This window comes from Mustela nivalis (assembly GCF_964662115.1).
Source record: "Mustela nivalis genome assembly, chromosome: 8".
NCBI lineage: Eukaryota > Metazoa > Chordata > Mammalia > Carnivora > Mustelidae > Mustela > Mustela nivalis.
Genome location: NC_139027.1, coordinates 24,427,243 through 24,568,315, shown reverse-complemented (window position 1 = coordinate 24,568,315; position 141,073 = coordinate 24,427,243). Strand labels below are relative to the sequence as shown.

Here is a 141,073-nt window from a genome sequence, read left to right as displayed (position 1 = left end):
TTTCTTATTTGGTTGACCCAAGTGAGGCACAACTCAGTTATGGTGAACACTATGTGGCCTGTTCCAAGGATGACTTGTTCCAATTTTGCAAAAATGTCTGATACCATGTCTGAGCTGACACAAACATGGTAGAGAAAGTTCTATGAGAATCTTCTTTTTTCTCCAGGGAGAATTGTTGGAAGAAGAGAGGATTATGCATCATTCCTACCAAGTTTGGAATAAGCTTCACTCTTCCTTTTCTGAACCAGGTAATTGCTTTATATAATTTTGTCCCTCTGCCCTGGGCTGGGGCCCCATTTCCCCCTTTGTCTGCTGTATTGCAAAGGAAGGGTCATCGTCACTGGTAACAGAGATGAGTGGAGGGGCTCTCTGCTATTTAAATGAAGTTGAACTTGCATATTTCTGTTTGTCCAGAATGTCCCAGGTCAGTGAGGGTAGCATGGGACTCAGAGATCTGGGATCAAGTTCTAGTTCTTCCTCTTCCTGGTTGTAGGACTACAGAGAGCCACTCTGCCTTTCTGATCCTTGGCTTCCTCTGTAGAGTGCACACAAAAACATTTATCTGACCTCCTTCTTTCTGTGGACGGGAGACATGTAGAGGAATCAGAAAATGTTGGCAAACTGTTGAGGGGCTACATGATTAAATCATGAGATTGACAACCGCTGCAGGTTTTATCTACGGTTTCTAACCAAAATGCTGCCTCTGGTTTTCTTCCTCCTGGAATCTGGACCCATCAGTCCCAAGCCTCAAGTCGGGGTTGAATTTACTGAATTTTATGTTTGGTATCCTTCCCTTAGGCAGGAGCCCTGATTCATGTGTACACAGATGGCTCCGTGCTGCTGACCCATGGGGGCATGGAGATGGGCCAAGGCCTGCACACCAAGATGGTCCAGGTGAGCAGCCTAGACACTGGGAGCCCTCTCTGGCCCCACAGTGCCTGGGTGGTGGGAGAGGGTGTGGTGAGACACTAAGTGGCATTGCACTGCACAAGCAGAAGAGGCCCCAGCTCTGGCCAGGCTCTGCCGTCTGTTTACATGTGGTCTCAGGCAAGTCTCCTCTCCTGGCCTTTGTTTCCTCATCTGTGCAAAGGGCTTGGCCAGGTAACCCCCAAGGTCACTTCTGTTGCCAGCATTCTAGGGCTTTATGATTATGTTGGTTGCAAGCTCCTAGGGGAGCTTCCCAGGAGTGATCAGACACTGGTCCTTCTACTCAGAGACAGAAAAAACAGGCATAGGTTGGCAGGTCACAGTTTTCATAAGCAAAGGGAACTTATGTAAGAGGGTTGCCTTGGGAGGTGGCAAGATGAATGATCTCCACTGAATCTTAAAAGTTTATAGAGAGAGGGGCCTTAACTGGGTTTGGCCAAGGTCATGTGCAGGTGTTCTCAATGCCACATCATCATCCTTGGAGGTCGTGACCTTGGAGCCAACTTTGGGAGTAGGAAAGGCAAGTGGAACCCACATTCCAAGGACAAGGGAGGGGTGAGGAGCCTCTGGTCCACCAGGTCAGGCTCAAGGGTCAGCTGGGGGTCACATCTTTTGGATGCCCTTGCCCAACTGTGTATAAGTGGGTGTGTTGTGGGTATGAAGGTAACCAGTCCTCCCCCCCCCCCCCCCGCAGTGGAGCTCAGATATTGGAACTGGATTAGAGCTGGCACACCTGTTTGGCTCACCGACTGGCCAAATTGAATTTAAAAAAAAAAAAAAGAAAGAAAGAAAGCTAAGTTTAGCTTTAAAAAGCACTGTGAGTCACCATTGGGTTTACAAATTTTTATGTATTTTATTTTCAAGTTCCAAAAATTGTTGTTTATGCACCACATCCAGTACTCCATGCAATACGTGTCCTCCATAATACCCACCACCGGGCTCACCCACCTCCCACCCCCTTCCCTTCCAAAACCCTCAGTTTCTTTCTCAGAGTCCACAGTCTCTCATGGTTTATCTCCCTCTCTGATTTCCCCCAACTCACTTCTCCTCTCCTTCTCCCCATGTCCTCTGTGTTATTCCTTATGCTCCATAAGTAAGTGAAACCATATAATTGACTCCCTCTGCTTGACTTATTTCATAAAACAAAGTCACTCCATAAAGTTCTGCTTCAAACTGAGACAGGTATGAGACCATCCCAGTCTCAATAGGATTATAGTTTATAAAATTATTTTGTTGCCTACAAGAGTGAACCTGAGTCTATCTTGGGGCGAAGGCAGCCAAGCCCCATGCTAACCCCTCCCTGAGAAAGTGATGTTGTCTCTTTTCCCAGGTGGCCAGCAGAGCTCTGAAAATACCCACCTCTAAGATTTACATCAGCGAGACGAGCACTAACACCGTGCCAAACACCTCTCCCACGGCTGCCTCTGTCAGCGCTGACATCAACGGACAGGCTGTCTATGTGAGGAGCCTGGGCAGCCCCCAGAGCTGAGGGCCAGCCCAGGGTTCTGGTCCCAGAGAGCCCCCTGGGGTGGGAGCTGGAATGGTTCTTGTTGGCTCTTTGGCATTGGCTGTCTTATCCAGGAGAATGTTGTTCCTCCTGACACCAAGCTGAAAGAGAGGCCTAACAGCCGAAATCACTTCCATCAGAGCCAAGGAGGTTGAGTGTAGGATGGGGAGGAGATTTGGAGGGTCACAAGGAGCATTCTGGAAAGATATACTCCCCAGTGTTAGAACTGATCAAAAGACTATGGACAAGGTTGGAATTGGATTTGGGGGTTGGCCATGTCAGACCCACAGGCTTCTCTTTCCACGTGGAAGATGTAATTAAAAAAAGCGTTTGATGGGAGAAGTCATCTCCTTTGGGATCCTTCAAATAATTCATCTGTAGCCTAAGAACTGGGTGTTCTCCCATAGAGGCCAATGCTGGTCTCTTCAATGGGGTCCTATGGCTTCTATCCTGGGCCTCAGTCATTCCTGAGAGGGTGGCAAGGCTGTCAGAATGGCACCATGGGCACAGCATTGCTTGGAGTTGGCCCTGCTGAGGCCCCTGGGCTTTTGCCTGGGCCAGGAAATGCAGAAGGCTAATGTGTCTGGTATGCGGTGGATGTGTTCTTAGGAAGCTTGTCAGACCATCCTGAAAAGGCTGGAACCCTTCAAGAAAAAGAATCCTACTGGCACCTGGGAAGACTGGGTAAGTCTGAGCTGGTCGAAGGCAGGCTATCTGTCCTTCCTGCAGCAGGAATAGGATCACGATCTAGACACAGGCAGAGAAGCTGAAGTGGTGGGTATGGTTTCACAGGACAAGTAAAGGCTCCACCTTGCTGGGCCCCTTTCTCTGTGGTTGTCATAGTTGAGGGAAGTCACCTGAGGAAAAATTTTGATCCAGGATCTTGACAGACCTGTGAGGACTGGGAGATGGGCTGCCCTGAGCCTTGGAAGGTGGGGTGACTGCTGAATGGGCCTGACTCTGGGCCTGGTTCCACACCCCACTCGTCCTCAGTCTTGATGAGCCTGGTTTTCTTCAAACCTCCTGCTGTGGGAGGGCTGCCCCTAGTAGCACGTCCCCTTCCAACTCTGGAGTCCACCAAGGCTCCATCTGTGAAGGAGTGGGGGAAAAAGACATTTCCCAAGAGTTTATACCATTCCTGTGGTTTTTAGAAGTCACAGGCAAGCACTCATAATAAGAAGGAGCCCAGTTCTCTGGGTTCTGGTTTGGAGGCCTGTGTGTCGGGGACCCTCAGAGGGAAGCCGCAGGGAGGTCTCTCTCTGGAGGGAGACTTCATCTCTTCCAACAAGCGGACACCTTAGTGGCAGCCCCGCTTTATCATCTTTCAGCATTGGGGTGGGAAAAGTGGGCACAATGGTAACATACAGAGTGAGCCCACACGTGACCCAGTCAGATAGCATACGCTTCCTTCTAGAGACCCAAAGAAAACAAGCTATTTCTCTCAGACCCCGTCCACTTCCCTTCCCACACTCACAGATACCACACACGTTAATACCACACGAAACTAGCTTGGTTTGGGTAGTTTGGATTTCAGCATGGAGACACAGAGAGGCAAGCTTGAGCTGGGCCTTGAGGGAGGGAAAGGATTTGGGCAGATACAATGGAGGAACCGTGCGAACAAAGGTGTAGAGCTGTGGGGACAAGGAGGGGCTAGGAGAGAGCTGCCCCTCGAGTTTGGCTGGCGTGGATGTGTGTGAGACCTGAAGGCAGAGAGAACCCTGGGGTCCTGAATGTCAAGCATGTTCTTTAGAGATGATGGGGGGACTAAGCTCTAGGGCTGGGGAGTGACATGGGCAATATGTTGGGATGCTCACTATGTTGGTCTGAGCTCCCTTGTGGCCTGGGGAGGCTCCTCAAAGGGCAAAGACCACCTGAGAGGCTGCTAGCCTGCAGGCATCCTGTGCCTTCTCCTCACACAGGAGCATGTGAGGCAAAGCTTTGTGGGGGCAGGGGGAGAGCCACTGGTACACAGACCTGGTCTGAGGAGGGTGAACCCGTGAAACCTCAGTGCTGGGGCAGGGATCCTGGAAACCATGCTAAGCACTTCCTGTTGTCTCTCTCCTCTCCTCAGGTCTTAGCTGCCTACGTTGACGCAGTGAGCTTGTCTGCAACCGGCTTTTATAAGTAAGTACGGAGCTGGTCTCACCCGCCTCACCTTGTGTTCTCATCCTAACCTCTGAAGTGCCCCCCAGCACCGGACGCTCCCAGCCTTTGGTGGGGAGAGAACAGTTCCCCTGAAACTTTAATCTCTTCAATGGGCTGCGGCTCGTTTCACTTTGAAGATGCTCTAAAGTGCCCAGCATCGCCAATCTGTGTGCCAAGGAGGCAGAAGCATGAGCCGTCATATCTGCAGACCTGTGCTCTGGTTCTGGTCTGGAAGCGTCTTCTTGAGCTTGGAGAGATTGGGGATCTTGCTGGGCCTGTTTCCTCGTTAACAACCTAGTGGGACCATCCCCAGCCACCCCTCCCTTGGGGTTCTCCTAGAACCTGGGGCCAAGTTACCTACGACCCTTCCTCTGTACCACGCATCGGATTTCTGCCTGGAGGCTTTCCCTGGAAAGAACCACGGGAGGAGTTAGAGCACGTGGTCTGGTTTCAAAATCCAGACGTCAGTGGCGCTGAAAGTGAGATTCGGAAAAGAGCATATACCTTCTGCTACTTTGAAATTCAGTAGCAACACGAAGAGCTAGAGACCTCGCCGATCTGATTCCAAGGCTGTAAAAAGATGCAATTCCAAGGCTGTAAAAAGATGTCATGCTATTTCTTACCGGCCGTCATGTTCCAGCTTTTTCTGGGAAGTTTAACTAGGACCTTTTCTTTCGCACATCAATGGGTTTGGAGAAGAAGTTCAATATGTATTTTAGGCAAACAAACATTTTGCCAGTGCCTCTGGGTTTCGTGATACTTGACTTGTGCAAACACGCGCATGTGCGGATTTTCTCAGAAGTTCTTGCTTCGTTTTCAGGGTTGATAAAACTGGGTAATATAAAGGAACACCCAAGTGAAGATGGCGAAATCCGAGGTCAGAGAAGGTGGCAGGTTCTCCTGGGAGAATTCTTTCCCCTCAGCTCGGCGCTGGTTTTACGTGCATGCAGACTCCGATCCCATCAGCTCACGATTTTCTGTGTCATGAATAAAAAAAAACACGGGTGCGGGAGACTATAAACTCCAGGTGTGAGAAGACACACACACACACACACACACACGTATGACTCATGTGAAATTGGAATTGTGTAAGATATTCAGGATTAAAGAAGAAAAAAAATATAAGAGAGCATCTGCTTTTATCAATAACACTTTCCCTCACATCCTTTGTTGGAACCAAGAAGGGGCCCATAGCCAAGGAATCATGCAGGCAAGTGGTTCCAGGTGCACCTGGGCTGCAGGAGCTGCTGACCTCAGCTCTCACCTGGAGAAAGGTGAGCGGCCCAGGAGGCAGCAAAGGCCGGCTCTCTGGTTCCTAGATCTCGAACACCAGCTCAGCAGATCCTTTAGGAGTGCAGCCTTCATGTCTTTCGTGAGCTTGGACAAGCGTGTCCCGTTTCTACCACGTAGAAGCCAGCATCCTGATTCTGTATGCTGCTCAGCTGTGCGGAATGATTCTCATAAGACCCTTGGGCAAAACTGAGCAGACAGGAGGCAGAAAGCTCTGGAACACCTGGATTTCATTAACAGGTTCAAAATATTAAAAGCACATGGGCTTTTACGAAGAACAGCTGAATGAAAAAAAAAAAAAAAACCTTTGGAGTCTTAGGATTTTGTGGGTCAAGGTGTGTGTGTGTGTGTGTGTGTGTGTGTGTGTGTGTGTGTGTGTGTGTGTGTGGTGAGGGGCAATGCTCATCTTAGCACATGTTACGATTTCTCCTCTCTCTCCCAGGACACCCAACCTTGGCTACAGCTTTGAGACGAACTCAGGGAACCCCTTCCACTACTTCTCCTACGGGGTGGCTTGCTCCGAAGTGGAAATTGACTGCTTAACAGGGGATCACAAAGTAAGGGGTTTGCAAAACCTTTGTACTAAGTTAGGAGGAAGGGAGGAGAAACGAGCGACTTGCAAACACTAAGAACGCACTTTCTGGCTTGGAAAATAATGTCTGACATCACAGCCTGGCAGACTTCCTAGAAAGGACCAGCGAGCAAATATTTGAGGCTTTTTTGGGCCCCCAAAGACTCTGCTTCACCTCCTCTGCCCCCCATCACGGAAGCAGGAGAACAGCCACAGACGAACGCAAACGAACGGGCATGGCCGTGTTCCCCTACGAGGCTGTTTGTGCACACTTGACTATGAATTTCACATAATTGTCACGTGTCACGTCATATTCCTTTTATTTTTGTCAGTCCCTTAATAAGGCAGACACCATTATCGGCTCACAGGTCCCCCCAAAACGGGGCTCAGGCTGGAATCAGCCCAGGGAACGTAGTTTGTTGTCTCCTTCCTGACACGATCGACCCAGACTCAGGTTCAGAGCCCAGGGACCTGGGAACCGGCCTTCCCACTCACGGCGAGGTGTGTGCATGTGACTCCTGATCACAGCCGAGCGTAGCCGCCACCATCCCCTGCCCAGCCTGTCCCAACTCAAACCTGAGCATCGACGATGCCAGTGCAGACTGGCAGGGCCACAAACACCCTGCCTGAGCGCGCCCAGGGTCCTCTGCTTCTGAAAGTGCCATTCGGTTGATGCAGTGATTCAAGGGTCCCCAAGCCCCATCTGTCATCCCACACCTTCCTTTCTTCTCACACTGCGTGTTCTCCCCCCCTCCCCCCACTACAGAACCTCCGCACGGACATTGTCATGGATGTCGGTTCCAGTCTGAACCCTGCCATTGATATTGGACAGGTAAGGCACCCGGGTGACCCGGGGGGTGATGGGCTCGGCCGTGGGTGTGTCCCCTGAGTTCCGCGGTGAGCAGGGAGGCTGGGAGAACAAACGTGTGGGCCCACAGAGTGTGGCAGGTGCCCTCCAAGAGATCCAGAGTAAGCCCCAGCGGGGTCACTGCTTTTCCTAGAGCCAGGCAGGGCTGGGAGTCCACAAAGCCTAAATCCACCATCCCAGAAATTCCTCCTGTCTTGCGGGACTGCCTGCAGGCACATGGTCCCCCTTGGCACATGGGAGTCATGTTGACCCCCGAGGGACGCACAGCAACCGTCAGCCTGGGAGACTGCTTCTCAGCTCTGAGTTCCCATTTCCCCAGTGGCGGCACAGGGGGGAACAGCTCCACCCCCTCGGTGGCAGATTTTAATGAAAAATTATGCCTACCATGGTATGAGTCTCCTGGAATCGCTGACAAGTTCTAAAACTAATCTCTAGTGTTGATGCCTTCTCCCTGCCTACCTCAGTGCCTGGCAAAGGCCCAGAGAGGTGATCCCAGGCTGGGCGGGGGCCAGGTAGGCTGTGGAGGGCTGATTTTTACTCCTTTCCGGGCCCACTCCAGGTGAGGCTGGTGCCTGATGGGGCAAGCAGTATCTGTCCTTGGCCGGGGCGGGGAAGCAGAGTGACCGTGCTTTCTGTCTGCCTTGCAGGTGGAAGGGGCCTTTGTGCAGGGCCTCGGCCTTTTCACCCTGGAGGAGCTGCACTACTCCCCAGAGGGGAGCCTGCACACCCGTGGCCCCAGCACCTACAAGATCCCTGCATTTGGCAGCATCCCCATTGAGTTCAGGGTGTCCCTGCTCCGTGACTGTCCCAACAAGAAGGCCATCTATGCATCCAAGGTACCGTTGCCCTGGGTCTGTGCTGCCTTCTGGTCTGCACGGTGGGGGGCTGTGGGGGAAGGAGGGGCTCCACCACAGGTCTGCTGGTGGTTGGTCTGGAAGGACCAGAGGGCTTGACGCTAGCTTTGGTGAGGATGGCAGAAGGGTGGGCTGTCCCTGCCTGAGAAAACAGAGCTGGGATGATACTACTTGTGTGTGGTCAAAGCTAGCTCCTTTGGCTGCACTCAGAGGGATTCCTTAATCCAGTCGAAGTCTACAAGGTCGAAGCCTGATCTTCACCCATGTCTCACGTGTGCATTTTGATGCTTGGTCCTAAAGATGATCCCACATATGCCCCCTCCATCCGTTATCCCACAAGAATAGCATATTCATTGCAGATTGGGCAACACCTCTGTGCCAACCCTTTGTCCCCTTCAGTGGCTGGCACTTGACCTTAAACTTGATCTGCATGCCTGAAGGATTCTAACCAACCTCTATTTCCTTGCCGTTCCCAGTAAGGATGGAAAAACGGTCAAAAACCAAGTCAGCTGACTGATACAGTCCTAGACCAAAGAAGGAAGACAGATGATCACTTGTAACTGTGAAACTCACTCATTTGCTCATCTCGTGGTTTACTTTACTGTGGCTGGGTCTGGACGCTCTGTGATCCTTGCCATCGACTTTCACGGTTTGACATGCATTGGGCTCACTGCAGATGCATGACAAAAATGCATTTCTGTGGGACCCATCCCTAGATTCAGTAGGTCTGGAGTAAGGCCCTGGAATGTGCATTTTTAACAAGTGTCCCAGGGATTTTGATGCAGGAAGTTTCTGATCTATGCTTTGGGGGGACAAAATAAAACAACCTAGTTAATCAATTAATTTATCCGAGAGAGAGAGCACAAACAGGCAGAGTGGCGGCAGGCAGAGGCAGAGGGAGAAGCAGACTCCCCGCTGAGCAAGGAGTCCAATGTGGGACTCGATCCCAGGACCCTGGGATCATGACCGGAGCCGAAGGCAGACATTTAACTGACTGAGCCACCCAGATGCCCCTTAACTATAATTATTTAATACAACTTTTCATGGTACATTTTATTTGCATGATGGCATCAGAGAAAATCACATAGTGCGAGTTAAAAGAAATATGCCAATGAGGTTGAGTCATTTCCTAGGGTTACTTGTTCTCGGCTCCTGAAGGATTCTGACCAACCTCCCTGCCTTACTGGGAGCAGCCTGCTGGGGCCAGCTGGAGTTCCAGGCGTCACCGGCCCTCCGGCTGTGGAGGCTGGGGTCACGTTGCCTGATTCCCTCTGATTCTCGTGCTCTGTCCATCCAGGCCGTCGGGGAGCCGCCCCTCTTTCTGGCAGCCTCTATCTTCTTTGCCATCAAAGACGCCATTGGTGCAGCTCGAGCTAGGAACCCAGATTGTAAGATGGAGAAGCTCTTCCGGCTCGACAGCCCCGCCACCCCGGAGAAGATCCGCAATGCCTGTGTGGACAAGTTCACCACCCTGGTATGAGGCCCTTCGAGTGTCCACACACTCTGGGGGAGGCCGGGGCAGAGGCGTGAGCACTACAGAGAGGATAGTGGGATGGCAGGCTCTCTCTCTCCACTGGGCAGCCTGGGGTCCAGGTTGCCTTCCTTCTGCCATTGAGGCGGCCCCTTGCTGGAAAACAGCAAGAAATTCCCTTCAAGCTGCAGCTTGCAGCTGGGCCTTCTTTGAGGGAAGAGGGTTCCTCAGTGCCCAGTATCATGCACAGATTTCATTGTTTGCCAAGAAGATGAGTGTGACAGATATAAGTCCCCAAGAGCCTAAATCTCTCGTGTCCATCCCTGGCACATTTGAGACCTTTCTTTGTGAAGGCCGCTGTGTGATGACTGCAGAGTCAGGGACAGAAATGGGTGTTAATGCATTAATTAGAGGCAGCGCGTTTGTTCTGTGATTGCTGTGTGCCTCATGGATACAAGCGTGGATGGGTCCCCGTGAAGTCTGGGCGATCTTTCAGGAAACCAGATGAGCGCATTACAGCGTCATGGGTTACTACCTCGTGTGCGTAGAGAGTGTAGCTGGGGTTCTGTAGTCATTGGAATCATTTGGGGGAACCCCTAGAAGATACTTAGAGTGGTCAATGCCTGGAAAAAGGAGACCACACAAGGACAGTTTCTTCCTGCTGGCCCAAGCTGGTTTTGCCCCTGGGTACGTGAGAGGAGATTTGAGACCCAAAGCCTTTCAGGGTTTGGGTTTAGAGGTGAAATGGCTACTGATGGATCCAAAGCGTTCCAGGGATGGGGAGGGCCCAGCAGTCTCCAGAGCAGGCGAATCTGCCATCCCAGGTCTCAGCACTGAGGGGGCAGGAGGCTGAGGGGGCAGGAGGAGGCAGGCAGGCCACTCTCCTCTGCCAATAACTTTAGCTATGGGGTAAAGACCACCAGTCTGTGTGGAGCTTCCAGACGGCGAGGCATGCCCATGGCTCCACAGTGACTTTCCCACAGCCCAGAACCTTCCCACCATGGCCACGACACTGACAAGTTCCCCAAACTCCATTCCCTGGGAGGCGAGGTGTCGCATGGCTTCCCGTAAGGTTGCATGGGTTGCAGGTTAGCTCCTTGCAAACAGTCTGACGCAGAACTCACTGATTTAATGAGCCCCTCCAGGTCCTCATACCCAAAGCAAAGATTCCGATCCAGGCCCCTTTACTCTGTTATAACATTCTAGTGATTTAACACCCCTGCCGTGGTTTTGCACACATAGCTGATTCTAGGGACCAGTCATGCTTTCCAGGATTGTGAGTAGCATCTGTAAAGGGACCACTTCTGTATTTGGACATCCACGCGCCTTCAGAGCCTCCGAGAGTGCCCACCACACAGAGAGCGCTTCGCATAAATACATGAATGACTGAGAGATTAAGGGGTCCTGTCCTGGGGGTGTTCCCAACAGCTGGGACTGCAGAAGGGTGTTTGGTCTCAGAAGGGCGGTTGGCAGCGGTGGGAGGTGGCGCGTGCGTCAGAGCGGGCCGTGCTTCCTGTGCCGTGGGGAGACCCCTGTAATGAGTGCTCTGCCATTCCTTCCTAGTGTGTCACTGGTGTACCAGAAAACTGCAAGCCCTGGTCTGTAAGGGTCTGAAGAAAAAGCCCCCAGCAGAGCCACGCTTCGTAACCCCAGAGCTTCCGTGGAGTGTGGGAAAAGCCCCGCGGAACATGAGTCTGTCCATGTCGTGGATGACCCTGCCTGACTTGTCGGGACGGTGTTTGGAAGAACACTGAATCCATTGGAAGATGTGGATAAAGACCCACTTCACAAACTTAACGATAAGCCCATTCAGAACTGTTAGGCCCATGTAACTGATAAGCTATTGGAATCTTTTTACGTCTGTTTTAATCATGTATTTACAATAGGGTTAAGAAGTATTTGTGCCACATCCTAACTCACAGGCTGTATAATCTCAGGGGCTGACGGTCTCTGTCCCTCAAGGAGGGTGTCCACAAGCCTCCGGAAGCTTCAATTCTAAATCCACGTGCCTTCCTCAGAAAGCCTCCCTGTCATCAAACCAATGAACATCACATTATAACTTCAGATGCATATTCCAATCTGCAGTGGGACAGTGGGGTGAGATTCAAACCTCCAACCGCCTTTGGGTCACTGTACAGAATGAACAATGAAACAAATTCAAGGTTAATTGAATCTGATCTTGTTAAGTGGCAGAAAATAAATTATTCTATACCATCCAAAGCCAACCAGCCTGATTATTGAGCACCCACAATGTGCTAGGTTTCTTTCTCTTCCCCTTTGTATGTTAAAAAAAATCAGGTTGGGGCGCCTGGGTGGTACAGGTCATGCTCCCAGGGTCCTGGGATCAAGCCCCGCCTCAGGCTCCCTGCTCAGTGGGGCAGCCTGTTTCTTCCTCTGTCTGCCTCTCTCTATCCTGCTCACCCTAACAAATAAATAAAACCTTTAAAAAAAAAATCAGGTTGAAAAATCTCCATTGGATAGCAGAGTAATTTCCATCTAGAAATCATGCTGCCAAAATCAAGATCAGCCAGAGGGATAGCAGTCAAGGAGCCTGGGTTCTCCTGCCAGCTGTGTGCCTATCTGTGCAACCGTGGTCCGTCATTTCTCTTTTCTCTGCTTTACTGAAGAATGGAGGGATTGGACTGGAATAATCTCTAAGGCCTTCTCCAGCTCTAGAAGTCTATAAATATATGACCTGAAATCTCCAGTTATATAAGGGATCTGCAGCTATTAGAGGCTTGGCTTCCTTACTGGGATGTACTTTCTGGGCTTCATGAATCCTGCTTAGTTCCTCCCAAGTTCTTGAGATTGGTAAAGAGAACAGGAGAGGAGCAAACATCCCTCTAGTCACTCCAACATCTGATTTCATCACTGTGTGGTGGAGGTGCATGATGTGGCATTGTCTTGTGCCTTCACTGTTTCAAACACCCAACCTTCTGCCAGATAGGGCCGTGGTTCTGGCTACGGAAAGAGAGTAGTGGAGGCCACGCACCTGAGCCTGGTGTTTGATGGCACTGAGCAATGAAATAGCTGCTTGGCATGTGAGAAATACTTACTAATCATCATAATCTCACCGAGTGCTAGTATCTGCCATGTCGTAGCCAGACTTCATTGCAAGAGAACTCACACACTAAACACTCATCTATGCACACATGCACACACACACACGCACTTTCTTTGAAGGGGGAGAGGCAGAGGGAAAGGGAGAAGATCTTCAGCAGGCTTCACGCCCCAGTGCAGAGTCTAGCTTGGGGCTCTGTCTCACGACCCTGAGCCAAAATCAAGAGTCGGACGCTAAGGGCGCCCGGGTGGCTCAGTTGTTAGGTATGTGCCTTCAGCTCCGGTCATGATCCCAGGATCCTGGGATCATCCCACATGGGGCTCCCTGCTTAGCGGAGAGCCTGCTTCTCCCTCTCCTACTCCCCCTGTTTGTGTTCCCTCTCTCGCTGTGTCTCTCTCTGTCAAATAAATACATAAAATCTTAAGAAAAAAAAAAAGAGTCAGACACTTACCCAACTGAGCCACCCAGGTGCCCCACACACTTTCTTACACAGTTCCCTTCCTCAGAGTATTCTGGATATGCCCACTGCCTTATAGCATGGGAAGGGTAGAGAACATTAGAAATTGAACTGATGTTTACATGGAGATCCATGCACATCCATTTCATTGACTTTCTAGAATGTTCCAGGATATTAGGGCACCAGCCTAGGACTGAGATGTGTCCACTGTCATTAGTGAGCCTGCAAGGACTGAATGATGACTGTGAATTTTCTTCTGAGCTTAGGAAGAGAGGCAAGGCAGAATGGTTATGGAAATCCATCACTGTGTTATGCTGACGGGCTGTTCTCTCAGACAGCTGGCCTCCCCCTGCCATCTTAGTCTGGGAACTGTCTGGGGTCTGTATGGCTCAGTCAGTTGAACATCCACCTTAGGCTCAGGTCATGATCCCAGAGTCCTGGGATTGAGCCCCACATCAGGTTCCCTGCTCAGTGGGGAGTCTGCCTCTCCCTTTGACGCTGCTTGTGATTTCTTTCTGTCTCTGTCAAACTAAAATAAATAAAAGCTTTAAAAAAACAAACAATCTGTAGTCCACAAGGGGAGGGTGCTTGGTCTTCCTGGTATATTGCCCAAGAAATGGGGCCAACACTGCCTGCAGTACCCCACTGCGACCTGCAGATGGCGGTGGAAGACTGGATTTGAGACCAAAGCCTCAAGGGCCCAGTACATCTGGGGTTAGTTTCCAGGAAACTGACTGAGGATCTCAGTGCAGACAGTGTGTCTTCAAAACCCTCTCCAGGAGCTGGACTTAAAGCTGACATAGGGTTTCAGAATGACAAAAATCTCAGAAGAGCCCTCAGAGGATGTGGGTCAGCCATGACAGCCTGAACTCTTGAGGAACGGCTCGTGTCGGGAGGGAGGAGGGCTCGTCTTCTTTTCTGAGTGTCTGTAACTGGCCAGGTGCCACATTTAGTGCTTTACCTACAGGGTGTCATTTGACCCATCCTGTGGCCCTAAGAGGTATTCATTTAATCTCTGCAGCCACATGAAGGAGAAGCCTGACCCACAGCAACACAGAGGACTTCCTCGGCCGGTAGTGTTTACTCTTGGAGAACAGTCAGGAAGCTGGTGTAGACCAGGAGCTGATCAGCCTGCCAGAGTGCACTGGGGCTGAGCAGACTCCCAGAGGCTGAGGGAGGCCCCTGAATGCTGTCTATCCACCTGCAGGCAAGGCTGGGTTCTAACATTGGCGTGGCCAGCCTGCTCAACTGTTGTGTGAAGGCAGCGGAGATCTTCCATCCTCCTCCAGAGCTGGGGTGACTGGAAGGCCAGGATGGGAAGGACAGGATGGATGGAGGGTGCAGGAGGCAAAGGATGGGGACAGAAATAGTCCTAGCTTATTGATTTATGACTGGGAATGTCCCTGAGTCCAAGATATTTTTATCTTTAGTGGAAGGGAGCCTGGAAACCATAGACTGCCTATTTTAGATCCTGGGATAAGGCTATTTGGAAACTGTGGCTTCCTTGGCTGAGACTGGACATCGCTGTGGGGCTCCCAGGCCCGGGGGCCTGCCCCTTTGTTCTGTCTCTATCCTGAACTGCAGGAGTACATTCCCCTAAGGCAGGAAACAGATCGTATGACAAGCTTGTCACCTGGAACAAAGAAGCCCACACCGATGGGAGAGCAAATCCCCCCCCCCCCCCCCCGGAACTGGCCTAGCCCTGGCCCTTTACATTCCCCAAGACAGACTCAGCATTCTGGAGCATGGAGATCATCTAGCTCAAGTGCTTTGTTTCAGAGCTGAGAAACCAAAGCCCAGAGAGGGTTACTGACTTGTTTAGGGTCCCACAGACCTTCAGTGAGAGGGGCAGGCTTAAGACAAGGATGCCTGACTCCAAGTCCAGACTCTGTAAATCATAATGGACCTTCTCTTAGGCAATTGGGTCAGATTGCTGGGGGATCTGATGGAAATCTAGTTATGCTGGTTGGGAAGAAGATACAGAGATCTCAGGGCCCGATACGAACACTGCGGCCAAGGAGGCATACGCCTCACTGTGGCCCAAAGTCCTAGGGCAGGATCTTGCAATGGGCTTCTTTCTTAAGCCTCACCCACGGGAACAAAACAGTAAGTGGAAAACATCCCCTCATCCCAGACAGAGATGCTAAGTCGTCTAAGCAAGGCTCGTAGAGGGTGTGGCTAGGAACCGGACCACCTGCAGTTCGTGCCCTACCCCAAGGAAATAAAGGGTTGACATGGCATTTGAGAAATTGGAGAGAGAGGATTTCTCTGAAGATAGCAAGCTGTACGTCCTCTCAGCTAAGGAGGAGAGAGAGAAAGAGAGATTGTATTCTGGGGGGAAGGCCTTCCTGGCCAGGCCATTAGAGAGGGAGCATTGAAGGGACCGCTCAAAGACCAAGCCATGAAAGTTGCCTGAGAAGCTGTAGCTGAATGAGCCGGAGGCCACAGGAGAGCAATGGGAAGGGAGCATGAGTGAGTCCCACATTCTCCAGTGACAAGGCCCCACTGGATGTCACCCAAAAGGACTGCCTGGAGAGGGTGGGGCAGTCTTATGCCTAGGGCTCAAAATGGCTTTGGCTGAGCTTTCTTGAGTGTGGCCGGCGGGAAATACTCATACCACACGGCCCGGCCTCCCCCATCCAGCCGGACATCCCTCCAGCCGCCCTCTAAAACCCCTGCCCCCACCCAGCCCCACCACACACAGGCCTTTTTGCAGGAAGGAAGGTAGCAGAGCTCTGTCCTGTGCCTCGGTGACAGCCTGAGAGTGAGACCAAGGTCCCCTTTCCTCACCTTGAGCCCTGAATATTGGGAGTAGGGAGCATAAGGAGGCTGGGCCCAGGCCGTGCCCATTGTTCTGATGGGCTCCTGCCTCAGCCCGGGGACGGCAGAGCACGTTGCTGAGAGTCTGAGCAGCAGATACCTCCCTCCCTCCCCTACCTCCCCAACTCCCATACATCCTACCTTTGGGGGAGACCTGGTCCCTTCCCCTGTGCAGCCAATTGTCCTAACCTTCGAACTTTTGACAAATACCAAACTGGCCCCCGTATTTCCCTGTGTTCTTCCTCCCATGAGGTGCTCTGGGGTTCCTCCTTGCTGCATGAAGGCCTTGTGGGGCACCGCCATTCCTTGCTTCCCACCTAGGCTGGACTGAATTCCTGCCCTGGGGCGGTGACAGGTTGCGTGCCTGGGCACACTCTGGGTTACCTAGGAGCTGCATATAACACACGGGGGCTAAGACCTTCCACTTCTCTTCCCTCTTCTCTCTTAGGCAACTTGCTTAGCTGCTGAGAACCTCAGTCTTCCCATCCATGCAATGGGCATGGATTATCATACCTCCTCTGCTGTGCTGTTGTGCCGTGAAAAAGGGAATGGATTAGAAAGCACTTCGAAGAGTGCACAGTTGTATTTTCTAGGCCTCGAGCACACCTTAAAGGGGACAGACTGCTGGAGGATCCTGAGTGAGCTTTCTGAAACACGGGTGTGAGGGAGGTTGCCGCAATGAGTCAGGTCGAACTCCTGACCATAAGGAGGTATGGGCTGAGGGGGAATCGCCAGCACCCAGACGGCTGCGGTCTTTAAGCATTTCGTGTCATTATATGTCTTAGAGCGTTTTGTGTCATTATATCATGGTGCAAATGACAAAAATGATTGATTAGCCTGTCTCAGCTTTTCACACAGAAGCGGCTTTCCCAGCCCACCGGCCTAGAGAGGAGGGCTAAGAGGGAGTCGGGGCAGAGCACATCAGGCCTCTTCCCAGGCCTTAATCAAAAGGCTGGAAGGAGACAGTCCTTCACTTCTGTCACCTCTGCCCATTTAATCTTGTCTGGTGATGACAACTTACATTCTTAAAGCGATTTGCAAGGCACTTGACCTTTTCTTATGTAGTGGAGCTCTTGCAGCAAACCTAGGAGGTGTGTGTTACAATTGTACCCATTTTACGGATGCGGAAGGGGAGGCTCAAGACAAGAAGGTGGCGGTGCCGTCAAGAGCACTAGCTGTGACCTCCACGAATACGGTCCCATCTTGGGTCTCCCACTTCGTTGTTGGGTGATCTTGAGCAAATTGCTCAAATCTTTGTACCTGTACTTTCCTATCAAATCTGGCAGCAGGCTTCCTCCCTGGCGCTCACCCGGCCCTGGGGTCCGAAAGTGCCACCTCTGGGAGCTGCGGTCCCGACCCTCCCTCGGCTGATGAGGTCACTGGCTTCCGAGGAGCTCCGCCCCCATCTGCAGAGATACCACGTGGTCTCCTTGCTCAGGGCATGCGCACTGTGTTTCCTAAGGGCCAGGTTGGGGGCGGGCTCAGGGCTGGAATGGAAGGAGCGTGGCCCACTCAGGAACACTTTGCTCCGCCCGGACAGCATCTGAGCTCTCCTCCCCTGGGTCAGTGACCCCGCCCTCTGAGCCTCAGTCTCCCTCACTGAGAAAAGGAGGGTAGCAGGACCTGCTGTCAGTATTTTGACGCTCAGTGAGGTCAGCTGTGAAAGCGTCCAGCACTGCTCTGCTCCGTACTGTCGCAAGACGTGCCCAGCCTCTGGACGAAATGTAAGTTCAGTGGCTAAAGTATTTCTACTGTGTCCTTGTAGTAGATGCTGTTGGAAATCCTCTTGCTAGGCTGTGAGTTCCCAGGTTCTCTAAGTGCTGGCTGCGGGTGGCTGGGATCTGCTGCCTGTTACCTGGAGAGCTGCCCTCCGCGAGAACAGAAGCGGCCTCACCTGGGGGGTGAGAAGCCCTCTACACCCCCGCCCCTGAGGGCCGCTCACAGGCAAGCACTGACTGTCAGCAGCTGCACAAGAATGGGCCCTTGCCTCAAGATTTGTCCACCTGTCCTGGTGGTGCGATTCCTGCTGCTGTCTAGGGGACAAGGATGAATTTAGATTCCTGCTAGTCCCCTGCCTTGCTTTGCACCTTCTCCTGCCCCCTGAAGGCACTCATTCTCTTTGTCCTGAGAGCAGGTCCCCCACCCCCCCCAAATCACTGCAATCAATCTCTTCTAAATCTTGCTTCCCGGGAACCCACTGTGGGACAGGTCATATGTTGTTTTCTACTTGCATCATTTAAAAGCACATTACATTCTTGCATCCCGGCCCTCTGGGTATTGTATGGTTGGGAATCCTCACCCATCTTGCGAGATAATGTGTGCCTGGGAATTCCCAGCTTACGGGAGCTTAGAGTCAGTCAGTCAAATGAGATCAGGTGTGTGTGTGCTTGGTTGATCTTAACGCTTCCTTGAGTCTCTCCTGAGTCTCTGTCACGAACCAGGGCCACTTGCCCCATTCTCACAAAAATGTCCTCTGGTCAAAGCATCATCAATTTCCTCTACTGTTCCACTGAATCGTTCTCTTTTCCTAAGACAGCAGATGAGTTCCACACAAAAGTGACCAGGGCTATCTGCCTTGCCATGGTTGGTTCCTTATATGTTCACATGGTCCTCATGTGGGAGGGATTAGTCCCTCAGGGGACATTTGGCAATACGCGGAGACCTCTTTGTTTTCGCCACCAGGGAGGGGGTGGTGAACCCTGGCATCTGGTGGGTAGATTTCAGGGGTGCCACTAACATCCTGCAATGCCCAGGGCAGCTCCCTGAAGCCCCCTGAAGCCAAAATTACTTAGACCCAAATGTCAACATTGCTGAAGTTGAGAAACCTTGATCTATCTGATCACCTTGATAAAGGGTTAGGGTTAGGGAGGTGACTGAGGGCTCTGGAGGGGGCAGTGGCAGACTTAAAACCTGGTTTCTTCTTTCTACCAACCTGTTGTCTCTATATGTTATGGCTTCAGTTCTGTGTAGCAAGCGTGTGACCATAATCTCCTTGTAGAATGGAAACCTCCTAGTACAAGAGCATAACAAGAAGTTCTTATTTCTAAACGGACACTCAAGAGGCATCCACTCAGCATGAGAAATTACCCTCCCTGCAAAATATAGGTAAATAGATCTATATATACATCTGGATCTCATATCTAGATCTAGATCTAGATCTATCCATAACAGGAACGGGGGAATATCTGGTCTATTAGTCAAGTTTCAAGTGTTATATTTTATAACCAGATACACTGTGAATTTGTCCATTTTTTTCTTTAAGAACTTTTGTCTTAAATGTATTATAGTATATATCAAACATAAGTAATGTCAAGAAAAATTACAGACAAATATATAATTCCCACTCAGTTGTAAAAATGTTTGTTTGCTCATATTTGTTTCCCATGCTTAAAAAATTAACATTATAAGTACAGTTGAAACCTTTCAATGCATCTCCTAGCCATCAGGCTTTCCTCTCTGCCTTGAGGTAATCAGTGTCCTAAGGTTGGTATCTATCCTCCCTGTTCCTGTTTTTATATTTTTAGTCTATATATGCATATATTCATGGGCAAGGTACAGTACTTGGATATGAGTGTGTTTTAAAATTCCCACCCATTAGCCATCAGAATAGCCCGTGTTTGAACGACTAAAATCGCAAGTGTAAATAAGACACAGATTTCCTCAATCTCTCATATAATGGTAAGGAAGTAAATTGGTAAAACCACTTTGGAGAACTAGGAGTCTCTGCAAAAGCAGAAAGCACACATGCCCGCTGACCCAGCAAGGGGTTATTTCCCATTTCCAAGGGAAACGCATGCACATATGCACCAAAAGAGAAGTCCAAGATTGATCACAGCAGTGTGGCTTGTCAGGTCCCAAACTGAAACCCCCCAAGGGTAGATCACTAATGGAGTTCATAAATTAATTGTGGTGTATCCATGCAGGAGACCTGAAACCAGGCAAGAGTGACTAAGGTGTAGCTTCATGCTTCAGTAATGACACAACTCACACCCATAATATGGAAGGAAAGAGGCGAGACACAAAGTGAGTGCAGACTTCTTGTGTGCATGAGCCCATGTGTATGAATTCAAAACTAGGCAAAACTAATCTAGGGGGTTACAGTAGTAGTTATCTTTGGAGGGGGCTAGTACCTGGAGGAGAGTGAGGGTGCCTTTCTAGGATGCTTGGGAATGTGCTAGGTCTTAATCTGGGTGCTGGGTACAAGGGCCAGTCACTTTGTGAAAACTCACCAAACTAACCATTACAGTTTGTACGCTTTCATAAGCTATCATGAACTACGTTCATGATATCGTATGGAGATAACATTCTCCAACTGGAGTTTCTTTCAACATTACCTCACACTCCCCCTTTCAAGAGAGAGAGACTGCATGTGTGCATGTGCATTTGTGGGGAGAAGGGCAAGGGAAGAAGGAAAGAGAGAACCCCAGGCAGAGTCCATGCCCAGCAAGGAACCCCACGTGGGGCTCAATCTCACAACCCTGAGATCATGACCTGAGTTGAAATCAAGAGTCGACTGGCTTAACTCACTGAACCACCCAGGCGTCCCTCAACATTATTACTCTTTTGATATGTCGCCATCTTGGCCCCTTCGATCTGGTTCAGTCATTTGTTGGTTACATTGTGTTTTTGTAAACGTAGTTGTCAAAATATATTTTTTCATCCCTCTCCTAAGGGTTGTTCATGCTATTTCCAGTCTTTCCTGATTACAAACAACACCATTTGGTGTTTCTCTACTGACCACACTCTCTTTTATTCACGGTCTTCCATTGGCGTCGAGTTTTCTCTGCCCGTCCCTCCCTGTGTTCTCCGCTAGTTTGGAAGATCTGCATTTCTCTTCTACTCCGTAACAGTCATTGGTACATTTTCCAGCTGCCCACTGTATTTAGCAAAGCCTGCGTTTATTTAACGTTTACATGCTCTCACCACACAGGGGAAGAGCCCTGGACAGCATGCGCTCCGAGCTCTGCCTTCAACCCTGGGCGCCGGGGTGTCACCTGTTGTAAGGCTCTCGGGAGTCGTCGGTGTGATGCCTGCACAGCTGCATACTTAGCTATACTCAAATGTTTACCTTTGTTTTTCTCATCTGTGCTTTTATAACCCCCTCCTTCCTTCTGGGTTCAATTTCCTTGAATCAGAAACACATCTGTTAGCAGTTTTCCAGTCAGAATTTGTGAATGGTCAGCTCTGGCTTTTGTCAAAACGTTTTTACTTTCCCTCCTCCTCAGAGGATGGCTTCTCTGGGTGTGGAACAGTAGGTGGCAGCTGGTTTCTCCCCGTCCTGGGACCTTAGCTTTCTGATGTCAGTCCAACAGCCATTCCTTTGCGAGTAACATACCTTCTGTCTCAGCAGCTGCTTTTCTTCTGTGCAAGTATTTTGTTTTAAGGTATGGAGAAACTTTTAATTGATTAAGCTTGGGATCCACTTGCTTCCTCATTCCAGTGCCGGCATGAAGGATGCTGGTATGTGTGTGGGGGGGTCCTCGAAACAGTCACTCAGAGACCAAGGCGAGCCGAGGCTCCCTCTTCTGGTAGCGGTTGCACCGATGGGGACAGGAGCTCTTTCGGGAGCTCGCGCTCTAGACATTCCGGACTCTGAGTTCCCTCTTCTTTTCTGGAACTTGGGGATTTCCCCTTCCTTCTCTTGAGCTCAGCTGGGTGTTCCATCATTTTACCCATTTGACAACATTTATAACCATTTCAAGCAGAAGAAGAACATTCATTTAATTAAAACTTCATGGTGCCAGAAGTTGAATGTTTTAAGAGGTGATATTCCAAAACATTTTCAATCCCAGCTTTCAATCCTGTTTATTTTGTGTATGAATTTACATCTCAGAGCCAACTGCCAGAGCGCTCAGATTCCAAGCATCCAAAAATTACCATATCCTACTTCTGCACGTTCTGGCTTTTCTTACGCTGTCAGTTTCCGCCATCAGTCAGCTATATCTTCGTATACTTGCAAACACTTCTAGGGTCCATCACCACAGCAGTTCATTTTATTAAATAATAACCGCCCATATAGATTAGGAGACATCCTTCCAACAAAGATTTAACACTGACTACATATGTTGTATGTGCTCTTCCCTGGAAGGAAAATAAAGATGAAGAATCCTCAGCTACAGCCCCGAGTAGCACGCAGTCTGGTGGGAGAAATATTCCCCTGATACAGACAGACCATGGTATTGACTGAAGAAACTCAGAAGCAGAATGCTTTGAGAATTCAGAGGGGACCTCACCTGTCCATGGAGAAATCAGAGAAGGCTTCATGGAAGTGGCATTTTGTACTGGTGCTGAAGGATGGTGTATTCGTTTTCCCTTATTGCCCACAAGTTTAGTGCCTTGAGACAACACCTTGTAAGGTACAGCCTGGGACTGGAGGTAGTCATACCACCTCACCTCTTTGAAAGCTGCTGAGAGTGAGTGCCCCATGGTTCTGTAAGCCCGAACAAAGTGTGAGTACAGTGAACAAAGTGAGTACAGCGCGCCTCTGCTCGGTCCTTTGCTTTGCTTCACAAAGTCAAAATCAGGGTGTTGGCAGGGCTGCATTCCTTCTCAGGGGCTCTGGGGAGGAATCTGCCCCCAAGCTCATTCAAGTTGTTTAGTTTCTTGTGGTGGCAGGACTGAGGTCCTGTCTCTCTGCTGGCTGTCAGCTGGGGGCCTGTCTTTGCTCCCAGAGGCCACCCCACTCCCTTTTATGCTTTACATGTGGTCCGCTCCAGCAGTGGGAGGCGAGTGCCGCTCATACCGTGGATTTTTCAGGCTTCTTTGCCACATCTCTGCTGACCCCAGCTGGAGCACACCCCCCCCCCCCACCAGCAGCCTTCGAGCACTCTGCTTTTAAAGGCTCCTGTGATTCTCCTGGGCCCGCCTAGAGAAGTCAGGCTAGTCTCCCTGTTTCGGGGTCTATAGCAGACTTCCTTTTGCCTTGCAAGGGAACGTATTTACAGGATCCGGCATTAGGGCATGGGTGTCTTGAGTGAGCCATTACCCGCCTAGCTCAGGAGGGTAGAATCTACCTATGTTGGGCCATGCCAGAGCTCCCCAGCCCAGGAGGCAGGAGACCATGTGCATGGAGCAGTGAGCACAGCTGGCTTTTTCTCAGGCACAAACGGTCCAGTTTTTTCCAAACGATGAGATACATGTGCAGGCTCTTGGGCAGAGTGAGACCTTCTGAACGAGTGGCTGGCGGCCCTGCCCCGAGGGCATGGGGAGTGCAGGGGGGCCGTCTCCTCAGCCCTGGGGTGACATTGCTGTTGTAGCATCTCTACACTTCCTGCGTATGCTTTGTGCCTCGTGATTGAAGAGCGTAAAGCTGGGCACCTTTTATGTATTATAACATGTCTGTTGCACAGAGTCCTGGCAGTCAGAAGGATGTGACAAGCACCCATCACCCAAGCTCTCAGACAGAACTGTAAATGCTATGTTGTTTTGAGAGATGCCCTTAAAAGTTACCGATACATGCACCCAGCTTTCCAGGTCTGTTAATAGTCTCCCTCGATAGTATTTTTATGGGCTAGGTCGTCTTTTATTGTATGGGTGGCACTGTGGTTTATTTAAGGAGTCCCCGATGTTGACATTTGGCTCGGGGCCTAGCTGTTTTACTATCATCAACAACTCTGAGATGAATACAACAAGGGTAGTTTGTATGGACACGTGGCCCAGGATGTCATGAGACCCTTTGTGGGTCTGCAGGGGGTGCCTGGGTGCAGTCCCAGCTGCTAGGGTGCATGGCCCCTTGCTCAATTTCTTCATCCGGGCCTCTTGGCTGTCTCCAGGTGTGTTGTTTGTCAATCCCTCTATCCAGTTGTCCTGGAGGGCTCTTCTGGGGACCCTGGAGCTGTAGCATGGAGGGGCGGGGGGGGGGGGGCGGATGCTGGCTCAGCGCAGCAGCTGAGCGCTGTGGAGGACTGTGGGAGCTCAGCTGGGTGTGAGCCCCTGGGAGGTGGGGGGTTGGGCAGGCCCTGAGTCCTGGTGAGCGGAACCCCCAGGGAGACACGCCTGAGCTTCCCAGGACATCTCTTGCAAGTTGTTTCCTTTGGAAGGAAAGGGAAGAACACAGCAAAGGCATGTTGCTTTGATAGGCTGAAGGAGGACGGACAAACAGTTGCTGTGGGCGGTAACGAGGACAGTGACAATATTTGTGCTTCCTGGCCGGCTTCCAGCTCCTGCTACTCTCTTTTCTCCTCCCTTGCTTCCAGCTGCCTGCACAAAACGGAGGATCTGAGAGTTAAATGTGTTCCTCCGGGTGGGGGGTGGGGATGGACTGGGAAAGAGCTCGGGGATCCCTGGAGGGTGAGGAAGCATTCCGCACCTGTGTGTTGGAAGTGGGGTGTGGGTTACGCATCTATCAGAACCCAGGAACTGTCACAATTAAGAGCTATGCATTTCCCTGTATAAAAATGATCCTCAATATTTAGCAAAAAATTTAAGTGTTCTGCATTTGCGAACCAGCAGGATCTGGCTATTTTTGTGCAAGTTAACACAAATGGGATAAGGTGGAGGAAAGGCAGGAAAGAAGGCCCAAAAGGGGCCGTCCAGGGGCTGACCTCTGGCTCCCCATGGGGAAGCTCAGCTCCGTGGGCTCGGACCTTCAGGCCTCATCTGCGTGAAGGAGATGTAGCGCCACCTCGCAGGCCAGGACTGTGGGAAGGGTTTCAGATCCCGTGTAACAGCCCGGTGTGGTGTCTGACGAAGGACAGAGAGCCCACATGTGGGAGCCATTCCTGAAACATTTCCAGGGATCTGAGGCTGCTGCTTTGCTCTGTAATTTCCTAGGCAGGGTGGGGAAGAGTCAAGGGCTTGCCCCCAGGAAGAAGAGAAAGAAGTTGGGGCCTGGGGATGCTTCTAACTGCTATTTCTGAGAAAACCCCCATCCAGGACTGCTGCACTGTGCCCTTCTGGGATAGGTACCAGGGAAAGGGGTCAATGGAGGCAGATTCTGCAGGGAGGTGAGGCAGGAGCCTGGGACCTGGCGGTTCTGACCCTGAAGAGGCAGACTGGGGTGCAAAGCAGCTAAAAAGGAGGAGTTCCAGAGCCACATGCAGAGCAGTGCTGGTCACATGACCCTGCCTGCAGCCAGCTAGCCCCACCTTTCTGCTGCCACATGGAAAATGAACCTGGTTACAACAATGAAATATTAATCTAAAGTAAATTTTGGAGAGATTATATAAATACACATCGGCTTTAGCTCTAAGATTATTCCTATTTGAACAGCAAGCTGCACATTGTGAAGTCTAGCTTCTGAGTCTGTCTAGGCCACGCTTGTGTTGATATCAACCTGCACCCCTGCAAACTACAGGGCTCACCATGCAGCCCTGTGTAGCAGCAAAGGTGAACCAACTGGAAGGTACCCTCAAAGAACAAGAACAAATTTGAAGCCATGACCAGCTCAAGACCGCAGGGGTAGTCCTCTGATTGCAGCAAGTCTTTCTCAACTCACTGGGGACTTGCAGTGACCTTTTTGGACCCAGGCCTCTGGTAGTCCAGAGGATGGCCTTGTCCATGTGGCTGCCTCCTTCCCTGGGAGAGCAGGGAATTGGGGCCCACTTTAAAACCTTAGTAGATTTTTATCGGGGAAGGTCGTCCTCTTCGACTGAGCACGCAGCTTTGGGAGGGACGCACATGGAGCGGTGAGGGAGGAAGGGGACACCCGCCTAGCCAGCCAGATCAGCCGAATCAACCCTGGCGATCAATGGGGTGACAGATGTCGCAAGCCAGATCGCCCTCACATCCATAAAACCTTCGTAGATTTTTAACATGCGTTTACAAGTCCCAAGTACTAGTAATTCACTTAATAACTTCCTAGGTAGGTATTTGCCAAGTCATCTTTTGAGATAAAATGAAATTTTATCCAAGTTAAAAGAGGGATCGGTAAGTGACCTATCAGAAGAATCCTCCCAGCGCTCCATGGGACTAAATATTATACACCGTCAAGGCTTGGCCTTGAGCAGGAGAGATGCCCGAGATGGCTATTGAAAATGCAGCTTCTAGGGTCCCCCTTGCGGAGATTAGAAGAGTCAGGATCGGGACCCAGGAATCTGCATTTTAAATGAGTCCTGGAAGGGAAGCTGATGGAGGTAGTCCACAAATAGGATTGACTGGTATCACTCTAGGCCAGATGCTGCATCCTCCTGCTCTTCTGGGAGCATCTCCAGGATGGGTGTGTGAGTTCTGGGTGGTTGGGAGGGTCCAGCTGGTGCATATAGCCGAAGGTGGGAAGGCGGTGAGGAAGGGCTCAGACAAGGTAGACTCTCTCTGTGAGAGGAATGTTGTGGTTGGTCAATGAGTAGTAGCAGCTTAGAGAGAAATAAAGGCCTCCTAGTGAGGGTGGGACTGAGGGATGAGAGACTTAGAGGTCAAGGCCAGAGAGGCTACGTGAGAGGAAGAGGACCATGGAAAAGGCTGGAAGGAGACAGGGGAAGTAGTAAAGGAAAAGAAATACACACAACCCTGATTACTGACCTCATTCACAGCTCACCATCATACCCTCTTACCTGTGGGGAGATGGTGCATGGAAAGGTTTACCAGTTGGCCAAAATAAATATGGAAGTCAGGATTTCAATCCCAGGTTCATAGAGTTCATAGACCTCATCCCAGTTCATGAGCTCTTGCTCTTTACCTGGTGCTTTGTCCAGTGAGTAAATGATTGGGAACTACTCCATTCAACATTTGTTCACGATTTCATTCATTCACCCAGCATGGATCAGCTCCTGCTGAGTGTGAGGAGCTGAGTGGGAGGAGATAAGTGTAGGTGACTGGTAAACAGAAAAGGTACTTTCTGAGACTTTGATAGAAAACGTATACATCAGACAACCGTGTGTGTAACTATAACTTTGCAAACAGTTGTAAGAACAAAAAGGGAAAATTACAGGTTTATAAGAAAGACAGCAGGAGCTCTTAGTTTAGACGGAGAGACCAGAAAAGGCCTCTGTAAGAATGTGATACCTGAGGTAGGACTTGACATCTTGGTAGGAATTCGCCTCGCTAATTCTGTGGGGATGGAAATATTCCATGTCTGTGCAATCCAACATGGTAGCTACAAACCACAAGTGACAATGGAGCCCTTGAAATGTGTCTAGTATGACCAAGGAGTTGAATTTCTAATCTTATTTAATTTTATTTAATTTAAATGAAGATATTTAAAAATCTCTGTGTGTGTCTAGAAGCCATTGCTTTGGACAGAAGAGCTCTAGAACCAAGGGAAAGTTTATGTAAAGCCCCTGAGGTCAAGAAGGGTTTGGCAGCTTCTAGAAGCCTGAGGTGTTGGGTACAAGGGGGAGGCGAGAGCTGTGAGGCCTGAAGGGAGTGGTGTTCAGAGTACAGTCCCTGAGGGCCTTAGGTGGGTGTTCAGGTTTACTGTGAGGGGGACGTTGAAGGGTTTTGAGAAGAGGAATATGTTGGTCAATTTTATGTCTTAAGAAAATTACTCTGGTCTGGGGCAAAGTCATTATAGGAGGTGAAAGAGGGAGAAGAGAAACCAAGGAAGAAGAGTTGCTGGTGGTTCAGCCTAAGGTGGGAAACGGAAATGAGCAGAAGTGGGTGGATTTGTGATATAATTTTCAGAAACAATTGACAGAACCCACAGATTCTGGCTTCCTAGATCTGTGTTGTCCAATACCGTGGCCGCTGCAGCTGCTTCAATTTAAATGAAGATAATTATTTTTTTACCAGTAATAATTTTTACAGTTTTTAATAATAAATTTTAATTAATTAAATGAAATAATTAAATCATGTTGCTTGCCTACTGCACATGTCACGTGCTCAGTGGCCACGTGGGGCCACCGGTGGCCATTATCGGACAGCGAAGATTTAGAGAACTTTTCCAGCATTACAGAAGCTTCTACTGAATAGTGCTGGGGTCACGTGGAAAAGTATTTAAAATAGGTTCTAGACGAGATCAGTGAGGTCATGATGTCAAACACTCCCTTGTTGGATGCCCCGCCGATGTGGCTAGGGCAGTACCTAAGCCAGGCAGTACCTAAGCAACTTCCTCCGTGTGCCTGCTTTGTAAGCATCACGGGCAGAAACACCAAGTTTCCAAAGGGCTTTGCTGCAAGAACAAAGGCAGAGCGGCTCTCACTTCTCCCTGAGGTCTGTCCATGAGGACACGGAGGAGGGCTGAAGAAGAGAAGGGTGTGTGGACGGCCTAATGACCCCGTTGGACAACAGGTGAAGTCAGGAGCTAGGGGCAGGGGCTGAATAAACAAAGCTTCCCAGAAGGCTTAGGCCTGAGTCTGACTCAGTCCATTTAATAATTCCATGGTAGCCTGGAGAAGGAAGAGGGACAAACAAACAGCAAAGCACAACCATCATTTCTAGCTAGCATGGTCCAGTGCTGGGGCTCCAGTCCCTTCTGCAGAAAAGAACACACGGCCTTCTGAAACCACACACCACACGGGGGGCTCATTTTGTCATTCAGTCCCATGTCCTCCCTCAGTGTCTCCAAAGACATCCCAAAGGAGTGGGTTCCAAAGAACTACCACGGGTTCACGGTTCATGTAGAGTCTAGACCCTAAGGAGGCCTGTCTCCAGAGAAGCAAAAGAAAAACAACAAGAAAAAAAAATCTGAGCTAGCAAAGCTTCCTGGTGACTTGGTCATTCTGGGAACAATGAAGTGAGTACACAGGAAGTAGGTGAAAAGAGAAAAAAAAAAACAACCCTTGTTTTTGTCACCTCTGAGCTTCTGGTTATGGGCAGGGCTCAGCTTCAGATGAGTCAAGTGGAGGAAGGGGAGGGGGGAGGCTGCCTGAGAGCAGGCTTGGGAAGTCGAGGAGGACTCAGGGGAGCACAGCAGATGTCTGAGGGTCCACAATGCCCTGGGGTTCTGGCTTGTGGAATCTGAGAGAGACCACGGCACTGGGGCCAGTGACGTGGGTTTATCTCCACGTCCCCTCCCAGCTCCGGCTGCTTAGGCCTGCAGCACTTGGGGTCACGGCCCATGGGAGACCCCCATACTCGCCCTCAATGGAGGCGGGGGTGCTCTGCTGGCCTGGCAGCAGTCCTTGTAGCGCTGTGTCTTCTTGGACTGCGGACAGATGACCCATGACTAAGACACCCCAGTGTCCTCTCCTCCAGTCCGCGCTTGAATTTGCCTCTCTCCCGTCAGTATTGCTGGCCTCGCCTGAGCAGGACAACCATAAGCAGAGCGCAGCCTACGTGCTGGGCGCTGTGCTAAATACTTCTCCCGTATCAGCTCAAAAACCTTCACCATACCCGGAAGGACTGTGTTCTCTCCACTTTACCAATGAGGAAGATGAGGCTCCGGAGAGTGAGGGCAACCATATGACCCAGCAGTGGTGTTCTTCAGTATTTACTCAAATGAGTGGAACATTTCTGTCCACACAAAAACTTGCACATGGATGTTTTTCGCAGCTTTATTCATAATTGCCCAAACTTGGAAGCAACCAAGATGTCCTTTTGTAGGTGGAAGGATAAATAAACTGTGGTCTATCTAAACAGTGGAATATTATTCAGTGCTAACAAGAAATGAGTTATCAAGTCATGAAAAGACGCGTTGGGACCTGAAATACACATCACTAAGTGAAAAAAGGCAATCTGGTCAGGCTATGTAGTGGGCGATTCCAACCATACAACATGGCGGAAAAAAACAACGGAGAGAATAGAAGTCCAGTGGCTGCCAGGGCTGCGGGGGAGGGAGGGATGAGTAGGTGGAACACAGAAGATTTTTAGGGCAGTGCAACCGTTCGGTACTATAATGGCGGATACGTGTCTGTATCTATTCGTCAAAACCTGGAGAATGTACCACACCAGGAGAGACCCATGAGGTAAACTCTGGGCTCTGGGTGACGATGTGTAAGTGTAGGGTCACTGATGGTAACAAATGTGCTGCTCTGATGGGGGAGGCTGTTTGGAGGTGATGGGGTTGTGGGATATGGAACTCTGTCATTTCCACTCAACTTTACTGTGACCTGAAGACTGCTCTAAGAGATAGAGTCCATATTTATTTATTTATAAAAAGATTTTATTTATTTATTTGACAGACAGAGATCACAAGTAAGCAGAGAGGCAGGCAGAGAGAGAGGAGGAAGCAGGCTCTCTGCCGAGCAGAGAGCCTGATGCGGGGCTCAATCCCAGGATCCTGGGACCATGACCCGAGCCAGAGGCAGAGGGCCTTAATCCACTGAACTACCCAGGTGCCCCTAGAGTCCATATTTTTTAAAAAAAATGTGTTAGCACCTGTCTAAGGTCCCAGCATTAGTGAACAATGGAACTGGGACCCAAATGCAGGACACCCTGTTCTTGACTTGCGTGCTGTCCTCCCATTGTAGTCTTTCCTACCTTAATTGACAGTGAGTCCATGGTTGGCCATTAATTATGTTTTCCAGATAAAGAAGTAGGCTCAGAGAGGTTAGCTAACTCGCTCACCAACTGAGTGGGTGAGTAGCTGAGTGGGAACCTGAAACTAGGTCAACTGACTCAAAACTCTGTGTTCTTATCAGGTTACCTACTGACCCTCTGATCTAGAAACTCATTTGGCTTGGAAACACACAGAGCCTTGCTGGTTGCCTCCACCTACCGGGTACTACATGACTTCTGCTCTGTGTTCAGTTACTCCAGCAGCTGCTGAGAGTGGAGGGAGTCCTGTGAACCCCAGGACCTGGGTCATGTCTTCACCATGGCAAGATGCATAAAAAACAGCTTTGACATTGGTCCACACCCTCAAGAAAGGGGTGTGTGTAAATGCAGAGAAGGGGCAAAGGTGGTCCCTGGGCTTCCCTCACTTCTCACCAGAGCAGGCTTAGCTCTTCTCGCCTTCAGGGAAGTGCGACTCTGGGCTGGCCAGATCTCCTGGTTGTGGGGGGAAGCTTGCAACAGCGATGGAGAGGCCCTTTGGAAACACTGGGAACATTTAAGACTCCTTTCTGTCTCCTGTTTCGAGGGAAGTTTGACAATGCCTCCTCCTCTGTGGGCTGAGAGCGTGCCTGATTTAAAATCCTGACCACATTGGTCTTCCTCTCCTTCTAATCTTTCTTCTCTTTGTTCTCTTCCCTGTTCTCTCAGGAAAGGTGGAGTGTGCTGCACATGTCTGTCTGTCTGTCTGGCAGGCTGTCACCTCTCTTTCCTGGCCAAAATGTACCCTCTACCCACCGATTTTGCTACTCTGTGTAGGGGGACAACCTGGATGACAGTAAGATGTTGAGTGCATAGCCATCCCTCTGGAGAAAAGGAGCTCAAAACTTAAGATCATAACCATCAAGACTGCCAATGAGAAGTTGCATGAGTTGTGCACTGTCCAAGGCTGCTTGGTGGAGGGGATGAGTGGTGAGTGGGGTCTGAGACGGAGACCTTGCTGTCCTGGCCACGCCGTGACCCGTCAGCACAGAGGGGCATCTCTAATGAGCACAGAAGTGCCAGGTGGCCTGAGGTATTTTCCAGAGCAATGGTGATCACTGTTCATAACCTGTATCACTGTTATCTTTCTTCCTTAATTCTGCTTGGCATGGCATGGAAAGAGGTTGAGCTTGGAAATCATGGCCCTAGGTTCAATCTAACTTAACTTCTCTATCTACAAGAAAGAGGTAAGAACTTTGGAAGCCTCTTGGCCTCAATGGACCCACCTCAGAATGCTTCCAAATATATATTTTCATTGACCCTCTCTCTCTCACACACACACATACATACAGAAGGAAAAAAAACTCTGTAAGGAGACCAAAGCATGGGTCACCATTCCTGGTTTTCTTTTCTTTTTTTTTTTTTTAAAGATTATGTTTATTTGTCAGAGAGAGTAAGGGCAAGAGTGAGCACAAGCACGGGAACTGGCAGGCAGAGAAGCAGGCTCCCCGCTGAGGAAGGAGCCTAAAGCCTGAGTTGATCCCTGGACCCTGGAATCATGACCTGAGCCGAAGGCAGCTGCTTAAGGGACTGAGCCCCCCAGGTGCCCCACCATTCCCTTTTAACAGAGGAACAGTTAAGTGTTTACCCAAGGGCACTGAGTGGTAGAGAAAGGGTGGAAGCTGGTGGTCTCTCTTGGCTCCATCAAGGCCCGCCCCACCCCCACGCACACACAGTGCTTCAGACCTGCAGCGGCCAGTCCAGTGTTCAAAGCACTCACGTGTTCATTATCATCTGTGAGTCTCAAGGTGACCAGATGAGGAAGATGGTGGGTGCATTTAGGGTGACCATACAGATGGCTCTTGATTTTTTGCAGGGGGGAGGTTATTGCATTTAAAGATTTTACTTACTGTTGTTGGGGGGGGGGCATGAGTTGGTACGTGGGCAAGCAGGGAGAGAGAAAAAGGGAGAGGGAGACAGAGAGAATCTCAAGCAGACTCCCCACTGAGCACAGAGCCTGAGACAGGGCTTAAACTCACGATGCTGAGATCCTGACCTGAGCTGGAATCAAGAGTGAGCCACCCAGGAGCCCCGGGCTGTCCGTCTGATTGGACACAGGGGCCTGTGTGTCCAGTAGGCACCCCGAGGACAGTGAGGGAGCCCAGCACCTCAGCCGTTTGCTGAGCGATGCTCTCACATGTCTGTATAGCCCTTTGTAGTTTCAAAGGCACTTCCAGCTATAATACTGAGGAGCTCATTTGATCCCCAGGACTCAGGGAGGAGGCAGCTGTTCCCACAGCAGCCGTTTTCTGGGCAGAGGTGGGCTGGGGCCATGCAGAGGAGTGGGCCGGCCTGATCCACGCTCCCTCTGCCCAAGGGCCAGGAGTGTGGCATCCTGGAGGCAGTCCCACGCTGCACCCCCCCCCAACCCCGCACCTTCCCCAGGACTCCCTTCTGCAGGGCTGAGGCTGCCTTCCTGCTTGTCTGTGTATCCCCCATCCCCCAGTGAGTCCCATTCATACTCTCTCGCTCTCTCTCACTCCCCTTTCATACACACACACACACACACCACATGCAGATTTTCTCACACATGCTTATGAATTTACATACACACATCGGCATTAGGGTGTAGACTCTGACTCTGCTCCCCCCACACCCTAGCAGTGGGGTGTAGACTTTGACCCCCTGCCATGCACACACACACACACACACCAGCTGTGGGGTGTAGCCTTGGACCACAGCCTGCTCCCCAGGGTAGAAACTTTCCTTGGCCCCAGGCTCTCTCCAGGGCTGACTCTATCCTACCCACACAGACCTAGGCCTGGCCTCACACTGAGAAGGCAAGGAAGCTCCTGGCAGGTAGAGTCATGGAGGAGGCATTGGGGAAGGAAATGTACTAACTCCCCCACTTGGTGGTAATACAGACTTTTCTGCTGCTTACTTCAGTGGCTTTTTCAGCTCCGAGGGAAATACATACACAGACTTTAGTTGGGTTTCTTTCTGAGGAGGAATCAACAGACCTCCCGTATCATTTCTTCTAGGGCCTTCCAGCCCGCAGATCTACTTCTGTCTGTGGTCCTCAGAGCAGAGGCATGCAGCCCCCACTGGAGATGGCCAGAGGAAGCCTCATTTCCTCTTCTAGGGGCTGCTCTTGGCCTTGGGACCCTGGCCCCACTGCCGGGCTCTGGTGAGGAAGGGGCCCCTTTAAGGGCTCTGGGTATGCTCTGTCATCAAGCGCTTATGTGACCTGGAATGGAGCAGGGCTCAGTGGGGCTCAGAGGGTAGTTTTCCTCTTATTCTTGGACCGTTAGTGAAGCAAGAATTCCAGGCTTTATTTAGAGAAGGCCCCAGGGGTCCTCCGAGAGGAAAGTGACACGCTGACCTCCATTGCGACAAGCCCCTGGGAGTCTAGGGGGTTCTCCTTCCTGTTCCTAGTGCTTTGAACCCAGGACACAGTCCAGGGAGGGAGGACAACCCGGTAGCAGAGTCTCATCTGGGCTGTCACCCACCTCTGGCCCTACCCAGTCTGCAGGGTAGTTCCAGAATGTGTCCTGTGGGCTTGCTGTGCTTTCCTCTGCCTGGGGAAATTGCTGGACTCTCGGCCACGTGGGGAGGGATCTGAGGGACGGAGAGGCCTCTGGTGCCTAGGAATCCTTAGGAAGTGGGCAGCTTTTCCTGAGTGACAGCAGTCGTCTGTTGCTGGGTCGGTGTGTGAGCCTCTTTCATCCCAGCCCCCGTCCCGGCTCCCCCAGACCATGTGGCAGCCCCCAGGGCACTGTCAGCCCATTGCCGTTGGTCTTAGAGGCTGGCCTGTGCAGACTGACCACCACCACCTCCCTCCCCACCGGCCTCGGGCCTCTGGAGATTTTCCCAGGACATTTACCAGTCTGGGCCCAGCCAAGGTCTTCTTTTACCCAGTAACCCAGCTGTTGGCAGACAGGTGTGAAAAGAACAGACAGCAGACCTCGTGGTCTGCTGATTTAATTACTGCTCTACAGAGCAGCGGAGGTTTGGTCTGGAAAGCTCCTAATAGCAGGTCTGTCTGGGCAACAAGAACAGACATTGTAAGCTTTAAATAAGCAGTTGATGGGCCACTGCTGAGCGTCCTGTCAGACCAGCCAGTGCGGGCAGACCCCTCGGGCTCCGGCTCCCTTTCTCCCTCACCTCAGGCATCTGATGTGATGCTTCATGGAACTGCTGGTCCTACTGGAGGCAGGGGGCTGCCACCAGGAGGGGCAGAGCAAGGGGGGCCAGTCCCTCCCAGGAAGCGGAGCCTCCATTGCCACATCCAGTCTGGGCAGGTCCTTTTCCTCTAGAGGCTCAGCAAACGTTGATCAATTACCCGTTGTTTGCCGATCGCTGTCCTCTCCTGAGGGCCTGGTGGTGAATGGTAAATCTTAGCCGTAAAGGGTCACACAGTGTGTCTTTGTGAAACTTTTTGCTCCCTGAGCCCTTCAGCTGCTGCTTGCGCTTGGCTGGGAGTTTATGGAGGAAAAGGTCTCTATGGCCTTGAGAATGGTGTAGAATTTAGCCTAGATCTCAGGTGGCTCCAGTGGTAGCCCTGGCAAACTCCAGGGAAGGCGTAGGGTCCTGTTGGCAGCCCCTCAGGTGTATCGTGCCTGCCCCTAATGGCCTCAGGGACCAGTCGCGGGGTGACCACTCAGGCTGCCCCAGATATGTGTGTGTGTGTGCACGTGTGCATGTGGTTGGATACTTTTTTTCTGAATTTTTGTAAATTATGTTGTTAGTCACCGTATGGTACTTCAGTAGTTTTCGGTGTTGTGATCAAGCTAGAGGTCAGTGCCTCATTTATTCCACTTGTGGTTGTTATTGTTTTCTTCCCCTACATTGGGATTATTTTCTTTTTCTTGATCAAATTCAAGGCCTTGCTTGCTTTCTTATTATGATGCTAGTATAACCTCATTTTTTCAAAAGATTTTTTAAAATTTATTTATTTTAAAGAGAGAGAGACAGGCAGAGGAGGAAGGTGGGGGCAGATAGAGGGGTAGAGGGAGAGAGAGAATCTTAAGCAGACTCCCCGCTGATCGTGGCGCCTGAGGCGGGTCTCCCTATCAGGACCCAGAGATCATCACCTGAGCTGAAACCAAGAATCAGGTGCTTAGCTGACTGAACCCCCCAGATGCCCCTAGTGGAACTTTATTTTTAGATATTTTAAGATGTAGTTGGCATATAAAATTACATTAGTTTCAGGTGTGCAACATGATTATACACACACACACACACACACACAGAACAGTGCTCACCATTATAGGTCTATAACATCCACCACCACACACAGTTACAATTTTTTTCTCTTTGGCCCGGATGGCCAAACACACATATGCGTGCTGTGGGGGAAGGGCACACTTTGATCTGCAAGGACGGGCTGTTATTTCTCAGGGGTATGGGAGGAACATCATGGGTAGCCAAGGCACTCCCAGGATGTTTGTGTAGAATGACCTGGAGGCGTCGTGACCCATCCTTAGGCTTCAGAGCTGTTCAGAGGCCGGGATCACACACAGGGCCTTAGGGCTGGCTTCAGGGGCTGCCCTGCTCCCGCCCACGGCATCCCTCCAGCCAGGGAGATGCAGCTGCACCCTCTTTCCACACACTGTCCTGGACATGCTTGCCTCCCTTCAGCCCTGATAGTAGTGCTCTTGCCCCTCAAACCATCCATCTGTTGTGACCGAGCAGTAAAGAACCATGCCACAGGGTGGTTTTAGCATCAAGAGAATTCAAGCTGGACATCTGAACAGGATCAGACCTGTGGTTCCCTCCCTCTGTGGTTTTCTCAGTGTACTCTCCCATTTTCTTCTCTCAGGTGCTTTTATTTGGAGCTAATATTGAGGGCCCACTCTGTGTCGGGCACTGCACTTGTATGCATTGTTTCATGGAATCTTCACAACAGTCTTGTGAAGAAGCATCCTGAAACCTTAGTTTATGGAAGAGGGAATTGAAGTTGTTCAAGGAAGCAAGGTGTGCCCAGAATCCCCCAACAACTTAAAGGGTTCGGCCCCCACGGTCTGACCCAATCCCACGGCACCACGCAGACCCTCCAGGAGAGGAGATGCTCATGTCTCGTGTGTCTCATTCATGGTCAATGCTAAGGTTTGTCCCTGAACCTGACATTGAATTGATTCAAGAAGGTAGCTGATAGTCTCTTGTCTCTTGCTTACAAGACCTGATGACCCACCTCTTTGTGCCCTCAGGTGACACATGTTCAGGTCTATAGCCTACAGACCCCATGAGAGTCACTTGCCTTTTCCAGGTCCCCACCATCATAGATGCCCCCAGAGGGGACCACCCATAGGAAAGGGATGATGCCAAAAGTACCCATGAAGTCCTTCTCCAATGCCCATTCTCTGCGTGATTTTTTAGGCAAGCTCTTAAAGCCTCAGTGTCTTTATCTGTGAAATGGAAGTAAAGTGAGGGCCTGCCTCCTGGTGCTCTTGGTGGGTTATATGAGGTACCTTGCAGTAGGCACTTAGCAGAGCTGGCAGAGAATAAGCACACAATCATTCCTATCTATTACAGATCCATGGTCTGTTATCTACAGTTCTGAAGTCAGAAAGCTCTGAAAATTGCATGGTTGGTGTCAAAACTCATTTGGAAGCAAAGCCTATGGTGAAGTGGCGCAGAGCTATATTTAGAAACGCTAATGAGGCAGGGCTCTGGAGCTCACTGGGGCTGTTATGTGACACGCTGTACATACGCCGCATTACCCATCTAACGTCTGAAGCATTCTGAATTCTGAAATGCACCTGGTTTCCAGGGTTTAGGATAAGGGATTGTGAACCTGGGTTACCTCCAAGTGCACTGTGTCCTCTGACCAACTTTCGATAGCCACGACTGTCCGCTCCGGAGCTCTAAAGAGCCAAAACCCTGGAAGGAATGGAACTAACTCTCTCCTCCTCAGAGAAATCGCAGATTGATATTTAAGGACAGAAAGCATGAGAAGTAATAAGTCAGCTGAAACAATCTATTTCTTTCTTGTTTGCTCTTGTGATCATTGGAGAGTTTCTGTAGGAATCTGGTCCTAGATGAGAACAGTCTTTTAAGACCATGTCAGTTCCCAGATCCCAGGGTGCAGCACTCACTTCCTGCTTGTTCAGCATCTTGCTAGGCAGGGCTGGGGAAAGGAGAGCAGACCAGTCATCTCCTCTCAAGGAATCTATGCTTGTATTTATTTATTTATTGAAGATTTTATTTATTTTCAGAGCGAGCACAAGCATGCAGGAGAGGTGGGAAGAGAGAGAAGCAGACTCCCCACTGAGCAGAGAGCCTGATGCTGGATTTGTCCCCAGGACCCTGGGACCATGACCTGAGCTGGAGGCAGAGGCTTAACCAAGACTGAGCCATCCAGGCATCCCGGAATCTATGCTTTTATTGAGGACAAAAGATATGCACTCTTGAAACAGAGATTAGTATGTTAGAAGATTAGGGTCGATCAGAATATAATAGAAGATTAATTAAGAAATCAATGTTCGGGGCGCCTGGGTGGCTCAGTGGGTTAAGCCGCTGCCTTCGGCTCAGGTCATGATCTCAGGGTCCTGGGATCGAGTCCCGCATCGGGCTCTCTGCTCAGCAGGGAGCCTGCTTCCCCCTCTCTCTCTGCCTGCCTCTCCATCTACTTGTGATTTCTCTCTGTCAAATAAAAAAAAAAAAAAGAAAGAAAGAAATCAATGTTCAAGTGAATAACAGAGCTAATATGTACTCTAGGAATCCAGAAAACGGACCCCCAAGGTGGGAGAACTAATTGAAGGCAAGTTAATTCTCAGAGAGAAAGCCCAGGGAAGGGGTAGGAAAGAAGAGGAGAGGTAGCACTGACGTTGGAAGGGAAAGCAGGGACTTTGGAACTCAGTCTACACTCCATGAGTACAGACTCAGGCAATTGGTTTGGGCAATTTGGTTAAGCTTTCTGAATCTTCGTTTCTTCACCTCTAATGTGGAAATAGTTCTATCTCTCTCCAGCTGTAATTATTATAAATATTAGTTAAAATGCTATATGTAAAGTGTTACCAGAATACCCCTTCTTCTTTTTTGTGGCCCTTGCCCCTGCAGTTTGGCTCTTGGAATCTTAGCTCTCTTTGGCTCCATGATGTCTGTGTTTGATGAAGGCACATAAGTCAGAAAGAACCAAGCAACCAACCAACCACTCACTCAAAACCTCAAACAAATATCCCCGTTCCCCCGTGGCAGCATTTGACAACTCTCCCACCGGCCCTTCCCATCCGAGTAGTTAAACCACACCCTCCGTCTGGCAGTGGACAGGGAAAGCCAGCCAGCCTGCCCGTGGAACTTTGCCCTCTGGTCAGATGTGTGTGTTCTCAGGAGATCTCATTCTGTCTTCTTCTTAAGACCTCTGGGCCCGTGAACACTCAGCACCACCCCATGAGAAAGACCCCAAAAGATGGCAGTTGTCCTGAGATCTTGACTCCAATGTCTGGTTTCAACAGGTCATAAAAATACCATATAATTCATACATATCAACGAGGGGAAAGGTCAAGGGGGAAATGTTCAACAAAGGGGAGTAGAGATTCATGGTCAAAATGCAGCGGGAGAGAAGGCTGCAGTGGATCTAATGCAGAAGGGAAAGGGGAAGAAAGGGTTGCCGGGGACGAGTTAACCCCAGAGCCCACCACACATGCAGGGAGCTCAGGAAGACTGTCTCAGTTTAAGGGGCGTGTCTGCACCCCAATATGAACGCCTAAGAGAGCTGGGACGGAGAAGGCCGTGGACGAACGGAGGCGGCTGTGGTACAGCAGCAGTGTTTGGTAGTGCTGTCGTCATCCCACCTTCACGGAAGACGGAAGGTCCCTGAGGATCTGCTCCCTTGCCAGGGCTGGGCAGGAAGAACACAGGGGCCTCGGGGACCAGGGACGGTGGGGAGAGCGGCCTGGCTAAAGCAGACGGGATGCTTGGCTGCTTAGAAGCAGAGATTGGAGGATTTTTGCACACCAGACTGAGCCTTCATCTCCACTCACTGGGTGCCATGGGCATTGTTGAGAGAGCCAACGCGGTCATTAAAAACAGGGTGGAGGGCACCTGGGTGGCTCAGTGGGTTAAGCCGCTGCCTTTCGGCTCAGGTCATGATCTCAAGATCCTGGGATCGAGTCCCGCATCGGGCTCTCTGCTCAGCAGGGAGCCTGCTTCCCTCTCTCTCTCTCTCTGCCTGCCTCTCTGCCTACTGTGATCTCGCTCTGTCAAATAAATAAATAAAATCTTTAAAAAAAAAAAAAAAGGAGGGAGCCCCGTGATGACAGTGAGGGTGAACATGTCAACAAGGAAGGGAAAGAAAGGAAAGGGAGATGAATAGGAACAAAAAGGAAGGGATGGGTCCTGATGATGTATTTTTTTATTTTGTTCAAACGAGTTTTATTATTATTTCATTGACTTAAAGGGTTTTTTTTTTAATAACAGGATTTATCATGGTGAAATTCACATAGGATGAATTTCTGAGTTCCATCAGACAGTGAACAAGTCAGCGGCACTTCAAATATTCATAATATTGTGGAACTACCACCTTGATTAAGTTCCAGACTTTTCTATTACTCCCAAGTGAGACCCTGTATCTGTTGAGCCATTTCTTCCCATTTCCTCTTCCTTCCAGTCCCTGGTAACTGGCTGTCTTCTGTCTTTATGGATTCATCTCTCTGGGATATTGCAGATAAGTGGAATCAGACAATATGTGACCTTTCATATCTGGCATCTCTGACTCAGCGTGTTTCTGCGTTTCCTCTACACCGTAGCATGCATCAGTCCTTCATTCCTTTTAATGGCTGTGTAATAATCCATTGTGTGGCTAGACTGAATTTGTTTAGACATTCAGCATTACTGGACATTTGGGCCATTTCACAATTTGGCCATTGTGAATAGTCAGTAGGAACACACATGTACCATCCTGGTGACATTTGGAAGATGACTCTGATGCCATGTCTTTATGTGTACTTTGCTTCGATGCGGGGACAAGTCAGACTGTGAAATGTATTTCAGAGGTTAGGTGCCCAGTTTCAGACACTGATGAGCCAGGACACAGGCATCAGTAGGCAGAAACAGCTACATGTTGGCTAGGCCCCGATTCAGCTCAAGAGGCCTGGGAGAGACAGTGTGGTCTGGTGGAGAGCACTCTAGGCTGAGGTCAGGAAGCAGGGTGGTGTTTTAAGGAATGGTCCTGTGGTTCCCAGGCTGGGTAGTGAGTACCCGGGGAGGTGTTTGAAGTTCAGCTTCCTCCCTTCTCAGAATGTGCTGTGACCCCTGCAGGCCTGTCCCCAGGGCCATGAAAGGCTGCAAGACCTGCAAGCAGCGAAGGATCACACGTTCGTCCTGTGACTGTTATTTCCGTTAGAAGACACACAAGCTGACACTCCCAGGTCACCCCCTGCCCCGTACACTTGCATGTTAGTCACAGGACATTATTTGCAAGTGTTAGAAAATGAAAATCTTCAGAAGGCTGCTGGGGAGCCCACAGAATTGGAGAAATGAACACTCTGCCTCAAAAGGACAGGGACCGGGACGCCTGGGTGGCTCAGTGGGTTAAGCTGCTGCCTTTGGCTCAGGTCATGATCCCAGGGTCCTGGGATTGAGGCCCGAATTGGGCTCTCTGCTCAGTGGGGAGCCTGCTTCCTCCTCTCTCTCTGCCTGCCTCTCTGCCTACTTGTGATCTCTCTGTCAAATAAATAAATAAAATCTTAAAAAAAAAAAAAAAGGACAGGGACCACCCAAGGGCTGAGGGTCGGGACTGACTTCTGGAGCAAAGAAGCTGGGGTCATTTTTCTTCCTTGCCTGGCTCGACTCAAGGTTTCTGATCCCTGGAGAGGGTCTGGATGATGGGAGGGCTAGATGCTCCATCAGGCCTGCATGGGGGAAGGGGGCTGGGACAGGGGAGAAGAGGTAGTTCTCCAAATGCCAATAAGGGAGCTGTTGACAGAAGGGAAGTGGGTGCTGGGAGGGCCCAGAACCCCAAATGTCCACCAGAGGCAAACTCTTTGCCCTGTTTGCACAGAAGCAAGCACAGCCAGGGCTCTGACATCAAAGGTTCTGGGGCTATCCTAGAAGCAGAGCAGAAGTTGGGGCAACCAGGGATTTGGGGTGAAGGTTGGGGCCGGGCCCCTGCAGGCCCTGGGGAGGTGCTGCCTGCTCTTTTGGACCGTGTTCCCTGTGTGAGGTCTGACAGCTCCGTCTGAGAGGTCTGGACCGAAGGGCATCTGGCAACTAAAAATATCCAGGCTTCAGGGAAGCACCAGAAAGAGGTCTTTCAAAGCCAGCCAAGGGCCTCAATGTAGGTAGGAAACGATTAATCACACCCTGTGATTCTTCTTGCGATGAGTTGTCTTTACCTCTTAAAAATAAATGAATGTGAACTGAGGCCCTTTAATCATCCATGTCAGAAGCGGCTGGTAGGCCCCCGTGGCCCATGTACCCCAGGCTGGGGTGCCCTGCTTCCTGGGAAAACAGGAATTTCTCATCAGATCAACAGGAAATTCTATTCTTATTGATGTTAGAATTAAAAATACCACAGGGAGAGAGAGAGAGGGGGACACTCTTCTATCCCTGCGGGGCACGAGATGTACCCCACCCCCTCGCACTGAGGTGTTCCCCTTCCAAACTGTTGCTCACAGCCCTCGGTCCCAGGTTTGCACCCTCCGAGGCTAGCCCCGACAGCATGGTGAGACAAGGGCCTGTGACCTCCCCATGGGGTTTATTTCTGACCCCAGGCAGTGGGTTTGGGGCCGTGAGAGAGACACATGGCTGTAGGAGGGCTGTGCTCTATGCTGGTCACGGTCAGGCCCGGGGAGCTCCTGCAGAGACACTCATGGACAAGCCGAGCCAGCTCCAGTGGGCCTCACTCCAAAGCCAGCTCAGGGGGCCTGACCAAGAGGGACCCCTCAGTCAGAGGACCTGTTTCCCCGCAACAGTTAGGAGAATGGCACTGATTGGCTGTGAGAAACCAGCCTCGAGGAGATCGGGGAAGGAAAGCCAGCCTCTCTTGACGCCTGTTATGCTGAGGACATACTGGGGGGTGCCGGCCGGGCAGAGCCCTTGGATCTTTCCAGCAGCCATCAAGGGAAGGTAGCATCAGTACCTTCCCCATTTTACAGAGGAAGGTGCAGACACTCAGAGAGGTTCTTGGGGATTGGAACCCGGATCAGCATGATTCTGGAACCCACACCCATTTCTCTTTACCCTCGCTTTGTCCAACGTATTGCCACAGGTCCAAAGCAAAACTCACAGATGCCGTGGCTGCTGCTGTGGGCTCCTTTCTTCTGGAAGGAGCGCCGGTCTCTTTGGCAGGGTGGCTGCCTTTGCATGGCCTTCACTGTAGAACGAAAACTCAGAGAACGCAGAGAATGCAGAGGGTGGCGAGAAACTCATCGAGGGGCTGACTTGAACTTGAAAGTCACATGACTCCTCATGGCCGGGCTAATACACCCTTAGCCTTTTGTCTGGCATTGTATAAACCAACATCTTGTTTGCTTGCCGCGTGGCATTTTTGCTTTGTTCTGGTTTGGCTTATGTTTTAGCTACTGCAGGGAGAATGCTGCACAACACCTAGGCTTTACGGCTGCTTCCAGAGCAGGATCTTGATGGAGTTTGCTTCTCATCTTGGGGCCTGAGTCTCCTCATCTGTGGTGATAAGATGCTGGACTAGGACCTGTGTTCTTGGTCCAGAGGCCAGGGTCACACGCGAGCACCCTGGATGTCACTCGTCTAAACTGTAATGTGCTGCGAACGTGAGACACACCCTGGATTTCGAAGACAGCTCCCAGAAAGGATGTGAGCTTTCTCGTGAATCCTAAATGAACCAATTACTTGTTGCAATGATAATAGCTCGGGCGCAAGGGGTTAAATAAAATAGCTTCTTCAAATTAATTTCACTGGCCTAGTTCTTCATACTAATGTGGCAATTAGAACCTTAGAAATATATATGTGATCGGGACTAGGTTTCTCATGGACAGGTTGAACTAGACCTTCTAGGCTCCTTTCCAATTGCAGTCTGGTCAGGTAAGCTGTCTGGTGTTAGGTAGCCGGGAAGCTTCACAGAGGCTGTGGTGGCTGCAGGGACCCCTTCCTCTGGCAGCTCCCCTGTTGTCATTCTGATGTTCTCTACAGAGCTGACCCCCAGCGGTGTCCTTGCAAACTGGTGTTCATGGGAAAATGGTGGCCTTGACAGGCACTGCGCCAGCTCCTGGCTTGTCCTCACTGCCCTCAGTAAGAAGAAGACACCCGTATTCTGAGATCCTTCCTGCTCTGGGGTTGACTATGCCCTTAAAAAGGCCAGGCAGGTGGTCAGTGGCTGGGGGGCAGCCCCAACATTAGCCATGATGTCCAGGATGAAGGGATAGTCTGTTACATTTTATAACCTTGATACATGTCTTTACTTCTAAAGAATTTGTTCTTGGGGTACCTGGGTCAGTTGGTTATGCGTGTGCCTTTAGCTCAGGTCATGATCCCAAGATCCCGGGATCAAGCCCAGCTCAGCAGGGAGCCTGCTTCTCCCTCCACCTCAGATCCCCACTTCCCCACTCTCTCTCTCTCTCAAATAAGTAAATACAATCTTAAAAAAATAAAAATAAAAGATTGGTTATTTTCATGCAGAGGCAGCCTAAAGAAAGAGCAAAACCCAAAGGAAAAGGAGTTAAGAGCTAATCCTAGACAGAAACCCAATGGCCAGGTGGAAAGGCTGAAGGCTCTTAGAATACTCAAGAATTGGGGGTGTGATAGGATAAAACAGTAGCAGCACACCCAGGGTAAAGCAAGCCCACGCCTCTCACTGTGGGCTGCACCTGTCACCAAGAGCCTGTACTTCTATGGCATCAGCTGAGGTCTGCAAGTGTTAATTCAATGAGGGACAGCTAAAGGCAGGGTCTGGGAGGTGAGAGTCGAACATACCTTCCTCCCCGTGGGCAACCGTATGAGGACCCAGGAGATGGGAAGATGCGAGAGTGGGTCAGCGCACCTGCCTGGCCTTTGCCCCACTCGATGAGCACGGTCCTTCCGATGGGAAAGCCAGGATATGCCTGAGACCACCAGGGATCACCAGCACATCAGGAAGCACCATAACGACCATTGTGGGGCAGGTCAGCTCACAGAGAGGCACAGAGCAAGACAGCCTCAGAGCGATTTCTGTCCCATATTATCATTCTGGAAGAAGAAAAACAGAGACCTGTGGGCAGGCATGACTTACCCGGGATCACATAAGCTAAGTCAGGGGGGTGGGGCCAGGAGCCCAGACCACTGTTTTAGGTTCTTGTCTCAAGGATCCTACGGGATGGTGTCCTGAGAGACGTATTGGGCCAGATGTGAGGGGGACTTGGTGCCAGATCTGAGCCACTACTAATGATGTGACCTTGGGCAGGTCATTTTACTTCCTTCAACCCTTTGTTTCCTTACCTGTAAAGCAGCGGATGGAGCTAAATGGCCTCTCAGGTCTCATGTTCTAACCATCGGGACAAACTAGGTTTCACTGGGATAATGAACAACCTCTGGATGTCAGGGACTTGAGAGGAAGGCTTATTTCTTGCTCACACCATGTGCTCCTGGCAGGTTACCGAGGCCTCAGACTGATGGAGGGTCCTGACACTTGTTCCGTGGGGAAGAAAACGTGGTGATTATACACTGGCTTTTAAAGCTTCTCGCCAAAATTGACACACGTCACTTTCACTTACGTTTTGTCTGCCAGAGTAAGTCACAAGGTCATCCGCCACCTACCAGGAGGAGAGGAGAGTGGAAGTACTGGAAAGTAATCCTGCCACCCTGAAGGGTGCTTACTTTATGACAAAACAGCAGAGCTGTGGGGGACAGCTGGGGCGGGAGCACTACCCCACAGTGGGCTTAATAGGAAGGCTTCCTGGAGGAGGCTGCACTCTGGGAGGCAGAGTGTGGAGAGCTTTGTATCTAGAAGAGGTGGCAGGAGCAGAAGCAGAGGTGTGGCAAAGGACAAGAAGCATGCTAACTTAATGGGAATCGGCCTGATTTGGCTGAAGGGTGGGTATACCAGGCGGGAATAACCAGAGAGAAATTCGAGACCAGGTCACTCAGAGCTTGGGGTGCTAGGAGGAAGGGTGTGTGCCTTAGCTGCTTGGCTCTGAAAGTTCTGAGAGGTCTGTGAGCTTAGGAAGAAGGGTAGGGATGGTACTAGAAGCCCCAGGAGAGGGGGTGAGGATGGCATCAGGGTCGGGAGGACCAGGTGGGAGGCCACTGGGGTGGGTATAAGTGGGATAAGGGGGGGGGACAGCTGATGATGTAAAGGGAGAAATAAAGGTCTGAAGGAGATTTTGAATTTATATGACTGGAAGGAAGATGGTGTCTACAGAAAGAAGGAAGTCAGGTTGGGCAGCTGGTCTGGTGTGAGGGAGGTAGGGAGCTGCACTCAGTGCTAGAGATAAACCAGGGGGTCTCTCTTCTTTTCTCCAGGGAAGGCAGAAGGCAATGGAGCATGTGGGGAGCCCTAGATGGTTGTCAGGTGTGTCAGTGGGCAGGAGCCATCCTGCTGGGTGTCAGGCCAGGATTCCCAGAACCTCCCAGAGAGGATCCTCCAGCCATCCATCCTGTGTCACTGGAGCACATGCCAATGCCCTGAAGGTCACCTGGGGCTTTCCTGAGAGGGGACAGGGGTAACCCAAGGGCTTTTGGGGGTCCCTCCTGAACTCTCAGTGAGAATCAGGCCATGTGACGTGGACGGTACTCCTTCCTGGTCTGGAGTCCTTGTCAAAGGCATGGGCAAAGTCCAGTGCCAAGCCCAGGGCAGGCCCGTGTTTCAGGGGTCTGTTCCTTCTCATTCCTGACTCGTCACTTTGTGTGTTTTGTCCAGGTTTCCACTTGCTGCTTCTAAAGCAATCATCCCGAGTTAATCTAGAAAAGATGTTGACGCGCCCCTCCACCCCTTCTGCTCGTGATCATCCCAGACTCTGAGTATGATTATTTAAAGTAATAATGAAAAGCAAAACAGGAAATTCTTATCCGTTTTGGCAGGAAATTCTTTAGCTGCGTGGAAGGTGCTGTGCTGGGGGTTTGTGCCCTCCAGGAACTGTTTGGAAATGATTTATGGTTCAAGATGGCGCCAGTCTTTCCTCAACACACCGCGGTAGACAAGGAAGGGATAAGCCGGTCCCTGGGAAGCGGGGCCTGCATTATCTTGGAATGTGTATTTCTGTTGATAACGTGTTCATTGTCTCCACTAATAAGTTATGGTCTTGTTTTCATCTCGCCCCTGGAATGGGATGTACCAAATTTAGGCAAAATAAAGATGTCCCATTTCAAATTTGAAAAGTTTAATTCCTCAGTATGTATCATTTTATGAGGAATCTGATATCATATGACTTAGGGCAGAAGGTTTGCATTTACTGAGGACACATGAGTTCCACAAAACCTAACAGACCCTTTATACGTGTCATGTTATCTTCGCTAATTATGGGGGTTATTTTCCCCAATCTCGCAGATGTGAAAACTGAGGTTCACTGAGGCTAAGTAATATGGTCTAAGTCACATAAGTAGGAAAGCTTGGAACGAGAAGAATAATGTCTTCCGTAGACTCTGAATTACCAGAAGGCCCAGGCCGGGTCAGCTTTGCTCCCCACTGCGTCCACGACACCTGCCACAGTGTCTGGAATATTGTCGCTTCCACTCCCCGAAATAGTTCCTGAATGAAAGGATTAAGGTGTGAGGCGAAAGCAGGTTGAATATCTTAGTTTTGTTGTGAACTCCTATGCCTAGGCTCCTTCATTCTGTTCCTATAAGCTCTTTTGACGGTTTCTATAGCACCAAAGAAAACACATCTCAATAAAATTTGGAAGGATCATTGGTATTTACCAAGGGCGAGTGTTCTGGCCTGAACTAGGTCCCTTCCAAAATGCATATGTTGAAGTGTAACCCCCAGTACCTCAGAATCTAACTGTATTTGGAGATATGGTTTCAAGGAGGTTATTAAGGTTAGATGAGATCCTTAGTGTGAGCCCTATGATGGGTCCTATGATGAGATCACTCAGTGTGACTGGTGTCCTTATAAAAAAGGAGCAATCAGGATGCAGAGACACACAGAGGAAAGACCACATGGAGAGACATGGAGAAGATAAGCCAAGGAGAAAGGTCTCAGAAGAAACTGTGCCCCCTTGACCTTGGGCTTGTAGCCTCCAGGACTCTGAGGATAGAAATTTCTGTTGTTTAGGCCACCCAGCCTGTGGGCAGTCCATTGTGGCAGCCCCAGCAAACTCATCTAGCTGGTCTGTCTCAGTGTCTCATTACCTCTTGGGCCTAATGTCCATCTGCCTTGCTCACAGACCCTCCCGTCTCCCCCGTCATCAGGAAGTACGTTCCTTATGGTCGGAAGATGTGCTTTCCAGTAGCTGGGCTGTCTCAAACTGGCAGGCTCTACTCTCCCAGCCGATTTCTTCATCCATATTTATTTGGTTCGCAAAGGTTTTGTTTTTAGCTGTTTTTTAAACGTCTCCCTTTTAAAGAACACACGTTCTCCAGCTCTCCACTAGCCAGTGGACTGTGGCCTTAGTCCTGTCTGCTTTACCCGTCTCCACTCAAGTCTGAAGCACTTCTGGCTCCAACGGCCTCTGTTATGGGATTCTAGGATGCTTCAGGCTGAGGCTTACCCTTTGCTTGGCCTCATGCCCGGGAGGTTTCTCATGGCCAGGATGGGGCCCAGCCACCTCCCCTCATGCCCCTCCCTACCTCCTCTGTGGCCAGGGCTTAGCACCTGGGGTCCTGCCACCTTCTCTGCTTTCTCACCTCTGACTTTAAATTTCCGCCTTCGTGAACTTGGGACTACTCACCCTTGTTTGGTGCCCAGGTTGACACTGGCTGGGTTTGAGGTTCTCCGCAGGTCTGACTGGCCTTAGAATTTCCATGCTGATCCATTCGTTTCTTCCTCCACGCAAGAAATGATTACTGCTGGCTTTCCAGTATGTCTGCTTAACTTGAGTATTACCTTCTGTGCTGTTAGCTTATTTATGGAACATCTAAGAATTTACAATTCTTTAGAGTGTGTCTAAGAATTTTGTTTACCCCCCTAATTCAATTAGACTGACCCTGGGAGGTAGGCAGTATATACCCATTTTACAGATGTGGGAACAGAGGCTTAGAGATCTTGAATTACCTACCCAGAGTCTGATGTGGCTAATACCCAGAGCCGCAGCTACTCCCTCATCTCCTGGCTCCATCTTTTCAAGACTCCTCTTTGCTTGTACCTTCTGCCAGATATAAGGGGGAGAGCTTTGTCCGTTTTGGAGAAGTTCTTAAATTCTAAGAGAAGATGGCCTAGAAAGGAATTGGGTGCCTAAACCCTGCTCCTGTGAAGCCACTACTGAAACAAGTAGGCCCAGGATGGGGGAGGCTGGGTATGACGCAGTGTCAAAGGGGGATTTGAGGACGTGGGTTCTGTAGGGATATGGCCAGGTGGGAGGGAAAGAAAGGGGACTTTCTAGGAAGCTCTCACACCTGTTGCAGGCCTCAGTGCTTCCCACCCATGCAGCATTTGGGAGAGGCCTGGCCTGGGGCCTCAGCTCCAGAGAGCTGTATTTGTCAGCTTAACTGTGAGAGCTTGACTTTGAGTTGGAGAGCAGAGAGCTGGAAGGTCAGTGACCAGAGGCTCTAGATAGCAGAGGGAGTTAAGCAAGAGTCTGTAAGGAGACCAAGACTTCAGGTCTGCACCACACTCACTGAGCAACTGAGGATGTATTCCTATCATCTGCAAAACTAGGTGTTCTTTTGGCACCAAGATACTTCTTGGTGGCATAGAAGTTGGTATATAGAGAGTTAGCCTTTCTCCCTCTTCCAGGATCCTGCCGTCATCTCTCTCTGTCCCCACACTGTCTACTTGCACATTGTATGATGGCAGACTTGTTCGGGTTTGCCTGGGATCTTACTGGTTTTAGCACTGAAATTCCCACATCCCAGTTAACTCCTCGGTTCTGGGCAAACCAGGATGGTCGGTCACCCTGAAGATTGTAGGTCATCTTTCCCTCCACGGACTCCTTCCTAACCTACGGACAGGCCCGTGACTCCTCTTTGTTAAGCAATTCTGCTTCCCCTTGAGCTCCTAGTCCACTCTCATCTGTGGATTGCTGGACTTCTACTTGGAATCCATATCATTATGTTCCCTCACCTTCTAGACAACTCCTGAACCTTCCCTTTCAAACTTCACCAGCCCTCATTTTTGATAACCACTGGGTTCTGGGCTTCCATGTTCTCCTTCTAGCTCTGGAGCAGCTGCTTCTCTGTCTCCCATTGAGGGCGTGAGTGCTGCCTCTGCTCTCTCTCTCTGCCCATGTGCAACAGTCCTCAAGGCTCATGTCTTGGGCTGGGCCCTCCCTGATCTGCACAGACGCCTCCAAGAGTCAGGCAGGGAAGGCAATCCATTAGACAGACTGAGTAAGGTGGAGAAGAGCCAGAGACTATGGGCTCCATTTAGAGAGGTTTTCATTTTTTAGGTTTTCATGAGAGGTGGCTAACCTTGGTTCAAGTACACAGCTTTTGAATTTCAGCTGCTATGTGAAATAAGGAGGAAGAAGCCTTATCATCCAACCTTGGACTGGAATACTTCCACCCAAAGGCATAGAAGGAGATCTGGATATATCTTTGGCAAGAATTCTGAGAGTGTTTGTAAATATCCTGTCCTTGACTTGGGAGAAGAGCTCTCCTCCTTACAGCGGCATGAAAAGGCTCTCTCTTCACCTGCTTTGTACCTCCCTCCAACCCCCCTGCCTGCTAATCAAGTCCTTAATCACAAGGCTCTCACAGGGCCATCAGGACCCTGATGGGGACAGGGGAAAACCAGCTACTCAAATCCTGGGAGCTCTGTTCACGTGGACAGCAATTCTCCTAGCTGATAAAGGCCTCTTCACTCATCATGGGCTCATTCATTTTTCCACTGGAATTCAGGGGCAGAGCGTGGCCCTCTAGTGAGTGATGATGGTCAGAAGCTAATGAGCTGGTTGATCACAAGAAATTGCAGACGTGAACAAGGTCAACAGCTTGAACAGTTAAGCTATTTTTAGTACCAGCGTTGTTAAGTCTAGAAAGGACTTTGAAGAAGAATTTGTCTATTTTTCTTGTCTCTAGTGGAGCTGTATATAAGTAATCTCTAATTTTTTATATCCTAATTCTTATTTCCATGAAGAGTTTGTGTCCTTTGCTCCTTTAAAAAACAAACAGCCCTTCATTCCTCTATTAGGAATTTTTTTTGTGTTTTAAAAAACCATGCAGTTGGATATAAAACAGGTAGAAGGTATATATATATATATATATATATATATATATATATATATTTAATCTTTGAGACATCTCCAATTACAGATGGGAGGACAAGGTATACTCAAGAATAATAACTCTTGAAAAGACTTCTTGCTGCTTCTTCTGGCCCTGCCACGTAATGGATGCCAAGCTTGGGCAAGTAACTCGGAAACTTACCCTTTAATGGTCTCATCGGTCATAACAGTGATTACCTTAAGGGGCTGTTCTGGGGTCCGGATGAAATGCTTGTAAGCAGCCCAGCCTGTACGCAGTATGGGTTAACAAATGTTTGCGATCATTAATAACTTTAAGTCTTACAGTGGTTCTGGTGGTAGAAGCATTATTACCTTTATTTTATAGGTGAGGCATACTGCTATTTATTTAGTGGCTCAGAACTAGTTGCTCGTGGTGGATTTGGGCTTCCAGCTTGGGCTTCTGACTTCCTGGAATCAGCATTTACAGACTATTACTGTGCAGGATAGTAGTACTCCCCCCCTTTCCCTGTAACACCAAGAACTTCTGGAAAGTAAAATAGAAGGCTTTAGTGCTCAAGGAGGTGAATTTCACAACTGGTTTAAAAGTGAGTGATCATTACAGAAGTTGAGGTTATGTAGGTCTTGGGGTATCTGGTGGGCATAGGGGAGACTCCAGTGAGGAAGGGCAACTGCTGACATCAGGCACATGCCTGCCTTCCAAGATTTGTCCAGGGGACAGAAGAGGCAAGAGCCTCGGATCGGGGAGGGCCGGCTATCTCTCCTCTAGGGGACCAAACCTTAGGCTCCCAGTGCTGTCTGTGAACCGCACAGCCACATCAGGGTGGATTCTTCTCCAACAGCAGCCCTCCGGGACCTGCATTCACAGAGTCTAGGCAAATCTGTCCAGCACCAAACACCAGTGGATCGCCCCAGTTCGTCCAGGTCATCCGGGAGGGAACAGTAGGAATAGGAACCCCAAGCCTGTCTTCTGATACCTTATATTCTGCTTGGCAGACAAAACAAAGACACTTGAGACCCCTAATAAGCTGCTCAGTCTTTTGTGATGAGATGCTGAGTTCATGCATGCTTTCAAGTGTGAGGAAGGGAGAGTCACTGTGGACTTGTGACTGGGGCTAAAAAGAGGGGCAAGTGGAGACAACCGGCCTGGGCTCATCCCCTGGCCGCTTGCTGGGGCAGCATGTTGGCAGCCAGCGCTGGAGGACATGATCCAGAGCCATGGGGAGGGGAATAGGGGGAGGGCGATCGGGCTCACTGCAGACACGGTCTGGTTTTATTCTCATGCCAACCCTGGGTCTGGTTTTATTCTCATGCCAACCCTGGGACGGTGGGTTTAATTATCTGTGGTTTACAGATGTGGTTCAAAGAGGAGGTCAATCACCCGTCCAAATGATATGCTGCAGAGGCAGGGCTTGCTGGGCCTGGTGGCCTTGAGAGGGGACTGTTTGACCCCATGTAAACGTGGTCCTCAGTCTTCAGATTGCTCAGCCGGAGGCCCTTGTCAGTGCTGTCTTTCCAAAGCACTAGATAAGAAGGTTCTGGTACAGCATTTTGCAGAGTTGTTCCCAAGGACTCTCCAAAGGTTTTGTACCACTAGAGGAGCAGGATGAGAGGAGTTAACAGCACACACACACACACACACACACAAAACCACACATGGGTGCCGAAACCCTGTGGACAGTACAGAGCTCCCAATGCGTACTTGGCCAAAAATGTTGGCTTAGGGCCAGAAACTACAATAACTGAAATAACTTTGGAAGAAGCCCTTGGGGGCAGTGGGAAGAGCCAGGGGAAGGGCATGAGAAGGATTATCTTACTCTTCATGCTTGTTTAATGCTCACAGAGAAAGCGAGCAGCCTGAAATTAATCACCCCCCTCCCATCCCAGATCTGCACTTCTTATTTAAAAAAAAAAAAAAAAAAAACAGCAGGGACGCCTGGGTGGCTCAGTGGATTAAGCCTCTGCCTTTGGCTCGGGTCATGATCTCAGGGTCTTAGGATCAAGTCCCCCATGGGGCTCTCTGCTTAACAGGGAGCCTACTTCCTCCTCTTTGCCTCTCTGCCTGCTTGTGATCTCTGTCTGTCAAATAAATAAATAAAATCTGAAAAAAAATTTAAAAATATTAAAAATTAAAAGAAAACAACACATTAAAAAAAAACGACTGTAGTTGGAGACACATGAATGATACATTTGGTTTTCAAAAGAAATGGTATTTTTGCATTGGAAGAAATTTAGAGTCTTTTCTTTTTTTTTAAACTTATCTAGAGAGTTGTATTTCCTGAGCTGTAAAGAAAAAAAAATTCTTTCCCTTCTTGAAACTTATCTCGTTTTCTTTCAACAATAAGTCATCTTGGGTTATTTTTTTTCCATGCCTACATCAAATGAGACCAACGACAAAGGGAAGTGATGGGACTAGTTGATCTCAAAGTTCAACCACGGCAGAAGGCAGGCCCTCTAGGAACTGAAGTAGGGTGACAAGAAGGGCGTCTGGGCACAATGGGAACCCTGTGTGCCCCAGATTAGCAGCCCTTATAAAGATGAGGACATTGCACATAATTAATTAAATGAGTATTTATTGACATCTTCTTTCTTTTCTAGACCCAAATTCCTCCAGCTCAGAACTTAGTCTCTCACAATACTTACTAGCCATGGATTTTATTCTGCTTAAGTGAGAAGGTCGAGGGGCGCCTGGGTGGCTCAGTGGGTTAAGCCTCTGCCTTCACCTCAGGTCATGATCTCAGGGTTCTGGGATTGAATCCCACATCGGGCTCTCTGCTCAGCGGGAACCCACTACTCCTTCTCCCTGCCACTCCCCCTGCATGTGGGCTCTCCCTCTCTGTCTGTCAAATAAATAAATAAATATATATATATATTTTTTTTTTTTAAAAAAAAGGAAAGCGGAGACAGTCCCATAGACCCCATCCCCACGCAGGCATACCACACAGCGGGGGGGGGGTCTAATTTTGCACTGGGGGAGACAAAGGGACCCATTATCACCATGCGAAGCCCACAGCTTGCATCAGTGTCCCCTTTCAGTGTGATAGACTCTGTGGGTTTGACAAATGTGTTGGCCCCACTTTCTTTTCTGATGCAGTTCTGTGTGCATGGGAAGGTACTGGATCCCAGAGAAAGAGGTCCTGACACGTGGGCAGCCAGGAATGGTCATAAGGAGACCGAACTCCCGGGTGGGTGTCTGGGGCTGGGGGACATGATGGTTTCCAAGGGCCTATTCAGCTCCAAGACCTGCGCTTCTGTAGCCCAGCTGTCTGCTCTGAGGAGCGCACCCCATGGGGCTGCTCCTTCTCCCTTCTGCCCACTCCAGCCCCCGGGGCCTTATCGTAAGGATCACCCGAGTTTCATGATATCCGAGCTTCTCTTTGTTTGATAGTGTCTCAAGAGGTTTCTTTGTCTCCACTTCTTTCAAAGATGATAAAATGATGGAGGACAAGGAATAAGATCTGTCTGGTTTATTAAACTTAATTATGGATAGCATAGAATTGTGTGAACAGTAGCATAGAGTATTGCCAGTGGTCCTGGCAGTCCCACTGGTCCTTCCGCTGGTGTCCCCACAGCTGCCACCGATCTATGGCCACTGGATGTGGCGAGCAGCTAAGGGAGGTCTGATCCCCATCAGATCCTTTGTTGTTCCTGTTCTTGGTCATTCACTGATCTTTCTTGACCTAGGAGTCTGATCTGCAATTAAAAAAATAAACAAAAAAATAAAAAAACAAAACCCAACTCATCACCAGGGCTTTTATACCAGATGTAGAAACATTTTGGTCTCAGTATGCGGTCGTTTGGGTTGCTGCTTACAGCAACCCAAACAACTGCATTTTTGGGTCCGCATCTTCCTCAGGAAGCATCCTTCCCTCTAATGCTTTCTTCTTCTCTTCCTTCTCCTCTTCCTCCTCCTCTTTCTTCTTTTTTCCCCAGCAGACTACAGGCCCAGCACGGGGCTCAATCTCACAACCCTGAGATCATGACCTGAGCAGGAATCATCAGGTTGGATGCTAAACCGACTGCACCACCCAGGCGCCTCTCTAATGCTTTACTTCCCGAGAAGCCCAGGCAGGCGCTGCAGCCCAGGAAGGAAGGAATACTCTTGCTCCCTCAACTGTCACTCTCTGTCTCTCTCTAAGCTGTGGCATGTCCCAGAATGCAAGATTCTTTCTTTTGGCAAGAATAGCAGAAATGACAGATTGAGGGTGATTAGCAAAATGGTCTCATTCTGCCCAGAATAAGGGTCTTGTGGTCCTTCTTATCCATCACTATGAAACAGCCTTCCGGCCAGAACTGCCTGAGGTGTACCTTTGGGCCCATCCTTGCCTTTTCCCATGGGTCTGACACCTCCAGCTTCTCCCATGTAGGGTCTGGTGCCACATGGTGCGTGTTTCCTGGTAAGTCCATGGCTCTTGCTTGCAGTGGTCAGCTGACTCGCCCCCATGAGCTGCCCTCTGATGGGATTTATCACGAAGCTGTTGCCATTCCATGATGTTGATGGTATTTATTGACCAGGCCCTCTGTTGGAGGTGGGCTGCCCCGGAAGCCAGCTCTGAGGTGAGGATGTTAGCGTGCGGGAAGCGTATTCCTGCTCTCAGGCTCAGTACTGGGGAAGGGGAGGGGAGGGAGACAGAGAGCTGGTAGGGGAGCAGTCAGGCTGCCATGTGGTGTGGTCGGTCACTGATGGCTCAGCTCACCCGAGATGGGACCGCCCCTCAGAACTGCTCCAGGCTGGGACGAGGGCAGCAGGACTTCTGTTTCCTCACCCACCGCTGGAGGCTGCAGCTGCCTCAGGAAGAGGGTGTGGCTGTGGCGGAAGCAGATTTCTGCAGCCCAAGGCAGTTTCTGGAGACCACTTGAGGGTGAGGTTGGCTGCTGGCCGCGCTGCTCGGACTGGGGCAGTAACCAATGAGTACAATTTCGGTGGCACAGCTTGGTGGGCCCGAGCTGCACCAGCGTGATGCCCTTAAGGAGCATAATGTCTAGATGGTGAATTAGATAAGAGGGCGAGTGATGAGAGCTGTAAGGTGGCAGGAGGCAGGTGGAGATCCCAGAGCCCCAGAGATCTGTGGACGGAGAGGTCACTGGTGGCAGTAGAGGTGTCACGTTTGCTTGGGGACGGCGTTTGAATCAAGTCTGGGCAAATACGGCCGTGAGCGGTCTTCCTCGTTAGGCTTCCAGCCAGCCTGGCTGAAGTGCGTGGCGTACCCAGTGGGGCTTCCTGCACACACACCCCTGGGCCCGGATCCCACGGTCGAGGTTCTTGGGTCAGTCCCCGGGGCTGACAAGGGCCATCTGGTCAAGCACCGCAGCTCGGAGGCAGTCTGCTTATTTTCGCTTTATCTCAAGAAGTTCCAGGAAATGTGGCTGCAGAGTTCAGGGCTCCCGTTATCTCCAGCTTCACTTCCTGCGGCTGCAGGCCACGCCCGGGTAGCGAGAGGACAAGTTACATCTGGTTTGGGGCCTGGACAGTCACGCTGCTCCGGGTGGAGGTGGGGGGTTGGGGGGGTGCCCTCCGCTGACTTCCCTGCAGTGAGTTCTAGCATTTCGTTCCCGGCCGCGTTCCTGAGGAGTAGGATTTTCTGGAATGAGGGGAATTACTTTGTGCTGCTGAGAAAGCTGTGTAGACGTTTGGGGAGCAGATGAGATCCAGAGGGCCAGGCCACCCACACGGGAGCCCGTGCCTGCGGGGTGGCCTGGCCCCGACACCTGCCTGACTCTGAACCTCTCACCTTCTTCTCCGCTGGGCTGCCAGGATCCCTCCCACTGGGCTTCTGCTCCATTCCTTGCTGTGACTTACCTGTGAGCAGAGAGTCGCGGCAACAGCCTCTAATCCCATGGTCACACAAGCCGACTCTTGGTTCCTCGGGTCAGCTTAGCAAGACCCAGCTCCGTGGGATGGGGACACATGTGTGACGGGAATGGTGTGTGCGTGTGCTTGTATTCTTGCGTAGGTGCGAGCGTGGCTGGCAGACAGGGTCAGGGGAAGGGAGGTCCTCTGGCTTCCTGGGGTGGGAAGGAGAGCAGGAGGAATGGGGTTGAAAGAGACAGCGGCCTCGGAGTAAGGAGATCTGATTTCACCGGGGTCATCATTGGGTCCATCTGTCTGAGATTCTCTCAAAAGTGAACGAAATCTTAGTCCTACCCTGAGATGGGTCGGGGTACAGTGAGGGTCATGTGTCTACACTGAGCTGGCTTTGGCTACTCAAACAGAAATTGGGAGATGCTATGACAAGATAGTGGCTGGCGGAAAAGGAGCCTTCGCCTTTACCACGGTGTGATTCTGAAGCTTTGTGGATGATGGTAAACGTTTGCCATTTGGATGGTGCATTCAGGACATCGAGGATCATCTACTACCTAAGACAGTCTTAGGTGGTCTGCATGGGAGCCGGGCCGTCATGTCGCCACCTCCCTACAGACCCTCCCCAACGGGTGCTTCCTGAGGGTTCTGAGCCTGCTGTCGGCACCAACTCATGGTGGCTGGGGGGCCAGGCAGGGACTTGGGGCTGTGCAGGGGCCATAGGGGCCCACAGAGAACACCCGCTGGGCCAGCATATTCAGGCCACTCGCTCTTCTTGGATCTTCCACATTCTTCCCTCTGTGCCTTTCCAGGGCTTTCCCTCCTGTAGATGGGATTCTTGCCTCTTCACAGAACCGAGCCTCTTCTTGCCCTCCGGACAGAACTCACATGTGCAGTGTTTATGTTCTTGGTAAATTGTCCCCTCTATCAGCATCCTCACAATATTTGCAAAAGATGGAGATGACCCCCACTTGGGGGAAAGTCAGCAGAGGCCCAGAGGGCACACGGCTTGTCCTGAGCTAGAAATCGGGCAGCAGGCATCCACACTCAGTTCCATTGGTCTCACATGGCCTCAGGCCGTGGTCCCACATCAGGCTTCGGTTCTGCCTGAGGCATGGGTGTGGACCTGCGCCTTGGGAAACTCTGAGTGAGGAGGCAGAACTTCCATTTTTAACATTTCCTTTTTCTAGAATGTTCTAAGTGTTCTAAGGGCACTTAGCCTCTGGGTTCTTCGAAAGGGATTATTACTTTGAAAGTTCCCCAGCCATCATCCCCTGTGGAGAGCCCTGCCCTACCCGCTCTTCCTCACTTATCCGGTAAGACCCACTTCAGTGCTTCCTGGGCCCCTTTGCTTGTCACAGTGGCACTCAGGCACTGTGCTTAGGTGGGCAGACCCAAGGGGGCATGTGGCCTATTTACCGTGCTACTTAGTGCTATGGGTCTCTGCTCCATCCAACCTCACGAACAAGACCTCCAGCTTCTCGAGCACAGAAAGGAAGCTGGGAAGCTGGGAAACTGTTGTGTTGGCTGCGGGGTCTACCTCAGTCTGCCTTAGCAAACTCTCCCATGAATCTGTCTGGTTGGCAGGCCCTAAAATCCTATCCTGAATGTGGTTGTAAGAGGGGAGTCTGAGAATTGCAGTGTGTCTTTATCCAACTCTAGGGAGACACATGCTCAGTCAGTCCCTGGCATCTACAGCATCACAGGAGAAAGGGAAGTCCCATCCGTGTTTGACTTCATTAATGCCAAGCTCCCCGGCCTAAGAAGCCCCGTGGAAGGGCCCTCCATGGTGTTCTGAGACGCCGCAGAACGAGACTCAGACCATGATGGCCTTTGTGCAAATCTCACATGCCTTCAGCATCAGTGACCTTGGTCGTTAAGAAGGCAGGAAGTCAGTCTCCCAGACTTTCTTTCCTTTACACCCACTGAGGGGACTCAACCACTGGAAGAACTTCCTAGGTATTTTGTTCGCAATAGTCTAGGTTATGCTGTGGGATCAGTAGCCCATGGCCACCGTGGTTTAGCATTAACAGGAGGGGGGCTGACCCCTGGTTCCTGCCACCTGTTCAATGTGGACTGGTAAGGAATTTCAGAGTGCCCCAGGGCCTTGGGCTGGCCACGGCTCCACCTTCACACCTGCTCCCAAGTGCATTCTTGGTGAGGCACGAAAAACAGAGTGTGGCAAGCCCACACTTGTTTCTGCAAAGAAGGGACTTGTCATTGACACTCATGTTTCAGTAGCCAAAGCAAGTCCCCCAGCTTGCCTCGCGTCAAGGGGGCAGAATTGCAATCATCCCTGTGCTAAAGGGACCAGAGAACCAACATGCCGCAAACAGCGCTGATTACTTCTGCTGTGGGGTGGATGGGAGAGTCCGGGCCCCCTACACTGTGGCCCCTACACCAACCCCATCACTCCAGCGGGGCCACTCAACCAATTACCATTTTCCTTCAGGCACTGACAAGTTCAGCTTTAAAGATACTGATGACATTTTTACTTGAAACTGGCCTGTGAAAAACAAGGCAAGGTCCCCAGAGGCAAAATTCTCCTCGTGCTTTTCCTCAAATACATCTGTGGTTCTCAGTCTGTCATGACTCTGTGGGCTGGGAATGTTGCATGTTTACTTTTGTATAAAAGCCCCGCTTATCTTTCTTGAATTAGGGAAGGAAGGTGATTGGCACAAGAGGCACAGCCCAGATGGTTTCTCGGGTTCAGCCCGAGTGCCTCACGCAGGCTTGTGCTGACCACCTTCTCCCCAGCTGGAAGCCATCTGCTCTCCTGAGTCCCTGCTTGGCCTATGCTCCTCCCCACCCGAACCACCACCCCCCATCCTGGCAGGGTCCCTCATTGCATTATCAACGTTTATATAAATGCCTCACTTCCCCCACTCGCTCTTTCAGAGCCAGAATTGATTTGATCCATCTAGAATTATCCCTGCTACACAGATGGCATTTACTAAGTATTTTTGAATAGGTCAGAAAATGAATCTCTGTCTTTACCTTAGGGCCTTTCCTACAGGAGTATCTCAGTGTCTTCTGAGTAAAAAAAAAAGGATGGATGGATGGATGGATGGATGGATGGATGGATGGATGGATGAGTGGGTGGATGGATGGATGAGTGGGTGGATGGATGGATGGGTGGATGGGTGGATGGGTGGATGGGTGGATGGAAGGTTGGATGGAAGGATGGATGGATGGATGGATGGATGGATGGATGGATGGATGGATGGGTGGATGGATGGATGGTTGGATAGAAGGTTGGATGGAAGGATGGATTGATGGATGGATGGATGGGTGGATGGGTGGAGGGGTGGATGGTTGGATGGAAGGATGGATGGATGGATGGATGGGTGGATGGGTGGGTGGATGGATGGATGGGTGCGTGGATGGGTGGATGGATGGGTGGATGGGTGGATGGTTGGATAGAAGGTTGGATGGAAGGATGGATGGATGGATGGATGGGTGGATGGATGGGTGGATGGGTGGATGGTTGGATGGAAGGTTGGATGGAAGGATGGATGGATGGATGGATGGATGGATGGGTGGATGGATGGGTGGATGGGTGGATGGTGGATGGTTGGATAGAAGGTTGGATGGAAAAATGGATGGATGGATGGATGGATGGGTAGATGGATGGGTGGATGGGTGGATGGTGGATGGTTGGATAGAAGGTTGGATGGAAGGATGGATGGATGGATGGATGGGTGGGTGGATGGATGGATGGGTGGGTGGATGGGTGGATGGATGGGTGGATGGGTGGATGGGTGGATGGTTGGATAGAAGGTTGGATGGAAGGATGGATGGATGGATGGATGGATGGGTGGATGGATGGGTGGATGGATGGGTGGATGGGTGGAGGGGTGGATGGTTGGATGGAAGGATGGATGGATGGATGGATGGATGGATGGATGGGTGAATGGGTGGATGGTTGGATAGAAGGTTGGATGGAAGGATGGATGGATGGATGGATGGATGGGTGGATGGATGGGTGGATGGGTGGATGGGTGGATGGTTGGATGGAAGGTTGGATGGAAGGATGGATGGATGGATGGGTGGATGGATGCACAAATGAAAGAATAAAGGATTGACAACGGACAGAATCAGTTAACCTCTCCTAGGGAAATCAAAGCAAGCCTATTCTCCCCACATAGCTCTGCTGAGTCGACTACCTAATGTAGGCTCTTGGAACAGAGGGGACCCGTGGAAGTGGGGTGACACAGGGCGACCTCTTACCACTCTGCCAGCTGAGGCCTGGGCCCTCCCATGACTCGCCATGTCCTCTGCATCCTGTACACAGCTAGACTTTGGTCATGAATTAACTCTAAGGCACCAGGGGCACGATTTGCTGGGGCAGGGGTGAAGGGTGTTGCTCTTCGGATCTGATGGTTTCTGTGGCCCCAACGGAGTCATGTGGGGGAAGGAGCCATAGGATAGTGGAGTCGCTAGGGATTCTTGCCTGTGAAACCACCATGTGGGTCCTTGCTTTCTACACTAAATGTTTCCCAGGCAGAGGCACGATCTGCCCCCAGGTTCCCGAAGCCTGTAAGAGGTCAGGAGGCTGAGACAGCAAGAGCGGGAGGGACAGCCCCAGGGAAAGTGTCCCTCCGTTGTTCCCTGCCCATGGAGGAGCCTCAGGCACCACTTCCTCTTTCTTGAGAGACGGGAAAAGTGCCACCACACATTCCTGTGCCTTGCAGATCGCTCCAGGCTGGAGTCTCGGAGGGAGGGAAGAGAGGCAGGGACAAGTGGGGCAGGAAGGTGTGCAGGTGTCTGAGTGGTGGTGGGAGAGGGGACCAAAGGACACCCCTTTCTTCTAAAGAGACAGCAACTTCCTCTCCCTGCTCTCGTTCGTCTCAGGGAATGGCACAGAGCTGAGAAATGGTCCCTCTGCTGGGCTTAGCACTCGGCCCAGGGGACGTGAGACCTCTTGGCCTTGGTCTTCCCTTGCCCTTCATTTCACGAGAAAGTGAACCCTGTGGGTGCACAAGGGAGCCCAGAGGTTTGGGGACCCTCTCCACTTGGGAGTGGTAGGAAGGGGTGGTTCCAGGAGGTCAGCCTGGAGAGTTCCTGGGCCTGGAGGCATCAGGCCAAGGGGATGCTGGGTATGGACGCTGCCTGCGGGCAGCCAGATCCTCCGCCAAAAATGCCACCAAGAACCCCGAGCAAGAGCCCACCTCCCTCGGCCTCCTTCGGAATGACACTCAGCGGCCAAGCAGGTACCAAAGGATAAATGTGCTGTATTACCATGAGTCCTAACGACAAACGCACTGCAGTAGTAAGCACATGATAGATACATAGAATTTTCTCTATATAGTCTGAACATAGATACAAAATAAGTTATACTTGTTTCTATTTTCCATCACAGTAGGAGTAGAGCATACAAAGTGATTGGTTCAGTGGCCACAAAGCAAGCCAAGGGAGAGACTGCGAAGGAGGGCGTGGGGCACTGAGGATGGTGGGGGGGTGCCAAGGACGCGGCTGAGTCGCCAGGGCTCCGGCTGGGAGCCAGACCTCAGACCCCTCACGTTAGCCTTCTGAGCATTCGCACGAGGCCCACGTGATGAGGGCTGGTGGTCGCATTCGAGCTGGGACCATCCCGGCGCAAGCAGCCTCCCGCAGGCCAGCCCACCCTCCTGCCGGCGCTGTCAGACTTCTGTGATTTTAGGAACATGGGCTGCATAGCCAGACGGCACGGTTTGCTTCTGGGATGTGACAGATGGCCAGACTGACGGCCCACGGAGTGCTGGCTGGCCCTCCTCCTTCTGCAGCCTGCCCCGGGAGGCTGTGGTGTGCCCAGCTTGCTCGGCTTGTCCTTGTGGCTGGGCAGCGGCTAGCAATGCTGGGATCCTGCGAGCGTCCCCGCAGCAGAAGAAAGGGTCTGAGTCCTCTCTCTGTATGTGTGACCTCTGTGACTTTGGGAAGGTCACCTCAAATCCTGAGTCTCAAGCTCCTTATCTGCGAAGTGTGTGTGTGTTGGGGGGGGGGTGATATTTCCCTCCTAGGGGGTGGTGAGGGCCGAGGGGGATAATGGATGTGAGGTGCCTCCCACAGCTCCTGGCACACGGGAGGGGGCGGACCAACGGCAGGAGAGTCTGAGCATCCAAACATCAGGGCTGGGCAGAAAACACACGAACCTCACAAAAATCTGTGGAACAAAGCCACTTTGACTGGCTTTGCGTTGAGGATTTCAGGCAATTTTTTTTTTGCCTCCTTTCCTGCCAATTTGTTCTCTTTTCTCTCTGGGTCTGGGACTCTTTGACATGACGTAGGGGTAGGGGTCAAGGACTGGTCTTCACCGGCAGGCAGAGTTGAACCTGGGGAAGCGCAGAGCTCAGGGCCCTGTCTCTTCAAGTCCAGACCTGGCCAAGGATGCTTCCTTCCACAATCCCCCCCCCCCCAACAGCAGCCCCTCCCCTTGCATCTCTCAGCCTTGGAGCATTGCTTCCCACTGGGAAGCCAAAGAGGGGGAGACAGTACCCGAAACAATGCAGTGCCTATTAAGCGAGAAGCATTTTCCATCTGCTCCAAGCCTGGAGGCAGGTGGGCCCCCTGTGGGTGAGCAAACTGCCTCTGTGGGAGAAAGCAGGTCTCCCGGTGGTGGGAGAGAGGAGGGAAAGACAGATGGGGACCTGGGCTTGAGCCTGAGACCCTGGGAGCTCTCCTGTGCTTCTACCAATGCCAAGAACTTGGAGATGTGTCCAAAGCCCAGCCTGGAAGCCTGGGGGTCCCTGCCCCTCTCTCAGCTGCAGTGCAGTTTTCAAAATCTGTGTGTGCAAGTGTGTGTGTGTGTGTGTGTGTGTGTGTGTCTCCTGCCCTCCTATCTCCTCCAGCCCCTGCCTGCTCCAAACCTCCTCCGCCCATCACTCGGCCACTTTCCTCTTGGACGGGGGCAGCAGGTGGGCGGGCAGCTCGTTGGGCAGCTCATGCCCCTCCAGCTTGACCTTGATGAGGTGGTTGGCCAGTGCAAACTCCTCGTCGTCCAGCATGCCGTCCTTGTCGATGTCAGCCAGCTTCCAGATCTTGCCCAGCACGCTGTTGGGCAGCTTGGAACGCACCATCTCTTTCTTGGCGTTGGCCCCTGTGATCTTGCCATCCACTGGCGACAGGGTGTAGAAGATCTCGTCGTACATGGGCTTGTCCCTGGCCACCACCCACTCGGCGTCATCGATGCCCTCCCCGGCGCCCTCCCCGTAGCCGTGCCCGAAGGGGCCGTGCAGGGTGCCCTCGAATGCTCCGCCCTTCACCATCTGGATGGGCCGCTGCGTCTCCTCCTGCCGCACCAGCACCATGAGCTGGGCGATGTCGTGGGCCAGCATGTCGTCCACCACCTCCAGCAGCTTGCTTTTCAGGGGCTGGAATTTGCTAAAGTCCTGGGCCTGCAGCTGGTCCTGCGGGGAGAGAGAGAAAAGAAAAAGTGGAGATAGAACAGCAGGGAAGGAGAGCTTTCTCCTTGCTGGGGATGCTGCCTTCTGCGAACGCTGGAACGTTCCCAGCCCTGGAGGCTAAAAAAGCCAATCACAAAATAATAAAATAACTGAAGGATGTGAGAGAGGAGGAGAGAAAAACAGCACACTGGCTCCGGGTGGAATTTCTGCAGGAGAGAACAGGTGCAGGGGCTGGGGAGGAGAAGGAAATGGAACCAATACCGGTTGCTCCATTTAGCTGGATTCCCTCTCATGCTCTGGAAGATCATTAAATGTCTCTTTCGCTAGTTCTGGCTACTGAAGGGCGGTTCCTGAATGCTTTGGCCTCTGAGCCTGGGGTGTGTACCTCTTTCTGGGGCTGTTCCTAAGTGCCCTGCATGTGTCTCGTTGGGGGATTTTGCTCCGCGGGGCCTCCCAGGGAGGAACACCATATTCTGTCCCCATTCAGGGAAGGAAAGACCGAGGCAGAGGCAAGTGAACACCAGTCATAATAAAAGCCACAGCTCATCCTCAGACCAGTGATTCTTAACTCAGGATGCTCATCAGAATTATGTGGAGAGAGTTGTCGACTATCGGCTTCTCTCCTGGGGGTCCGGACACGGTAGGCGCAGGCAGGCATGCAGATTCTGTAAGAGCTCCCCTCCCAGCGTCCCCCGACAGCCACTCCACATGGCAAAAGAAATGGGTTCCCCTTTGCACGTCTCTGCGAGTTTGAGAGATCCCGGGTTTGGAACACCCAGCTCCCTGGCCTTTTCAGTCACAAGGTGAGAGCTCTCTGCTCCAGCCTTGGGTCTGGCCACAGCATCTCAGGACACTGGGTACAGGGGATGCCTCAGGGACAAGCACATCGAGTTCACTGCAGAAAAATTCAGAAAATACCCACAGCTACATTTCAAGAGTGAGTGTTAGCTTGTGCATTTCTCACCTCCCTTCCAAGGCAGGGCTGAACCTGGGAGGGAGTGGGGGCTGGGGGGGGGGCGGTGTGCTTTCCTCCTGCCCTTGGGGCATAACCTCCCAAGGTCCCTGGCACCTCTCCCAGTCTGTCCACAGCTAGGGGTGTTTGGTGGGCTGCCAAACAGGTATCCTAATGTCTTCCAGGGGGTGCGGTGGGTATCCCCGTCACCCCACACATATGCCCCACCAGGATGGCTGTTTATGTGACTGGTTCAGCGTCCCTAACAACAGATCCTAACACGGGACTGGCAAACAGATGAGAAAGTGAAATCATTTATAATGCGAAAGGATTTCTCCCATTAGAAGTGGGGTCATATGGGTCCTTTCGAATGTTTTCTTTCCCCAGTGCTGGCTTGCAGATCATGATGCTCTCAACAGAAGGAGGGGCCAGAAGTGGGAAGTATTCCAAGCCACAGCTGAGTGGCGAACCTGAATTATGTTAAAGTGATTCTGAAATCAGTAACTGGCTCCCTAGTAGGTGGTTACAGGAATGAACGGATACATGAACAAAGGCGTACTTTGAATGTCTATTTTTTTCTTTCTCTCTTTTAGCCCATAAGAAACTAAAAATGCCTACTTGCGACTCCACTGACGTTCTGAACCTCCGGTCTTAAACTGAGAAACAAGCTCCCAAGTCCAGGATCCAAATCAGCAACAGGAGCACAGTCAATCTTACTACACACCTGTTGCTATTTTTAAAAATGCCCTACTTCTTAGAAACCTTTTATTTTTAAATAATGATAGGACCATGAGATGTTGCAAAAATTGTGCATACAGAGAAGTCCCTGGTGTTCACTAGCCAGCTTCCCCCAGTGGTGACCCCTCACCAAATTGGACCCTGCCTTTTGAGCGCATAGTCTGTGCCAAGCTCTGTGCTAAGCACCTTGCAAATATTATCTCACGGAAGCTCATAACATCTAAGAAGGTGCGGACTTCTGGAGTCTCAGGCTACGGAAGAAGAGACAGAGGTTCAGAGAGGATCCAGTTGGTATAGTCTGGTGGTTTCCTGCTTGGACTGTGGGGACAGCTTCTGGCTCTTCTATTAGCACTTGAATGAGCACCACTCTCAGAAAACTGCCAGCTGTTAATTACAAAGGCTAATTACCTTTGTAAACCTTAGTTTGCTCGTCTGTAAAAGGATGAAAAGGTCTTCCTCAAAGGACTGTATTGGAAAATAACATGAGAAAGCGGGTGTTATGGCCTCTGGCCCAAGACAGAGGCCCAGGGTGTACCCTGAGGATGGCAAGACACTGTGTAGACTTCTGTTTCCCCGTGGCTTGTATCCCACCTTGCTCCCAAGTTGGGGCTCAGGGGTAAATGTAAACACTTGAGGGTCTAGAGAACCCATGTCAGGTGACATGTCAAGCCTGTGGTGGCTGTGATGGGGAGTGGTTTGTACACTGGAGGTATCAGGCCCCAAACATCATGGATGCCCCTGTCTTACTGGGAGCACTGGAGCTCCGTGTTCTCCCCGGGCCCGGATAGAACACCTGCTGGCCCGTGGCAGTCCAGCAGGGAGGGCAGAGCTGGGGCCATCTCTTTGCCTTCGGATTCTGGGTCAGCTTCCTTCTGGAGCCTCCAAGGCTGGCCTTCTCCATTGTCGGGCTGCTCGGCCAGCTCACATGACATTGTCCCTTGTCCTAGAGCCCCTGAACCCTAGTTACCTGCATCCTCTTGAGGTTGGGAAAGTCCCCAGGTGAGATCTGGTGCTCCCGCTCGATGCGGCCATAAATCTCAGCCAGGTTGTTCACCAGCTCCTTCTTCTTATTCTCCTTCCCAAACACTGACGGCATCTCCTTCTTCAGGGAGCTGATGATGTACGCGTGAACCTGAGACACAGGGGTGGAGAGAAACCTTCAGATCCAGGCCTTTCCTCCGGGGGTGCCTCCCACCCATCTCTTCCCGTGGATCCCTCCTCCTGCTGCTGCTACTTCTGCTTCTGTCTCACTGCCTCGCCCTCCCCTGTGGCCTCCAGCCTGAAGCTGTTTTCCTAGATCCCAAGGTAAGGGCGAGATTACGGGGAGGTTAAGGTCAAGGCAGTACTAGGCATGGGAATACTGCTGATGGGGCTGGTGACGAGGGAGATGACCACAGCTAACATTTCCAGAGCTCCCTGAGATGCCAGACACTGCGATGGGGGCTGCTACGTTCCCTTTTTAACTTTATCCTCCTACCCTTTCACAGCAGAGCTGCGAGATAGGCACAGAGACACCTCGCCAGGGCTGGGATCACAGCTGGAGAACCGTGGAGGTGGGCTCCAATCTGGCCGCCTGGTACCCGGGCCTGTGACCATAACCACTAGGCCATCCCGCCCCCGGCTGCCCGAGTGGGGACAGCCGGTGCCCTCGACTCAGGGGTTCTAGATGGTTGTCAGGAGGGCAGGTGATAGCTCAGGGCTGTGGGCGGCGGCCCCCTGCTCTGGGCGCTGACCCTCCCCCACCGCCAACCCGTGCGTTTCCCTGGCCACAGCCTCACCTTGGCCAGCCTGGCTCTCTTGATGAGGTCGTTGAGCTTGCGTAGGGCGGCATTTCGGGGCAGACTCTGAATATCTCTGAACAGGTCCTGCTCCTCAGCCTCGAAAAGCTTCCGGTTGTCAGGGATGAGGAGCGGGTGGGACCAGAAGGAGCCGATGTAGACTCGGATCACCTCCGGGGTGTTCACGATCTTGCCCAGGGACCACATGAGCGCCCCATAGACCCGCATCAGCTGCTGGGTCTCGATCTGGTCCGCCTTGTTCAGCACCACGCGCATCTTGTCCTCGTGGTTCTTGAGGGCCTTGATGACCTCGGAGAACTCGTCCGAGATGTCCAGCTTGTGGGCATCGAAGAGCAGGATGATGCGGTCCACCCGCTCGGCGAACCACTCGAGGACAGCCGCGAAGTCGTACCCTGTGGCAGAGGGATGGTCAGGAGGGGGGGCCTCGGGACGCAGGGAGGGGTTCAGGCAGAGGCAGCCAGCACCGCAGACACAAGATGGTCTTGGGAGTCAGAGCTGGGTTCCGATCCCCGTGCCTCCACAGGCTCACTGACCTTGAACATGTTACTCCGTGTCTCTGAGCCAGCATTGCCCTTGCCTGTAAGCTGGCAGAGTAACAGCGCCTAATGCATGGACTTCCAAGAGCCAGATACACTCAGAGCCCAGCACGTAGTTGCTATTAACATGATTACCCCATGTAGTCATCTTATTCGGGTGGAGGGGCCCTCACCATTCAGGGATGGGGCTCAGGAAAGTGCCTCGGGGCCAGTCTCTGCCCAGCAACAAAGTAGGGGCTCGGTCAGTGCCAGGGAGGCACTGTGGCACTGTGACTCAGCCAAGACCATCTTGCTTGTCGGAGGCAGCCCTGGGGGCATGGTACTGCTCTCCAACCCCAAGTTCAGAGCTTGCTCTGGTTGGCAAGACGACATCACAGCCTCATTCCCATCCTCCCCACAGCACCCTATAAGAGAGGCAGGGTGAAGAGTCGTGAATGGGGCCATGTGGGGGGAGGGGGCAGAACCAAGGTCAGAGCTCCTATCTTCCCACCCCGGGTCAGGCCCTCTTACCACGCCTCCATGGGCTCAGGAAAGCAAAGGGGCCAGAGAGGCTGTGGAGAAAAGAAGCTCCTCCCCAACCCCAACTCTCTCCAATCCCCGATGGCACCAGCCATGCAAGAAGGGGCTCAGCAGTGAGGGCTTGGGGAGAGTAGGGGCAAGGCTGATGGGGTGGGGGCGGGGCGAGAGGAGCACCAGGTCAGTGTCACCAGAAGAGGACAGCCTCCGGCCCATTTCTGACCCCTTGGCTGGGTGACGTGCCCCTCGGTGTTCTCAGGATGTGCTCTGAAGGGGTCTCCTGAGAGCAGTGGCCTGGGAAGCCCACTTCTAGTTTCTGCTCGGCCATGAACTTGCTCTGTGTTCTTGGGCAAACAGACTTCATCTCTGGTCCCTGGTCTCTTTGCCTGTCAAAGCAGGGTGGCTGGACTGGAAGATCTCTGCGCTTCCCTTCTTGCTTTGAAGACTAGCGATGGAGGGCGGAGAGCACGGCAGGATGGATGTTGGGGACACACAAGGAAGCCCTCGCAGGACAGGGAGAAAGGAGGCTGGGGGCCTCTGACTTCAACACCTCGGGGTGCCTGTGTGAAGTCCGCTCCTGCCTGAGGTCCAGCGGACAACTCCGGGAAGCTTTTCTGGGATTTTATAAGCACAGAGACTTCCGATTCATCTTCCTGCTTTTGTGAATTCTGTGTGCTCTGACAGGTGCTGTCGAAGCGCCAAGTCAGCAATGCCAGGCGCCTTTTCCCCCCGTTTGGCTGTGAGGGCCCTGAGGATGGAGCAGGGAGGTCGTGGGCTTCCTCTGAAGCTCGGCCTCCTGCGCCCAGCTGGTTAGAACCTAGCAGCCTCCAGCACGGGTCACTGTGTCCCGGACTGGGCTTATACACAACCAGGAATGGGAGCGTCTGAAAGGCACGGACTGGAAAAGGGCATGGGACTAGGTGGCTCATTTACTTTCTGTGTGGCCTTAGCAAATGTGAACCTCTGCTTTCTCAGCTGTACGGTGGGGATACTAACCCCCAACCAATAAGGGATCTGTGGTAGAGCCATGGCGATGGGATCTAAGAGCGGAGGGAGAGCCTTGATCAGTCCGGGGGCTCTGCCCTCACTTCCAGGGCAACAGGCTCCCTTCCCCCAGGTGGTCTCTGGAATGGCTCGGAGATCCCCCAGCAGGAACCCCTCAGCACCTGCAGCGGCACAAGGGCTCGTGATGTAGGAACTAGCAGGTGGAGGGAGACTCCAGCCCCAAGAGACTGAGCGGCGAAGCGAGTTACTGGAAGCCCGGGGCTTTTGGGTAGCCAGTCTGTGGGCTCCCAGAGATCCCGTCTGCAGGCATCAGGCCCAGAGACCAGGCAGCCTGCGGGATCTGAGGCTCTCCCCACTCACCCCCAGGCTCCAGAGGACTGGAAAGAAGCATTTCTAAGCAATGCCAGGCAGGAGGAAATCAATGAGCGGAACACAAGAAGCCAGGCCACTCCTTGATCACCCCCCAGCTTCCTGCAGCATGCAGGGTAATGCAAGGGAGTTGGCAGCACGTTTCTTTGTAGTTCCAGCCATACCGTCCATCTGAGCCTCCTCAGAGCCTGCACGCCTGTCTTACAGGGCAGAGAGGAGACAGAGAGCTTAGGGGCCAGCCAAGCTCCCATGGGTGGGACTGGAACCCTGACCCTTGCCTCCTGTCCACACTCCCTTCTCAGGCAGAGCCGTGTGTGAGGCTAGAGCCCAGATGCTGGAGCGCGTGAAAGGTCCCATCTCACCCCAAAAGCTCTCTCTCGAGATTTAAAGACATCTTAGCAAAAGAGAGATAAGAGTGCATCGATTTTCAAAGTGTGGGAAGAGTTCAGATGACTGGGGGAGCAAATCATACTGCGTGCCTCCTAGAGGTAATGCTGAAAGTGGCCTGACAGACGCATCATGGGCCTCCGAGGACCACAAGGCTGCCGGCCAGCCCTTGTGACGGGTGTTAGGACCCCGCTGTTCCCGCTGCCCTGGCGCGTGGTGCCCACAAAGCCATAGGTGGGCAGCATAGAGTTAGGGCCCAGGTGTCCCTAAGTGTGGGTCCCACTCCGATGAGAGTCCCAGGATGGGCCAGGGACATGAGGCTGCAGGGACCAGCCCAGACCCTCCAAGGCCTCCCCAGGGGAACTGTAGGTTGGCATCTGCCCCCATTCAACTCCCTGCACTCTTCTTGGGCAGGAGATGATAATGTGCTACAAAGCCGCTACACTGGGAATCAGGAGACCTGAGTTCCTATCTCAGCTTTACGGCCTGGGCGTGGTTTTTACTGCTGTGGCCCCACTGAGCTCGCCTGTAAGGGAAGGGGCTCCCTTGAAGGGATGTGAGCAAATGCCCAAGGGGTGGCTTTCCTAGGGTGGGGCCTGTGGGGATTTCCAGACAAGAAGAAGCCAGGAAATATGGTTCCCAAGTGTGAGGACACTCAGGCTTCCGGAGCCCTCCCACTTTTGCTGCATCCTTGCTTCTTCCCAGTAATGAGCCTGGGCCTGGGCACACCCTGTCCCTTCCAGGAACTGGCTGCTTGCCCCTGTGCTGCCCCTCCCAGTGCATCTTCTTCCAGAGACACGTGCTGGCCTGGGACGTCCTGGACTCAGGTTCCCGGATGTCCCCTGCTTCCTCTCTTTCCCTAGAACCCCCTCCAACAGGCCTGGGTAGAGAGGTCACACCCTCTCTAGGACCACACTTTTTCCAGCTCTAGCCCAAGGCTTGGGGGCTCCTTCTCATGAAGCCTGTCCCCAGGGGAGGCCTTGGGAGCAGCTCACTTTCCAGCATGTGGCACCCTGGGGTGCCCATGCACCCAGATTTGATAACGTGGCCCCTTTTTGCTGGTAAGCCACAGCACTGTGCCTGGCATGAAACTCAGCCGATGGAGAGAGGGCTGGATTTCAGGCTTTGCACGCCTTTCCACCTGGTGATCTCGCAGAGCCCAGTGGCCAGACTCCCCCTGGGGCCCTGCCCTGTCCGAGATGGCTAGAGGTGGGGAAGAAGCACCAAATCCGTGGTGCAGCCAAACTCAGAGCACGGAGGGCCCCAGGCAAGAGGCCATACAGAGAGCGTTTGGTTATATGCATTCCCTTGTGTGTGTGTGGTGGGGGCTGGCGTGTGGAGGAAGGTATGGGCATGCGTAGATAAGAAGGTATATGTGTGTATAGGCAGAAATTGGAACTGCCAGGTCCTCTGGCCAAAGGTGAGTGAGGATGGGAGAGGCTCTGCACACTGGAAACTTTCCTGATACCTGTTGGTGTCTGATGCCTTCCATTCTCAGTCTCTTTGGAGTGCGGGGGTGGGGGGGAGGGAGCACTGCCCCAGGCTGGAGATATGGTGCAGGTGCCCAGCTCCCAGCCCTGGTTTTCATCACAGACTGCTTTTGCCTGCAGCTGCATTTATAGTATGAACTTTGGAAGGCAGAGAATAAACTGGCTTATGTAACCATTCATGGGCCCATCACTTCTAGAGGTCTGTGTGAGGTAGGAAGTGATAGGAATGACAGGCAAGAAAACCAAGTACCCCATTTGCCAAGGGCAGCCCCTGAGGTCCAAAGATGAAAGTAGGAGAGAAGATACAAGAATAGGAAAAGAATAGAATGGGACAGGAGCTTCCCTGGAAGCAGGAGCTTCCCTGGAAGCAGGGCTGCCACACACAGCTGCACAGGGTGTGCACTGTACAAGTGCATGGGAGGCCATTCACATTGATCACCCTGCCATTATGCAACAGACAACCCTGGCTGGCAGATAAAGGGGAAAGAAGGGAGCTCACTGTGATCCAGGCTCAGATCTGATGTCTGTGTTTCCATTACCATCTGTAAATCTCACAGTCAGGGGATGGGTACCATCATCCCTTGTTACACAAGGGGACATAGGCTCAGGGAGAAAATGTGACCTATTGGGACCCATCTAAAACCCAGGGCTCCGAACTCACAGTCCAGTGCTCGTAGAGGCCCTAGAGGCCAGAGTGCTCTCTGGACCCAGCTGTCAGACTGCAGGGCCTTGCAGAATGCCTCCCCTCACCCCCAGGTGGTTCATATTGAGAAGCGGTGGCTCTCCTGAGGCTTCCTTAAGGAGACCCAGGCTGCCAAGTGTGAAACAGTAAAGCTCCTTTAGGTCTAAACCAGGGGGAGCCCAGATGAACCTGGGGCAGTGGTGTCGAGGGGCTGGTAAGGACGGAGGGAGTGTTTAGGGAAACACATAGAAGCCGGACAGAGAGCCACCCAAGCCTCCCCTCCACAGGGTTAGGACCAAGCACCATGGTGCTCATGGAGGCCGGAAGGAGAGGGCAGGCGGGCCTCTCTTTCCAGGGCCGTGGGTTTTCTGTCTCTAGACCAGCTCTTCCTCAGCCCCTGTACCACCAGACAGCCCAGAGGTGGGGAGCCCAAGCCCAGGCTCCCCAGACTCCCTCCATCGATTTGTTGCCGATTACATGGTGTGTTAACACAGGCCCCTCCTGACTGGCTGCCTTCTTTACCCTCCTGTCCCAGGTGTCCCCAGGTGGGAGAGGCAGAGCTTTCCTACTGGGGCCTGGCCCACCCTGCCTCCCTCCTGCTGTGAATCACATCCTGGGCACAGGCTCTGTCTTTCCTGCAGGACAGAACAGGGTCCTCAGGCCCCAGAGCAGGCTGTAGACCTGAGGGCCTCTCCCACCATCTCTCTATCTACCTGCTGCCAGGCCTGGCTGCCCCCACCCACACAGCCATGTTGAGTCCCCACAGGGCCAAGCCTGGTGCTGCCACTACAGAGAGCTGCTCACCTCAGGGAGGAAACTGAGGCAGCCAGCAGGGGTGCTCACAGTGGCCCAGTTCCGACACCACAGGCCTGTCCCCAGGCCAGCATGGGGGGCGCTTGGGCCTCCTTGGTACAGCCCCTGGCCTGTTGCCCGTGAGGCAGGGGGCTCTCCTCCCTGGGGCCCAGGAGCCTGGGCTTCAGCGGGTGCTTGTCCATGCAGGCCACACCCTTGGAGGAAGGGGCTTCCGGGCCCCACCACGATGGCCCAGACATGCCACAGGACAGATCTGTGCTGGCTGCAGAGCACAGGGGACCAAGGGACATGCGGGAGGCAGCCGTCACTTAAGGCCACTGCCCAGAGAACCCTGCCAGTCCCAAGCCCTTCCTTCCCGGAGGCTGCCTTCTGAGTGCAGACTTGGCTCCAGCCCAGCTCCTGGCTCCAGGACTGGGGTGGGCACAGCTTCATCTGCTCTGCTTGCCAGAGACACAGAGAGGGCAGGGGGCTACCCAGGGCACACAGCAGGCTGTGGCCCGAGAGGCTCAAGTCAGGGGCCAGGTGTTGACTTGAGTTTTGGATAGCATCATAGACTCTGGAGCTAGAGAAGACCAGTGATGACGGTCTGTTTACTCATGTTTACTGAGCACTTGCTATGTGCCAAGCAGAGCTTGCTATCTGCCTCTATTATTTCTTTTCATCTTCAAACAACCCTACAAGGTAGACAGAATCATTTCCCCTTGTTTTACGGATACATCATTGAAGTCAAGAACCCTGCTCGAGCTCACTCAGTGAGGACATGACGGAGGCAGGCTTAGCTTGCTGGCCGTCTGGCGCCAGCGGTCCGTCTCCTTGCTGCCCTGCCCAGGGACCTCTCTGGTGAGCAGTCGCCCCTTATCCATCTAGAGAGAACAGCCTTCAAAGTGCTGCTGCATACCCCGCTCCCCACTCTCACGCCCCGGAGCGTGCTCCCATCCCCACATTCCTGGGCAGGCATTTGCCCTCCCTGCAGACGGCAAGCTCCCCAGCCCGGGGACTGTCGGAACTGCAAGAAGCCAATCAGGGTCTGGCCCCCATTTGTGCCTCTTGGAGAATAAATACACCCGCTGAGGTAAGGCAGATGCTGATGTCTCCTTTTCCAGGTGAGAAGACAGAAGCCAGCTGTCTCCTGAGCGAGAGTGGACACAAACTCTTCTCCGGCCCCCTGCCTAGGACTGTTCCACCCAGCACAAGAGGCAGTGCCTGCTCATCAAGGTACAACAAGGACCTGGGCTGGGGGTGTGGTGGTCTATCTCATAGGCTGGAGGCAAGAGAACATAACAGAAAGAACACAGCACAGGGCCAGAGCCGATCCTAGCAGGAGCCTTGCTTACCTCGGCTGATCCTCTGCTTCTCCCCCGAGAGGATGCCCGGAGTGTCGATGACACTGATGCTCTCCAGCACCGGGTTGGGCAGCTGGGCACACACGAACCTGCATGGGGCGAGAGCAAGCCCACGCTGTCCACTCGTTGGCTCTCACATACCCTCCCTCCCTCGTCAGAATGGAGGTACAGAAGCCTGCTGCCTTCCAGTGTAGACGCCCAGGCTCTGGGTCAGACTCAGCCCCAGCACCAGGCCCAGGACCTTTGTGGAAGCTCCCTGGGTGACCCTGGGGCAGCCGAGGTCCTCCGAGGTCCTCCACTTGTAAACCCCTGCTGTGAGGGATGCTACCATGTCCAAACCTCGTTCTCCGCCCCCAAGGAGCCCAGCCTGGTGGGGAGAGGAGGTGTGTGCACGGGCAACCAGGATATGAGGTTAAATGGGACCTGCACCCTGAGGGAGGTCAGTGAAGGGCTCGGGAAATCCAAGGTGCAGAGTCGGCTTTCGGGAACGGCTTCCTGGAGGAGGAGGCAGGAGCTGGCCTTGATGAATGGTTCATGCCACCGAGGAACATTTATTTGGGCTTCCAGACGCCCTATGGTCAAGATAGCGGTCGAGTCTCATTAAAGGAGACATTTCTAGGGTTACATCCTAAAGTCTCAAAATACAAACTGGTAAACCTAACTTAGGTCCTTCTAAATTCAAGCCTTCTCTCTTAGATGCCATTTTTGGTGAATAAGGTATCTTATTCTCTCAGGAGGTACATTGGGCCTCCGCTGCCCAGCGAGATGGCAGCAGAGACGCAAGGGAGGGGAGGGGGCCAGTGACGCACAGAGGAAGGCGTCAGGGAAGGCTGCCCAGAGGAGTGGCCAGGGTGGGGCTGGGTGGGGACGCGGGGCCCCTCAAGCCTCCTCGTGAGGGCCTTGAGAGATTCGGATTTTATACTGAGGGCAACAGAAACCCACTTAGGTGGAGGAACATTTTAAACAAAAGAGTGGCTCAGTCGGATAGGATGGTGGTCAGCGAGCCCAGTTTGGTTCGTCACGTGGGTGGGGGGGCATGCCCCGTGTCCGGCACTGGACTGGGTAATGGGATGGGAAAGTCCATGACAAAGCCCCTGTCCTATCGAGGCCCGTGGCTCCCATTATTCCTGAGGCCCAGCCTCTTTCTAGCTCTTAGGCTCTATGGCCCATTCAAGTATTCTGTGGAAAATTCCTCATTTTGCTGAAACTGGCCTGACCTGGGTTTTGGACACTTGGTGACCAGGTGGTGGGTGCACGGGGCTGGGGGCTGGGTCAGGGGCTGTGGTTGAAGTTTCCCCCAGGCTGAGCTCCTGGAGTGACAGCGGGAGGGGGCTGAGGGAGGACCTCACTTAAGGGGACACCTGGTCACGGTGAGAAAAGGGGACAGAGCAAGCTGGAGAGAGCCTGGCCAGAGAGGCAGGAGGAGGGCAGGGAGCTGAGAGGGAACAGGGCTCTAAAGGTACTGACAGCAAAGAGAGGAGGCCTAAGGAAAAGGTGGAAAGTACCCGCTGCTCATCACCGAGAGGTCTGGTGACCTTCACGGGGAATCTGTGATGAGGAACAGGGAGAAGTGAGGAGGTGATGTCTGGAAACTTGGCTGTGAAGGGAAGTGAAAACGGGGAAGAGCTAGTAGGATCCGCCCCGTGGGGCCTGGGGGTTGGGGGGAGAGGCTGTCAAGAGGAAACACTCCCACGTGGAGGCGAGAGGCAGGGGCAGGTGCCGCTGTCACAAAGAGAAGGAATCCCCAAGGGAACGTCCCTGAGTGGCCGGCCCCGCAGCACCTGTGGGGACGGGAGGGGAAAGAGAGAATGCAGCTCTCCGCAGACGGGGCGGGTGACCTCAGCGCATGCACGGATGAAAACCCAACTCAGGGGCTCCAGGGATCCCGGCTTCCGTTTTCTTTAGAATAGGCGGCAAGGGCGTTTGCTGAAGGAGGAAGCTAAGGTGGTTGGAGCGTGCTTGCAACGGGACCTCTGGGCAGCAGGAGATGGGAGCTAGATGTCGGGGTGTGGCTCCCGTGGAGCTCCGCCCCGCCCCGCGCCGTCCCGCCCCCTCCTACCAGCAGACACGCCCACGCCCGTCTAAACACCTGTCTGCTCAGCCCCTGTGCTGCCAGAGAATAGCCGAGCCTCACAGCGCTGGGGGTTCTGCTCCCAGGGCTCCTGCAGCAAGCCATTTTCTTTCCTCCCTCTCTGCTTGTTTTTTTTTTTTCCCCTCCCAGTTTTCTCTGCCTGAAACCTCCCCTCTCCCCCACCTTCTCAGCCTCATTTCACTCATCATTGAACACCCATGTCCAATGCCAACTTTTCCACAGAGGCCTCATCAGTCCTCTGGCCTTGGAGAAGGATATTTCTCTTACCCTATTTCACAGATGGGAGAAGTGAGGCATGGAGACATTAGATAATCGAAGATCCACGGTGCTCTGTGGTAGGACTTTGACCCAGGACACCTGATGCCAGAGCCCATCCTCTTTGCCTTTACTCTAAATACCTCCTATTAGAGAAAGTCGTTCACACTGTATAGGTGAAATGCCCATGCAAGCTTGTGGTGTGGCTCCATCTAGCACAAGGGGATCGGGGGCAGCTTGCGTACTGGTGAAGCAGAGTAATAACGAGGAGGTGCCACGCACTCCCTACAGCTTTCATCCCTCAAACTGACCCAATGACCCTGGTGTCTGCAGGCGTGCATTCGTCCCAGGGGAGGAGAGGTGACCTGTCCAAGGCCACACAGTGAGTTTAGTAGGAGAGGCTGTGCACAAACTCAAGCCACCTTCAGCCCTGGGTTTTTTCCACCCAGTGAGGACAATGTCCAGAAATAGAGAGGAAGCTTCCTCTACTTCCTTCCGGTTGGATGCAAATTCCCTTGTAGTACAGCTGATCCCTGATCAATGAGGGGGTGAGGAGCGTCCATCCCCCATCCCACCCCACACAGCGGAATATTCGTGTATAAATGGACCCACACAGTTCGCACCTGTGTTGTTGAGCTGTCAGTTGGATAGACAAGAGCTGGGAATGACACAGTACAGCCCTCTCTGCTTTACTGGAGGGAGGTGCGGTGACAGGGCTGTGATTTAACCGGTGTACCCTTCCCAGCTTCACAATCACGAAGAACTGGCCCAGATTCCTGCATCCCTAATCAGTGGTGACCCACTCAGTTACATTCCCAGCAAGAAAAGGGGCAATCAAGAGACTCTGGCTATGAAGAAGGCAGTGAACCTCCCAAGACCTCCTCTCTTCCTTCTCAAACTCCAAGAAGAAGAGAAGAGAATACTTAGGCTGAGTGTTTTCGGAGCACACACCTGTTCAAGAATGCATTGCCAAAGGCGTTCAGCTTCCTGAAAGGTTTCTTAGGATCCACCACCAGGGCATTCCCAGGCACGATCCCCTCCACCTGTCCGTGCATCACAGCGATGAAGGAGTCAGTGGTTGGCTCCGGCCCAATCCTCATGCCGGGGAAGTCCTGTTCCAGGAGGTACCTGGCGGAAGGGAGCGCAGTCATCAGGCAGGGTTCTGTTTGCAAAGCAAAGCCGCGCGGGCAGGCAGCCATGCGAGTCACGGCAGAGGGGCAGAGGGACAGCTGTGACATTTCACGGCAGTGTCAGATTTCCAAGGATGGGGAATCCAAAGACCTTTGTGAAAGAAGTGAGATATGAGCTGAACTTAAAATACCTAATCTGTGCTTCTTGGTCTTTATCCTTCTCCCTCCCTGAATCAGTCACTGGGGGGCAGGGAGAAGCAGGATTTGGGCTCAGCAACAAAGCACGGATTGAGACTGAATTCTGCACAGAGTACAGCAGACTTGACAACGGCAGGTCGCCTGCTCAAGTACCTGCATGAACACAAGGTTAGAGTGAGACCATCCAGAGATGCTGCTGGCTTGCCTTAGGTCTGTATTTCTTTATCTGGTTAGTCAGCCATTTAATATAAAATACAGAAACAGCTCTCACATCATATGGGGTGAAGGGCACACCATGAAAAGTCAGTCTCCTTCCCATCTAAGACTGTGGGTCCCACCTCCAGCATCAGAACCAGGCTGTGACCTGGGGTGGCAGGTGCCTCTCTCTGCTCTTCTCCAGGACTCGGCAAGGAGAGCCTGAGGCCCCAGCTCCTCTCCACAGCCCCTTTTAGAAGTTTGCTTTTAGAGCAAACAGGGTGAGCCGGAGAATGGAGAGGAGGAAAGTGAAAGCCTTCAGGCCCAGTGGTCCTCAGCCCTGGCGGTGCACAGGAGCTACCATGCAGCTTCAGCTAACGGTACCCGGCTCCCCGCCCTCCCAACCCGAGGCCCCGCTCTGCTGGCTAGGGGAGAGCGGGGAGGACTGGCCACTGGTCCTTTCTAGGAAATCCTTCGCTGATTCTAAAGTACAGCCTGGGTTGACAACCTGCTCTAGACCAACCTTCCCATCTCACTGATAAAATCACGGACAGTAGCATTTCCACCAGCCAGACATTACACTACTCACTAGGAGAACATTATCTTCTTCAGGCTTCACAGTGGCCCTATGCACGGGTACTGAGGAAACCGAGGCGTAGTAGGGTTATGTGCCTTTCTCCAAGTTCAACAGCTAGTAGGGCAGTGGGTACCCAAATCCCCATCCGTCTAACCCCAAGTCCTTGGCCCTTCAGCGGTCTTCTGTCCTGACAGTGAGTGGATTGAAGTCCCGCCGGTCAGGACACAGCTGGGACTGGAGGCCACGACTCCAGGGCCTGAGCTCTCTGCCTGCCTTCTGCTTCCCCAGAATGGGCCTTGGAGTTCCAGCCCTGCTCTGCCTGAAAGGCAGGGAGCTGAGGAGACCTGAGGGGGTTTCTTACAGCTCAGCGATGTCCTGCTTGTGCTTCAGGAAGTGTTCTGAGCCCTTCGTCTACTGGGAGGCACAGGGATGCCACAGTGGGGTTGCTATGGGCTCCCTCCCCAAGGAGCCGACAGAGGAGCTGCTGCCCAGGACATCCCTCCTACCGCACTGGATGGTGTGCAGTGGCCCTGGGAAGCCCATCTTCCTCTAGGATGGCCCACTAATCCAGGAGTGAGGGCAGGATTTTTTTTCCCCAGAGAACCACTCTGAAAGCTGGCACTTGGATTGTGAGGAGAAAAAAGGACAGCACGTCTGGCTTTCTCAAACACGCCTCCTTCAGGGCCTCCGTGGAGGAGTAGGGAATCTCAGTGGCCCAGGGCCAGCGACCTGTTTCTCTAACCATGAGGGATATGCCCTTCAGGAGGGAACCTCACTGCCTTCCTCCACGATGTGGGAGATTATAGTTCTGATTTCTTAAGCACCTGCCATGGGCCAGGCGCTGTTCTAGACTTTCCAGGGATTATCTCATTTCATCTTTGTATGTCAGATGTAAGCACGATGATCCTTCTCATCCAATGAGTCTAATAAGAAGGTGTGTTCCAGGGGTCCAGTTACAGACCTTAAGCACTGAAACCAGTACCAGCCCCAAGATGACCAGTCACTGTAAAAAGGAGGAGTCAGAGGACAACGAATGTGCCCCAAGACATGCAGTCAGTGAAAAGCAGAGCAGGGATTTGAACCACGGCACTTAGACCTGAGAGTTCACACTCTGAACCACTATATCCACTGTCTTCTTTCCTGCCTCAGGTCCCTGGACCAGGACATGGGAAAGGGCTGAGCCCCCCAGGGGACCGGAAGGAGGAGTGGGACAGGAAAGCTACAGAGGAGTATGGTTTGGCAGGAGGCTGGCCGGGGGCCAGGCCTTGGGGGAAAGTTGGGCTTCAGTGCCCACAGACCCAGGGATGTACTCATCTCCATAAACACCCACCGCTGGGGTTCACAGCTCAGTCTCCAGGAGGGGGCTGCGGCACACAGAAGCAGTTGCTATGGGGGACCAGAGCAGGCCCGGGGCCACTGGCTCTCCAAGGCCCCTCCTGGAACCTGCAGCTGCCTCATGAGATCACAGCTGTGCTCGGGGAAACCCCATCCATTCCTGCCTGGGGTGGCGGTGGGGGGCGCACCTGTCCCGCGAGTACTTGGGTGAGAGCCTTTGCAGGGCCCTCCTGGCAGAGTGTGTAGCAAGTGTGAATTCTGAGCCTGGAGCAGGGTGCTGGGTATTATCAAAGGCCTTGGGGACAGCTGACATGCAGACGAGTGGAAAGAAACAGGCCTGAGACAGCCTCAGGAATGCCCAGCCTGCAGAGGGCCAAACACAGTGACGAAATATCTTCCTGACACGGGCGCCTCCGATGCCGGCCCCGGGAGAGACACGGTGTACCAGCAGATGAACAAAGGGGGACGCTTCCTGGCACAATAGGGGCTACTTTCCAGGACATTCTGCAGCCACAGCCTCAGGCGGCCAAGCGAGCCTCTTGGCTAAACCCACGTGACCTGCAATTTGCTGACCACACATGGGTCTGGAGAAACACAGACTCCAACAAAGCCCCCAGCAGGTCCGGGGACACAGCCAGGCCGGGCAGAGAACCCCGGGCTTGGTGAATTCTCAGGGACATTTGGGTAGGGCTTGCAACACCGAGGGCCCCCTTATCAAAGCCACCACTGTGTCCAGAAAGGAAAAAGCCATTGAGGGATCTCATGGCTGCTTCTCGACGGGGAGTGACACAGACCGCCTCTGTTGCCAGGCAAAAACATTCCCACAGCGGGGTAAAAAAAGAAAAGTTAATTCAAGCCTGGGTGGGAACAGCTGAGACGGGGACACACGAGAATGCGGAGGGACGGGCGGGCTGAGCACCCGCTGTGTGGCAGGTGTCCCTCTGGGCCCTTCCCCCGAATTCCCTCACTTCATCCGTCCCAGAAGCGCCAGGGGACTGCAGCTCTACTCTCCTCGCTGCAGCTGAGCCAACGGACACAGAGGCTGCCCAGCTCTGCGGCCGAAGAACAATATTCAGAGGGCCTAAGACTGGAAAAGATGTTGGTCCGCCCCCCCCCGGCCCCCCCACCCCAGGCCGTCCAAAGCAAAATTAATAAATACTCCACCCTAATAGAGGTGTCAGGAAGCCCCACGCGTTTCTGGCTTTTCCATGATGACAATTTTTCTTCACATCTTACAAAGCAAATTATTTTCTAACATTTTCCTCATTTTTCGGTGTCCTGCTTGGCTGGCAATCTCGGCATGCGGCCTGCATTACTGGCAACCTAAGCACCCAGGGGAAAGGTGTGGGGCCAAGAATCTGAAGCCGGTCATTCTCTAAAGTCTCTGCGTCCCCAGCAGCAGGGCCAGACCTCAGGCTGCAGCTCTCGGTCTGCATTTCTTTAGACCCTAAAGGCACGGGTCACTTTCCGCTCTGTTACAGGTATTTGTGTTGTACGCCTGTATCTTTGGTCTCTCCAAGCCTGGGGTTCTTAGCTTTGAAACAGGGTCAGAACTATGATACTGGGGTATCTGGGGGACTCAGTGCCACTGTTGATTTCAGCTCAGGTCATGATCTCAGGGTCTTAGGATTGAGCCTGCCTTGAGCTCCCCGCTCACTGGGGGTAGGGAGCGTCTGCCTGAGATTCCCTCTCCCTCTCCCTCTGTCCCTTCCCCTGTGTGCGTGTGCTCTCTCTCTCTCAAGCACATAAAATCTTAAAAACCAAAATAATACTTGCCCTGTTGGGTAATACTTGTCTCAGGAGATTTTAGGGACACCGGGAAGCACCCCATAATCACAAAGTGAGATAGAAGATGGGAAACCCTTGAAGGCCATGCTGAGGATTGAATCGGCTCTGTGCTCCACAGAGCAGCCACTACTGTCCCTGGCACCCAGCAGCCTCTGCCACGGGACAAAGAGACCCCAGCACAGAGGAGACCCGCAGCCAGGCTGCCAAGGCCCCCACTAGCCTCCCTTTCCTGCCCCCACCCTGCGACAGGCCACCCACCGAGTCTACCACTGACCCAGCACTGCCCACTGTTCCCCCTTCCCACTCCGCTTCCAGCCCTTGGTCGTAAAGGCCAAGATTCTGGCCTCTCTCACATCCCTCCCCTTTCCTTCCCCCCAACTGCAGTGGGCTGGATAAGAACTTTCCCGGCCCTGCACTCTGCTTAGAGAATCAGCTAGAAGGAGAAGAGTGAATGATGGAGCCCCAAGCGCCATGCCCGTGCTACACTGCTACTGTCTTTTCCTAATCGGGAGAGAGACCCTACAAGGTGGTTGCCGCTAACCACACGTCAGAGAGGCGTGTGATCAGCTGCAACTTCCGGACGAGGCCTCTTGGCCGGTACTGTAGAGCCTGGACTCTGCTAAGCCAGCCTGGGTTCTTTCCATGGCCTTTCTCCATTGTCAGTGGGAATGGGATGGAGGCCTTTCTCCAGAGGCCCCCTCCTGCCAGTAAATGCTTCTCCTGATCGCCTCCAGAGACCTGACGTTCAGGCAGATCTGAAGCCAGACCTGAGGCAGGTGGACCCATTCCTCCAGCCCAGGGCCATCTGCTCCCTTGAGTAACATTCAGGTCTTGTAAGCGGTGGGCAGGGTCCCCCACGCAGGGACCAGCAGACCACAGCCCTGACCGGAGAAGGGCATCTACTGACCTCGGCAGGAAGACAGGAGTGAGGCATGAAAGGGACTGTGGCTGGCGCGGCGGACCCTGCAGAGGTCAGCGGGTCTACCTGGAACAGCGGCCCCTTTCCCTAATCCTTTGGCTTTCTGGAGGGTCACTCTTCCATGGCAGAGATGCTGTGATGCCGGGGATGAGGCCTGGGCAGGGGGGACGCGTGGCGTTGTGAGGAAAGAAGGCACAACCCAGCCAAATGCTGACTCACCTTTGTGGGAGGATGCAAAAAGCTTCCTGAAGAAGTGGGGGAGGTGCAAAGGGCCTGCTGAAGGCTCCCCCCCACCCCCACCTCAGCCCGTGCTCACACTTTAGAGTCTGAGTTCCATTGTAGAAGGGCCTCGGGTCCTCACGACCAGCCCAGACCTTCCTGTGGAGGCCCAAGCAGCTTCGCTCTGGCAGCCCCAGGCCCCACACTCCATCCCCTGGTTCGGGGGCAAACATGCAAGGGAGTGGGGGGGGGGTGGGGGGCAGGTGGGGAGGTTGGAGGCTGCGGGCCAGTGAGAGGGAGAGTGAAGGGAGGCACAGAGCAGAGGCTGGAGGTAGGCTGCCAGGGCCAGAGGGACACAGAGCTACTGTGTCTGAAGAGGCAGCCTGTGTGGAGGGAGCAGCCACCACAGGCCAATTTATTGTTTATTTTATTACTGTCGGTTGTCGGGCCAGGGAAGTTATTTCAGGCAGAGATTATAGCCCATTAATTAATTATTAGAAGAATGTTCTTTACTGCATGTTCTTCCTGAGACAAGAAATAGACGCCGTGGCAAGTACATATAACTGAAAGTGTATGGGTACTCAGGAGGCAAAGGGCCAAGGGCCAGGAAATGAAGAGGCAAGTCTTTGTTTCCCAGGGAAATTCCCTCACAGGTCCAGGCCCCCGACAGGACAGGAGTTGTGAGAATCACTGCGCTCCAGGCAACCAGCAGGGATGGGAGAGGGCGCTCTAGGCTACCCCCAGGGGGGCCTTCTTCACTCTGGGGAAGGGGCCTTGTATCAACCCACTCTCTTGGAAAGCAACTCAGAAATAGGATTCTTAACACCCGAATTAAAAAAAAGTAGAAACATTTTAAAAACACAGTGAAATGGTACAACCTTGGGCCCAGTGATTTCACTCCTGGGACTCTCTGAGAAAACAGCCCAGCATGTGGAAAAAATATTATGCATAGAGGTGGGTATTCGGAGTGATTCTCCAATAGCAAAAAAAATTAGAAAGGACCCAAAACATTCAAAAGAAGTGGACTGGTTACAAATAATTACATGTACCTACAGTGAAGCATCATGTGATTCTTAAAAATAAGATTACAAAGATTTTTAAAGTCACAGAAAAAATGCTCCGTCTCTAAGTGAGATAAATTAGCATGCAGAATTACTTTATGGCGTGACCTCAATTGTGTTATAAAATAGCTAAAAATACTGGAAGATAAACAAATATCATATAAAATATATAAATATCTCTATCTATTTATATGATATTTAAAATGATTTCCCCCGAGTTGTGGGCTTATGGGTGATTTCTTTTTTCTTCTTCCTCAAATTTATTCTCGCCTACATTTTTCAGTGGGGGAAAATAGCTGTTTAGTGGGTTTAAAGAAAAGGAGGAAAATATGTAATTTGGTTTTTTGGAGGGCTTCCCCATGCTCCAACCCCTCCCACCCTGCTGATGCAGTCTCCCTGGAAGGGGAGGGCTTTTGATGCCGGAGCTAAATTCAGTTACTACAGGAGTGGGGAGGGAGAGCTCTTGTATTTGGAGGATAAAAAGCGAGGGATCTGCCTCTCTGGGCCTTCCTGTCTCCCTCAGATAAGGAGTAATCTATCGGCACTTGACTCTGCCACTCTCTTAGACCCAGTAACAGCCAGCATGACTCAGGCAAAGCCAGGAGAGCGTCTCAGGCAAGAGGTACTTAAATCTGTCTGCGGCTCCAGGATCCTGCCCCTGGAGAGACTCGCCTTTCTCCAGCTTCCCTCCCATTCTGTAAACACCTCCTGGGAGCCTCCAGTAGCTCCGACCCCAGGCAAGGCCCCCAGGGAGCTAAGGCACAGTTGTAAGCTCTGGTGCTGCCAAAGGAGAAGATCTACATAATGTTCTAGGACTGAGAACCCAGGTGTGTCCAGAGGGTAGGGAGGGCCTGTGCAAGGGCACGAGCCATCAGTGAATGGCCTGTGCTTCCGGTTGGGGCACAAACCAGGCCAGCTGGAGAACAGGGATTACAAAAGAAACCTTGTACAGAACCTAGGGAATTCAGAAGTGCCTTTGGCAGCGACGGGTGCCTAATGAATTAAGGGAAACGAATTCAATCAGGGCTTCTTGCTCTAAGATTCCATGTATATTTGTGCATTTTTGTGTATATGGACGTGTATTTTTCTAAAGATAGGGCCACAGCTTTTGACAGATTTTCAAGATTTTTCGAAGGATATATTAACCTTTTAGATCCATTAGAGCCCTTGTCATTCTTACAACATAAGGTATCCAAAGCCAGTAGCTCCCCACCCCTCACCGCCGGTCCCTAACTTCTTTAGAAATCACTCATCCCCTCATAGATGCTGAGTCCAAGGCTGTCCACCCCACAAAGGCAAAACCGATCTGGTGTTCTGTTCAGACATGACATGTTAGCATGACGCAAGCCCTGCTCTCAGGCGGCTTAGGTACAAGCTTGGTATTAGAGAAAATTAGTATCTAGAAAATCAGTAACCAGACTGTTAACTTTCCCGCTCCCCTTGCCAAACAAAGCACAGAGCTTTGCATGTCACAGGTGCTCAGCTCGTCAATATTTGACCAGAATGGAAACAAGATTTGATTTGAATGGAAACAAGAGCGCACTGCACAAAACCTTCTGCCGGAGACGCGCACCACTGATTTTGGGGGGCCACCGCCCCCATTGCCACACTACAGGAGTCTGACTCCACAGAGGGCCACGGAGCACCTGCAGCGGCTTGGCAATGGCTTTGAATGAGGCCAGAGGAAACTGCCTGGCCTTGAGGGTCGTGTGGGACTAAGGACTGGAGGGAGGCCTGTCCTGAAAAGATGGGAAAGATGGTCTTCACTCCGGTGGACGATGTACGGACCTCTCTGAGTGCAGGGTGGGCAAGCTGACCCCTTGAGGATCCCTTTAGCCCCAGGATTCCGTTATTCCCGGGAATAGATGACTCACGCTCAGCACCATGGGCATTTAGCCAAGCATCTCCTCCCATGCGTCTCAGCATCCCAGGTGGGCCTCCTCCTCAGTTACACGGCTTTGGACAGTCACTCAACCCCACTCCACCTCAGTCATCTCACCTGCCAAGTCAAGGGGCCGCCTGACACAATCCGCCCATGTCCCTTCCACCGCTGAAAGACTAGGTAATGTTAGTACTGAGACATTAAGATCAATCAAGGGAGAAGAAAAAAGCATTCTGCTTCTGACACTGCTTCTGTCCAGTCTGTAAGTAGGAGCTCTGGTCGGAGCAGGAAACGGATAAAAAGAAAGACACGTGGCACTGCCCTAGCCCACCTCCTCTGCTGCAAAAGCCTCCATGTGAGTGGCTGGGCCTTTGAAAAGACAAGGGAGGTGGTCCTGGCCATGAACGGCTTGCTCCTAAAAAGTGAGGGTGTGAGGCATCCCCAACCAGTTTCAGGTGCTCTTGTGACCTGGAGCTTTCTCACCGGGCCTCCTGGGCCTCAGTTTCATCATCCATAAAATGGGGAGAATACGGACGGCTCTGAACTTGCACGCTTTGAACGGACCTCTGGAGCCAAGCGCTAAGCCCAGCAGAGAGGCACTAGGTAGGAAGTGGGGGATGGGACCAGCAGTGAGATGGTGGGGTAAGCTTTGGACACACAAACACCGGAATGTCTTCAGCGCCCCCCACGGAAGGCTTCCCGTGTGTCCCCAGGCAGAAGGGGCCACTGGGACTGAACGGAGGCCCTGTGTGCTGGGCGGCGGGGTGGGCTGCCAGGGCCCTGGGCCGGCTCACCTGATGAAGGTGGTCTTCCCAGTGGAGTACTGGCCCACCAGCAGGACCATGGGCTTGTTGTCGAAATCAGCATCCTCCAGGGCGGGCGAGTGAAACTCGTGGAAGCGGTAATGCTCTTCCAGGGGCAGCAGCTTGGTCTTGTAGAGTTTCTTGAGCCCGTCGCTCACCGTCTGGAAGACCTCGGGGTCCTTCCGCCGGCGGTCGTCGGAGCCCAGCCAGCTGAACATCGCGGCCGCCGCCCGCCCCCCGCGCGCAGCCCCGCGGCCCGCGCCCTCGGCTCCCGGGGAGGGGAAGGGGCCCCGCAGGGCCGGCCCGCCGCTCCGAGCCGCGCCGCCGCCTCACCCGAGCGCCCGGTTCGGCCGCACCATGGCCGGGCGCGCGGCGCTGGGGGTCCCTGGGGCGGCGGGAACGCGCCCCGCCCGAGCTCCCGGGGCCCCGGCCCGGCGCCCCGCCGGGAGCAGCCGCCGAGGCGGGGTGGGGAGGAGGGCAGAAGGGCTGCGAGCTGGGAAATTCAAGTCAAACCTGCAGTTAAAGTGCCAGACGCCGGCGTGCGATGCCGGGTCCCCGACCTTCCCCCGCCGACCTCTCCAGCCCCGGCCCGGGTGCCGCGAGGGGATGCTGCGGCTCGGCTCCTGCGCGGCCGGCCGGCTCGGGAGAGGCGGCGGCGTCGCCCGGCCCGCGGACAGCTCAGCACCCGCAGCCGCAGCCCGCAGCCCCAGGCGCCGGTTTAAATGCCAGCCGTGCAGGAAGCGGGCTCGCGGAGGAAGTCCCCGAGTACTGGCAAGGCCGGCCCGGCCCGTTGGACCCGGCGCCGGGAAGCTGAGCAGGGCGCCGCCATGTGTATGGGCAGGCGCTGCGCTGGGGACCGGCGCCCGCAGCCTGGGAGGGAGGGATGCTGAGTCCGTGGGAGCGCTCCGGTATTTCCCTCCCGGCCTCTGGAGGTTTGGTTTGGGAACAGCGCCCTCTCAGGGACAGCTGTGAAGACAGAGTTGACCCACTCCGCCCTCTTGCTTTTAAATGGCTTTTCCTTTAAGTTACCGAGGCCAGTTCCTAAGGAAGACAGGTGCTCTGGCATCTGGGAACATTTTTCTCGGGGCATGGAGAGAAGAGTCCAATAACAGGACTCTCACAAAATGACCAGAACTGTCACGACCCAAACTTTTTGCTTGATCTAGGGTGAAGTCAAAACCATTCCCATTCATTCATTCGTTCATTGGTCCATTTCTTCCAGTAAAACAAGACAAAACAAGCAAACTCCCGCAATGGTGAATGGGTATTATGGGGCAGACACAATTATGGTGACTGTGGATACAAAGTAAATCACAAGGATGAGCACACACACCTTCCCTTCCAGAAGCTCCTTTCTGGGTGAGCCCTAGGGAGGAACCAGGAGAAGAGGACCATGCGTGCACCGGGGAGGGCAGAGTCGGGAGGAGGAGGCATTCTTTTGGTCTGTATAAGGCTTCCCAGAAAGCATGACAATGTGCTGGATCTGAAATGATCACTTCTTAGAGAAGCAGGGAAGATGTTCCAGATCGTGTACTGGGCATTTGCAAAGGCTTGGAAGATGGAAGAAGAGTAAACAATTTCTGTAGCTAGAGTATAGGGTTCGGGAGGATGGAAGGGAGTGAGCAAGGCCAGTGCAAAAGGCTTTGCTTGCCAGAGCAGGAGTCATATAGGAAATAAGGAATCAATAGCACTAATTACTGGTAACTGCTGACATTAACCAAGCGTTCAGTAGATGCAGGCAGCTGGGCTAAGCTTTTGGGAAGCGTGTTCTTGTCACCCTTCACGACAGCTCTGAGGCAGACCATATTCTTTCCAGCGCAGCACCAAGGAGAACAAGGTGGGAACAGTTGGCCACGTGTAGGTGGCATCGTCTGTGGGGAATTTAAACACAATAATAAAACCAACTCAAAGTCAATCCGCTTTATGTTAGCATTCTAAACTGTGCCAGTGATAAACTCCTCCCCACAACGGTGGATGGCTCCTGTGCACCACCTTCCAGAGATGAGGACACAGTATGCACATGGTCCAGGCTGGACCCCTGATGCTGGGAGCAGACAGGGAGGGGCTGGAGAGGCAAAAGGGGCGGGCGGCCAAGAGAACGGTTAGGAAACTATTGAAACATTTACAAGACAGCGGCAATTAGGATGAGGAAAAGGCAGTATTCAAGACTTTTTATGGCATAGAACTGACAAATCCTGGTAAGCAATAAGAAAGAGGAAATGAAGGTTAGGCAGAGTCTAGGATAATTCTGAATTTTCTACTGCAGGAGACAAGATGGTTGGAGACACTGGTCCGCCAGTCAGCGGAGCCAGGAAGAGGGCAGATTTAGCATTTAAAGATGATGTGTTCAATTCCTGAATTATATGGTATATCTATATTTAATTTTTCAAGGACCCACCATACCATTTTCCACAGTGGTTGAACCAGTTTGCATTCCTACCAATGGTGCATGAGGGTTCCCTTTTTTCCACATCCTCACCAACACTTGTTATTTCTTCCCTTTTGATTCTAGCCATTCTAACAGGTGTAAGGTAGTAGCTCATTGTGGTTTCGATTTGCGTTTCTCCATGATTAGTGATGTGGAGCAACTTTTCATGTGACTGTACTTCCCGTGGTGAGCTCTGAGTAATGTATCGAATTGTGGAACCATTATATTGTGCACCTGAAGATGCTATAACCCTGGATATTAATTATACTTCCACAACAAAAGAATAACGATGAAAATAAATACAGACGATGTGTTCAGTCTGAAACGTGGTGGTGGAGAGAGCTGTGGGAGCTCCATGTGGTTAAGTACAGGGATTTGGGTAGGGATTGTTGGACATGGGTGCTGGCTAGAATCTCCATACCTACAGCTCAGAACTCTTGACTTCCTCTTTCAACCCCGGAACTGATTGCTTCTTTCTGAGCTCTTCACACTCCTGCTGGAGTAACCACTCGGATTAATATTCACCTTTGGTGTTGGGTGCCTGGGTGGCTCAGTTGGTTAAGCATCCAACTCTTGGTTTCAGCTCAGGTCATGATCTCAGGATCATGAGATCGAGCCCCGTGTCCGGCTTTGCACTGGGTGCGGTGCCTACTTAAGATTCTCTCTCTCCCTCTTCCTTTCCCCCTTCCCTATCACACATGAGCATAAGCACATTCTCTCTCTCTTTCAAAAAATATATATACATATTTCACCCTTGGTGTTTATGTTAGCACCGGCGTCTGAGCACAAGAGGTAACATTTGAAATAACAGCTCACATGGCCTGGAAATGGAGCCATCAGAACAGACACCTGCCTTCCCAGGACATTAGGCCTAAGACCCCATTTTATGCTGGGTGTAAAGATATAAAAAAGAGGGAAAAGATATTACAGTACATAAAGCCAACAAAACAGCTTCCAAAATACATAATTAATGACTTTACATCTGTAAGAAAAAGGAAAACATTCCAATAGAAAAGCCAATAGAAGACAAATGCCAGAAGACACAAAAATTACTCCTACAAAAGTGTTGACATGAATATCTTACAGACATCAGAAAAGATCTTAAACCTCAGTAGTAGTATCTGGAACTTGGGGAGGAACTTGTGGAAGTCTGGGTCTGTCTGAGGGGAGAGGCCAGGATGGCCAGAGTGTCAAGGAAGAAATTAGGGGATTCCATTATGGAAATATGTTAATATTTTAGGAACCAGTACAGCTGTGGTATTGTGTATCACTGAATGTCAGCCCCGAGTGTCGAACTTATGGAGTGCCTCTTGACACATCTAACTCTGGCTCTCAGTCCTGAAGCGTTCTTTGGAAAGGAACCGAGTAATAGTTCAGCATTCCTACATACTAGCAATAGTTATAAAAAAGAATTTTTCAAAGATATGGTTTACAAAAAGCAAAAAACCTTAGGGATAAATCTAGAAATCAAGAAAATGATAAAATTTAATGGAAAGATGTTAAAGAAGTTTTCAGTCAATGGGAGAGTCATACCATGTTTAATTATGGAGAGATTCTGGGTCTCAAAGATGAGAATTTTTTACAACATAATTGCTAGATTCAATAATTGATAAGATTTAAATTAAAATCCGAATAGGATTTTCCCTGGAAGTTAACAAGGTGATTCTAACAATACTCCAAGAATAGCTAAGATATTGAAGAAGAAGGCAGAGGAGGAGGAGGAACAGGGGGAGGAAGAGAAGAAAGAAGGGAGGGCGGTGAAGGAGAAAACAGTAACACCAGTAGAAACAACTAGGTGAAGGGAGCTTGCCCTAAGGGGCGTCATTATCAAGCTGCAGTGGTTAAGATGGTGTGGTTTTGGTGCAGAGAAAGACCAATAGAACAAAGACACCGTAAAAGAGCCAGCCAATGTGAAAACCCGATATACAGAAAAATTGCGATAGGTATCCCATAGATACGGCTACAGGGTCAGGAAGAATGTTTTCAGCAAGACACCGAAAGCGTAAACTGCAAATGAAAAGATTAATAAATTCGGCATTGGTAAGCGTAAGCATCAGTGCCCAACAGAAAAAGAAAGAGAAAAGATATTTACAATACATAAGACCTTATTAGTAGTTACAGAAGCGCCACGCACGTCACCATTTGATAACACTTGACACTCACTGATGTGGCCAAAAAATAAAAAAATGTTGGATGATACCAAGTGGTAGCCAGGACGTGGCACCGTGGGTACTTTCACACCCTGTGTGATGTGTAGATTGGCACACACACTCTGGGAAACCATTTGGCATTATCTGGCAAAGCGGGAAATGTGCATGTCCTCCGCTCGGCAGCTCCCCGCCCAGGCGTGATCTGGAGAAACTCCACACACGCACTGGAGAGATCAGGACCAGAAGGTTCATGGCGGCTCTCTGTGTGGGGCAGCCCAATGTTATAAACCACCAAATTTCCCCCCACCAAGAAGGTGGATAGAAACATTTTGCTGCCTTCCTATCATTAAATAAATTTCTTACACAATAAACTTCACATAATGAAATAAATATGATGCAAAAGAGAAAATGAAGGAAAGAGAGCAAGGGAGGACAAGCCAGCGCTGAAGAAATGAAGCCAGCCGGGGGCTCTACCGTGCAGCCCGAGGCCGCTTCTCTCAAGTCTGAGATCTTGCAAAAACCACGTACACTGTTCCTGGATGCGCTGAAGTTTTAAAAAGAGAAGTGAGGGAACGTAAGACAGTCAGGAAAGCCATGTCCTCTGGGGACAAGAAGGGGACATGGAACTGGAGAGAGGTTACACCAGGGCTCCATCTATATTTATGATGTTTTATTTCTTAAGTGTGAAAATGGATACTTGGCTGTTCATTTATAATTCCCCCTATCTTTTGGAAAAAAAAAAATCTGGTCCTTTGATGCACGAAATTAGATTTTTTTTTTTTTTTTCATAATCTGTGGTTCAAGATGAACTCTTTGTATTTGGCTCTTCTTTCTTTTTTTCTTTTTTGTTCTCTTTCCTTCTTTTTTTTTTAATTTTTTTTTTTTTTTTTTTTTTTTAAGTAGGCTCTGTGCCCAGGTTGGACCCTGAGATCAAGACCTGAGCTGAGACCAAGAGTCCGACGCTTCACCAATGGAGGCACCCAGGTGCCCCTGTGTCTGGCTTTTTTATTGTATTCTTTCTTTCTTTTTTCTTATCACAGTCTAAAATGACGTAATGGTGAGCCCATCATCCAACCCAAGGAGTAGAAAAACAAGCAATCATTTCCATCCACCTGTGCGTTCCTCCCCAATCCTCTCCCACCCTACCTGGAATTTATGGCGCTCGAATCCCTTGCTTTTAAAATTAATGTTAGCACATGTGTATGGAAGCCTGAGCAACATATCATGGAGGCCCAGGGCTTTGGGACTTAACAAACAGCATACCGGCCGCACGCAGTCCCCAGGAACTCCATTTTTCCTAGTCAGTGCTGTGTCAGCAGCATTGCTTTCCAGCCCTGTCCAGCCTCCAGGCGCCTCTCTCCCGCCGGGTGCCTTGCCCAAACCCAGCACCTGGCTCCCATGTTCTGGTTCCGTGCTGGCTCACGGAGGGTCCCAGTCAGATACCCTGCAACACAGAATCCCGGTCCCCCAACATCCTGGCTGGGTGAACTTGGGAAAGTGGCTTTGCCCTCCGAGCCCCAGCTCCCTGGTCTCTGGATGGAGAGTGTATAACAGGATTGTTCGGCGTGAAAGGAGACAACGGGTGTGCTTAGGGCTGTGTCTGGTCCACTGAGAGCACTCGGTGTAACCGTTCTACATCCGAGGATCTCTGTGACTTTCAGTCACCGTGTGTGTCCTGCCCTGTGTTCTGGAGCTATTTAGTAAGCGAGCACATAGGTCAGGGGTAGTTCTTTCAGTTCTTGTGTATCTAAACCGAAGATGGCTCACTGACTCAAAAGAATAGAATTTGTGGCATTTGCTATAGGCTCTTGGGAGTGACACTACAAAATAGGGGACTTTCTGTTCTCTTCCTCTTTCTCTGTCCTTCCTCACCAAGATCACCAAGGTCTGGCCAGAAGTAGAGGGAGAGAGATGGAAAAGGCAAAGGCAATTTGGAATAAAGGCTTGAGCCCTGGTTCAGGGAGGCTGGCAGAGTCAGGAGAGTTCACTGGGGGTCTCATGTGAACCCCTTCTGCAACCCCAGAACCCAGGCCCCTCTCAGCCTGGCCCCTGGGGAAACTATAGTCGACTCATTTTGTTGGCCTCCGTTGGAGAGATAAGTGCATCGAGTCAGCCAATACCTGTCATTGAGAAACAGGCTAAACTATGTAACCATCTTATGATAACATCCTCATCTGTGAGACCAGACCTCAGAATGAGGCTTTGCGGAGATAGAATAAAACAGCGTAAGTTGGGGACCGAATACAGTGTTTATGCATTTACATCTATCTAGCTAGCTAGCGGTGTAATTATAGGCTAGATCTGTAGCACTCAGTAAATAGTAGCTCACTTCCCCCTGAATGAATGACAGCTCAATACACATAAGGACAGGGAAGTCTGGCATAAAAATAAAGAAATTAGCAAATTGTGCTCCAGAAGTGGATAAACAGGAAAAGGGGATGAAGAAACAGGGTCAGGCTAGGTTCTGATGTCCTGTTGTCTAGGAACTGCTTTCCCCTGTCATGCCATTACTGCCACATCTATGTAGTTGCTGGGACATGTGTCTGTTTTGCATGCCAGCTCTCATGGGCAGGAACCTAGGTGCATTCCGTGGTGTACCAGGAGCAGAGCTAACCTAGAAAGTCCACCATCACAAAGAAGAAAGCCTCCACCATGGAGGCAATGGTGTATGTCTGGTTTTATGAAAATGCCTGCTTGAGGAGCCCCCATGGCTGCTTTCTCTCTAAGACCCTCATCTCCCAAAGGCAAGACAAATGAAACTTGTAGGATGTGAGCTGTGATTGGAAAAACTCCCCACCATCACCTTCAGCCTCAGACTCTGATTCTGGGGAAGGGGAGGAAGTGGAGCAGGAGAAGGAATTACTATTGCAACACAGGGTCCTCACAACAATCCTGGTGCCAAGATAGGATGTTTCCTGGGGAGGGACACTTAAGCACAGAGACGTTGAAAGCTTTGCCCACCCAGACATCTTCTACGGAGCTAGCTATCATCCTACATTCCTACTTTCCCCTCAATCCACAAAAGCTGTGAGGCAGCTTACCAAAATCTCCAGAATTCTAAAAAAATGATTTAACCCTTGAAGCAGTAGGTAGGAGGGGTATGGGCAGATAGGTGGCTGGTGCAGTGAGAATGTCGTTGGGAGCCAATGAGCTCACCCAGGGCTCCTTGGACATGAGCAGCACCAGTGGCTTCGGGCTTCTTGATCAAAGCAAAACAGAAGCAAGTTTTTGGTCCCCACCCAGATAGATGGAGCCTTTCCTGCCAGCAGTATTGGATTGCACCACTCTGCTAGACAACCTCCGTTGGGTGAGAAAAGTGACAAAACAGTGAAATTCCAAAAGCACAAGATTCCAGAACTGGAAGGAGCCTGGTGTGCTCGCATTGAGTCCAGGCATCTTTCCCAGGTAGTAAGTTTTGTCGGTCTTCCCAGCAGGGGGAGCTACTGGAAGCTCCTGGAGGAGGAAGGCTGGGTTTTCATCTCTCAAAAACTAGCCATCAGAAAATCCAAATCAAAACCACATTGAGATACCACCTTACACCACTTAGAATGGCCAAAATTAACAGGACAGGAAACAACAAGTGTTGGAGAGGATGTGGAGCAAGGGGAACCCTCTTTCACTGTTGGTGGGAATGCAAGTTGGTGCAGCAACTTTGGAAAACAGTGTGGAGATTCCTCAAGAAATTAAAAATAGAGCTTCCCTATGGCCCTGCAATTGCACTGCTGGGTATTTACCCCAAAGATACTGATGTAGTGAAAAGAAGGGCCATCTGTACCCCAATGTTCATAGCAGCAATGGCCACAGTCGCCAAACTGCGGAAAGAACCAAGATGCCCTTCAGTAGACGAATGGATAAAGACGATGTGGTCCATATACACTGTGGAGAATTATGCCTCCATCAGAAAGGATGAATACCCAATTTTTGTAGCAACATGAATGGGACTGGAAGAGATTATGCTGAGAGAAATAAGTCAAGCAGAGGGAGTTAACTATCATATGGTTTCGCTTATTTGTGGAGCATAACAAATAGCATGGAGGACATGGGGAGATGGAGAGGAGAAGTGAGTTGGGGAAATTGGAGGGGGAGACAAACCATGAGAGACTGTGGACTCTGAGAAACAAACAGTTTTGGAGGGTGGGGGAATGGTTGAGCCTGGTGGTGGGTATTAAGGAGGGCACGTTTGCATGGAGCCCTGGGTGTGGTGCATAAACAATAAATCTTAGAATATTGAAAAAGTGAAATAAAATTAAAAACAAAAGCAAAAAACAGTTGCCTAGGGGTACCTAGCTGGCTCAGTCCTTAGAGCCTGCAATGCTTGATCTCAGGGTTGTGAGTTCAAGCCCCATGTTGGGTAGAGACTAATTGAGAGGGGGGAAAAAGACCCTATCTCATGGCTATGGCCAGCCCTGAACTTCACTCACAGCTGAAGTCGTTCTTGATGAGCAGAGACTGGAAATGTGAATTTTCTACAGCCAGCCAACGATTATAAGACAAGAAGGCCATGACCATCCCGAAAGGTGCATGGGCAGAGGGAACCTGATAAGGAAGAGGATTTTTTTTTTTTTTTAAACACAAAAGCAGACAACAGTGGCAGTTATAGCCTGCTCACGTCTTTAAAAGTCAGTTACTCAGCTGCTACCTCGTGCTTTGTCTCCATTCTAAAGTTGTATGTTTTTTAATTTTATTTAGTTTGGATTTTGTTTTCTGATTATAGATTTTTTTTACTTACTGAAATTTAACAGAAAAAGCTATTGATTTTATTCTTTATGATTCTTTCTCTTACTACACTAAACTTGGAATTCGTCTGCTCAGAAACTTGAGAAATTTTTTTTTCTCGAAACTGTCCTGTAGTTGGACGTTTTTCTATGTAACTTTTTAATTCATCTTTATCTTTGTTGTTGTTATTGGTGCACAAAGTTATGGAATGACTCCAAATGCTTGAGCAGTTCTCCGGTAAATAATTTTCCATTCTCTTTTCCATGGCAAGTTTTCTTAAAGATAGATTAGTACAAATGATTGAAGAACCTAAAACCTATTTCAGAATTATATGTTCTGTTGCAATAACTGATTTGTCTATTTTTAACAACATGCCATTAAAATGATTTTATGATTTTATGATACATTTTTTAATGATTTTATGATACATTTTAATATCTGGTATGAATATTCTCCCCCTCCCTTACTTATGTGATCTTTAAATTTCTTAGATATTCTCTTTCCTCTTGTGCTCATTTTCTTCCCCCTCTCTCTTACTCTCTCTCTTTTGCGTAAAGCAACTAGGCTGTTGTCCCCAGGCAACCTCATACCATGAGTATTTTACATATCCTAGAAAGCTAGCCAAATGTTTAAGTTGGAATGAATGCTAATATTCAACTACATGGAAATTTCATTAATTGAATTAGTCAATGGTGGACAGAGAAGTCATTTGCAGAATTGCTGTCAACAGTAATAAAAGCTCTGTTTCAAAGTTATCTGTTTTGTTTTAGTGATCATCGATGAAAGATGAGTATTTTTGTATATATGTCTTCATCCATGGTTTTATTTACTGAATATATTTTATATAAATGGAATTATTGGGAACATTATGAATGCTTTTGGTACTTATCACCAAATTGCTTTTTGAAAGAGTTACATCAATTTATATCCCTATCATAATGATAACAGAGTTCCTAAGGTTTTTCCACTCTTTAACACTGCATGTAATTAATTAAAAGTGTTCACCAATGTGGGAAGTGGGCAATTATATTTCATTTTATAAAATTAGTAGATGCATAATTACAGAAAACTTGAAAATTTTCTTGTTTATTAACCATGCATATTTCTTCCATAATTGTCTATTTTTGTTTATCCTTCATTTTTCTAAAAACATTTAATGTTTTTCTCATTGTTTGGAAAAGAACTCCTTATTTACAATAAGGACATTAATCTCTCATGTGTTTCTTTATCCAGAGTAATTTTAAAGAAATTTTGTCAATTACCTTCTCTGTTCTCTTCACTCCTCTGCAAAATGGAAACATTAGTTCTATTTTGTTTTAATCAGCGTCTCATGAAAGCCAGGAATTGATTTTAAGAGCATGAACACTTTCTTGATATTTATTCTTTCCATCCAAGATAGGGTGACTTCCCATTTATTCAAATATCTTCTCTATTTCTATAAACTGTTTGTTGTTCCCATCAAACAGGTCAAAATGTTTCCTTTAAGATTATTCTGTTAATTTATATTTTTATTGTTACTCTGGATGAGCTAAATCTATCATGATAACTTCTGACTGCTTATTGTTACATATAGGAATGCCATTACTTTAAAAAAATTAGTCTTAAGTATAGTTGTTTTACTTAATACTCATTAATAAAATAATTTTAGTTTATTCTTAGGTTTTCTAGTTATATGAGGATCATACAACTAGTGTTTTTCCTCTTCATTAATGCTATTTTAGTTTATAATTATATTTCATATTTTGGATTTTCAGGACAATATTGAAAATTTAAAGAAAGAGTATTCTTGTTTTGTTCCCCATTCCTAGATACCTATCTAGATTCTTCTTTCTATGCTCTCTTTCTATGCTCCCTTAGCTTGAGAGTTGTGACCTTTATCAACACTTTTTTCTTTTTTGTCAGATAAAACATATTCTACTAAAACAGACCATCTAGAGTATAGCATCCTCTCAAATAGAATATGCATGTATTTGTGTGTATAGAGAATCCTACATACCTAGTTACATGTCCATGTTATGTAATCCGAGTGTTCTCGTTTAGAAGCCTGGGTAGCTTGTGGTGTGTTAGTAGGAATGAGACCGCAGGAGGATCTTGGGGAGTTATCTAGTGACAGCTACCAGAATACTGAAGCACTTCTCAGTATCTTCTCAAAGGATGGGATATCTTCTCCCAGGATGGGAGAGAATTCAGATGTTAAAGAGACACGAGATCTAATTTATGGAAAACCCAATGTGAGTCAACGCTTAGAGGGAGCTGCCAAAAATAACTATAAGGTTCTAACTGCCTGAAGACAAGCATAGGAAATGATGACGGTCGGTGTTCGCCAAAAGCCTGACAGATTGCAGGCACAAGGCTAGGTGTTTTCGCACAGATGACTCGTCGTTTTCACGACGACAGTTCAAAGAATCAAGAGAGAAACTGAAATTTAGTCCCTAACATGCAGCAGAGCGGGGGATGTGCTAGAGTTTTTACAAAGTGTAGGGTCTCGAGCTGAAATAGTATACCCCAGATGTGGCCTGATGTGGCATGTCTAACAGTGAGGGAGGGAGTCCTTACATTGTATCATGAAGCATTTAAGGAATTAAACATTTTAAAGCTATCCTTGAAGGGCTATCACATGGGAGGGAAAACACTATGGATCTAGGGTGAGCCAAAAACAATCAGTCTACTACTGTGATACGACCCGCTTGCGGATTTCAATTACTGTCTGTCTGCATGCGGATAATCGTGACCATTCCTCACTCCAGCCCAGGCATTCCCTGGATGTCCTGTAGAGGGCAGACACTCAGTCCCGGAGGTTAAGGGGGTCCTCAAAGACCTTTTTCTGTGAGCACTGAATCCAATCATTATGGACTAATCATAATCATTACTTTAACAAAATGCTTTGAGTGCTGATTATGTCCTGGCCCCTGAACGAAATATGTTGTATTCATTGAACACAATATTGGTCAAATTCTCCCACTAATCTTCCCAGTATGTGTGATTACTGTGTTGTATTAGAGTGAGACCCTCAGAGGTAAGTTAGTTCTCAAGCTATCCGCCTGAAACTGGTATCCGAAGGGGTTATGGGACTAATAAGCCCAGCTGTAACTTTTTACCCAGGACTTTCTCATTTGCCTTTAAGTTTGGCTGACTGGGGCAGATTTGAGGCATTGTCCTTCTGTCTCTGAGTTTGGCTGCCTCTCGAACAATCTCTTTCCTTTCTGCTGCTCCAGGTCCCAGTGATTGTTTCCACCGTGTGTCCAACAGATGAACTTGGGTTCGGTTACACAAACTGTAAATGGAGTCAGATTCAAGCTTCCAGGTTCATCTGGCTCTGAATGTAAGTATGCTCTTTCTAGGACACAAATGTCACCATTCCAGTGTGGGCAGATCAAGGGAGGCCCAGACATGAGGACCCTGTAGGTGACTGATGTTTTCATGGATGCTGCCTCGTTCCAGAAGCCTTTCAGAATGATGCTTTTCAGTGAAAGAGATGTTCATTTTGTTCATGTTTTGAAAGGCACACACCAACCCTTCCTTGAAACTGTAGGAGGACAACCTGTTTCAGCACAAATCCCTGCCATGTTCCCGTGGAAGACTTCTGCCCACATAACTCCCTAAAAGCCATTGTTTTCTGGATGTAGAGAAAGCCCTTATTTTGAGGACACAAGGTTGAGGATGGCAAACAGACATACTTGCTAAGGTTAGGAATTGCAGAGTCTGCAGTCTGAGCGCTAGAGACCCCGCTTTAGATGGTTACTTAGGACCAGACTCTCAGGAATGGGAGCGGCCATATTGGCAGCCCAGCTGGGATGCTGCTGACTTCGGGATGCTCTTCCCCTCCTTTCCTGGATCTTCTTTCTTGGGCGTTAGGCACTGGTCTTACTCATTTTTTGTGCTCCTGGGATTAGTCATGGTTTATTGACCATGGGGACTTTCTCCCTAACAGAAACATTGCCACCACCTCTTGGGAGGAAATATGGAAACTGTGCTGTTTTCCCCAGCAGTTACTTTTCTCTCTCATGAGCATCAAAATGGCAAACAAACTTTCTGCCAAGAAGGATAGGCTAGGTCATAAGTCAAAAGGGGGAAAAAAAGCGACCAAAACAAATATATAAGTAGAGGTAAAATCGTAAGACGCTCAGGGGAAAAGGATGACGGGAACAAAGTCAGGGTCAGGAAGAAGAAGGGTTTGAAATACATTCCATAGTTGTGTATTGATGTGGCCGAGTTTAATAATGCCAAGAACACCATTAAGTATTGAGGCAGAAAACAAGGTATACATAATGAGACATTGAAAGAAAAAAGTCTAGACAACATTTTTGTTTGTTAGGGAACCAGACTCAAAGCTAAAAAAAGAAATGAAAACAAATCATGCTGTAGACCTTTTTAAATTTTTCTGTCTTTGGGGCACCTGGGTGGCTCAGTCATTTAAGTGTCTGCCTTCAGCTCAGGTCATGATCCTGGGGTCCTGGGGTTGAGCCTCATGTGGGGCCCACTGCTCTGCAGGGGACCTGCTTCTCCCTCTCCCTTGGCCTGCCTCTCCCGCTGCTTGTGCCCTCTCTCTCTCTCTCTCTCTGTCAAATAAATAAACAAACAAACAAATAAATAAAATGTCCTGCCTTTGGACAGTCTTTCTTTGGAGGAGTAGTCAGTAGTTTCATAATTGTGTGATTTCTGGGTGGGCTAGGGAGGCCCATCATGTGAAAGGGATCTCCCTCAGTGGCTTATTGTTAATAGATGAAGGTCTATGCTTCAAGGTCTGTACTGTGTGTTTATTTTTTAAAGATTTATTTATTGGAGAGAGAGGGAGAAAGCAATCGAGTATGGGGAGGGGAGGGGCAGAGGAATGGGGAAAGAGAGAGTCTTAAGCAGACTCTACTCTGAGCTCAGAGCCTGACATGGGGCTTGATTTTACAACCCTGAGATCACCTCTTGAGCCAAAAACGAGAGTCAGGTGCTTAACTGACCGTGCCAGCTAGACGCCCCAATCAAGGTCTGTATTTTGTAATCGAGTCATGGGCACTTGACAAATCAACTATTATTAGCCATCTTTTCATGAATTCGTTTATCAGATTCTTTCCAATGGTCTTGGAAGAAAACGTGAAAAAGAAAGAGACAGGAGTGCTGGATGAATGCATGTTTCACAAACTTACTATAGAAATGCCAACATATACTCCCCACTGAGTGAACCGTTAGGTGCCTGCCATGTATATGCCCCAAGTATTGCCCCAGGATGACTCCAAAAGCTATAGAAACCTGCTCGCCTGGACCCCTACTAGATTAGAGAAGAGGGGTTGTGAGGACATAACCAGAATGGAGGCTGATAGAAGAGGGTTCTTGCTTCTGCTTCCATGGAATTGCTTTCCACCCAAGATTTAGTGACCAATTCTGCCCCAAGACTGGGGAAATAGGTAGGTCCCAATTAAGTGTTTTGTTGTGGTGGTAGTTGTTGTTGTTTGTGGGTTCTTGAAGTCTGTTTCAACAACTTTGCTTATTTACCTTTCTAGGACCAGTCTCCTTGCATCCTAATACCATGAAGGTGCTCTCTGCCCCGGACCTGCTTTCCAATTCGACAGTTACCAGATGTGCTTCTGCTACCTTTCTAGGAACCTATCTGTGCTCTGTAGCCAGGTAATCATGGCTGTTTTAGGCCATCTCCGATGCTGCCTGCCTTCCTGGTGCTTAACCTAGTGTATTTCTATAATTCTTCACCCTCCCAGACCTTTCTGGCCTGGCTCCCTGATTTGCATGGTTTCTGGGGCACCCCCAAGCCCTTCCCAAGGACAACAAATCTTGTCAATTCAAGTTCACTTGGGTTATGAGTTAGAAATAAGTGTCCTTGAAATTCTGCTGAGTTCTCTGATAATTTAGGAAAACACTTTCCTATTGAAAACAAACAAGCTTGTCTGTTTTTATTTCCAAACTTTGTAGTGAATTAATTTGTTTTTTTTTTAAGACTTTATTTATTTATTTGACAGAGAGAGAGAGACAGTGAGAGAGTGAATACAAGCAGGGGAAGCAGGAGAGGGTGAAGCAGGCTTCCGGCAAAGCAGGGAACTTGATGCGGGGCTCGATCCCAGGGCGTTGGGATCATGACCTGAGCTGAAGGCAGATGCCTTATGACTGAATCACCCAGGTGCCCCTGTAGTGAATTTCTTAAAGGATATTTTCCTATGACATTCTGAAAATATTTTGAATATAGAGAAATTAGGAACTTAGGCCTGAGAATTTACTGGAGTCTTGGAGAGGAATTAGCCCACAAAGTCTCTTTTTATAATCTTGGTTTTTGGAGAAATTTCTAATGCTTAAAAGTTATATATGGAAGCATCAGTTTTTCCTTCCATTCTTCTGAACTTGATGGGGCCCTTTCTCCTACTCACAAATCAAATCCCTTCTCTTTACCTTATTTGATCCTAGTTTTGAAAACATGTCACCAACTGAACAAAAATCGAGCAAGAAAGACGTCAGAGAATAGGACAGCCTGTCAATTGATTTCGTGAAGCTTTGGAGCTGTTGTAACTACCCAGACCTTAAATTCTCATCTAGAGGGCTGCCAGCAATAACTTCGCCTGAGCTGTGATGCCTCATGATTTTCTGGTCTTACGCTTATATCTGCACGGAAAGGAATCAATGCAAGAAATGGTTAGAGCTTGTCCGTATGTATTCTAGTAGTTTTCCTCATTTATAGTTATGTAAAAACACAATAGTTTTACTTGTTTTTTAAATGTGAGTTGAATTAAACAACAGAAGTGACCCGTGTGAGCATGAACGAACATTTGTGAGCTGTTACATTTACTGTGCTTGGGGCCTTAACTTCATTCTCAACCAGACTTTTTCACTGATTATTTCACTGCCTGAAATTCTGACAGTCAGGAATTTGTCTAGATAAGAAGCTCCCTATTTTTTTTTTTTAAATGCAAATCCTTACAGCAAGGTTAAGGAGGTGTGAACTCTTCACACATTTATGAAAACCGGTTCCATCTGATTGTTTCCGGGTGGAGGAATGAGAGTTTTTCTAGGAGGAAAGGGAAGGAGCCACTTTGGAGAGAGAACTTAAGTTTGTGCAGGGCACTTAGAGTGTCCATGGAGTGGGGTAAGAAGGTGCCAGAGACAAACTTGTTTTCCTTTGAATGTTTGCTCAAGGCAGGTCCCAAGCAGAGTCATAGAATGTTCTCACAAAAGGCTGAGAGGTGGTGGGGTACCACTTCCTCGTTTTATGTAACTCAGTCGCAGAGAGAGGAGGTGACTTGCCCAGCTTCAGAGTCAGCAGTAGAACTTGGACCTGAACCCACATTTCTTAACTCGTGTCAGCGCTCCTTCTCCAATATTCTGCTGCCTTGCAAAGTTAAGGAGGCACTCCTTTCCTCCTTGGATTTTCTGGTAGGACCCAGAACTTGGCAAGCGCTCAGGTCCTGCTGCTCCAGACCTTGCAGAAGCCACCAGAGCTCTCCTGGGGGACTTTAGCACTCCTCAAGCCTTGTTTCCACTGGAAAATGGACTCCTGGTCCTAAATCACAAACGTGTTAACCTGCTTTTGGTTTACAACCCACTCCTGGGTCAAGGACTGCCCATGCTGTGCAAAGATAGAAGGACTCACCCCCAGGTGAGGAAGGGTCATCTGACTTCTGAATAACTGTTAGTCATAGCGCTTGTGTGAGAGGCCAGTGAGCCTCCCTGACCTTGTTTCCTTCACCCCAAACAATAAGTCACAGGAGGGTCAAAGGAGGAAATGGCCATTGGGCCTCGCCCTCTTCCACACAGTTTGTGACAAGCCCAGTGATGACCTGACAAAAACAGCTCTGACGTAGAGTCAGTCCCGGCTCTGTACCAGGCGTGGAGCAGGAGACCCAAGGTTGAGAAGCAGCCCCGGCCAGAAGTTCCTGAAACTATGGCCGGTATGAGAGAGAAAAGATCGGTGCCAGGGTCCGGGGGGATGATAGTGAAAAAGTTACACGTGACATGTAACTTAGAGATCAGTCATAACGGTGGTCCTTTGTATACACTTAGATCCCTGCGGTTTTTACAGAACATTTTCCTATTTGTGACCTGATGTATTAGTATTTTTTTTTTAAAGATTTTTTTATTTACTTATTTGACAGAGACACACAGAGAGAGGGAACACGAGCAGGAGGAATGGGAGAGGGAGAAGCAGGCTTCCCATGGAGCAGGGAGCCCAATCAGGGGCTTGATCCCAGGCCCCTGGAATCGTAATCTAAGCCAAAGGCAGATGCTTAATGACTGAGCCACCCAGGCACCCTTGATGTATTATTAAGAAGGATAAATTATTGTGCTGATTTTTCAGAAGAGAACATTGATGTTTTCTTAACCAAACAGAATCTTTTGATTTCTTTTGATTTCTAAAATCAGAAATCGTTTGATTTCTAAATCCACTACTCCTGCTCTTCGCACAACACCCTCAGACCAAAGAGTATGAGGGTGTTGGCTGTTTAAACACCAGGTGGGGGGCACCTGGGTGGCTCAGTGGGTTAAGCCTCTGCCTTCAGCTCGGGTCGTGGTCTCGGGATCCTGGGATCGGGCCCCGCATCGGGCTTTCTGCTCAGCAGGGAGCCTGCTTCCCCTTCTCTCTCTGCCTGCCTCTCTGCCTACTTGTGATCTCTGTCTGTCAAATAAATAAATAGAAAATCTTAAAAAAAAAAAATAAATAAACACCAGGTGGGCCAAGAATTCAAAGAGCTTTGAACTTGAGGAAAGCTTTGGACTTGACTTTGGATTTGGCAGAGAAACATGGTTTCTTGATGGATATGATGAAAAGCTTGTGGAATATGATGCATCCGGGACTGAGTTCCACTCTGCCGCTTACCAGCTATGGGAATTTGGTGGGGTTACCACTCTGTGCCTCACTTCCATATTTGTGAAGTGGGGATAATAGTATCTCCTCACAGAGTTGTGGAGATTTGGTGAGATGCTGCGTGCAGTGTACAAGCATTGTACCGGGCATGTCACAAGGGCGCAGTGTACGTTGGAATGTTGGCTGTTGTCCTACTCTGCTCAGAAGGCCATAAGAAAAGAACATAGATTAGGGGGCTTCTGCAACAGAAATTTATTTTCCCATGGTCCCAGTTCAAGGTCTGGCAGGCTCAGTTTCTGGTGAGAGCTCTCCTCCTGGCCTGTGGACAGTTGCCCTCTCACTGTACCTGCACATGGCCTTTTCTCTGTGCATGTGCGCACACACACATGCACATACACACACACAGAGACCAGTATCTCTGCTGCCTCTTCTTAGAAGCATGCGGATCCCATAGGATACAGGTCAGTACGACCTCACTTGTTTCCTTATTTAATACAAATACAGCTATACCAAGGGGTTGGGGTTTCAACATGTCAATTTCTGGGGAGACGCATACATTCAGTCATCACAGCTTTTACTACCATTATTATTTTCCTTATTCATACTTATAAAATGAGTGGGGTGATAGATAATTGCACAAAAAGATCAAGGTGTGAGAGGTTAGAGTCAGAGCAAAGGCCACTGCAAAGAAGCAGGGACTTGTTCATTGCACTGACGGTGTTAAGAACCTACTGAATGCCAGGCCTCGATCCATGTCTTAGAGACCTAAAGATTATGATCGTGGAGTCAGGTGAATGAGAGCTCTGCACAAGCCATGCGGGGTGTCTGAAAGTTCCTGGGAGAGCCAAGAACACCTACCAAAGAGTCAGCATGTGAGTTCCAGAGTGGAATGCAAGGAAACCACCAACAGAGGTCATTTCTAGCCCTGAGCAGCCAAAGACAAGAAGACAAAATGGACTGAAATAGGGGATTCAGAAAGTAGGGTTGGGAAAGGAAAGGGAGATCTCTCGACAACACAGAGGAATCGCTGGGTTCCTTCTTAGCCGAGAACATCCTTCAGGGCAGCAAAGACCACAGAAGAATATAAACACTGCGTTATTTCCTGTAATGAAATAATGTTCTAAGTCATATGTCCAGATACCTCCCTTATCTGGAAGTGGGAAGATGACTAACTCTCTCTGTCTAGGCATTACTGAAACAATGCTGGTTTTCTAAGAAAACAATTGGATTTAGGCAATAGCATCACAAAGCCCTGGATGCTCCCCTCCCTTCCAGGCAACACAGAGTGGGGAGGAGCCGAGGCTGTAGGAGCCAGGAACCCAGACTCCCAGCCAAGCACCTGTGCTTAGAAAGGCTCATATAAAATGTTGGTCTCCTGCAGCTGGCTTCTGGTTGCACCGGGACTAGAGCGTGTCCATTTGCTTAAAGAAACAAGATCTTCAGTGCAGGTAAATTTCTTTAGCTTCAAAGGTGGGTTCGGTTTAGCCCAGAGCCCCTGTGGGCTGCCGGAGTGTTTGGGTTCAGATGATGAGAAAGAGATAGTTGCCTCTCCTGGTTTGAATGTTGCAGGTCAGAGTGTATATGGAAAGAGCCCTGGAGTTCTGGAGACCTGAATTTTGTTCTCAACTTTGCAGTCCCTAATCTGAGTGATTTTAAGGAACAGATTTCTGGCCCTTTGGCCTCAGTCTCATCATGAAAATCAAGGGTTCTTTGGTCCTAGGGGAGCTCTGAGTTTCCTCCAGCTTTGATTGTTATCGGTGGTTATTTTGTGGAGTGACTGATGTCCCTAGGTGCTGTCATTTCCTAGCGTTCAGGCCATTCCAGGGTTTTTATGAACCTTCTTGATTTTAGAAGGGGTCTGGAGGTAGCTGGTTCTCGTCTGGAGCCTTTTGTGGGATCCTGATGTTCTGGGAGGCAGGCTGTTCTCTGGGTGCTGATAGACGGTGAGGCTGTTTTGGCTTCTGTGAAATCAGATGAGAAAACACCAGTGATGATGCTCACATTCTGTAAGAGGCAAATCGTTCCTGAAGGAAACCAGAATACATCACCCCAAAATATGCCTCCTTGATATAAAAATTATTTTGAGCTGAAGGGACTTGAGAAGTGGTACACACAGAAAAAGTTCCCTCTTTTCTGCCTAAGGCAGGAAATAAATTCTCCTTTTATTGGAGACATACTCTTCACAGGCTCAGAGAAGGCACTAAAAGAATCTGCAAACAAACCTAGTGAAAATAACCCTTACCTTCTTGTTCTTGTCCTAGTTAAGCAAACTAGCTTTTCTTAGTTATGGAAGATGAGGAATGCTTAGTTCTAGTTGAGCCTGGCCCAAATTCCTTTGTCATGTCAACTACTCACAGATTATTGTTTCTTTGTCTAAAAGGTATGAAAGCCTCCAGCTCTGGCCACTTTGGGTCTTCCTCCCCTTATAAAGACTCCTATGTAAAAATTTAATAAAATTTGTGTGCTTTTCTCCTTTTAATCTGTCTTCGTTAGTTTAATTTTCAGACCCAACCAGGACCCTAAAAGGGTCTTTTTCCTCCCTCCATCTCTCACATAGTGCTTATCATTATGACATCCTATGGCACTAGGGCTCATTTAGACTAAAACTCTGGAACTCACCTTGTTTGGAGCCATTTGCTGGTCTCTGGACATGAGAAGTCTCTTAGGGGCTCTGGATGATTCTGGAAGAAGGCAGGCAGCTCTCAGCTCAGCTCATAATCCTTTTTGTGGTTTGCGTGGGAGGTAGCTTGGAAATGGGTTAAACATTGTTGTTCCAGAAATGCCAGGTATAGTCTACAGGAGTTTAGGGCTGGAACAGTGATCCTAACCTTGAGCTGGTAAAATAGACCTAGGTTTTTTGATTGGGGGATTCTCCTTGAGAGGGTGTCTTTGACTTTTAGAATGAGGATTCTTAGACTGGTGGGTACCAATCATTACGTGGAGTGAGCACCTTTCCGTGAAGCGAAGAAGGCCCTCTCTAGAGTGGGAGCCTGGCCACTGGTCTGTGATTTCCTTGTGGCCAGAAACTAATTCATCCTATACTCCTATTATCAAGGGTGATGCCTGGCCCATGGGGAGGCACTCAATAAAGCCTTGTTTCCATGAGTTGAATCTACCACTTTTCAATCTCCCTGTAAATCTCCCTCCTGACCATCAAAATTTTCAATCAATAGAAAGGAATAGAATAGACTCATATATTAGTGGTATAATTAGCTTTGTTATAAATGTGTCCACTCCAGGGGTAACCAGTAAACTGATTTCTAACACATAGGTTGGTTTTGCTTTTTTTTTTTTTTCTTTTTTTGGAAGTTACATAAATGTTGTCATAGGGTCTCTGTGTCTGGATTTTTTTCACTCCGTACTGGTGTTTGCAAATTTCATCCCCATTGTAGCAAGTAGTTCCTGTTTGTTCAGTCTCAGTGCTGTATGGTATTCTGTTGTGTGAATGTAGCCCAATACCATTTATCCGTGTTCATGGGCATGAGGGTCATTTCTCAGTCCAGGCCTCATTTGAATAATGCTTTTACGAATCCCGTTGTAATAGGTCTTTTGGGGCATAAATTTAAGCATTTCTGTTGGGTGATGCCCAGTGATTGTTGTGTCGTAGGCTATATATATGTTTAGCTTTAATATTCATGGCCACGTTGTCTTCCTAAAAGATGTTTTTGATTAGCGTACTGTCCCCAAAGTTTTGCCTTAGTGTCGAACTACACAGCTTGGTGTTCTAGAATAGTGTAAATCATAACCTAATATGCAAAGCTACCACTCCTCAAGTCCAGGACTGAGCATTCCGAGGGGCAGGGGGTGATCTTACCCAGCATCCTCCTACCCGGTTTACACACTTGAACAATGGGCAACGGAGCGCTAGGTCAGATTCAGGATTGTTCTTTCTGGGCAGCTGCTTTTACAGTGATCTCTGCCTGTCACCAAATATCGGAGACCCTTGAATACCTTTTCTTTCTTTCTTTTTTTTTTTTTAATTTTTTATTTATTTGACAGATCACAAGTAGGCACAGAGGCAGGCAGAGAGAGAGAGAGGAGGAGGCAGGCTCCCTGCTGAGCAGAGACCCCCGATGTGAGGCTTGATCCCAGGACCCTGGGATCATGACCTGAGCTGAAGGCAGAGGCTTTCACCACTGAGCCACCCAGGCGCCCCTAGAATACCTTTTCTAAGGTGAGAACATCAGTACATCATGAGGTGACTCAGCTGTGAGGAGAAGATCAAATGTGCTGGAGGGGCAGAGAGGGCTCTGGGGAGGAAGGGAAACCTGAGCTGAACTTTGAAGGATGGTTTTATTTGAAGCAGAGAGAGCAAGAAACACCTTGTATTTGTGTACCCATGAAAAGATAAGTTGGAATAGAGAAGAGGTGTGTGATGTAGGTTGTTTACGCAGAAAGGGGCCAAAACACCAAGAGCCCAGCTGTTGGGTTTGAGACCATGGGCTGTGTGGATCTGAGGGGAGTGCTGTGAAATTGGCCACTCAGAAGGTAAATGCAGGACCAGTTGGAAGAAAAGCTGCCTCTGCCTGACCAGGCAATGCAGCACTAAGTCTGTGACTCTTTTGAGATGCAAATACTCCTAAAAAAATAAAAGGAACTCCTCTAGATCTGTTTTAAAACTATTCAAATGCGTTTTGAAATGTTCAGAAGAGGGAAAAATTGAAAGGCTTAGTCCATTGAAGTGTGGAAGGCGGTGGAGAAATAAGAGAAGGGACTGACCTGAGGCTAGGGTTTGGTGATCTCCTGGGTGGGAGCTACAAGACCAGAAGCAGGCTTGAGGGAACAGAGTGACCGCACTGGGATTCGAGATGAGAGGCTCACCCCCATGAAGCTGAGCAGGCTGAGAGCCCATTAGACCTCCTCAGAAGTCTTAACTGTACACAGGAGTGCTGAGTGGGGTGACCACCAAATTCCTTTTGTCCTGATATTTGGTTCATATACAGTGAGTGACATCTTCCACACAGGCTCAGAGAATATTCCTAAGCCCAAGGAAAGTTATCTCTATGAGGGTGCCTGTAGTTCTACAAAGCCGCAGATCTGTGGCTCTTCAGTGTCCCATGGAGTCAGATGACAGATGGTGGGGTAGTTGGGAGTGAAAAGAGAGCTCCACAAAATTTTAATCACTCCAAATAAGTACGCAATCAGCCCATAGGAACCCTTAGCGTCACCAGCTAAGGCAGGGCATTTCCTGCCTCTCTTCCCCACCCAGTCTACTGCCAAGGTGTATATTCCCCTTGGAGACTCTTTTCTCCTTGAAGGATGACCTTGATTTTACTTTGTTCCCCAGGGTGCTTTGCCTTGGAACCTGCATAATTCCCCCAGGAAAGTTACTTCCAAGCCAGCATGGATTAGAAGGGAAGGCTGTTATGAGGCTCCTAAAAGCAAATCTCAACCAAAACCAATTCTCGGGGATGTGGTCAGAACAACAGAAGAGCAGCCAAATGATTGCCAGCTCCCAAAAATATTTCATAGCCTGTATCTCATTTCAGCTTCAATCAGGAGGGGTGGAGAGGGCAGGCTTTATCATTCTTTATGTTTTACAAATGAAGAACCAACTATTTGTTCATTTAGTCAACCTGTCAGCAAGTATTTGTCAGGCATCTGTTTATTCATGATGTATCACCCAGCTCTATGAATCTAGAAAAAAATATATACCATTCTTATCTTCTGTAGCTCATGGTTGGTCCACATTCTTGTTTCCTCAAAGACAGATGTCTTCCCTAATATAGGGGGGCTTGGGGTCTTCTGTTCCAAACTATATCTAAATTAGACATATCTAAATAGTAAAAACTTTCATGATCCTTTCAAACCATTAATTTTGCTGTTGGGAGGAAAATTTTTCCTTTACCTTCCCAGCTTCTTTTGGCTGATCTAAGAATTAAATTGACACGAAACAGATTAACAGGGGAAAATCAAATTTAATTATGTAAGCAAGAGAGCTTCCATAAGAATAGGAGGCCCACAGGCTGTCAGGAAATTGAAGCTTATATGCCATCCAGAACTCCAGAAAAGGAGGCAGGGGTCTAGGTCTTGACAGGAAAGGAACACGATCCACGCAAAGATGAAAAGGAGTAAAAGAGTAAACAAATGTTTGCTGGGCCCATAGCAACAATGGAAGATAGAGAAGAATTTTAACCAACAGACTTTTCTAGGTCCCATCCTCTCTACCAACCTAGTTCATATTTTACTATAGTTATCTATGGTAATAGTTCTTTTTCTGAAATAAGTCCTCTATCTAAACTTTCTTAGGCATTAGGAGGGTAGCGAAAAAGAAAAACTTCTTGAGTCTTCTGCTTCTTAAAAATAAATAGCATAAGGGCACCTGGGTGGCTCAGTGGGTTAAAGCCTCTGCCTTCAGCTCAGGTCATGATCCCAGGGTCCTGGGATTGAGCCCCACATCAGGCTCTTCCCTCCCACCTCCCCCACTCCCTCCTCCCCTGCCTGCCTCTCTGCCTACTTGTGATCTCTCTGTCAAATAAATAAATAAAATCTTAAAAAAAAATAAACAGCTTAAAATAATCCACACTCCACAAAGACACACTTCGGGGAGGAAAATTTTGCCAAATAACTTCCTCTTTTACAAACAGATCATGATCTGTACATAGAGATGTGGGTTTTCCTATTCATAATCAGTAACCGCAAAACCACCTGAAACTTCCAAGGAATGTCTGATGTCATCACATCTGAAAAATGAATTAGAGACAAGACTTTAGCAGAGAGGAATGGCAGGCCACATCTTCAAGTCTTTTTGAGACATAAATGTAACCGTAAATGTTGAGTCTATAAAAAATTAATGAATCAATTAGAGAAAAAATTTCTGTTGCATTAACATAAATTCTTAATGATAAACCCACTTAATCACATTTTATTCTCTGAATTACTATTTGGAACCTACCACTGTGTCTAGCATCGTGCCATAATATTTATGGAGTTAGACCGTGATTTAAGCCAATTTGTCTATAAAGGGCCAACCAATAAATATTTCAGGCTTGTTGGCTGTATGATGTCTTTTGCAACTACCCAATTCTGCTGTTGTAACGTATGTTGCAGAAATAGCCATAGATAGTACATAAACAGGTAGCATACCTGTGTTTCAATGAATTTATTTACAAAAACCAGCAATGGGCCAGATTTGGCCCATGGGCCATGGTTTGCCAACTCCTGCTTTAGACTAAAGTTTTTTCAAACTTTATCATTAGCTCTTTTGAGTCCTGAGAGTTTACAGTATGTGTCATCTCCATTTTAGAGGTAAGGAGACCAGCTCCGAGAGGGTAAGGGTCTTGCCCATAGTCACAGAGGTAGGAGGTGACAAACCCAGCCACTTCCCGGGTTTTCTAATTCCAAATCTAGTGCTCCTATTACACAAAAGAAGTACAGTCCCTGCCCAAGATAAATCAGGCAGGGCCAACAGTTAGTCTTGTTCTTTTGTTCCAGCTGTCCAGACCCTAGAATTGATTATGTTTCCAATCCAATGCTTTTTATCATTCAGACAGACCACTGTACAAGAAGCCTAGGTTTCTTTTCCAATTTTACTTCTGACAGCTTGGTGGGTTGTGGCAGGATGCCAGAGTTCTGTGGAAATCAATCATCCCTTAGGAGGATGCTACAGGCCCATAGCACCTGTGAATGAGAATGTGGTTCTTATCTCTTTTGTTTCCTTTCCAGAGCCCCAACTCTATACTTACGTGTATGTGTTTAGCATGAGTACAGTGTCTGGCGCATAGTAGGTGTTCAATGCACATGTGAATTAACCGCATATCAGGGCAGGGACTCAAGGCATGGAGTATTCATGTGTCTCACCTGGTAATGTCCCTCAGTGTTCACCAGGCAGTTAGCACCAAAAGGCTTCATCTGGATTAAGAGCACCAGGGACTCCCCTCACCATTATAGAGCTCCCCATCTTGCCCTAAAGTCTATAGAGAAGGTGAGTGGAGCCAATGCAGAAAAGTGAAATGGAGGCTCTGACTACTTCTTTGAGGAGTACAAATGAATCCTGACATGAAGAACGTGACAGAGAAGTCTAACACCTTCTCGGGTGGCAAGGAAAGGATGCTCAGGAACGGGCTCTGTGCCTTTAGGCTGCACACTCGAATATCATGTGCCTCAATCAGCTTTTCCCTATTCATTTGCATAGTCTTCTGTTATGGGCCTGCTCCAACACTGTTTACTTACAGTAGTTAAAATGAGTTTCCAAATACAACCAAGATATACCTGGCCCTTTGCAGAGTGCTATGGCAATCTGAGAAAGAGCCCATTTCAGTCATAGGTGGTAACATACAGAAGACATTTCAGACCCGCCAGCTATCCACATCTGGGTCTAGACTCTCCTTAAGGTGCCTTAGGAGTATTTATTTAAAGATAAGATGTGTATGGGTTTGGCCTCTTTCTGCAATTTGGAGGGTGGAAGCATCTTGTGATGGGTATTTAAGCCTCTGAGCCCGACAAGGACCACGACTTCTCATAAGAAGCAATGTTTTCAGGCATGGAGAGGAATCTGAGTGTGACCCAGCAGTGACCCTCCCCAGTGACCTTCGGGAGGGAGGGCCCGAGCCTGGATCTGGTTCTGAAGCCAAGGGACCCACTATTATTGGTCACACCTCAAGATTTGAAGGATTGCTCTTCAGGCTTGAAAAAAAAGTAAGATAGCCTCTGTGTGGCTTTGTGTTTGTTGACAGATGTAAATGTCTGGAAGAAGGAGTTAGGGCAAAGGAAGCATAGTCTGATGGTCTATATCAGGAAGAAACTCAGGGGAAAATTCAAGGGCCCAGTAATAACGTTTGGATCCCTGTAAGCCAAGGTAGGAGAGTACAGGGTCGTCCCCCAGGAAGTGTGAATACACTTGTGACAAATAAGAACAGCCAGGAATCAGACTGCCCTAACCTCAGAGAGAGGTAAGGGTGTGAGACAAACAGCATTCCACCAGTGTTAATCCAGTGGGGGAAAAAAAGGGTGTTAGGCAGAGGAGGTTTCCGTGTGTGAATCACTCAGAGCAGAGCCCACAATGGGATCCAAGAACAAAACCATTTCAGAAACTGATTGCTAGCGGTGCATGTTAGGCTGAATACAAAACTAAAGGTAAGTGTTTAGAACCTTATTTTATAGTAATTTATCAAATAATTTTATTTCTGTTGAATCTGAAAAAAAATTTTAAAAGAGGGCTTGTATTTTACATATCCTTTTTGAATTTCATTTTTAAATAATTTATTAATTTATTTTAAAATAAATCTAATAATTTATAAAAATAAATTTATAAAATAAATTTATAAATATAAGCTATATATTATATAAATATAAATTTTTAAAATATATGAATTTATATATAAATTTATAAAATAAATTTAATATTTATTTTTGTTAATTTCTGTGGCAAGCTGAAAAGAATACAGGTGCTTCACTAGTGATAATTTGAGAAGAACCAGTTAGAAGGTGATTGGGTGTCCTCGGTGGTAGATGGTGGAACAGTAGACAGTCAAGTTGAGGGGAACTCAGTGAAGACTAGACACACAAGGAAGGTTTCCTGGTGGTGGGAATAAAGTTGGAGTTTGGAGGATAGGCAGTATCCTGCTGAACGAAGATCACTCATACAGCTGGGAGGGAGTACTCCTACTTGGACTAGGCTTGTTTGAAGGCTGCTTTTAGTGCATATACATTCTGTCCCAAGCACTGTACTGGCACAAATAGGAGCTGTTGACATGGAGGGCTGAGCACTGTTGTGGGAGTCAGGGCCCTGAGTTCTAGATAGGGTTCTGATGAATGTTCCCTGGGTAGCCCTGAGAAGGTTACTTGACCCCTACTAGGCTGGAAAAGCCAGGAGGGCAAGGGACTGTCTCTCATGAATGATACTTAGCTCAAGCCTGACAGATGAAAAATTCCCAATGAAATTTTTGGTGAGCCAATGGATGAACGGGTTTTGGTTTTAACACTTGAAAAATGAGAGGAGCAAGATAAGATTGGTGGTTTTCAAACCATAAAATGAGAAATCTTGCAAAGCTGCACTGAGGTCCAATCTGTAAACTCAAGCCTTTACTCTTGAGTTTCTGTAGGATTTCATTTGAAGAAGGAACTCCACTGCTAAAATAATTTTGGGGAAATACTAGATTTGATGATTACTAAGCCATATTCTAGCTCTGACATTTTCAGATTCTAAGTAGATAGGAATACAAATCACAAAGGCCATGAAATCACTGGCTTAATGAATCAACTACTGCACAAAAATAGACATAGGCGATATAAAGATATGCTAGAATATTGGGGCTGGTGGGGTCCAATCGGCTGGCAGAGCTCTCAGTGTGAAGGTTGTTGATGAGCTTCAGAAGAAGGATCCGTTGATCTCCCAAAAGTGTATGTAAAATTTTCTAGGCCATTGAGTATCACTTGAGAGTGCTATGGTTGTATGTAACAGACACGTAACACTGGCTAACATAGAGAGCACTGCTGAGTCTGGCCATTCTCATGGCTTAAGTAAGCAAATGGTTTGTCCTTTTCATGTAATAAGCCTGGAGGCAAGCCACCATTGGAGACTGCAGGCAAGTCTGGACCATTTGTTCAAGGCAGTCATCAAGATCCAGACTCCTTCTAGCATGTGGTTTTTTACCTAGTAGTCCCTCTCTAGCTATTACATCTGCTTTCTCAGGATTGGGATGGGGGGAATTCAGAAGTAGTGCCAACTGGAAAAATTGGGAAAGTCATAACTTTTCCAAAAGCCTCACCTGGTAGACTGCCACCTTCATCTCAATGGCCAACCTGTCCAGCAGGAAGCTCTGGGAAATCAGGTTTTATTCATTGATCAAAACTGGTATCCTATTAATAATAAGGTGAAGAAGAAAACAGGTAGGTACAGACCTTTCGGTATTCACCATAATACATATGTGATTTTTTTTACATTGCCAAAAATATCTTTAAAGAAGGAGTTGATTTGAAGAATATGTAGAAGGAGGAAAGCTAGAGACATGGTTTTGCAGGGAAGACAGAAAAGGATATTAGAGCAAGTAGAAGGACGTGTGTGAGCTTGGGGGTGACAGCAGGAAGGCCCTGTGAGGGAAGACAGAAAGGGTAGTGACTGCTCCTTCCTTGTCTGGCACAGGGACCCTCAAGTCCAATGAACTGAACTTTAGCTTCCTGTTACTCTCCTCCTTCCCCTGCCCCCCTAAGCAGAAGTGTCCTTGTGTCATTGGCATGGTCAGGGGCCCAGGACCCAGCCCTGAGGCTGAAGAGACCCCTCCTTTCCCTCAGGCCTTGGCTGTGGGAGCCCAGAACCCCATCAGAACCCCAGCACTGGAACCAGTGCTCAAGGACCTCACTCTCTGGGACGAGAATCAGACAAGATGCTGCAGTCTGTCTCACCTCTCCATCCTCCTCCTCACTGGGGGAATGGCACAGGGTCAACAGGCAGTAAGTAAACTGAACATGGGCTCTCCATTCCAGGAGCAACAGAAACCATCCAGAAGACCTACTCGACCATGTCTCTGTGGCTACCTTTCCGAGGCAGATGGAAGTTGGGGCGGAAGAACTCATTGCGGGGCTCCTCACAGCTCTCCAAGCAAGACTATGAGTCCCTGAGGGAAAGGTGCCTGATGGAAGGCCACCTCTTTGAAGATGACAGCTTTCCAGCCAGTCTGCACTCGGTGGGCAGCGGGCCCCTGCTGCGGAAGCTGCCACCTGGCCTACAATGGAAGAGGCCTCCGGTAAGGGAGGAGGGAGCTTCCCCACAGTACACACACACACACACACAAGTCAGTCCAGACCTTCCTTGGGGAGTGTTCCAGATGCCATGTCTTACTCACTGCCATTGATCCCCAGGTGAAGGCAGTGGGTGAGTGCCCACATTCCCATTCTCTAGATGGAGAAAACTAGGGGCGGTGCTGAAAGGGATCTGAGATGTGATCTCCCTCGGCCCCTACCCAGAAATATGCTGGGCAGCCATAGCCAAAGTACTGTTGGGTCTCATCCAAGCTGGCAGGGCATCCTGAGCCACCACCAATGCCATTAACCAGGAAGACACATTCTCACATACCTTCACCCTTAACCCTTAAATCAGGCCCAAGGAAGACATAAATTAAGAAGCCATTAATCACCTTACAACAATGTTCTTCACTTTCTAAAGTGCTTTGACAATTCCTTTAAAACGCAACTTACTGTGTTCAAAGGCAATCCAGCCCCCACCAAACTTGAATTATACAATAATTTTCCTCAACATGGCTGGGGAGCAAAGTGGAGTCAGGCTTGCCACAGATTCACCACCCTCTGGGCCCTGTTCAGCCTTCCCATCAAAGCGTATGGCCCCAGATTAAGTCCCTTCTGTGTGCAAAATTCCCAAGTGGGCCTCCCAAACTAGATAGCAGCCAAGATTCTACTTTTCCCTGAAAATTCGGGAACTGCTGATGTAGAGTCTGTCACACCTGACCTTGGGTGAGCTGTGCCTATGCTGAACATGAGGGCTTTAGTCCTCACTGTGGAGCAGAGACCACCTGCCCCACTCCCACTGCCACCCCCCCTGCATGTAGCACAGAAAGGCAAAAAGGCCATTCTGTTGGGCGGTAGGGTAGGAAGGAGGAGGAGGAGGAGAATCAGGACAATGGGAAGATCTCTAAGAAAAAATATGAACACCCTCTAAAAGACATACTTCTATTTTAACAGAAACTCCAGGCAAAGGCATTTTGGGTACCAGTGCTATTTCTCAGGATCCACACAGAGTTCTCTCGAACTCTGGCTTCCATGGCCTGCAAGAAGGAATGAGAAATGTGATGGGCTGAATCCATATGCCAGCTTGCCTGGGACAGCCCCGATTTCATATATATTCCATATCTGTGTCCCATAAGTCCAATCTTGAGGTATGGGAAACTACGGTCACTGTAGCTCAAGGAGCTTCTTGGTCAAAAGGACAATTCTGTCTGTCCCCTGCAGGAGTTACACAGCAATCCCCAGTTCTACTCTGCCAATGCCAAAAGGCTGGACCTGTGCCAGGGAGTGGTAGGTAAGTGTGTACAGCCCCTGGACATGCAGACCTGGCAGCCACGAGCCTGACCCAGCCAAGGCAGAATGGAGTGGGAAAGAGTGGATCTGAGAGGTCCCAATGGGGGAAATGGCCACCCTGAACTCCACCTTGAAGTCCGTGTCCTTCGCCAGGAAAATGATAATAACTGGTCCTCTGAGGGTACATGGGAATGCTAAAACTTTCCCCTAGGACAACCCTCATTACCAGTTTACAGGTCTGGGTTTTGTCTTGGAAGAATGTGCTCCCTCTGTTCTAGTCCCCGTAATGAGTCCTTTTTGGCACACCAGTCACTAGATGCCCCATCTAGAGTCCAAGTATATAGCCCAAGCCTATCCTCATCCTGACTTTCTTTTTGGGGGGACTAGGAAAAACCCATGGCCACAAAGGAAGGCACAAATGTAGCGATACCTGTTTCACAGATGGGGGTAATGGAGCATGGAAGGGTTGAGATCTTTCCAGAAGAGCATACATCAGTTACAGAAGCAGGACTTTAGAAAAGTTTGGTTGTGTTTGCATCCAAGTTCCTGAGGATGTGGCCTTCAGGAAGCTGGTCCAGGAATGTGGTTCAGTTCTTGGTGTCAAGTTGAGATTCCTGCCAGTGCTCTTCCCCACCTTCTGCTCACTCAACTGTCTTCCTCCTTGGTATATCTTTCCCTTCTGCTAAACTGGGCTACAAGCCCAGGGAGAAAAGCGGCTGGGCCTAGGCATTTCTTGCATGTCATGTCTTCAGTAGATTGATGCAAACACCTGTAGAATGTAGGAAGTACACCGTGCAGATGCTGTGTGCTCTCTGGCTTAGGAGACTGCTGGTTCTTGGCTGCTTTGCAAGCTCTGACTTTGCACCAGGACATCTTGAGCCGTGTTGTTCCCCTGAATCAGAATTTCACTGAGAAGTATGCTGGCATCTTCCAGTTCTGGGTGAGTAACTTGCTGGTGCCCCAGCCTGGAGGAAGCCTTTGGAAAGAGGGGTCTCGGGAGAGTCGTGTCTTTGCCCCCTGGGCTGACCATCTTCCACGGCAATCTTCACTCACTAGTGGGCACTTTCTCCTTCCAGTTCTGGCACTTTGGGAAGTGGGTGCCAGTGGTGATAGATGACCGACTCCCTGTGAATGCAGCTGGCCAGCTGGTGTTTGTCTCTTCCACCTACAAAAACTTGTTCTGGGGAGCTCTTCTGGAAAAGGCTTATGCCAAGTAAGACAAACACCAGAAATCTTTTCCCTTCCCTTTCCCTTCCCAATTCCCCCTTCCCTTCCCTTCAGCTTTCCCTAATGGATGGAGTTGTTTAACAAGACAGGAACTCAGTATATATTTTCTCCTTTGCCCCTGGGATGGAAGGAAGGAGTAGCAGGCATATACCCAGGAAAGAACCAAGCAGGGGCTTCACTAGACTCATTTGGACCATGCCAGGCTATAGTATGAATGCCCCTTCCCTTCTACTCCCATTTGTACTCCTTCCCTGGGCAGGCTCTCTGGCTCCTATGAAGACTTGCAGCGTGGGCAGGTGTCTGAAGCGCTCGTGGACTTCACTGGAGGGGTGACAATGACCTTCAATCTAGCAGAAGCCCCTGGCAACCTCTGGGACATCCTAACCCGAGCCACCTACAACAGAACGCTCATTGGCTGCCAGACCCACTCAGGGGTGCGACTGGGCTGTGAACCAGCACAGTGTCCTCTCCTGCTGCCATCCCCTTCATCTGCCAGCTTCTGTTCTCACCTAGCATGGTCCCCAAGACCCCCAACCAGCTATAGCTCCTGGAGTCCTGGTGTTCAAACCCGAGCAGCCAAGCAGAGCCCTCAGGGGCCAAAGTCAAATGCTGATGGTGTAGACAAGCAAGCTAATTGTGCCTAAGTGTCAACCAGGTGCAAGGGGCTGTATTAGCACAACTGGTCTTTACTGACTAATCTAGCAAAAACCAAGAACATGGAACTAACATAGGGAGCCCTGGGTTTGGCCCCGCCCCCACGAGCGACCACCCTGTCACCCCACATGATGGTTTAGCAGCTCCGAATGTGAGCTCGTCTTCTGTCCAAAGGGAAGGGAATCATGCAGAATGGCATCCTGACTTAGAGGCTCCAACGAGTGGGTGCTGAAGAGCTTTGACAACTGTGAGGCCACTGTGTGGGTCTCCCTCAGCCCTCCCCATAAGCCCTTGCTCCAGCCACACGGTCCCCATGCCCCCCAAATAACCTATACACAGCCGCAGGCTGACAGGAGCTCTCTTGTCTTCACAGATGGAGAGGGTGCTGGAGAATGGGCTGGTGGGAGGCCATGCCTATACCCTCACAGGAATCAGGAAGGTGGGTGGAACCAGCCCTTCTGTTTCCCCTCGGGCCCCCCCCTTCTCTCTCGGGGCTTCTCACCAAGGCTTTGGTGAGCATTATTAGCTGTGCCCAGTCTCGGGGGCCAATTCTTTACCTGCTGAAGCAGGGGCTGGGCTCTCTGCACCTGTGCACCTGTGTTCTGGAGTGACATGGTGGGTCCAGCCTGGGCCACCTGCAGGGCACCACCCCAGCCCCTCTGCCCTGAGGAAGCCCTGCCAGTCAGCCACCCAGCCCTGCTGGGCCTCACTGCCCTTCCTCGAGACCCTCTTTGCTCTGGGCTTACCACTGACAACCTTCCCGTCTGGGGCTTCCCACCCAAATTCCTGCTTCTTTCTCACACACTCCTTTCTGTCAGCCTCCTTTCTGAATAACTCTCCATGGTTATTCATTTTTTGAGCTGTGCTAAGCATGGAGGGAAAGAGGCATCAGACAGGGACCCTACCTACACGGAGCTCAGGGATGGAGACAAACTGTATGTAAAAATGGGAAGGAAGCAAAGTAGAAAGTGGAGAGAAGAATAGATAAAAGGTGTTAGGGGCTCAGGGGTCATTGAGGAGACATTTGCCTGGTTGGGTTGGGGAACATCAGGAAAGGCTTCATAGAGGAGGTGGCATTGAGCTGGCCCCAGAAAGGTCAGTAGATTTGTCTGAGGGAGAGGGGTACTCTGGGCGGATGGGGCATGCCGGTGAGAAACATGCAGGTTCCATCATCGAGGGCCCCCGATGTCCTCTAGACAGCCTGATGTCCCCACGTCCTCCAGTTCCCTTTTACGCGGCCAGATCTCTGCAACTCAGCTCCCACCTGTCTTCCTCCGCTTCCCAGACCTGCATCAGTCATGTGTGTGTGTGTGTGTGTGTGTCAAGAGTTTTTCATGTATTCTCATACTTCTTTAACAAAACTTAGACATTATTAATATTTAGTTATATATTTATGTCCATATTTTGTTTTATATTTATTTAATATATTTATTTTTCTATTTTTTTGATTTAACGTTTTTACCAAAATGTAGCACTTCCTGTGCACTAAGTCATGGTCCAGCTGCTTCACAAATGTTAACAATTCTCACAACAACCCTGGGAGGGGGTGTGTTAGTATCCCGGGCCTCCCATAATAAATCACCACAAACTGGGGGGCTTCAAGCAACGGAAATTTATTCTTTCACGGTTCCAGAGGCCAGAAGTCTGAAACCAAGCTGTGCAGGCGGAGTGGGTGGTTATGGGGGTTGTGGGAGGGGGTCCTTCCTCACCTCTTCCGGCTTATGGCGGCTCCTAGCACTCCTTAGCTTCGGCTGGAGAGCTCCCGTCTCCACGTGGCCATCTCCTCTGTGTCGCCCCCACCCTTCCTTTCCCTTCTCTTGTCACTGGGTTTAGGACTCTGCTAATCCACGGTGATTTTTCTTTTCTTTTCTCTTTCTCTCTCTCTCTTTTTTTTTCTCTTCTTCTCTCTCTTTTTTTTTTAAGATTTTATTTATTTATTTGAGAGGAGAGAGTGAGCCAGAGAGCACAAGCAGGGGACAGGATGCAGCAGAGGGAGAGGGAGAAGTGGGTTCCCCACTGAGCAGTGAGCTGGACCATGGGGCTTGATCTAAGGACTTGAGCCAAAGGCAGATGCTAACCTGACTGAACCACCCAGGCACTCCTCCAGGGTGATTTCATCTCAAGTTCCTTAAGTCTATTATGTCTGCAAAGACCCTTTTAATAAATAAGATTACATTAGGGCAGCTGGGTGGCACAGTCGGTTAAACACCCAGCTCGGTTTCAGCTTGGGTGGTGATCTCAGGGGCACGGGATCGAGCCCTGTGTCAGGCTCTGAGCTCCAAGGGGAGTCCGCTTAAGTCTCTCTCCCTCTGCCCCCCAGCCTGTGCGCACTCTCTCTCTCTCTCACTGAAATAAATAAATAAATATTTAAAAAATAAATAACTAATAAGGTCACACTGACAGATATTGGGTGGATCTGTCTTTGGTTGGGGAGGGGGGCACCATTCAACCCATTACAGCAGACGTGGCTATTAGCTTTACTTTACACATGAGGAAACAGACCCAGAGAGGGTAAGTAACTTGCGCTAGGTCTTGGCAGCTCTAAGAGGCAGAACCACTTTCTCTTCTCCCCACGCTCAGGGCCTTCTGTCTTCCACTTCAAGGTCTCATCTCAAGGCAGGCATGGATCTCACCCAGATCTCTACAACATTTGCGTTTGGCACTCAGCCCAGCCACCAAAATTGCTTCTCATTTTGCGCAGGTGACCTGCAAACATGGACCAGAATATCTAGTCAGGCTGCGGAACCCTTGGGGCAAAGTGGAATGGAAAGGAGACTGGAGTGACAGGTGAACACCCAGGATGGGCTGGTGGGGGTGAGGATGGGGCAGGGCAAGCCTGCGAAGGAGGCTGCCCTCTGCACGATAATTCAACATTGTTCTTCGTGCTCTAGCTGGATCAGGAGAGCAGTCCGACGGTGAAGGTCGATCGCTCACATTTATAAGATGCTTAATGACATATAGACGGTTTTTTCATTTATTATAATAACTGAGCTAATGTTTACTGAGAGCTTGCCAGCACTGTGCTAAGCCCTTTGAATTTTTTTCCTGCCCTTATTTATTTAAAAATAAAAATTACCTTGACTTTGAGCAGGCAGAGACCTCTCTTATGTGCCTATTTCCTTCAAGCACTTTGAGTATTTATTATTTCTGTTCCTCTGAACAGTGCTCATATAGGTAGGGAATTTTATCCCCATTTTACAGATGAAGAAACTGGTGATTAGTGAATGAATCACTTAAGGTCTTTGGAGTTGAATCCGTGTTCTGTCCCGGGCACGGTTCAGTGTGCTTTGGGGCCCACTGGGTCAGAGACAGACAGATCTGGATTGGCCTGGACCTTCTGGTTCCGTGTCATGACCTCTGGGAGCTCTGCTCAGACCAGAATGGGAGTCTCTGTGTCACCCTCCAGGGATTTCGTTTCAGGCAGGAGTCTGGGTGACGTTGGGATTCACCTCCCCTTCCTCTGGATCGTAACCTGGTGCTGCCTCCTGTCTAATGTTTGAAGACAGTTGTTTTCTATATTTTGTCGCATATTTAGTTGTTTCTGTGGGGAAATACTACAGGCAAGCCTTACTCCCTTGTGATCAGGCACAAAAGTTCAAAACGATGGGCTTTGAAAATACGTAGTACCAAGGTCGTTTCAAATGTGCTCGGACATTCCGTAATTTTGTGACTTCGGGAAAGTGATTTCATCTGTTTTAGCCTCTGTTTCCCAACATCTCAAATGGCAATACAAATCCCTACCTTGCAAGCTTGTTGTTAGCCTTAGGTGAGATAAAGTCTGTGAGGGGCCTGGCCCAGACCTTGGTGCCCCCGTGAGGGATGAATTACTGTTCCGTGTTGTCTTTAGAAGACGGGATGTGAGATTTAGTTGTTTGCAAAGCAGCTTGAGGAGGAGAGAAATAATGACACTTCTAAGCATCTCCCCCACATCCCCCCAATCCTTCATCCCCACAGAAACATCCCTTTTCTCTTTTCAGCTCAAGTACGTGGGAGCTACTGAGCCCCAAGGAGAAGATTCTGCTGCTGAGGAAGAGTGATGATGGCGAGTTCTGGTATCTGACCTGGGGACTTGGGGCAAATGCTCTGGCTTCCATTTGGACACCCCGCCTGCCAATATTTACTGGGTGCCACACATGTGCCCGGCAGCCTCATGTGCAGAGATCACAAAGACCCGTTAGGGACCCGCAGCCCCCGCAAGCCGTCACAGTCCCTATGATGAGAGCTGTGACTTCTGGCGTGGCGCTCAGTGGGCACTCGGTGCCAAGCAAGGGGGCGGCCACCTCCTTCTCCCTGCTTTCTACCCTGTCTCTTGTATCTCTCAAAACACTCAAACCCAAGGTTTTATCTTTCCTGGCCTGAAAGAGAGATGAGGAAAGAAGGCATTATAAATTCTAAGCCACCTCAGAGTGCCATGGCCAGACTCCCACCCACCCCAAAGCCACTCACCCCCTGTTATGAGAAGCCACCAAGACGCCTTGAGTGGATGCTGTTTCTGGGTGTGTGATGGGAGCCCCACCTGCTCCCCTTTCCCTTCTCTTCTGGCCCTTACTATTAACTTCCACCCTTGTTCCCCTGGGCCCCTCTTCCCCCATTCTGCACTCTTTCTAGACTGCTGTGACCCCTCTCTCTTTGGAAGTGGTCGCTGAACTCAACAGCCCTGAAAGTACTACTAATTTCCACTTTACGGATAGGTAAACGGAGCATCAGCCAGTGCAGATAGCTTGCCTTGGGTCTCAAAGTTAGTGAGTAGGGCCTGAGGCTTTTATCAATGAACAGTTGAGAACTGACTTGTACAATTATTATCGGGCATCTATATCTCAATCCACCAGTCAGGAACGCCCCAGTTCAGCTTTATCATTGCAATCGGCACAGCAAGAATGTTTCCCCCGGCACGCTTTGCAGGAGGCTGCTGCCAGTGACGGGCTGGGGGTGGGGGAGTTTTCTCGATGGCCCATGTCCTCTGATGCACGCTCACACTGATCGAGCCAGCGCTGCTCTCCTGTGTCCCAGGCAGGCTCAGCTGGACAGAAGGGGGAAGTCACTGGGCTGGGGCTGGTGGGACTGCTTGGTTCTGCGCCTGCTTTAGTCCTGATGAACGGACATTGTGCTGTGCCCCCGTGCTCTCCACAGGATGACTCTTAAGGACTTTAAAGCACATTTCATGCTTCTGGTCATCTGTAAACTGACCCCAGGCCTGCTGAGTCAGGAGGTGGGCCAGAAGTGGGCCTGCACCCTGCGGGAGGGGAAGTGGGAGAAGGGGAGCACGGCCGGTGGCCGGATGAAGTCGCCCCGAGGTAAGCAGGTGCACAGGACCTGGGGTTCTGGGGGGCTGGAGTGCCAGCTTGGCCACTCCAGTGGGAAGGTGGGCGTCTAGGGGGCATCCAGCTGAGTGTGAGGAATTCTGATGGTCGAGCTGCGTGCTCTGCCTCTGGGCTGTGTCCTCGGCCCCAGGAAGGGACAGGCACACATGCACGGTAGAAGGAGGGGGGTTCAATCTTTGGTGTTAGGACAAGGCCATTTCTATGCTGAAATAACCACCCCTTAAAGGCAGGCTTGAAACGGTGATTGTATCCTATGTATCAGGCCCTCCTTGCCTGGGGATTGGTGGTGAAACAAAATTAAGGATTCTCAGCTCACCGGTTACAGGAGACAAAGGTGTCTGAAATCTCAAAGTGGAGAGATTTGGTCACTGTGTCCCTTTCTCCATGCTGGACGTGCTGAGCCATCTCTTTGGAAGGAAAGACCTGTAGGGTGTGATCTCAGGGGGCCAGGTGCCCTTGGCTCTGGCTCCCCGCTTTCACCGCAGTAGTCCTCCCAAAGGCTGAAGTTGCCCTTCAGCTAAGGCTTTGTCCCTGTTAAAATGCAAATCTCCCTGAAATCATGGACCTATTCTCAGTTAGTTAATACAGTCCCTTCCTCAGGCAGTCAGTGCCTATGGGGCACAAAGTCTGTGCCAGGAACCGTGCTGTGCAAAGGGGCTATGGTGATGAGAAGAGCTCCTGTCTGTGTGTCTGTAGAACACGGGGTGGGAGGGGTCGGGGGGTTAGAGGGGAGGCCGAGAGCTCCACTCTATCCAGATGGACCTCAGGGTGGGAATCTTAGGACAGGTGCTCTGGGTCTGTGGCAATGTGATGATCAGGGAACCAGGGCCGGGCTCACCTCACTGCGTCCTGGTCCAGACACATTCTGGAAGAACCCGCAGTTTCTGCTGTCCATCTGGAGCCCGCAGGAGGACAGGAGATTCCTGATGCCCTGCAGCGTGCTGGTGTCCCTGCTCCAGAAGCCAAGGCACCGGCACCGGAACCGGAAGCCTCACCTCGCCATCGGCTTCTACCTCTTTAGGGTGAGTGGGTCTCCCGGGCATGCAGCCTCACGGGGCATCTCCCACCGCTGGGCATCCTTCCTCCTTGTTTCCTGTCCTCTTCACTATCTGTATGTCTACACACAGACCTGGGTGCTGACCTTGACTCTGTCCTTTGGGAATATGTGATCTAGAACCCATCACCTGCGGGCCCTTGAGCACCCACTTCTTCATCTGTAGAGTGGGGATGCTGATATTTATGCAAAGAGTAGACCAGAGGGACATCGTGCACCAAGGCGCCTCGTGGTGCCCGGCACACAGTCCATAAAATCAATACCGCTGTTCTTTCACTCTCCCCAAAAGTCAAGGTTGCCTTCCCTCACCCTTTCCCAGAATTCCTGATGATGGATTAAAATGTCACTGACGAGAACAGCAAGTCTTATGGGAGAGACGGGGGGGCCCTGGGGGGAGCCTTCTTACATATCAGCCTCCGTTAGTTTGTTCTTGTGGAGGAGCTGCTTTCCCTGCCTAATGAGGCCCCTCTTTTCTCTGTTTTTCAGTTGAGCAAGGTGAGTGCCACCCTTGACCAGCCGGCCCCGGTTTGGAGTGATGTCACGTGACAGGTTCAGCCTGACTGTAGGAACCTCACGGCACGTGCTGTGAGGACGTCCGGCAACAGTGCCGAAGGGACGAGCACTTGACATTCTTTCCACCCGGGGACCGTGAGAAATCCTTCTGCCTCTGTAGGGCTGTCTCTGCGCCTGGTGCAGAACTGATATATTTTAGAATTTATTAAATGTAAAAGGTTAAATGAACGGACATGCGTTTCCTCAGCCCCACAAAGGAGCAATGGTGCCCATTCCTGACACGTTGTGGTTTTTCCCTTTCTCTCCTCACCCCCTTATCTCTCCACTCGAGCAGGTTGGGTTTGGCTAATCAGAGACCATCTGCATCCTGTCTCCTGGCCAAGGGCCCCAGGGCCGGCCACAAGCCCTGAGTATCATCTTAACTGGGACTCTTCCATCCTCTACCACAGTACTATGGTGACCCAAGGAAACTTCCTCCTGAGTTCTTCTGGGAAAATGGCCCCCTCAGCTGGCCCGAAGCATTTCTCACAGAGAGAGAAGTGAGTCAGGAACTACAGCTGGTGTCAGGGACGTATGTTATTGTGCCCTGCACGTCTGAGGCCGGCCAGGAGTCGGAGTTTCTCCTGAGAGTCTTCTCCAGGAAGCACATCTTTCAGTAAGGACCCAGGACTCCCCTGGCGGTTGGGGCCCCCTCTGGACAGGGGGGTATGGAGGAGGAGGAGGCAGACATGGCAGAGGATGGGGTCTGTGTGACCAACACAGGAGAGGGTAGGGAGAGCAGAGAGCTCCCTGTATGAAGAGCTCCCTTCTCTTCTTCCTCCCCGCTCTCCTAAGAAATGAACAATCTGCTAGACATGCGAGAGAAAAAGCTAGAACACACCTGGACCTTGCCCTCCAGAAGCTCAAGGCTTGGAAAGAACAGGGATGTACGAGCAGTGGTTTATGCTACACTGTGTCCCATGCAAGTGTTTATCTACACAGGGTGTTAGCAGAACATCAAGGAGGGGGATCTGAGGCAATCTCCCATGGTCCTGGGGGCAGCGGGGGTAGCATCAGGGAGGTGTTAATTTCTAGGAGATGCATGGGGGTTGTGCACACGAGGGGATGCTGTCATCAATGAATCGGCTTGGATCCGTAAGTGTGTGCGAGTGAGTCAGTAGACACACTTTCCAGCCCAACATCTTCTGCTCATGATTGTTTCGACATGACAGCCCGTCAGGGCTTAGAATCCAGTTCTCTTTCTTTTTATTTCATGGTTTGGCCCTATGTAGTCTGATTTGACCTTGAGCCTCACTGCCTAGCAGTGCCGAGTTGTATATATGAGTAGGAGTCGCTCGGTGCGGGTGGGGACAGCGGAAGACGTGCCAGGCGCGGAGATGAGCAGCAGCTCCGGGCACATGGAGAGGGACTAGCAGTGTGTGGGGCCACGTGGCTAGACTGTTGACTCTAAGGAGAAGTGGGGGGAGAGGTGTGAGAGCAAGGTGAGCCCACATTGGCAGATCAGCTAACAGACTTGGAGGAGGTGTTCCCTGGGGAGGGAGAATATTGGCCGAAAGGCTCCCAAGATGCCCGCCAAGGATTAATTCTGCCCTTTGTTTTCCCTCAGTGAAATTGGCTGCGACGCCAGTGCTGTTTTCTCTAAGGTACGTAGGCAGGTGAGATTCCCCATGCTGGGACCGTTTCCAAAGAATGGTGGGCTTCTCCCCTCACGTTCATGTGTCTGGGGAAGAAGTCTGCAGATCCTAAGGTCCCTACTCTATGGCACTCGTACTGTGTTACTTACTGTGCCCTAAGGGTCCCAAGGTTGTGCTATTTTTTGCACCAGGAGAACTGTCCTTCTGGTCAGGTCCTTGTCATGGAGGGCCCAGAGCTGCAGGTACACGAGTTATACATTGACTTGCTTCTGCTTTTTTCTACCTCGTATTTCTTCTATCCATTTCACTGTTTGCTACTTCCCCAAAGGCAGCAAGAATTGGAAAACCAAAGGAGGTATAAACGCTATAGTAGGAAACGTAAGACGATGCTCAAGGTCCTACTTGGGGGAGGGGGGTCATGAGACATGAGTGTATGCATCAGCGTCCATTCATCCATTCATCCAGATGAATGACGAGGTCTTTCCATGTGTCTGTTCCTCTAGGAAATAGTGGACCAAAATGAAGGGCAGGATGCATTCTTCACTAAACTCTTTGAGAAGGTAAGTTGGCCAGAGGTGGTGGCGAGCCAAGGGCAAACCAGGGGACAGAGTGGAGCCTAGAATTCCATGGAGGGTGTGTTTGCAGCCGCCTAACCTTGGGTACGAAGTGTGATGTAAGGCTACTCTTTCCCAAACTGCCACTTTCTATTCAAGTCCTCACGTTTTTAGACAAGTAAGCAGAAGAGGATTGTCTCCAGAAGACTCCTGTAAAATACGAAATCTGTTCTTGAAAGCGACATTGATTTGTTAGTTGTAGGAGAAATAGCTTTAATCTTTAATTCCTAAGAAAATGGAATTGAGAGTTAAGAATCATTGTTGGCGGTGGTGTAGAGTGTGATGACCAACTCTAGGGGCCTGGCGGGGAGGGCAGCCCAAGGAGGAAGACCCTTTTGGGGGTCACCTAGAGAAGTGATAGGGCTGGGGAGAGGGCATTAGGGAAGGGGAGGGCCTGGGGCTGCATACCTGGTCCCCTTGGGGCCTTTCCTTGCCCTGACCCAGATCACAAGGCCAGCGGTGTGAGGTAGGGCTCTGGAGGCCACTCTGTCCCTAACCTGCAGGACACTAGATCCACTGAGGAACAAGATACGAAGTGCACTAGAAATCTGGCGTCGGACTGTGTAGTGGTGTCATTAAAACTAGAAAAGCATGAGCTCCTTGTGTTACTCTAGATTTAATTCACAACATGCCTGCCCCTCATCTTTTCTCATATTCTCCTCTGGGATTTTTGCCTAATGTAGCCAGAGAGGATAGACAAAATCTTACATGTGTTGTTCATAAATGTTTTCCTCTCTACCAGGGATTTCCAAACATTTTCTGTTGCAGTCCTTTTAAATTTTTTTTAAGAATTTATTTCTGGGGCGCCTGGGTGGCTCAGTGGGTTAAGCCGCTATCTTCGGCTCAGGTCATGATCTCAGGGTCCTGGGATCGAGGCCCGCATCGGGCTCTCTGCTCAGCGGGGAGCCTGCTTCCTCCTCTCTCTCTGCCTGCTTGTGATCTCTGTCAAATAAATAAATAAAATCTTAAAAAAAAAAAAGAATTTATTTCTGTTGCAGTCCTTTTATCAAATGGAATCTCATTGAGAACCTATATATATATATATATATATATATATATATATAAAAAACAGATAAAAATAAATTATGAATGTGTATCTATTTTATAAGTCACATTGAAGATATATTTCATATGTATATTTTAAAGTTAAATTTTTTTTAATGTATATTTTAAGTTAAATTTTATTTATTTATTTGCGAGTGAAAGAGAATGCAAGAGAGCACAAGCAGGGGGAGCAGCTGAGGGGGAGAAGCAGGCTCCCTGCTGAGCAGGGAGCCCGATGTGGGGCTCAATCCCAGGACTCTAGATCATGACCTAAGCAGAAGGCAGATCCTTAATTGACTGAGCCACTCAGGAACCCTTTTTAAAGTTACATGTCGGTATAAAAGTTGCTTCTGATGAACTTCAGAACTTGGAGCCTTGGCTGAAGATATCTTATTAAGAATAAAATTCAGGGACGCCTGGGTGGCTCAGTGGGTTAAAGCCTCTGCCTTCGTCTCAGGTCATGATCCCAGGGTCCTGGGATCGAGTCCCGCATCGGGCTCTCTGCTCGGCGGGGAGCCTGCTTCCTCCTCTCTCTCTGACTGCCTCTCTGCCTCCTTGTGATTTCTGTCTGTCAAATAAATAAATAAATCTTAAAAAAAAAAAAAAAGAATAAAATTCAAACCAAATTGTTTGCTGAACTCCTGAAGCATCTTGATAAAACCCAGTTGGAAAAACACCATTATTACAATGCTTCCTACAAGTCCTGTCCTGCTGGGGCTTCCTGGACTTGACTCCCCGGGCTTACTTACTCTGCCCTGAAGGGACATATATACCGTGCTGAGCAGGTGCCGTAGTGACTTCCCAGCCCCCTTCTCCCGCAGCCCCTCTGCATCTAATGAACCTTCGGTAATGATAATTTTCTCCTGCCATTCTGCTCCCACTTCAGTATCCAGAAATAAATGCAGTGCAGCTGCAGAAGATCCTGAACCACATGATCTGGCCAAGTGAGTATTTCAGAGTCATCCTGTAGGACTCAGGGGGCATGGCTGTTCTGAACTCAGGGTCTGCTCTCTTTCCCCTGTGGGACATGTGAGTTGCTGCACGACGGTCCCCTAGGCAGCTGTGTCTTACATCAGAGTGGGTCATGTAGTGGTAGAGAAATTTATACAGCTTGGAAAATAGTTATTTCCTTTCTTGTTTGGGGGGTTTTGTTTAGTTTTTGCTTGCTGAGTTTGAGTGTGTAGAGATGTATGGCTGTGAAAATAAAGATTTCTGATATTTTGCTAGTTTGAGAATATCTGAGTACTTCTTTCTTGGCATATAGATTCCATGTGGAAGGACTGTATCCAGCCTGACCTACAAATATTATATTTATATACAATATAAGTACTGACTACCCCCCCCGGGAGCCTTCTAATAAACTCATATTTAAGTTGAGCAACCTACTAAAATTTGAAGGAGGGGAGCGCATCCCCTCAGAGGGCTGCAAATGGCCAGTGTGGATGCCTTCATATGAAACCTGAGGTAAATTATTAAGAAAGCTTAAAGCCCGTGGAAAATTTTTTATATGTATATTTCAAGTGGGAAGCACATGATTTCTCCAGAGAGGAGAATGAAGTTCAAAATGAAAAAAGTAAACCAAACAATTGAAGAGTATTTGCCACCTAACATATGTGATCACTTCTCCTTTATATGAAGCCAAGACTTCAGACTCAAACAAATTATAGTCCAGGGTGTTGTATAACTCAGAGCTTGAAATAATTTCCAGATGGTTCCTCATTGCCAAATTCAGGTATCATAAAAGAGCCAGAAGGAGAGATTCTAGAAATTATATAAGAATCCCCCCCCCACCACACACACACACCCCAGAAAGTGAATTCTAGGGAAATTATCTAGAAGAGATGGCTTGAATACATTTATAATTTTTTAAATGTTTTGAACACAAGTATGCAAAATGGTTTCCCAAAGAATGTGTGGACAGATCACTTTCATTTAGTCCTATGAGAGAATTTTTGGATTGACAGCTCAGAGAACTACTGCGGTTTTGGGCGAAATCCTTGGTAAAGTACCTGATAGAGAATGATGACGTGTGGGTTGGAAAGTAGCAATAGAGATGTAGTCACAAGTCTGATAACCATTCCCAAGAGTTACATAAATACAAAAGCAGAGGGGGTAATTCTGTGTCATAGATGAGAGTCGGCAAGTATAGATGAGAGTCCCAGGTTTCTACCCTTGGTCCCTTTCACTTCCTCAGCTTTTATCCATGACTCAGAAGAGGATGCAGGAGGTGGGCTTATCAGATTTGCAGATGGCACAAAGCTGGAAGGAATTCTGCTATAATAGATAGCAGAATTGAAATTCAGAATGCTCTTAGCAAGCTGTGCCCAAGCCCAAAAGATGAAACAGAGTCAGGATGATAATTAAAAACTGACATTTCATTATTTTTTTTTATAAAAATTGATCGCATGAGTTCCTGGCAGATGAGATCTCATTTTCATGGCAGCTTATGTGAAAGATATCTGGTTAATTTAGTTGACCTGGAACTTAACACGAGCTCACAGTTTCAAGTTGCTGCTAAGTAAGCTAATCTAAATTCAGGCTATATTTAATGGAAACCTTTAGATTTGTATTTCTGAAATTGCGTTCCAAGGAGTATTAGACACTATGAAGTTTTAGGAAGTGTTTCATGAAACAGAAGGGGTTAGACTCTGTGGTCAATTGTGCTCGGGAAATTCTGCATTAAACAAAAACAAAATTTTAATGTTGGCTTCTCAGTACCTATTATAGGCTACGATGCACGGTGAATGGAGAAAAGCATCCATAAGTGCAAAATATTTCAAATACAGTTGAACTCAAGACCCTTTCTCTGCAGAACATCATCATTGGAATATAATTTGGGGAATACAGCTTGAAGATTTGGGAAGTCATAGCCCCGCTGTACTCTGTCTGCTTCATTAAACCACAACTGAAGGAGTGCATTCTGGTCTTGGTACTGCATGTAGAGAGAAGATGGAAAAGCATAGAGTCTGAAGGAAGGCTAAGAGAGCTTAGAAGCCACGTTTAGAGTAGAGGGGAGATGTTGAAGAGACATAAGCCTGTTTATGCCTTTCTGGAGGCAGAACTTGGACTAGGGACTAATTTTGGAGGAGGTTCCTTTGGAAGTAACCTAAATTCCTCCTCACCGGAGCTCTCCATCTGTATGAAAAAGTGAACACCCATGCCTGAGAGACCGTCCACCAAACATCTGGAGAAAGGATCCCCCAGTTTAGGTGGAGCTTGAACAAATTGATCTCTCAGCTCTCTTGCAGATTTGGGGATCCGTGACTCTGTAAGGTACCTAAGTCCTAGGTACCTGGGCCACGGTCACCAGCCTACATGGAGGCAAAACTGTGTTGTGATCGGGTAGTCTCTGCGAGGGTTTATAGTGCTCCTTGGGTGAACCATAGCTGAGCCCTTTCTCTCTGCTGCCCTCTTGTTCTTACTCCCTGCTACCCCCCATAAATGACAGTCATTAGAACCTACAGGTGGCCTAGATAGCTCGGCCTCTTCCTGTTCAGAAAAGGGCTGTGCCATCCTAGGGCCACCTCCATGCACACTCTTTCTGTCCCTCTGCAGGTCTGGGGAGCACCCGGCCTCTCTTCAGCCTGGACGCCTGCCAGGGGATCCTGGCTCTGCTGGACGTATCTTTTCAGGTTGGGGGCAGGAAGCCCGCCGCTGCTGTTGGAGAATTTTGCACTGGGTCAAGCTGCCTGGGTTTGAATCCCAACCTAAGCACTTTCTAGCCGTGTGATCTCCGACAAGTCACGCAGCCTCGTTGTGGGTTCAGGTCCTCGAGTGCAGCAAGGATGCTATTAAAAGCTGCTCTGTAGAATCAGTGGGAGAATGTGGGGTAACCCAGGCCTGGTGCTTGGTGCTGTCATCAAAGGAGTCCTGAGTATTACCTGTGAATAACAAGAATCTTACTTGCCAATAGTGGGGATGAGGCAGCCGCAGGTGCTGGTTAGGAGCAATCCTCCGGGTAACAAAGAAGCTGCCACAGGAGCCTCAGACTCCTGAGTTTTCCGGCTTGTGACTAGGCCATGGCTGCTCCTCTTTGCAGAGCAGGAAAGCAGAGTAAGCCCCATGGCACACCACCGACTCTGTTTTCCTGGCTCTCAGCCCTGTGACGTTTCTAGCAAACCCTCTGTTTTCTAAGTGGACAATGGAATGGCAGTTTCATTATCCATGGTACAGAGAGGCACGTGGAATGGATAGTATGTGTCGGGGGTGGGAGGAAGTGAAAGTTACAAGCAACAAAGTGGGTCTTTGCGGAAATGTTGCAGAGGATGGTGTGTGGCCGCAGGCAGGTGTGCTAGGCGTCGGGGGAGGGCGCAGCCTTATCGCCGGCTGCAGGAACCTCAACAGGATCGTACTCTCGGAGCCCCCATTTTATCATCCATCTGGGGGGTAGTGAATATCTACCTCACCTGGGTGGTGAGAATGAAGTAACGTAGGTCAAGCCTGTAACTCGGGCTCCAAGAAGACCTGCGTGTGGCGGTATTTGACCTGGTCTCTCTGATGCAGAGCTATTTGGACATGATCTATAAGGCCCCATCATTAAGTTTTTAACGTTTTATAAAATGACTAAATGTAAGAGCTGCCCTATGATGGACTCCCTCCAGAAGCTGGTTTTAACAATAATGGGGGAAAAAGTGACCTTTTTTTTTTTTTTTTAATTTAAATCCCATCAAATAGTCTGTGTCGGAATATCCTGTCTCTCTAAGTGCTAGCAGTGGTCATCACCGTCATGCCCCCTGTCCTCAAACTTCTTCCTGTGCAGCTGTGTTTCTGGCTCCTTCTGTCCCTTCCTAGCAAGGGCGGGGGCGCTCTGGGCTGGACGGACTAGCCAGCAGAAGCCAGGCAGGGCTATGAGACAAGGAGCAGGGCTGTCTACCAATGACACCCTGTTGTGCGGAGGGCCCGCTGCTGCTCCCAGAGGTGTGACAGCAACTCCCCAGGCGGCTTTGACCTTAACCCTCTATCAGCTTAATGCTTCTGGCACTGTGAGCATCCAGGAATTCAGAGACCTGTGGAAGCAGCTGATGCTCTATCAGGTAAGAATGAGTCTTCCCTAGACCTCCTTGCAGGGGCGGGGGTGCGGGCAGTTCTGCGAAGCCGTGTAAGCACCACTCCCTTTCAGCTCCATGTACCCCACTGGTCACCCCGCAGCTCTCCCCTCCCTTCGGTGCGCCCGCCTTCCCTCTCTCCTAAACTCAGCCTGTTGCAAGAGTCTCCTGGATTTCTAAAGGGCACGTCTGATCATGTTGCTTCCTTGATGAGAGCTTTTTGAAGACCCCCTGTGGTCTTTGGATAAGGTCTGAGCTCCTTAGCAGGAAAATTAAAGTCCTGCATCAGCTGGCTTCTTCCTCCTTGCCCAGTTCTTACTGACCACCATCTCTCTTCTCTCCTGGGTCCAAAAGTCAGCCGACCTTCAAGGTTCGGAGAATGCGCCTAAGTCAAGCACATTTAGCTATGCTCAGATTGTCGATCTGCGTGACAAAAAAACCCCACTCCTTTTCTCAGAAGCCCAGACCCTCTGCCTACTCCTGTCCTGGCCGCAGGCCATGCTGGCGGGGTCCCACGATGGCCGCTGCGGCGTGGATGCTGGGACACGGCGGGGCGGGGGGGGGGGGGTTGGCTCACAGGTGATGCTTGCGAACACCTGATTCCCAAGCCTTTGGTTTGGGTTCTACGCAGGAGGTTTTCCACAAGCACGACAGCCACCGGTTGGGATACCTGAACAGGACTCAGCTGCGGGCGGCCATGAGAGACGCAGGTAAGCCCAGGCCGAGCAGGTCCTGAGGGACGCACCTGCTCTGGGCTGGGAGGGGTGGGGTGGGGCAGCACTTCTCAAGTAATCCCAAGGCACAGAGCTGCTCCCCAGGTCCAGAGGCCTGAGGCTGTGGATCTGCAAATCACAGAAACGTGTGTTATCACTGGTCACAGCTGACAGTACTAAAGTGCTGAAGGTTCGGTCATCCACACACTCTGGTTTAATCACCCACGCCGAGGGCTAATCCCCACTCAACAAAGAAGCAGTTACCGGTCAGAAAAGTTCGTAAATTTGTCTGGAGCTTGAATCCAGGACTAGCAGGCCCCAAAAGGGATGTTCTGGACCACTCTTGGACAGACTGCCTCCTGCCTTGAAGGCCAGCATCCCACTCTATAAAAAGATCCTCGTGCTGATGGCCTAAGGGGGTGGAAATGGGGAGTCGAGATGGAGATAACGTTAAGGGACTAACTAACTGAGCAGTCCATACTGAACCTCATGAAAGAAGACCCCCATGTTATCAGGATTCGGGTCCTAGAAGGGGAGGGACAGCTGCAGGGGCTTCGGGTGGAGGGGCGGGGGCACGAGGTCCCCAGCACCAGGCGGGAATCTGTGTCTGACGCAGGGATCGTGCTCAGTGACGACATCTGCCAGCTAATGCTTGTCCGCTACGGCGGCCCCCGCCTCCAGATGGACTTCGTCAGCTTCGTCCACCTGATGCTGCGTGCGGAGAGCATGGAGGGTGAGCTGGTGGGAAGGAGGCAGGGTGGGAGCCTCCCCTGCACTCCTTGTGGATTTCCCCCTGTCCCCAGTTCAAGCAGGAGAGAGGACAGATGCCGGGGCAGAAACAACGGGCCAGGAGCTATAGGGACACGCTGGCTCCGTGCCTGAGGACCCCGCCTGCATGGCCCCAGAATCATGTACACCCCACCTGTCCCTGGGCCAAAGGTCTGAGGCAGCTCACTTGCCCTCGTAAAGTGTGGCCACATAGGGCTGAAACCAGGTTCCCGGCAGAGGGGACGGGTAGGAGGAGCCAGTGGCTAATGTTTCCATCACACGTTAGCTGTGTTCCTTGCTGCTGCATTTTCACAGGTGCCTTCCAGAACTTAACCCAAGATGGCAAAGGGATATACCTCCAGAAGCCAGAGGTAAGCCTTTGTCCCTGGGGCGGTCGCACACCGTCTTAGGCAGAGGGGGCCACAGCGGGTCCAGGCTCTCCTGAAGGAGTGGGGTTCTGGGGCCTTCGTTCTGCTGAGCTGGGGAGGTAGCCCCTCACTCACGGTACTTCTCCATTCATTGGTCCACTCTTTACTGAGCACTCAGTCTGTGCTGGGTGCATAGGCAGGGACCTACACTCTGGCTCAGTGGACCCAATGACTGTGACCGCAGTAATGCCATGGGACAAATCCACCCAACTTCAGCTGTGACAGCAACACTCACTGAGTTCCCCAGTTACACGTCTGGGAGTCAGTGGGTCTCGGTTGGCTGGCTTATGATGGGTGGGTGAACTGGGGACTTTGCCAGTACCTTAATTGAGGAAGCACTGGCCAGGCTGGTCTCATTGTCTCCGGACAATAGCAGAAGTACAGAGGAGCGAGCTTACACACGCAAGGTCTCCAAGGTCAGGCACATGGTATTGTGCAATTCCTTCTGTTGTCCAAAGCAAGTCATGTGGCCAAGTCCACTTCCAACACATGGGGAATAGCCTTCTCTGTCATGAGAGGCACCACAGAGCCTCTTGTAGAGGGCATGGACACAGAGTGGGCAAGGACCCAGGCCAGTAATGAACTCCAGCACGAACAGAAATAAGGCAGCTGGTCTGAATAGGGCATTTCACAGAGGCCTTTCTGGAGGAGGTAACATCAAAGTTGAAACCTTGAAGATCAGAAGGAGCCAGGGAGGCTGAGTGGAAACTAGGAAAGGCTCAGGCTAGAGGGAACAGTGTGTGTGGTCCTGGCGGGAGTAGAGAGAATGACAAAACTGGATCAAGATGAATCTGAAAAGATCAAGGTCAGATCTTTCTCAAGAGCTGGCCTAGCCTTCCCCCTAGGGGCAGGGATTCTGATCTTGTCCGGGTAGCCTCTTCTCAAACCTCATACAGTGGTTTGCGTGTAATAGGAGGCTTGACAAATGTTCGTTGAGTGAATGAGATGATATGGCAACAAGACAAATGTGTGCCTGACACCGATGGTCTTCCCTGATGAATCAAACCGCACGGATTTACTGAGCACCTACTCTATGTCCGACGTGGGTCCAGGTAGTGTTTCCTGCAAAGACATTGGAATCTGGAATTAAATTATGTTTTTCCTTTGTAAAAACACATCCTCCATTTAGTCTGCTTTAAAAGAGTCTAGTAAAAGCAGAGGTTTCTTCCTTGACCTCAAATGTCCACTCTACGTAGTATCTTTCCAAGATATCGGGATACTCAGCATGTGTCTTGCCTCAGTCACAGTCCTATCTGAATGTGAAGCTAGGAGTCAGCTGGAGGGGCAGTGGTTAGAATTTTCTGAGCCCATCTCCATCTCAAATCCCCAAGCTCATGTCCTGATCCCAGGCAGTAACTCCATAGCACAGGCTGAGAGTTGGGAGAGCAGGAAAACATGAACGTGCCATTGAAATGGGCAGCCCACAGCCCTAGCTGGATCCAGCAGAGCAATGTGCCATCATGGGAAGAGAACCGGACAGAGACCCGAGGTGAGCCCACAGCACTGCTTGTAACTAGCTGTGGGATCCTCGTCGAATCAACTTCAGTATGCCTGGGCCTCAGTTTCCCCACATGTGAAATGAGTGACCTGGGTTAGGTTGTCTCTAAGATCCTCTTCAGCTCTGAGCATCTCTGGCTGCACGAGGAGATCATCAGGGCCATCCAAGGACGTCTACAGGGAGTGGCAGCCAACTGGTTTGAATTTCACACTGGTTTTCTCTGATGCCATGGGTAACTCCAACCTTGTCATCTTCCTCACCAACATCATTAGCAGTATCGTTCTGATGTAAATGACCTGGGAAGTGGTTTCTCCAGAGGTCCTCTGTATGTGAGACAGAGGGACTGTGCATCACACCCACATAAAGCTGTCAGACAAATGGGCCCATAAATGGAAACATGTAGACTAGCTCTAATGGATTTCTGCTACCCAGTTGGTCCACACACCTGCACACTGCTGTCCCGAGCATGCCAAATTGAATTCATGGCAGAAAATTGCATTGAGAATTGAATACAGAATCAGTCTGCATCTTAGGTATCATCATTCACTCACACCCTGAGAAGTCAAGGTTGATTATATTTCAGGTTGATTTATACTTACTACCAGATGGTGTGGTCCCTCTGGCTAAATCATCCATTACTGTCCTGTCTCCATGGCTTCTCAGGAACAAGAGGGGAGGAGGTCCCAGTCCTGTGTCAGGCTCCAGGGTCTGGTGACCGAAAAATGAAGCACCCTTAGCTGAATGTCAGGGATCTGCCTGAACTGACCATAATTTGCTTCCCCATTATGTCCAGTGGCTGATGATGACTCTGTACTCCTGAGAAGGCTGGGGCCCTGTCTGTCTTCGCTGAGGACTTTGCATACAGCTCAGAGGTGGCTTTTGGCGGACACCAGTCCACATGCAACCCGGTTACAGTTCTTCAGGACCACGTCTCCAGTCATCATCTTCTCAGAGGGGAAGATTTCTTTTCTGCAGACCTCTCTTTTGGATAGGCAGTGTGCAAAAAGGGAAAGGAGTTAGCAGAGATTGCCTTGGACTTGAAAAGACCAATGGCCATTCTCAGGCCACAACCTTTTCACAAGCAGAGATGTTACCTGATGTGACCTAAGCAAACTGATTCCAGGGTTGGTGTCTCAACCTTTAACAATCCTGCCTTCATGACCGTCCAGCTTCAGTGACCTCAGCCGAATGTTACCTCATTTGGGGCAGTAGTCTAGGTTTCAAGACCTGAAGAGAGACTAATATGCCCTTAAAAAACTGCGCCAGCTTCTAGAAATCGATAGAGGCCTAGGCTAGATTTCAACCATGTGGAGGTGGGGTGAAGCTCTAGTGAGCTTTCGAGAACATGGAAAATGAGAGGATTGGCGGGGTCCAGGTGGGTTGGGCCAGCTCTGACATTTGAGGGCACTGGACGGTCTTCTGCTCCAGGATCTCCAGGTGGTTGAAATTGGGGCGGGAACCATTGGATTTGAAACACCTGAGTTCTCCAAGGGCTTCCTGCATATAATAGATGCCAGTCTGTTTACTTGACCTCTGGACTATCAGATCCATTTCAGATCAGTCCCCAAAGCCTCCGTGTGCCTACTTTATAGAAGAGCAACCTGTCCGTGCTGGAGTATAAAGCTGAGCAGTGGATGGTTGGTGTCTCTGATTTTTTGAACTACCATGCTGCCGCATCTTCACAGCATCCCTCCCAGCCCCAGAGCCTGGAGGAAAACCAGAATAAAGTCCATCTTCCAAAGTCTATATATTTTACTCACAGTTTAGCGACTCAGAGCCCATTTGTTAAAATTCTATTTACTCTTGATTTCCAAACTGTTCTAATAGACATGACTGTCTGGTTTCCAAGCCCATAAAAGACTCAGGGAGAAAGCTGAATGATGGGATAAAAGGGTGTCTGTTGGCAGAACAAAAGGAAGCTTGACAGTCGGATAAGTGGGCACTGAAGAAGGAGCAAACACTTTCTAAACGTGGCTTACGGAAGTCAAAAAGTATTTCACTTAGAGAAAACTTTGTTGATTCCAAATGATGAAATGTAAAATGGTTTTCCATGAAGCTCCAGGTACATGAGATATTACTGATTGTATAAATGATGATCATGTATCATAGCCAGGATTTTTATGTTTATTTATTTGTCAGTATCTCTGTCCTTAGATTCTGTCATTGTAAATATTTGTTTTAATTAAATAGCTCTTGCTTTGGTTCCACGAAGGCAGTGTGGGAGATTTTTGGAGCAAGGAAGATGATACCTTCATCCCATTCACAACCCGTGGGTTACAGTGTATTAGTTTTGCTTGGCGCTGAAGGTGTTTATAACGAAGTTAATTAAGTCTGACAGAACCTCCCTTTTAGCTTCTCAATGGTCTGAACTGCCTTCCTACGTCACTCATATGTTCCCCTCGCTCGCCTGGGCCTATCACTGTGGTAAGTCAGATGCCCCGTGCCATGCTGACCTCCTCCCCCATTCCTTCCAGTGCCCCCCAAAGCTGAGGGCCAGAGACCAGGGGCAGAGCCCTTTTCCCACCCAAATATCCCTTCCCCATCCTCTCTCACTCTGGGGCACGTGAGGCAAGTAAATGTCTGGGACAGGATGGGCCTCACAAGAGTCAATGAGGTCAGGCCGAAGGTCTGAGAGGCGGGCAGCTGCATTTCCCGGAAGTCAGAAGCCAGAAGTTTGATCCTGACTGAGACAAGCAGGAAGTGTGCAAACCCAGTGAAGGATTAGCAAGAAATTGGTCCTCAG

The 141,073-nt window shown here is 50.0% G+C and overlaps 3 protein-coding genes and 1 long non-coding RNA gene across 5 annotated transcripts in view; 2 read left to right on the top strand and 2 right to left on the bottom strand.

The window, feature by feature from the left end:
* Window positions 1-11,853, top strand: part of XDH (xanthine dehydrogenase) — a 61,840-nt gene extending 49,987 nt beyond the window's left edge. For both annotated transcript variants that reach the window (XM_082745269.1, XM_082745270.1), the window contains exons 27-36: window positions 167-248; window positions 799-894; window positions 2,258-2,386; window positions 3,044-3,118; window positions 4,506-4,558; window positions 6,312-6,426; window positions 7,207-7,272; window positions 7,956-8,144; window positions 9,460-9,636; window positions 11,197-11,853. In XM_082745269.1, coding sequence (XP_082601395.1) covers window positions 167-248; window positions 799-894; window positions 2,258-2,386; window positions 3,044-3,118; window positions 4,506-4,558; window positions 6,312-6,426; window positions 7,207-7,272; window positions 7,956-8,144; window positions 9,460-9,636; window positions 11,197-11,247 — 1,033 coding nt within the window. In that variant the 3' untranslated portion in view covers window positions 11,248-11,853. The remainder of the gene's footprint in view (window positions 1-166; window positions 249-798; window positions 895-2,257; window positions 2,387-3,043; window positions 3,119-4,505; window positions 4,559-6,311; window positions 6,427-7,206; window positions 7,273-7,955; window positions 8,145-9,459; window positions 9,637-11,196) is intronic.
* A 32,825-nt stretch (window positions 11,854-44,678) lies between these two features.
* On the bottom strand, window positions 44,679-46,880 carry LOC309871084. Its single transcript, XR_014315021.1, has 3 exons — window positions 46,803-46,880; window positions 44,927-44,965; window positions 44,679-44,840 (listed from the first exon to the last, which is right to left on the bottom strand). It is a non-coding gene; the product is annotated as an uncharacterized lncRNA (long non-coding RNA).
* Window positions 46,881-61,505: 14,625 nt separating this feature from the next.
* EHD3 (EH domain containing 3) lies at window positions 61,506-87,628 on the bottom strand. The gene is made up of 6 exons (XM_082745263.1): window positions 86,749-87,628; window positions 77,602-77,778; window positions 74,295-74,392; window positions 67,142-67,554; window positions 66,331-66,495; window positions 61,506-63,676 (listed from the first exon to the last, which is right to left on the bottom strand). The coding sequence occupies exons 1-6, from the start codon at window positions 86,973-86,975 to the stop codon at window positions 63,149-63,151; spliced, it is 1,608 nt and encodes a 535-aa protein (XP_082601389.1). The 5' UTR covers window positions 86,976-87,628; the 3' UTR covers window positions 61,506-63,148.
* CAPN14 (calpain 14) lies at window positions 67,561-140,541 on the top strand. Its single transcript, XM_082742996.1, has 24 exons — window positions 67,561-74,175; window positions 99,267-99,373; window positions 101,544-101,667; window positions 116,270-116,529; window positions 117,749-117,818; window positions 118,639-118,757; window positions 118,894-119,030; window positions 119,304-119,478; window positions 120,072-120,137; window positions 122,400-122,485; window positions 123,676-123,750; window positions 124,829-124,992; window positions 125,878-126,041; window positions 126,560-126,568; window positions 127,012-127,241; window positions 128,193-128,229; window positions 128,724-128,780; window positions 130,765-130,822; window positions 133,434-133,498; window positions 134,843-134,911; window positions 135,555-135,633; window positions 136,253-136,369; window positions 136,720-136,775; window positions 139,124-140,541. The coding sequence occupies exons 4-24, from the start codon at window positions 116,305-116,307 to the stop codon at window positions 139,148-139,150; spliced, it is 2,085 nt and encodes a 694-aa protein (XP_082599122.1). The 5' UTR covers window positions 67,561-74,175; window positions 99,267-99,373; window positions 101,544-101,667; window positions 116,270-116,304; the 3' UTR covers window positions 139,151-140,541.
* Window positions 140,542-141,073: the final 532 nt, after the last annotated feature.

Excerpts from the sequence above, each read along its gene's own strand:
- EHD3 (XM_082745263.1), bottom strand. The coding sequence starts at position 86,975 with ATGTTCAGCTGGCTGGGCTCCGACGACCGCCGGCGGAAGGACCCCGAG. Across the intron at positions 77,779-86,748 it reads GGGAAGACCACCTTCATCAG|GTACCTCCTGGAACAGGACT; the intron begins GTGAGCCGGCCC and ends CCCTTCCGCCAG. Across the intron at positions 67,555-74,294 it reads GAAGCAGAGGATCAGCCGAG|GGTACGACTTCGCGGCTGTC; the intron begins GTAAGCAAGGCT and ends CCTCTGCCACAG.
- CAPN14 (XM_082742996.1), top strand. The coding sequence starts at position 116,305 with ATGTCTCTGTGGCTACCTTTCCGAGGCAGATGGAAGTTGGGGCGGAAG. Across the intron at positions 122,486-123,675 it reads AAAGGAGACTGGAGTGACAG|CTCAAGTACGTGGGAGCTAC; the intron begins GTGAACACCCAG and ends TTCTCTTTTCAG. Across the intron at positions 128,230-128,723 it reads CCAGTGCTGTTTTCTCTAAG|GAAATAGTGGACCAAAATGA; the intron begins GTACGTAGGCAG and ends CTGTTCCTCTAG.